General features: G+C 41.4%; 6 protein-coding genes across 10 annotated transcripts; 3 read left to right on the forward strand and 3 right to left on the reverse strand.

The window, feature by feature from the left end:
- Positions 1-626: 626 nt before the first annotated feature.
- ids (iduronate 2-sulfatase) lies at positions 627-9437 on the reverse strand. 2 transcript variants are annotated; one of them, XM_006781875.3, is made up of 13 exons: positions 8865-9436; positions 8333-8469; positions 8074-8251; positions 7868-7956; positions 7027-7227; positions 5128-5298; positions 4902-5028; positions 4200-4358; positions 3813-3919; positions 2562-2678; positions 2025-2135; positions 1697-1822; positions 627-1621 (listed from the first exon to the last, which is right to left on the reverse strand). In XM_006781875.3, the coding sequence occupies exons 1-13, from the start codon at positions 8938-8940 to the stop codon at positions 1541-1543; spliced, it is 1680 nt and encodes a 559-aa protein (XP_006781938.2). In that variant the 5' UTR covers positions 8941-9436; the 3' UTR covers positions 627-1540. The 2 variants fall into 2 exon arrangements, with proteins under 2 accessions (XP_006781938.2, XP_006781939.2); XM_006781876.3 differs by lacking the exon at positions 7027-7227 and having other exon boundaries at positions 8865-9437.
- An 899-nt stretch (positions 9438-10336) lies between these two features.
- On the forward strand, positions 10337-13576 carry dcps (decapping enzyme, scavenger). Its single transcript, XM_006781874.3, has 6 exons — positions 10337-10562; positions 10830-10980; positions 11057-11202; positions 11288-11401; positions 12559-12669; positions 12781-13576. The coding sequence occupies exons 1-6, from the start codon at positions 10359-10361 to the stop codon at positions 13045-13047; spliced, it is 993 nt and encodes a 330-aa protein (XP_006781937.1). The 5' UTR covers positions 10337-10358; the 3' UTR covers positions 13048-13576.
- A 1934-nt stretch (positions 13577-15510) lies between these two features.
- Positions 15511-67902, forward strand: zgc:66433 (uncharacterized). 4 transcript variants are annotated; one of them, XM_006781871.3, is made up of 16 exons: positions 15511-15665; positions 42833-42915; positions 46162-46336; positions 48134-48260; positions 56448-56582; positions 56682-56741; positions 59875-60024; positions 60534-60621; positions 61200-61473; positions 61561-62056; positions 63100-64393; positions 64625-64728; positions 64864-65011; positions 65289-65407; positions 65508-65595; positions 66041-67902. In XM_006781871.3, the coding sequence occupies exons 1-16, from the start codon at positions 15601-15603 to the stop codon at positions 66487-66489; spliced, it is 3855 nt and encodes a 1284-aa protein (XP_006781934.2). In that variant the 5' UTR covers positions 15511-15600; the 3' UTR covers positions 66490-67902. The 4 variants fall into 4 exon arrangements, with proteins under 4 accessions (XP_006781934.2, XP_035765678.2, XP_087703810.1 ...); XM_035909785.2 differs by lacking the exon at positions 15511-15665 and adding an exon at positions 18791-19546 and having other exon boundaries at positions 66041-67901; XM_087847684.1 differs by lacking the exon at positions 15511-15665 and adding an exon at positions 26698-27416 and having other exon boundaries at positions 66041-67901.
- Positions 67903-77583: 9681 nt separating this feature from the next.
- LOC102777604 (LON peptidase N-terminal domain and RING finger protein 3-like) lies at positions 77584-89939 on the reverse strand. Its single transcript, XM_006781870.3, has 12 exons — positions 89091-89939; positions 86441-86559; positions 86211-86333; positions 85951-86067; positions 85624-85843; positions 85455-85539; positions 85160-85274; positions 83962-84083; positions 83332-83490; positions 83074-83236; positions 82352-82501; positions 77584-82228 (listed from the first exon to the last, which is right to left on the reverse strand). The coding sequence occupies exons 1-12, from the start codon at positions 89779-89781 to the stop codon at positions 82070-82072; spliced, it is 2223 nt and encodes a 740-aa protein (XP_006781933.2). The 5' UTR covers positions 89782-89939; the 3' UTR covers positions 77584-82069.
- A 4865-nt stretch (positions 89940-94804) lies between these two features.
- On the reverse strand, positions 94805-99343 carry commd5 (COMM domain containing 5). Its single transcript, XM_006781869.3, has 7 exons — positions 99099-99343; positions 98650-98810; positions 98520-98548; positions 98356-98406; positions 98165-98260; positions 97824-97899; positions 94805-95636 (listed from the first exon to the last, which is right to left on the reverse strand). Exons 1-7 carry the CDS (start codon positions 99220-99222, stop codon positions 95535-95537), a joined length of 639 nt encoding a protein of 212 aa, XP_006781932.1. The 5' UTR covers positions 99223-99343; the 3' UTR covers positions 94805-95534.
- fam199x (family with sequence similarity 199, X-linked) lies at positions 99302-111376 on the forward strand. Its single transcript, XM_006781868.3, has 8 exons — positions 99302-99448; positions 103048-103227; positions 105268-105487; positions 105659-105817; positions 106265-106426; positions 106530-106713; positions 106849-106952; positions 108559-111376. The coding sequence occupies exons 2-8, from the start codon at positions 103061-103063 to the stop codon at positions 108730-108732; spliced, it is 1170 nt and encodes a 389-aa protein (XP_006781931.1). The 5' UTR covers positions 99302-99448; positions 103048-103060; the 3' UTR covers positions 108733-111376.
- Positions 111377-116084: the final 4708 nt, after the last annotated feature.

Here is a 116084-nt window from a genome sequence, read left to right on the forward strand (position 1 = left end):
CTGTGATTTTTTTGTCAGTTCAGCCTTATATATTATGTTTAACCCCAGTGCCCACCCGGTCAGCTGGTGGGTAACAGGCATCTCCAAAAACATTAGAGCACTTATGCAAATATGTGATGTCTTGATAAATCGAGCAGATATTTGAAGTTTACAAAGAAACATTCTGGCATGAAAATATCTTAAAAGTTTATTTTGTGACCCCGACAGAGTAATATTTCAAACTCCGCCACACCCTGTTTCTCCGCAACTGCCTCGTTTGAGTTTTGGACGAAATGGATTCTGGGATATTGCATTTCGTCATTTCAAGCTGATTGGAGACCAAAACAGCCAATCACATTTTTTTTGCATCCAAGTCTGTGATTGGCTGGTTTTGTGGCACAAATATAACGGTGTAGAGAAAGAGTTGAGCACGCACAGGCAGAAATGTTGAGAGCGCAAATGCAAAAACTGAGCGAGAGGGGCTGCTATTGTGTGTGTGTGTGTGTGTGTGTGAATAATGGCAAACACTGAAATACATTTTCTGCATGCAGCAATGAATTCTGTTCACTCAAATTCAGTTTTTCTTTGCTCAAAATAAATTTCTCCTCAAAATGCAACACTTGCGCCTGCAATTTTTTTTTTACGTGTGCTCAGAATAGTGGCACAAAAATAACGCCATACACCTGCACAGACACCTGTGGGTTTAATGGGACGTGTTAAAGGAATGATGGTTTGCTTTAGTTTTTTCAGGGAAAATAGAGTTGGATTGAATAACCGGGACACTCTTAGTATGGTGACTAAGTCAGCTCGAGCTCCTAAGGTTACAATTCCTCTACACAACTCTACACAGCTGTATGGGGGGAAAATGAAGCAAACAAGCAAATACCAAAAATGCACTTGTGGCCGGCTCCAAAGGCTGTGTCTGTTGCCACAGATTCCCGTGTTAAAATGCCCAACTTTAAATAAGGAGAAAAAACAAAACAAAACAAAAAAAAAAAAACCAACATGTTCACACGCTGATACCAAAAAAGAAAAAAGGTTTGGTAACCGGTGTTCCTGCTTCTGCCCACAGTATGGTGGTTCAATCCTAACATGACTCACATGATGACATTTCATTAAGGCTTCAAACTGCAGCTTTGAGTCAAATGTTCATTTCTCCGCTGAGTACATTTTGTTCTAAGCCCAGTTTTCCTCCAACCACACGTATCAGTGAATCATGTAAGGATGTACCTTACTAACCAAGCCAGCTCTGGGGTTAACTGGTAACAAATATGGTGAGCTTGGTTAAAATAAAGTATCTGCATTCATATCATGGATGAATTACAAGTTTCTGCAAACAGGCGCGTTTCTTTTTGTTAGTGTCAAACTATTCTGCTAAGCATGGACTCCACTCTGAAATGTTTTCTAAGTCAAAGCATGAGATCTGCCTACCAATGAGTTCTCAAGCACAAACATCAGCCTGAAGAACCAAGTGCACACAAATTGCATGTTCAAGCCTTTTTCCCTTTCATTCCATTGTCCCTTTTTATTCGTCCCCATCTGTTGTGCTTCGTTCCCGTCCTCATGGCTTTCCTCTGCTCCTTTTCATCCCCGCTGTGAGGTAGTAAAACTGCAGCTTCATTCTCATCTGCAAACCAACAGTCTGGACGACAACCACGGGTCAGGAAGTGAGTAAATGAATGTCTAAGAGGAGAAACGTCTATAAAATCCAACTTACCTGAGGAAGGCTGGCAGTCTTCCTCATTATCTCACTGTAATCAAAGTTATTGAAGATGTTCTTGTCCTGACCGGGGTCATCTGCTGACATGTACAACTCCCCAGCATGGACGTCAGACACATTCACCTGGATGGAAAGCAGGATGGATGATACAGACAAATTTAATCTGCTTCTTTCCGTCTCCAACATATTGTGAGACAAGATGGATGGATCCATCACGTTCAACTCCCCAGGCTGAGCCTAACGCGCTCACTCGGGGGAGAATAAAGAGACCGATGCTGATGAAAGGAAGACGACCGTTATGCGGGATGAGTTTGTGGTTACCTACCTGAAATGTTTTGGGATTGAAGCCCAGCCACAGGGTGTACCTGTAGTCCCAGGTGCGCAGAGAGTAACCCATGATCTTTATGTCTTTGAGGTCAGGGAGGTCAGAGTTCTCCTAAGGGAAGAATTTGGAGTTTAAAGCGTCTTTGAGCTGGAGAAATCTCATGCAGCGCTGTCAGATCTGCAGCTGCCAGCTCAAACTGCGAGCCAGCTGCAGACAGACTGCCAAACTCCTGCATACAGAGATTAACCTACAGCAGGAGCAGCACTGGCCTGGATACTTTAATACAATGACTGTGCTTGATGGCGGCTCCAGTACCCCCCCCACACACACACACACGTCAGTGGCTGACCTCTGCAAATTCAGACATTTAACTGCAAATTCATAATCAACTTATTAAAGCAGCATCAAGACACCTCTGTATTAATAACATGCCTGCCTTCTGCTCTGCAATTACTTCCACACTGATACAAAACTAATCAGTTAACCTTAGCCGGCTAATGAGAGCTTTTTTCCCCCTTTTTGAAACAAACTACCTACCTGTGGTGCATCAGCAGGGCGAGGATATTGGCTGAAAGCTACATCTTCTGGAGTCCTCTCGCTTCGCCCTTGTGGCGCAGCATAGGAACGGTTATATCCTTCAGTACACAACTCCACCTGAAGGCAAGAAAACGGTCTAAACAGGTGAAGGGAGTAGATGTCAGGGGTAGTTGGATCATATTCATGTCTGCCATCTTTGGGCTTCGTTTGGTTTACTTGGTCATATTAACGCAATGTCATTTGAACGCCAATCGCAGTGACATGATGCTTTAAGCTGCAGATATTAGTTCAGGTACGGTGGGAGGCAAAGAGCTGCTTCACCACTAGAAGGTCCCGAGAAGGTGCTGTGCTTTCCCCACGCTCTTTATACGAGCATGTTAGGCCCACTCATGGTTCTTAATTGGCTGCCTGATTATCTGTCTCTCTGTGTTAAGAGTCCAGATGGAACGGCGACCTATCTGAATGATAGGGCACACCCTGTCAGCTCCGAGAGCCTCCAGCCTTCTGCAGCCCTGCGTGGATAAGCAGTTAAGAAGATAGATGGATGGAGTTCTCTTCTGGTCTCGTTAGGCAGAGAGTGTAGTATGAACACAGTCTGAAGATCAATGAAAGCCGATTGTAGTAGTCCGGCGTGTTCGTAGTGAGAGGCTGCTAATGGACTCGTGTGAACCATTTCAGCTGTTTCGCATATGTGCCGACGAACTGTACAGCCTGGGAGTGGGAACGCTGTCACTTTTGCAGTGCGCAACAACAATGGTGAGAAAAATCTGAGGCCATTTCAGTGATATGAATGCAGAAGCACAGATTTAGAGATTACGCAGAGGGAGCTGCTGCAACCCAGAGAAAACAGTTCAGAGTTCTTCTATTGCAGCAGTGATGCAGAGGTTTGTCTGATTACAGCCACGCTTACTGCAACAATAGTAACATGTTAGCATTAAGACTGACATTCACAGCATCAATTTATTTTCAGTTTTAATAAACCTCAGAGTTTTAAAGACTTATAGGCATCAGGAACTTCTACCAGCTGTGGTATTCTCTACTTTGAAGAAAAATCTAGCTCGACATGAACACTTGAGGCGCTCATATCCAACTAAAGTCTCATTGACAGCACAAAGGTGCTGTCCCGAGCACACTGGTCTTTGAGGCTGATGGGAATATCATCTGTTTTGCAGGTAACCAGGTCAAAGCTGCAGACCGATTACAATTTGTTCTTGTGATTAGAAACATAGGTTGATGTTCATATCCTGATACCTGGAAAGAAATGTCAGGGCACTGCACGGGAACTTCGAGGCCGGCCAGGTAGGACACAGTAGGAAAGACATCCACCAGCTCCACCAGCCTACTTCTAACTTTGCCACCTGAGACAGATAAAAGTCACCCAATTACAGACGCCTTAAAAACAAAGCCAGTCAAGATCTCCACTATCATTTACTAAACATCCTCCACTTAAATTTCATGATTATTGCATCACTTGCATTTGAAGTAAAAGCTCTCTGACGGCAAAATATCAAAGTGTATCCCTGTGTAAATCATTTTTAAGCTCTATATGGAAATCAAAGAATGTATTAATGTTAAACAAGCATACTATTAAATGCTTTTTTTTTGGGGGGGGGGTGGGGGGGGGGGGGGTGGTCTTACTTTTGATGCTGTGCACAGATTCCCTTAAGACATCTATAAACGGGAAGGTTGATGTACCAGCTTCATTGCCATCAGGAACAAAGAAGATCAGAGGTACGCGTGTTGCGACATCAAAATTCGAGTATTTAGCCCATTCACCATGCTCACCCAGTGACCAACCTGCAGCAACAGAAGCCCAGTAGCACACAGTTCATTAAGACTCGGGCAAACAGGAGACAAAGAAATTGATCAGTCTCAGTCATACAAATAATACTTTTCATTTAAGGCAACACATTTGACTGATGTTTGTCCCAGTCATGAAAATGATGGCATTTGACTGGGCTTTACGCAGTGATTCATCAAATAGTCACACAGAGGATTCAGTCTAGTGCTCTCAACTGAATGAGACATTAAAAGAGAACAGAGTTTTCCAGTCACAAAGCTGAAAAAACAAAAAAGGTAAGTGGTGCAGGGTAGAGAAAGTAGAAAAAAAAAAAAACCTATGGGAACAAATCATGGCACAATTTGCTGTTACAACAGTGCCATCTGGTGGTGCAAGATAAACATGACAAGCTCAATAAACCATATTTTGTTTAATTTGCACAGAACACCTGATAAAAGATATTTTAGCAACTTATTTTTCTAAATGCTTAAAAAGAAAGAAACAAAACAAACTGATTAACATTAGCTGCCTACATCTCATCCAGCTACGCGTCTCCTCACCATGATCAGAGGTGAACACCACCATAGTGTTGTCTGCCAGCCCCAGCTCTTCCAGTGCACTGAGCAGCCGACCAACTTGAGCATCCATATATGACACTGCAGCATAGTAGTGCTGACGGATACGCAGCTGGAACACAGGATATAAAACACTACAGTGTTGCTGTTCGCTTCAGGAGGAACAACCACGGTAACCAAACTGGAGGTGCTGAGAGCAGCTGGTTCATACCTGGAAGTCTTTCGGTATAGATCCGTAGGGGAAGCTAATGTTGAGTTTTTCCACATCCTCTCTCTTCCTTACATCTGTCCAGGGGTTGTAGGCCACAGTGGGAAGGCGTTCGGGGACATCTGGGTCGGAGGCCAGAGTCATTTGGTCTAGAGGATACAGGGTCAGGTAGTCCTGTGGAAAAATCTCAGAATTATTTCTGATTCGGGTTTTCTGACACTCCCTGGCCTTTGACCCACCACAAGACATCGATCTCATTGGTTTTTATTGCGTTACAGTTGTACTTTATTGTTGTCAATATTCTTATAGGCTTCTTTTGTCCAAATGAACATTACTGTTAAGCAGCAGAACAACATCTTCCACTTTTCACACACTGAGCCACCTTTGTGCTAAGGACAGGCTGTTCCCTGAGGGGCTGAGGACTAACTGAATTGCATAGAGTATACCATCAGTGAGTTACTGTTTGTGGTGTGAATAACCCAGATTCCATCAGCAGTCGTTGAGTTTCTTTTCAGTGCTGCCAATCAGACTTGTAGTGCTCACTCCAGGCAAACTCATAAGTCAGTCAGTATGAGTGAAATATTCAACTGAATGCTTTCTGTAGTCAGGTCTTACAAAACTCCAAGACTTAGCAAGTATTAGAGTGATAAAATATTAAGCAACTGAAATAAAATTAGTAGTATCTTGTTAAAAACATTGCTCTGAGTCGAGGTTCACTACATCATCATGTTGATCTTGGTCAACTCATTCATTCATTCAAAGTTAGAGCTACAATAGTGATATAAAGTGCAATCAATGAGCTCCACACTTATTCAAAATGCTTCTGATGTCCCTTTTATCTTCTTCAGGGTTATCGTCTTGTGAAGCTATACAGCACTCCCAGCTCTCCTGCTGCTACAGACCATATCTAACATATTTGTGACATGCTCCTTCACTGTGTCAAGGACAGCAGCGAGATCCTTTGTTTGAACAGCAGGTTGCTACAGTTCAGGTCGTCTGCACAAACCTTTTCCCTTTGACAGCTTAGATCAGAATTGCCTGACCCTCGAGGGCGAATTCATGGTGCACAACCATGTGAATGTCAAAAACACCAGGCATGCTTCATGCTTCTCCTGAGCCGATGCATCTCCTTCAGGCTCAGTGAACTGCAGTTGCACCCGTGGACTGTAGGCAAAGACTCAAATCTGATCCTTGACATTAAAGTTGACACGATTGTGCATGTTTTTATAAGGACAATGAGCCTTTCAATCAAACCGCATCATTCAGTGAGTTCACTGACGGGGACTATTCTTGCACACAGCGGCTCATTATCCACTGTTTGGAAATACTTCAGATTTAGGGCAAGCTTTACTAACCAACAACAAATCACATAAAGAAAGCTGCAGAGTTGCGTCTGCAACACACAGCAACAAACACCAATCAAACTGCCACCAGTGCAGTGGTTGCTTATGGCTGTGTTCATAAACACAAGCCGCACAGCTTGTCACTCCATCGACCTCACAAAGACCCACGGAAATCACCGCCACAATCACGTCAACTAAACACTGAATCTGAAGGCTTTACATTGTAAAGTGCTATTTGTCACTAAAAATAAAAGAATCATAATAAATATTCAGGATCTCCATATAGATCAAAGTAATGGGGATAATCATGTTGGCCATAATGGTGCAGCTCTACTCCTCAGTGCTTAATATAAGAGGATTCATCTGACTTATAAAGTCTTAGTTCAAGTCAGGAACTGAATTATGTGAAACCTGCAAGTATTAAGTGACTGGACTGAAGAAGAGAGTCACTGGGAAGTCATATCAATACTTTGTAACTGTATTGATGTAGCTAACCAACATGTACAGTAGAGTTCAAGCAGTCCAGAGGAACAGTAGGAATGGATAATAAGTGACAAACCTGTGGAATCCTAAAAGGTATATGCGGCTTATGAAAACCCACAGCCAAGAAGAAAGGATCGTCATCGTTGACTCGACTCTTCAGTAACCTCACCGCCTCCTCTGTGCTCTCCAGGTCAGGGAGGGTTCCCCCAGGCTGCTCGCTCACATTCACAGCACAGAGCAAGTTGACGTGGAGTTTCCCATCCTTCCCTTTACACATCTGGAAACAACGTTTGTATGAAAATTATGTGACATCTGAAGTTGTGTTGTGGCCACAAAGATTCCAGAATCGACTTGCTTATGTACCAATGTCTTTGGGCTCTGCTGTACTTTCCATCAGTTCACAAGTAACATCTTTTGCTGCTAGAAGCAGTTTGATACCCAGTGTAGATGATGCGTTTAGAGGTTTTGTTGAAAACAGTTTTCAGTCATAAATAGAATCTAAGTTCTGCCACAGAAAAGAGTCACAAGGAAATGAGTTAGCACTTTATACTCCCAGTTCCTTTTTTTCTAAACCAATTTAGATCCCTGGAATTTTGGTTAGATGGATGAAATAAGGTCTGTGCTCAACACAGACTTTAGATATTTCCAGGTTTACGTCGACAACTGAAAATAAGTAAATAACACGCTTGGGAATGCTAAAACTTCTCCAGCTGCCCCAGACAATGGGACATGACACTGCATGTGTAGCCCAGGAGGTAACTGGTTGGTAGTGTGTATTCTGACACAGGTGAATTATTCCCTAAAGGGGTACCTCTCGAAAACTGATGAATCACGGTGTGCTAAAGGATCATTAACATTGAGAAACAGGCTTTCCGTTTGAAAGGCTCCTTTTATAATCAACACGGTGAAAGTCGTACCTTTTTTTTCTCATATGTGAATGAAGGTGGGTGATAGGCTGGGATGGACCAGCTGTAAGGATAGTCGTCAGTATTGTTGGAGGCAATGCCTACAGAGTGGAAAAAAAACAAAACACAACCATTATTTTCACAGCTATTCTACTGGAAAGTGGTGCATGTGCAGTTCTTTGTGGATTTCTATTCAAAATGCACCTGGTTAAACCTACCTGGGTGAAACACCTTGCCCACAGACATAGTGAAGTACCCTTGAGATTTAAAGTACTGTGGCAGGGTCGTGTAGTTTCCAGAATGGACTCTCCAGTAGGAGTTGAAGTCATAGAGCCTGGTTGTGTCCGGTCTGCGACTGGTTAACATGGATACCCGACTGGGACCGCACACAGCTTGCTGAGAGAGGAAAAGAGAGATCCAGTGAGGTTAAGCAATGCAGTTCAATTCACCACAGCTAACACGAACAATGCAACTGACCTGCGCAAAGGCATTGAGAAAGACTTGGCCTCTGGATGCCAGCTGGTCAATGTTGGGCGATTTAGCCACCGGATCCCCATAGCACCCCAGAGATGTCCGCAAATCATCTGCCATGATGAAAAGGACATTTTTCCTCTCTGAAAGCAAACACAATCACAGATTACTCTCTTTCTCTCCACGCCCTCAAATCAGCCACGGAGCGCTATGGCACAGTTTCCAGGAAAGAGTCACACTAATGTGGGAGTGTACCATTATTCTAGTAAACTTAAAGTAAGCGCATTTAAAATCCAAGAACAGAAACTTAAAAACTGAAGCTGAAAATAAGATGAACGCGTAAAACATACCAAACAAAGCGCCATTCAGTTGGTAAATTAAATTAAACTAACAGCCAACAGTAGCACCAGCCGCTGAGTCAATAAATATTCTGGACTCATTACAGCCAATATAAGTTAACCAAGTTACAGTCATTAGAAAGTCTATGAAGTTTTGCTAGCAGCAATCAGATTACACCTGAAGTCCAAACCCCACCTACCTCTCCGCGCGGCAGCAGGATACGTCGACGTGTGAAGGACCAGCAGGAAAAAACACTTCAGGACAAATATGTCCATTTTAGAGGAGCCAAAAACGGCTATAGCGCGATATCCTGACGTTAGCCTCCTGCTGTTCAAACTTCCGTCCTGCGCACTCCCGTCAAAACAAAACAGCGTGCCCGTTTGCGTGATTTAATTACTTCCTGATTAACCAGCTGTCACTCTTCATTGGCTATTTCAGCTACGGCCTCGGTGCCCGCGGCTCATTTGATGAGTTCAGTCACGTGTCAGTCATATTAAATGTCCCGTTGAATACCAGCACCCAGTCTAATTAAAATGAGATGATAGCCGCAGTCTAATGAAACTTTTGCGTTGTAACAAATCAGTTACATCCCGAGTATCTGCCAGTCAGCCTGCGTGTAGCTTCATTTGTACAACAGGCACCGAATAAAGAAAATACAGTTTAATTACAGAGCCGTGAAAACAACTGAGGAGTAGGAAGCCCCAAAAGACTTAGAAGAAATTCACAGCTTTCATTTAGGGGCGACGATCTCTATCCGTTAACTTTACATTAACGTAACTGAAAAATAGGAAGCGAGTGAGAGGTCTCACTCCGCACATTGCTGACTTCCGCAAATTAACCGAATTACCAACAATAAGAAAGAAACTGCTGTTGATGGTACCAGAGCCAAAGAAGAAAGATCTGCCTACAAACAGAACGAAAGCTGAAGTGTTTGCAGTGTTGCGGGAAAAAATAATTTCAAATATATTGATTGATTTATTTTGCAAAATCTATAGGGAACATTCCCCGAAAGCTACTGTTTGCTAAGTGTGACAGAAAAAAACGCCCAAAGTCATTGTTTTGACGTTACAGTTATTTAATTATTGAATAAACAACTCAAAAAACAAACAAACATGAGAGTTACTATAAAAAGTTGTAGCCACAGCTAGGGCAGCTGTAGCTACAACTGTAGCTGCCTCCACCAGTGTGTGAATGTGAGAGTGAATGAATAGTCTTGAGGGTCTCGAAAAGCGCTATATAAATGCAATCCATTATTATTATTATTATTATTATTATTATTATTATTATTATTATTATTATTATTATTAAAAATAACCAGATCTATTTTTTTTAGTTTACATGTTTTTGTTTTGTTTGTTTTTTTCAGCTAACCACCACTCAAATCACCTGAAGTCTGATGTTAAAAATAAATAATAATAATCATAAATCCAAAATAATAAAACTAACTACATAAATAAATAAATCAACTGGAAACTATATAAACAGGAGAATGAATACTAAAGTCAATAAGTACAAATACAAATATCAATTTATTACATTTTACAGATAATAAAATGAAAACAATGTTAATATACATTCTTAATGTTATCTTACATGCATTTAATAGCATATTTGTTATTTAATATTATTTATTTTTGAGTCGGTGTGAAAACATCGTGCACAATACACGATCTTCGAAGCAGCGACACTGAACATGGCGGACACGAGCGGCAAACGTCTACTCGACAGCGATAAAACTGGTGAACCAGCTCCAGACGTCAAGAGGGGAAAAACTGACAATGAGAATGGGCGAGAAGATGGAAATGAGTCGGTCCAGGAAAATGTCCTGTCTGGGTTCAAAACCTCAAGCGTGTTGAGTGACTCCGCCCGAGAGAAAAACATCTTTATCCACGGAAAGGTAGCGTTGTTGCAAAGTTAGCTACCGTTGCTCAGTGTGCAGACCATATGCAACTATTTGTTACTTGTAACTATTGTTACAGAGTTGCAAGCGGCGTTTTAAAGGAAGCCGTTTTTGAAAGTGGTTTTTGAATGATTTGTAAGGAACTGTACGACACTAGCTTCCGGTTTGACTTTTCAAAATAATAGTCCTTTGTTTTGTTTTTGTTTTTTGCAAACCAGGCCTGATAGGAACTTTGATCTTATGGTATCTTACTATGATCTTAAGGTTGCAGATCAGGATGCTGTGGTTATTCTTGAAAAGACCCCGATCAGAGAAGACTCACTGGCTCAGCTCTTTAGTGGTTCCACACTCAAACTGGAGATGAAAAACGACATCTACAGCACATATCGGCTCCAGGCTCCCCCTCATCTCAATGGTATGCTCCCCCGCTAGTAAACTGTCTGAATGTTATGTGATGTCAGTCAGATAACCTGCGTGTTTCTGTTATACAGAGATTAAGACCACAGTGGTGTGTCCAGCCACTGAGAAGCATATAAAGAAATACCAGCGTAAGGAGAGTTTCCTGGTCGAGGAAACGGAGGAAGACTATAAGAATATTACTCTACCCCACATTCTGAAGCAGAGTTTTAGTGTGCAGGTCAGTCTCTTTGGAGTACCTCTTCTGCTCCAGTCTGCTCTTTGGAGTGCACACTGCTCACTTTTCCCTGATTTTTACCTTCCAGTGGGTTTACAACATCTTGGAGAAGAAGGCAGAGGCTGAACGGATCGTTTATGAAGATCCAGATCCTGATGTCGGCTTTGTCCTCCTTCCGGATTTCAAGTGGGACCAAAAACAGGTCAGAGGCCACTAATGTTGACACTGCTTCACTGACTTTAAAACTCTTGATCAACCAGAATAAACTAGAACATGATTTTACACTAAAGCTCTGGCATGTTTTGCAGACCTCATTTCTATGCAGACAACCATATATTTACAGTGGCACAAACACTATTCTTCTGTACCTCTGTAATATTTCATTTAGCATTGCATGACAACTCCAGGCTGGAGCATTTTAACACTATAATACACATTTAGATGCAAAGTGGTAAGATTGGAAAGAATGTGCTTGAGCACAAAAGCCCAAAATGGAGTGCACCAATGTGCTTATGGAACACCTTCATGCAATATTCCCTTTATTGAAAAATAAGTAAATAAATCACAGTCTGCCATTATTTGTATGATTAACACAATTAGACTGATCGATTTACAGTTTTCCTTAATGATTGTGATAAATGGTAATATCCCAAACCTGATGTGTCTTTTGAAAATGAAACTTTGGAGAAAGTAACTTATTTGAGTTTTATGATGAACTTGCCCTACGCTGGCTACAGTTCATGAAGAGGACACACAGTGTAACTGATATAGTAAGTCTTTTGGCTTAAAGCTTCATGTTAAGAGTGTAAATTTACACAGTATATGTGCAGGTGTGATTAAACCTGCGCATATACTGGCCAGCAGAGGGCGACTTCATAGAAATCTATGGAAAAATGGCCCTAAGTTCCCACTTCTGTGACCTCAGAAAAACCTTCCTAATGACATTTTTGGGCTGAGTCGCTTTTTTCAGGTCATAGTAACTAAACCATGGGACTCTGCTAACAATGGCACTGGCTAGCTTGGTTAGCAAGGCAAGTTTTGGCTAGTGAAAAACTTCCCTAGAATGTACTCATACGTTACAGTACAGCAAATATACCGGAAAAGGCATCTGCCTGTCAATTAAAGTTGCCACAGCACCAATACTGCACAAATTAATACAATCCTTAATGCAATTTAAAATGGTTAGCTATATAGAAATTCACTCCCTTGCTCTGAAATTGTATTCTCTAACATGGGGTCACTATGGATTAAATCTTTAGTTTTTCAGCCCCTGGAGCTTTTTACTCAAAAGCTTACTGGATGGCGAGTTCTTGGATTTTTAGACCACTTAACAGCCTCGGCACATCTGTCTTCTTTCAGGTGGATGATTTGTACCTCATTGCAATACTACATCAGAGAGACATCAAGAGCCTTCGAGATCTGACATCAGAGCATGTCCCGCTGCTGCAGAACATCTTCCAGAAAGGAAAGGTGGGATTAAAGTTATCCTCAGGTCTCAGTTAAAGAGAGCTATATGCATATCAGTCATCTTTACTCAATGTGGCTTCATTCATTCTCTGCGATGATATCTGTGTAAATTAGGAAGCCATCCTCCAGCGCTACAACCTTCCAGCCAGTAAGCTGAGAGTCTACCTGCACTACCAGCCCTCCTATTACCACCTGCACGTCCACTTCACCAAGCTGGGCTATGACGCGCCGGGCTGCGGTGTGGAGCGAGCCCATCTCATCGCTGATGTCATCCAGAACCTCCAGTCAAACCCCCAGTATTACAAAACCCGGACACTCTATTTTCCCATGAGGGCAGATGATGGACTGCTCAGTAAGTTCAAGGAGGCAGGGAGGCTGTAATGAACTAAACTCAGAGCACCATCCACCGCTTCTCTCTGTCCATCCAAACCGTGAGCTTTACAGCTTTTTTTTTGTTTTTGTTTTTGAATGTTATCAGTTGGCTTGACATGCTAATGTTCACGCTACTCCAGCCCATAACTTTTAATCCATATCAAATATTGTCTCTGTAAACTGGATCATCCTTTAATGCCAGTTCACAGCTCTGTTCATCATGTTGTAGAACAACGTTATTGACACTCTGTTCCCATCTGATCCGGTTTGTAGTCTGTTTTTATGACTTTTCTTTTTTTCAAAAGTAATTTGTATATTTCTGATGTTTTTTTGTAGTTGTGTCAGAAATTGTTATTAGTCTTTTTGTGATTAAAAACATAACAGTAGATGAAGCATTTTTTAATCAGTGATGTGCTTTCTGACTGAATGTTGTCAACTAAATTAAAGTACGTTTGGTTTCTAACTCTTTATTAAAATGTATTAAGTTTGCAGTGTTGGTTTCAATAATCCCTCAAATACATAATTGGGTATATTATAACCAGGCCTATTATCCTTGCCTTATTTTCTGACATAAACAGAGGGGGTTACACCAAGCTCCGGGATAAGATCTATACGGACAATTTTAAACTGTGAATCATGGAAAGCTAAACTGGTACAGTCCAAGAGCCCAACTAATACCAACAACCAAAATGAGCTGTTAGCTGCTGCATCTGTATCTGCATTTATAATGACTGATATGTCAAAAATTAAAATGCAAAGATGCCTTTGAAGAAACCCATGCAAGCATGTTGTGATGGTTGATGTTGTCCAACAGGGGGCACTCTATAGCTTCACTGTTGGCAGCGTGTTTGGACATGCTTCTTTATCATAACACTGGAATACATGTATAACAGCAGAGAAGCCAAAGCCACAGTTCCTCAGCTGCTGCACTAGATGGTAGTATAAATCCTGCGATGATAAGACGTTCTTGTGCATGTGCTAGACTGTAAAACTAAATCTCCAGTCTGGGTAATATCATGAGTCTCACTTTTTTCTCACTTTGTCATAAAAGAAAGCAAATTATTAAACCTTCTTTTGCATATAAACACAACCACTTTTAACCAAAATACGCAATGAAGTTGCACTTCGTTCATTTTCTGTCATATATACACTTTAACAGTGTTGATGTTCATATTAAACAATGTTTCAAATGGTGAGGTCAGTGCATGTACAGTAAAAGTAATCCTGAAGGTCAGGCTTCAGACTGCTCGAAACTCTCAGTTTAAAGCAACCAAACCTTCTGTTTGAGGGGAGCAGCCAGTCAGAGGAGGCTCCATGAACTGGGGGGCGGGTCTACCAAGGCCCAGTATGAGACAAATAAGGATTATATCGAATTGTCATACAAAGCTGATGTAGCATTCCGAGAATAAAAATAATATACACACAATGAAAAATGGAGCTAGCAATAAGCATAGCAGGTTCTCTTTAACTTAACACCACATACATACTTTTGGATCTGAAGTACTGCGCTCATTTGAACCTGTGCCTCGTAGCTACACCTGTGTCTCCCCTTCAGCCCCGCTGACAGTCGGAGCTGTATAATGCGAGTTTGTACACACAGACCTCAGTTTGCCTCTCTGAGCTGCTGTTACTTCGTTAAAAGATCATTTCTTGTAGACATAATTTTCTTATCTGATCTAAAGTCAGCTGGGCGGTGTTCAGTTCGTGCTTAAGGTGCGTTCAAGTGTCCCTTGGAAAAATGCGAATTAATCAACAGCAACGATACTACACCGTCCTGTGATTTGTTCCTTAGCCTAGCAACCAGTCTACTGGGACCCACGTCAAAGACCATTTAGTGGTTTGTTCAGCCTTAATAAGTTACAACCTGTGCTTAATAGAAACTTGAAGGGGAAGCTGTTTAATGTAACTTGATCCTAATCCTCTCATTATTGCCTAACTGTCTGTTTCGAAAGCTTTTCCAGGTTTTTTCTTTTAAGTATACTAATAAGATTCATGGGTTACATGCTTGAGTTGGTTTTAACGTTATTAACCACAGGCACGCTGGACTGTGTGTACTCTTGTTTTGTTCAGTAAACACCTATCCTGGAAAAAGCACAAGGATCGCTGCTGAATGGACGTATTACGACATATCCAGTAGAGTGCATGTTTCTGCTTTTGTGTAAGTGCAATTAGAGCATTTTCCACATTGAGAACACCCAGAGGAAATCTTCCTCAAAGGCATCAAAACCCGCTAATTAAATACCCCGAGAACCGGTTAACGCCTCTTTATTCCTGAACCCAACCTAGGATAGCATTAGCAGGAAGATATCACGGTAGTGTAGGTCGCTATTAAACTATATATATATATATATATATATATATATATATATATATATATATATATATATATATATATATTTAAAAAAAAATAGGATTGGAGTGTAAACCTAAACACTAATGATTTATTGGTGAGACGGGATTGCGGAGTTTCCGTGGCGTCTCCTGAACGCAGCATCACGGAGCTGAGGACGCCAGCGCACGACTGAGACAAATAATCCAATCATTAGTCCAGTGACGGCGCAGATGTCTTGGTTTCAGTATCTGAGGGATGACTTCACCCTGAGGCCGTTTGAGATTCAGCAGACACAGTGAGTATCCCCGCAACGGCTACAAGCTTTCCCGGCCAACTGTGCGTCATCTCTGGGACTCTTCAGCTTTGTTTTGCCCGGAGATGGAGATGTCTGATTGGTAGTAATCGATACATGTGCTTGTTACAGTGTGCCCGACACGCTGCTGTGCTTGTTTGTGTGTGAACTGAATTAGTTGTGGGGATAAAACGTTTTATTTTAGTTTTTCCTCTTTGGGCTCTGATTTGCAGACAGCACTGTAGGTGGGCTGTAATTATTCTTTGGAGTTCCTGAAGTCCTTTTAGTTAGTTTTTATGTACTTTTTGTTTTTTTGCTGGTGTTTCCACTACATTCTGTTTTGGATTATTGTGTAACATTGGCTAAACTGGAAGTAGGTTGGTGGTAATCCCCCTCAAAAATCAACTTTGGCCAGGCACTTTTTCACCACTTTTTCCATCACATGATTTAACACCAGCAAAGCTGTTCTGGTTCTTTCAAAGATTGCCACTTGTTGTTATCTATTGTGAAACATTCGGGGACCATTAAGATGCATTTGAGGTTTTAATCTATTCTCCAAGTAAGTTTTCAGTGAACTAGTTTTAATTGGCTAACCTGTCAAAAGGACCCTGGTTATAAGCAGCAGCTGATCTTTTCTCCTTCAGCAGCTCAGTGCCTGTGATTCATCCATGCACCACCTCTCATGCAAGGTTTCCATATAATTCATTTACTGTAGCCTTTAAAGGCATATTAGGCCTATTGTCCAGATCAGTCACTCTCTACAACCCTGTAGACTTAGTGAGATCACACACACACACACAGTGCATGCGTGTGAGCTCAGTGTTTGGTGGAGGCAGGTCAAGGACGGTCCAGATTAAACAGTTATCTTTCGCTGCGTTTCACCACCGTAATCCTGAAACAGACACTGACTGATTCAGAACAGAGTCATGCTGTCTGTCAGTGTGACTGAATAAATGACACTATTGATCTGAGATCAGCTGATCTGATCCACAGGCTGACGTGCAGCAGAAAGATGTTGACTTCTGACTGCGTCGTTTCTTTGTTCTGGAAGTGACGACAAAGCAGATTCCCATTACACGTCAAAGCGCGTGTAATGGGAATCTTGATGAATAATGACGTGGTATCACTCAGTACTTGGCAGTAAATTCAGTTAGCATTATCACACTGAATGAAGATGCACGAGTTTGTCTGCTGGTTGTCGGATTGAGAAGCTTGGAGAAATTGGCTTCTGTGAGAGTGTGTGTGGCCTGTCAACTGTCAAAGTCTTCTTTATTAAAGGTCTGATAAGGTCGTCCATCACTAGGTCACTTTAAAAAAAACAGTTTGTCTTTGCGAGGGAGTGCTGTCATGTCAATTCAGTCATTCATAATTTGACAGAACATGCTCCTGTGTGTCTGACTTGGAGTGTAACTGGATGGTCTTTAAAACCTAACTTCTTGCTTCCTGTGCAGCCTGAGTGAGCGTTATCTTTTCATATCGATTATACTTCGGAGGCACGAAATCTTTTTGGATGGTTTCATCCGCCACCCTGCTCATCAAAGTCAGGAAAAACAAGTCCGTGTCAACTAAAGTCCTGGAAAACCTCTTTAGCATTGAGACTGCCTATTCAATCAAGCATTCACAGGACTTTGCTAGTTCCTCATTTCGTTGTGTTACAGCCTCCCAAAATAGATTAAATTCATTTTTTACCTATATAAAAATGAAGGTATACTTATATAGGTATACCTTATACCTATATAAGTATTCACAGCCTTTACTCAGTACTTTACTGAAGCAGTTGTGGCTGGAGTTAGCATGCCTATTTATGAGCAGTTTTTCCCGTTTGTCTTTGCAGAACCTTTAAGCTCCATCAGGCTGGATGGAGAGCATCAGTGCACAGACATTTTCAGATCTCTGCAGGGATGTTCAGGTTCAATTTTGGGCTCTGGCTGAGACATTCAGAGTTGTCCCGAAGCTGGTCCTTTTGTTATCTTGGCTGTGGGTTTAGGGTTTGTGTCTTGTTGGAAGATGAATCTTCACTCAGTCCGAGGTCCAGTGCACTCTAGAGCAGGATGTCATCAGGGGTGTCTCTGTACATTGCTCCCTTTAACTTTGGACCCTGACTTCTCGTGGTCTGGGAAACAACATTCAGGTATCTTTTTGCAAACTCCAGGCAGATTTTCTGGCTGTCTCCTCAGCATTGACTGAAGAGTGACTTCCCTCTGGCCACTCCAACATACAGGCCTGATTGGTGGAGCACTGCAAAAATGGTTGTCCTTCTGGGATGTTCGTCAAACGCCGACAGAGCAGTGCTGAAGCTGTGTCAGTGTTAGGCCCTTCTATCCCCGATCACTGAGACTGGCTGAGCGGCTAGCTATAGGAAGAGTCCTGGTGGTTCAAAACTTCTTCCATTTATCAATGATGAAGGCCTCTGTGCTCACTGGGAGCTTCAGTGATAAACTTTTCTGTACCCTGGGGATCGATCACTTTTAAAGCCAACCTCAAATGGTCATTAGAGGAACTATAGTTGTTGAAACTTTCAGGTTGTTTTCGCACTGAATGCCGCTGCACACTGGGCTGGTGTCGTGTGGTGGGAATAGAAATGATGGCAATTTAAATGTCATCAGTCAAAACTTTCTATTAATGGACAGCTACACTATAAATAGCTCCATCGGTTGGATTTGGTAGGTCTTTTACCGGCTTCTTTAACTTGTTGGGCGAATGTGTGAACCGCTACAGTATTGAGCGACTACATGAGCAGCTATCCCATAAAGCTTATTGAGATTGTGGAAGAAGTTCTAAGTTCAATGTAATTTGTCTCTCAAACCGAATGGGATTCATTAAGTTTTTAGCTGATGAGCACAGTAGTTGCTAAATACTGATATCTTTAGCAGCATTTAGCAGTCTGTGTTCAATTAAAGTGTTGGTTACATACAGGCAGTAATGAGCAAACTTTGGTTTGGTCCTTTAAGAAAGTAAAACGAGTAGTGTTAATGATGGACTTGCCAGGTTTTGCTGGGAAACCAAGAAGCACTTCACTTTGCCATGACAACTGTACCCAAACAAAACCTTCTTTAACAGTTTCAGGGGAAAAACAGTGTGTTGTACCCCAAGAATATACCCTCACTGCTTCAGTTAAACAAAGGTACCTTTGCTTCTCCTTGAGTTCAGTTTATGGAGCAATGAGATGACGCTCTTAAAATCTTCACTCTCGGGTCATTAGGTCATCGGCATTCAGTTATATACTTTGTATTGGTGGCTAAGGGGCCTCCAGTTGCTTTAGTACTCAAAGACACACACGCATGCAATTGATGCAAATAGAGTTGAAGAATAGGGTTTTGTTTTTATCGCCCCATAAAGCTCAGCTGGGGCCTGAGTTAGAGGGAAGGAAGACGGGGTTCTCCGCTTGTTGGCGAAGTGTTCTGTGTAAGATTTCTCTCACACACACCACCACCCAGCACGGCGGGCTAAGGGCAGGAGTATGATTACAGGCCTATTTACATTACAGCATAGAGCATTGGAGAAGGGGGGAGAAAGACTGGCAAGAAAAGGGAAAAAAAAGAGGGAGAGGAAGAAGATGGTTTCCAGATGTGAGGTGGAATTCAGAGCAATGTGATTCCCCTCCTCGTCCTCTATACAGGGAGAGATATCTAGATCAGCTTGTGTGCGTTGTGTTGGAGAGAATAGGCGACGCGCAGAAACCACAAACCAGAGGGGAAGGAGAATGCATTGTGCTGAGGGTGAGTGAGGAAGCAGAACCGGAGCCAGCCGAGGGAAAAGGAGCGGTGGAGATGAGGAAGGGGATGGAAAGAATAGAGAAGAGAAGCAAGGCCTCCGGGTTGACCACAAGTCCAGAGATCTAACTTGGGGCATTTCAGCCGAGTGGAGGCTTTTCTGGCATCACGGTAGGTAGGAGGGACAAGCACTGCATGAAAAACCATCAGTCATTTCAGTGAAGACGCCACAGCTGTGCCAAGGGTGGCTCCAGCTTAATGAATGGAGGTGTCCATCACTGATTTTATTAAGTTTCATTAAATTAAAAAAGATTAGTTTTATTTTTAGACTTTTGTTTGAAAACATGCTGAACTTATAATTTGCTCACTTCTATCAATGTATTTCATCCCCGTTGGATCCAGATGACACATTTTCATATCTCTTAGTTGTTTCTTTGCGAGTCGTCCGTTCTCTTCGTCACTGTTTCAGTCTCTCTCTCCGTGGGTCCAGACTCGGGGTCGTTTCAGGAAATACCAGTATCCACTTTTTCCCCCCCTCTTCCAGGGGAAACTGACCGACATTCCTTGTGCCTCTATAAACAGAAAGCTGTCTGATTCACACATGCTTGTTCACATACGAACATGCGCAGCATACACTCACCATGCCATGATGAGTTGCACTGAGAAATTTGTGTACACAGAGACTTTGGAAACCTACTCAAATGGATGTTATAAATCTCCTTTGGCTGGAGTCTATTTTTCCTCAGAGATTTAGTGAGTTGAGTTCATTTTAAAAGCTGCCTCAGTTGGATGTGTTACTGATACCTGAAAACAGACAGACCCCACATGTAGAGTTAAAGCTGCTCTCATTAATATTTTGGTTTTATGGCCTGTTGATCACTTTAATTGCCTTTATTCCAGTTTTGTTTATATTAATGTAACTTATAGACCTACTGTATACTAATAGTTTAGCACCAGACTTTAAATAAAAACTCAGCAGCTTCATACATCACAAAACCTGAAGACATTATCACTTTCAGGACCTGATGGAAAACAACACAGAGCTAAAAGAAGAGTGAATATTGGACTTGGATACGTCAAATAGTCAGAGATGCATTTCTAAACAAGAAGCACTCAGAGTGCAAACCTCCAGCAAAGCGCCTCACTCAGGGCAGTATTTACTATCAAGGGAATATTATATATGTTGCTTATATTTTGTTTTCTTTATTCTTCTTAAAGGTACTTTGAGAAGTTTGTAGTGCAGTAAAAATTAGATGTCTACACTGGTTACACATAACAGGTGTTGATTTGTAAATAACTGGACGTGAGTAACCTGAGCTTAGAAATATTATATAGTATTATTATAACTAACGATGCAGCTCTTTCTCTTGATGGTGCTTTCTTTAAAAATGTAACACATTGTGGAGTTAACTTGAAAGACAGATTTGAAATGTAAATGACACAATGGCATCATATATAAATAATTATGTCTATATGCTGTCGATAAACACAATGGCAGTAAGTACAGTGGGGCAAAAAAGTATTTAGTCAGCCACCGATTGTGCAAGTTCCCCCACTTAAAATGATGACAGAGGTCAGTAATTTGCACCAGAGGTACACTTCAACTGTGAGAGACAGAATGTGAAAAAAAAATCCATGAATTCACATGGTAGGATTTGTAAAGAATTTATTCGTAAATCAGGGTGGAAAATAAGTATTTGGTCAATAACAAAAATACAACTCAATACTTTGTAACATAACCTTTGTTGGCAATAACAGAGGTCAAACGTTTACTATAGGTCTTTACCAGGTTTGCACACACAGTAGCTGGTATTTTGGCCCATTCCTCCATGCAGATCTTCTCAAGAGCAGTGATGTTTTGGGGCTGTCGCCGAGCAACACGGACTTTCAACTCCCGCCACAGATTTTCTATGGGGTTGAGGTCTGGAGACTGGCTAGGCCACTCCAGGACTTTCAAATGCTTCTTACGGAGCCACTCCTTTGTTGCCCGGGCGGTGTGTTTTGGATCATTGTCATGTTGGAAGACCCAGCCTCGTTTCATCTTCAAAGTTCTCACTGATGGAAGGAGGTTTTGGCTCAAAATCTCACGATACTTGGCCCCATTCATTCTGTCCTTAACACGGATCAGTCGTCCTGTCCCCTTGGCAGAAAAACAGCCCCATAGCATGATGTTTCCACCCCCATGCTTCACAGTAGGTATGGTGTTCTTGGGATGCAACTCAGTATTCTTCTTCCTCCAAACACGACGAGTTGAGTTTATACCAAAAAGTTCTACTTTGGTTTCATCTGACCACATGACATTCTCCCAATCCTCTGCTGTATCATCCATGTGCTCTCTGGCAAACTTCAGACGGGCCTGGACATGCACTGGCTTCAGCAGCGGAACACGTCTGGCACTGCGGGATTTGATTCCCTGCCGTTGTAGTGTGTTACTGATGGTGACCTTTGTTACTTTGGTCCCAGCTCTCTGCAGGTCATTCACCAGGTCCCCCCGTGTGGTTCTGGGATCTTTGCTCACCGTTCTCATGATCATTTTGACCCCACGGGATGAGATCTTGCGTGGAGCCCCAGATCGAGGGAGATTATCAGTGGTCTTGTATGTCTTCCATTTTCTGATGATTGCTCCCACAGTTGATTTTTTCACACCAAGCTGCTTGCCTATTGTAGATTCACTCTTCCCAGTCTGGTGCAGGTCTACAATTCTTTTCCTGGTGTCCTTCGAAAGCTCTTTGGTCTTGGCCATGGCGGAGTTTGGAGTCTGACTGGTTGAGGCTGTGGACAGGTGTCTTTTATACAGATGATGAGGTCAAACAGGTGCCATTCATACAGGTAACGAGTGGGGGACAGAAAAGCTTCTTACAGAAGACGTTACAGGTCTGTGAGAGCCAGGGATTTTCCTTGTTTGAGGTGACCAAATACTTATTTTCCACCCTGATTTACCAATAAATTCTTTACAAATCCTACCATGTGAATTCATGGATTTTTTTTTTCACATTCTGTCTCTCACAGTTGAAGTGTACCTCTGGTGCAAATTACTGACCTCTGTCATCATTTTAAGTGGGGGAACTTGCACAATCGGTGGCTGACTAAATACTTTTTTGCCCCACTGTAACATAGATTTAAATAGTATTGTTATCACTGACTTTGAAGAAAGGTCAGAGCTCAAATGTGACATGATATTTCAAATCTTTATGCGTTACTTTCTATATGTTGTTACACTGCACTTGTAAGAATCACAGTTTCTAAGTTTTAAGGCTTGTAATCAGCTTTCACCCAATAAATCATTAGGTTGAACTTGAAGACCTCGGTGGAGAAAGCTACATTTGAATGGCTCGTTAACATGACCCCACTCTACACCCCGACAAAGTTTTATCAGAATCATTCAAAACTTTTTGATCTATTGTGTTTACAGAGTGAATGACACGCAGGCAAACGCTGCCAAACTTTAGCGGAGGTCATAAATGCTGATGTTGTTCTGTGACTGCTATAAAACTTCCAGCCCACTTTGGTCTTAAGTGGGTCGAGTGAAGACATTTAACTAAAACATTGAATTCCTGAGATGCAAACAACAAATTTCAACAGTAAATCTCAGTTTTTCTGCATGATAAATATGTAAAATTACAGAAAAAGTCCTGACAGCTCATTGTTCAGACAGTCCTGTATTTGTAAAAGATAAAGTTTTTGGTTATTCACAGAATTTTTATTTTTTAATTTCTTTCTAACCACGGACTGACTGTTTTTGCTTTTGTTTGTTCAAAAAGTTTTTAAAAGGGTCTTTATTGGCAGGAAAAGCTGTAAAAGTTCTAAAAATACAGATAAAGATTCACTCGTTTACATTTTCCAAAGCCTTCCAGTGGACCTGATTGAAGTCTTTGTCAGGCCAATTTTGGCCCCTGTACCTTAAGTTTGACATCCTTGGATTACATGACGCATAAAAGCTAAAAGTAATGCACTGGTTGTTCCAACTAGGGCACTATGAAGGTTCAAATCTCAAATTGTTCATTGTTAACTTGGATGATTAGCAGTTTTATGGTTGTTGACACTCAGTATGGACATAATTTGGTTGTTGCCCTAAAAATCACAGAGTTCGGCACCCAAGCCTAACGATGGCATCTCTAACCTTTGACCTTTCGGTGGTGCGAGACTCGAGGTACAGTCACAAAAACTGGTGAAAAACACCAGGAGAGTATTACCAATAAGCGTGCTATTTTCTAAACTTTTGCTGTTTAGTTTGAGGGGCTTTGAGTATGAATGGCCTGAAAAGAGAAGATGAATAAGAAAACACAGAAACATTGGGGCTCTACACAGCTTGATAGCCTCCTAATTACTACAGTGCTGTCTGTGCAGCGTTTGGTGTATTGCCTAATCAAAATTGTACATCACTTCCTTTCCTGCTGCCTGGCAGCCGAGCACAAACTTAACTTGTCTAATTGGTTTGACCTAGTTTTTCGTGACAGGAAGCAGACTTTAGATTTCTTTAAATTTTGAGCCTTTTCTTTCTATTTCACTACTGAATCATCCAACAGCACTTTAAAGTTCCTCGAAAGACTTAAAATATGAAAAAAATGCAGGTGATAGAATTATTGTTCTACGAATTATGTTTTGTACAACAAATGTGGCAGGGAGAGACACGATTCAAAGAAAACAGACTAGAAATGAACAAATGCACAGACTATACCAGGATGGGAAATCCCAAGAGCCTGCTTCAGGCATTAATCTCAACTAAAGCCAATTCAGCAGTGAATTTATTGGTGGAAACGCCGATTAACCCGTAGATTAAATCGGTGGAAATCCTCCGTCTACACAACTTCAGCCTGATAGGGTCCTTCGTGATGGTTCATTGACATTGTCATGTGGTAGGACTTTATGCTAGGGGTGTGTACGCATGAGTGAAGACATTTCCCAACAATCCCAGCATGCTAAAACTGATCTGTGTGTTGTGTATTATTGTGTTGAAATGGAGCTGTTGAGCTCTGGAACTGATACAGCGTTGCCACACACACGCGCACACACACACACACGCACGCACACACACACACACACACACACACGCACGCACACACACACACGCGCAAACACACAGACAGAGTGACTTTTAAAGCTTTGACATGTCTGAAGTGAATACTGAATCACACAGACAGTATTCAGTCTGGGCATGTTGGGATTGAGAAATCCGTTCCACTAACAGCATTACTATGTCAACACCATGATGATTCATGTGAATTGTGTGTTTGTGTCACTATAAGATCACTAAGATAAAAATGTCTGTAGTGTGACAAAAGCAAGACTTTATACTTTCACTCTTATCACTGCGACAACATTTTTAACTGTTTAAACATGTAAACACGTGCTCTGTTACAGATAACGGCATACAGCTCCTAGTTGTTTTGATATATAGTGATCTTCTAATAATCATTTTAAAAAATTGGCCATTTAGCTAAAATTGATTCGGTGTTGTAGCAGGAAATCTCAGGATCAGCCCCTAGTCACTTCACAGCCACTCACACACAGTGTAAGCGCTCTGAGCTGTAGTGGCTGTTGGTGGTTAAGCTTTCTACTTATAGCGATTAGCTGCGACAGGCTGTTGCGCGACCGCTAGGCCTCCTACTGAGACGCAGAGAACACTGGGCTCTGTCCTTTTGTATTTGAAGGACACTGAAATGCTCCACTAATTTTTAAACCCTGACATGTGGTCAAATGTATTGTAACGGAGAGTTTATGGTTTAATTCCAGGTGATGCCAGACTGCTAGCATAACTTAGCATAAAAACTAGAAACAAATAGCTTAGTAAACATACCAGCACTAAAGTAGCCCAGGATATGAAGTCAGGACATCATCATTGTGTGTAAATGACCACAGACGATGTGTTAAACACGGGTGTGCCTACTGTGATGGTACAGTTCTGTTTTGAAGGCTTTTTTAGGATTAGCAATGTCTCTGTGTTTAAGGTTAAGCAGCATTTTCATTCACTAAAGCAAGAAAACTAAAGCAAGCATTGGTCGTTTTTTTTTTTTAATTGAAATTAACTGTACTCCAAGTCTTGTTATTTGTCTGACTATTGTATTTAAAAGGCTCTAAAGGTAGCAAACATGATTGAAATTGGCATAGGTGAAGCCCCGTAGATAGCTAGCAGCTAAAGCTACTGCTGAAGAAGCCAAACCCTGCTAATTCAAAACATTGAGCCTTGATCTATTAGATGGTATTAAAGATGGATGCAATTTCTGTGACAGGTTTTAGTCGGGAAGTCCGGTTTTAAAGATGACCATTTTTTATTATTGCTGTCTTGATAAGAGACCGTGAACCTGCATCCTCACCAGCTAACAATTTGTCCGTCAAAGCTAAATGGTAAATAGAAATGTAGCGCTTTTCTACTCTAGTATATTCAAGACGCTTTATACCTCATTTACAACTATTCATAGAAGCACTTTTTTCTGTTCTAAGTGTCTTTATCTAACATTCGCACACACACTAACTTCAGTATCTTGCCCAAGAAACTTTGGCATGGATCAGGGATCAAACCACCAACCTTCTGATTCGTAGATGCTCTACTTCTTGAGTTAATGAAGTCTACTTTTCTGAAATGCAAAATGATAAAAAAAAAAATAAAAAATACACAAAATCCACTTAATATTTTAATTAGTAAAATTGAATGGGTCACCAGGAAAGAGTTTACTTAAATCAAGTTTGAAACCAGAGTGTTTTTGCAACCACCGCTATCATCTGTTGGTGGCTATTAAAAATAATGCAGGTTAAGGCACGTACTTGTTTTAAATATATTTTTTATTATTTGTGGATATAATTACCAAAAAGAACCAAAACTGTTATAAAAAGGGAGTAAATCAGCCATTTACGAAACCACAGTTTCCATCACTTCCTCTTCAGATTGATTTCTGTTTTTCTTTTTCCAGTCCTGGAGCTTGCTGCTTGCAATTTACATGGTGACTGAGGTTCAGCGGTGAAGACTAGTACATTTTCTTACTTTTTTACAAGAACTAGCTGGCTCCAGCTTTATATTGGACAGACAGGACAGTGGCATGTCTGTGCCCAGTTTAAACGTTTCTTTAGGTTTGGTCTTAACCGGCTGAATCAATATAACAATTGACAGTGATTTGTAATCATTTGTCTTTAGGGTTAACTATGAAGGCTATGTTGGATATAAAGTGTGCTGTTACTGCAAGTAACAACACACTTTATACTTTTTTGCTCACTGTCTTCATGGGGAAACATCTGAGGTAATATTAGTAAAAGTAAACATTAACAATAAACCACTTGGCACTCACTGGTTAATTACATCTAAACAGTAGAAAGAGACGGTGAAGGATAAGGTCGTGGGGGGAGTATCTTGTTCACACATGCCTCCTCCCTCCCTCTCTCCTCCCTCTTTATCTTTCCTCCCTCTGTGCTTCAGCAGCATTACCAGTCGTGGTGACTGGGAGGAGAGGAGCAAAGCATGCAGCAGCCAGTCAGTCATTTATAGTTCATTGTTTTCATCACTGCATTGTACCACTCAAAGAATTTGTTCTTCTTTTGTGGGACGTGGTCGTTGGGGGAAGAGACGTTTTCCTCTCTCTCTGGTGAATTGTTCATTTTTAAAGGGCGATTCAGTTTTTCTAACTCTATTTTTGTGCTGCTTGCACGATATTATGATCGTCCCACTTTGGCTGCAGTTGAATGCGAGTCTTGGAGTGGTTTAGACTGGCTAGCTTTGGTGCTTTTCCTGCCAGATTTATGAAAGGAGAGAGGTCAGTATGAAATTTGACTTCAGTGGAACTCAAAAGTGGGAGGAACCTCAGAGGATGGTTTGACTTGGAGGAAGGCGATCTTCTCTTGTGGAGTGGCATCGTTTCTAGTGCGAAGAGCGAGAAGTCTTCAGTATACAGGGGGCAAAGGAAGACAAAAACCTCAAGTTTTGGGGTTTGAGAGCTTTAAATTCATAGACCAGAAGAAACGGGGCATCATCGGGAAAACGCACAAATCACGTTTTGGCTTCATCTCATCGTTACACCATGGCCGGGATGTACGGATGCTTTAAGGGTCGCAAGTAAGTTTCAGTTGTAAAATATTACCTGAAGATTGCAACACCTTGTTCTTGCATCACATGAGGAAAAAAAAAAAAACCCAAAAAATGGATTGCTCACAGATATTGCTTCATCAAACTGCTCACTCAGGTCATCAACACAGTCTCTGCAAACCTGTGTCACAGGATATGGGTGGTGTCGGCCCTTTTCACGAGATTTGTCATTTTCAGTGTAAATCTCTATCATAATGCAGACCGCTGACTGCTGCTAGTAACACAAAATGTGTTGTCTTTGTTGCACTCTACTCATTTTTTGCTTTCCACGGTATGACTACAAGTGCAGCAAGAAAAATAAAAACTGTTAGAGTGCACTGACCTGCATTTGCATCCTGCACACCGTCTTTTAATGCAGTGGTCAAATCAGTCTGTATTCTTTTTGTCACTACAGTTAGTGACTCGCTTGGGAACAAACGGTCAACTGAGTAACTCGCAAGACGGGTTTTGACTGGAAGTCAGTGATTAGTCCGTAAATCTCTGAGTCAAACTCGCTTTTGTCATGTGTGCTGTACACTACAATCAGGTGGATGAGCATGATTTCCTGTATGTTTTCCTGGAACAGGATCAGTTCATGTTGTTGCTCATTAAGGTTTGATGCTGCATAGCTGTGGCTGTGTTAAGAGTTTTTTCCTCATTTAAATTTGGATGCATGTTTCTGTTCTTCCTGATTGAAGTCCTCTGTGATTTTAATGCTTTGAATTGGCTAAATATAGGACGCTAGGCTTGGCAGTGTGATTGGACCACAGAGGCTCAGCATAATGAGTGCCTTTAGCTTTTTGACTACAGTAAAGTGTCTTTTTTTGTAACAGAGCTGTGTAGATGTGGTGCTGGTTACACTGATACCCCCTTCAACTTTCTTTGTCTTTGTCCTCCCAGCCTCATGACAGTTGAACAGTGAAAGCTTTTACAGCCGCCTGAGTGGAGCTTGAACAAATAGAGTGTGTGTGTGTGTGTGTGTGTGTGTGTGTGTGTGAGTGTGAGACACACACACATAAAATGAACTAGAAGAAGTGGAGATGAGCTGAATCACTGCCACATACATACAACACTGTGCAAAAGTCTTGAGTCTCTCCTCTTTTCTTGTGTTTTGCCAGGAAAATGGGAAATGAGTGCATCCAGCTTGATGAAAGTTGTGTAAACATCAGAGGTGGCAAAAGCATCCTGTAATTAAGTAGAAGTACAGATTCAACTTCATGTAAAAGTAAAAAGCACAGGCTCTGAAACGTACTCAAAGAAAGTAAAGGTAGCTCCTCGAAGAACGTTTCTACCTCTTATTTTTATGAAAAGCAAACTGAACCTTGGGCTATATTAAAGTATTAAATAAAATAAGTAGATGGGGAACTAACTTTATTTCAGTCTAAATTTTCACTCAGGTAAGTAGAACATGAGCAGGGAAAAAGAAGGGAAACAGAACAAAAAGCTCTATTTTCTGTTGTCTCCATTGTAGAGGGTGACTTTGCCTCTCGACATGAAAATGTGTAGGGAAGAGTTTACAGTGGATTTAGCAGGTGGAGGAACCCTAAAATCAATTGTAATAGCTCAGTATGGGGAGCCATTAGATTCTCATGTACAGGCTGTGGTCAGCTGACCTGCTGCTACTGCTGCGCTGAGTTTTACTTATCTTTGTGTCAAAAGCTGTTTCATGAGTTGTCCTGGCTGATTTCCATCCGATTTCCACCCTCTACACCAGAGGCGTCAAACTCCAGGCCTCGAGGGCCGGAGTCCTGCAGGTTTTAGATCTCACCCTGGGTCAACACACCTGAATCAAATGATTAGTTCATTACCAGGCCTCTGGAGAACTGCAAGACATTTTGAGGAGGTCATTTAGCCATTTGAATCAGCTGTGCTGAATCAAGGAGGCCTGGAGTTCCCCACCCCTGTTCTAGATGGTATAAGGTTCATATGAAGGTGGAATTCAGTAAATGAATCTAAGGATCATCAGTTTAACTTCAAATTCATCTCTGCAACCCTTTTATGTAACCGAACTCTGACCATCAGCACTACAGCCTCTGTGCATCACTCACATGCATTAAATCCATCACAGTACAGCAAAGTAACCTGTTTATCCTGTACTAAACACAGTGTTTTCATGCAAACTTCAAATAACACAGTTTACCTCAGTTTGTTTTTTAGCAGGTAAAATCTGGTCAGAAAAATTACTACTCAAGTGAAGTAAAGTAACGAAGTAGAAATACTTTGTTACTTCCCACCTCGGGTAAACATACATGTAACAACAGTCTAAAAGGCAAAAACAGTGTTTGTACAATTTTAACAAGCTTGCCGATATTTAGTCTGGGTACCTTTTATTCTTCAACAACCTGAACTCTCTTAGGCAAAGTTTCTTGTTATTTCTTTAAGTAGTCTTTGAAAATAGTTCTCCAGGCTTCTTGAAGGACATTTAAAGCTCTTCTTTGGATGTTTCTGCCTTTTTGTTCTGTTCTTTGCTAACATGATGCCACGCTGCTTCAATAATGTTGAGGTCTGGGCTCCGGGGAGAAGCTTTTTGCTGTCAGGTATGCTTTTACTCCCTTGGCCGTGTGTTTGGAGTTCTTGTCATGTTGAAAACTGAAACCGTTGCCAATCAGACACTTTCTAGATTGTATTACAGGATGGTTAAATATTTTCTGTTTATAATCCCATCAATATCGCCACCACTGGCTGAACCACCAAACCATGACAGAGGCTCTATTGTGTTGTACAGATGACTGTAGATACTCACTTTGTCTCTCTTCTGACCTCCTTCATCTATATTGATGAATTTGTAGCTTTTGTTAAAGATCACTTACAACTTAGAAATGGGGAAAAATGAGAAAAGACTTTTGTACTATATTTTATTCAAGTGCATTTTGGCAGAATGCACTAAATTAAGGCTGAGCCTGCGTTTAAATTGAAGTCATGAGATTATTATTTCAGTCAGGGCAAACTGAAGCATTTGGTATTTAAGTGGCTACAAGAGCATTATAGTTGGAGTACTATTGGATGCCCTGTATATTTTAAACATTTTAAATGTTTCCGACTTCTATGGGCTTTCAGCTCCCCCGCTGACCCCAGTAGGCACCCCCGTCCTTTGGCACCCACCAAGGCAAGGGAGCCCAGGCCCATCCAGACCGGGGCCTATGGCAGCAGGACCGCCCAGCCCCACAGGACCCGGGGCAGCCCACCCAACCCCACCGCAGAGGAAACTGTACCCACCCTAACATTCAATCATCTCCCAGACTGCACAAGACAGTAGACACCCAGGTGAAGTTTATTCTCCACCTCTCATGTGACTCTCCCCCACCTGCAGAGTGGACTCCTGCAAGGATGGAACAAACTCCCTGTCAGTTGAAGAGCCCCCTAGTTAGGCCGATGCGCCAGAGGCCCCCTGCGCCAGGGCTGAGCCCCCGTGCCCCCACCCGCCCACAACCTAAGCACCTAAGCCCCCAAGGCCCAGCCAGAGCCCTAGCACGGAGGCAAAGCACCCTGTCTGTCAAACCAGAAACCTTTTTGTGGTAAATATATCTCTGCGGTTAGTAAGTGAAGCAAAGCTAATGTTTAAATCTCCCTAACCCAGATAGTTTTTTGTTTAAATCTGATGTCATTTTCCAGTTTGGCTCAGCAGTAGAGTAGAACTCCACAATAAAAGAATCAAAGCTGATGATAAGTTATATTCTCATTTTCCCACCAGTCCCCACTGGGATTTTCTGGTCCAAGACTGATTATACAACTACTGTAGGTTGAGTTTGTATAGAAGAAATGGTGATGCAGCTGGAAATGAATGTAGACTGTGTAGAGTGACTGAAAGTGTTTGGTCAGTTGCTGTCTTGAGTCCATGTAAGGCTTGTTGCTAAGAGTACTGACAGACGAGGAAAGGAGATGGAGGAGAGAATGTGGCAAAGAAAACGAGAGCCGGATGTTGACAGGAACCTCCAAATGCAAAGGAGTGGTTTCTCAATTTGAACCAAACCTCAGGGTGAAAAACATTTTGCAGTTTGTTGTTTAAAAGGTTATTTTAAGTCTGAACCACTCAAACTCCAAGTTACATAAAATCAATATCCCTACATTTTATGCACCAGCCTTTAATTTGGTAACTTTCAGAGTTATGAAGTGACCTGGATGTGATCGCAGGTCCAGTTTACCTATTTTTACAAAGACTTGTGTTGTAGTTGTGGCAGTAGCAAAGCAGGGACGAGCATATATGTTCTGTAGCAATAAATAACTGATCAACGTTCAGCTGCCTTTTAGTGACTGGTGAATGGATTCAAACACCAATGTCTTGTCACCAATGTTTATCTTCTGCTTGATCACTTCATTTCAGATGAATGCAGTGTTTGAATAAAAGGCTAAGCTATCTATTCTGACTTATCTGGGACTCTGAATTGCTTTGCAACAAGCAGTGTCTTGTTTTATTTCAGTCATTTCGAATGAAACCACATTTTGTAACTGCCACTTCATGCTTCATCTGCACTGTCTCCCAGTAACTTATTTTTCAGGCTCTGTTTACATAAACTGAAGGCTTGGGAATATCAGACATTATGTTGGTGCTCCTCTGTGATATGAGCACGCAGAGCAGTGCAGCATCATATTGAGTGTTAAAGGTCATTGTAGTTCGACGGCTTGTTATAATGCTTGATGGGATTAAATCGTGACTACTTGAATGCTAAATGCATTGCTGGGAATTTCAAGGTTTGTGTTTGGGGGCAGATAAAGTTAGACAGACTGTTTTCATTATCTTTAATAGGGTTTCCCACTGACAACCAACCAACAGCAATATTTTTTTTGTCTATTTTGTGCTGGAGACCAGTCAAGATACTATTTAAAGCTGTTATTTTCTTAATACGCGGCAGTATCAGCGTGTTAGCACTGGCTAGCTAATGTGGCATGGATTTCCAGTAGTAAACAGCACGGTAACCTGAGACCATATGCATAGAGGTGTTGCAGTACACTGGTTTTGAACTTGATGAATAGTAAATGGTACACCACTATGGTTAAAGGCATGGTTATTGTGGCTCTCTTCCCATTCACTGAGATGCTGCTGAAAGCAATCTGTATGCTTAATGGCTAATGGATTGATTATACAGTAGCTGCATCTATTTCTAGAATCGCTTTTCACAACAGTCCTGCCAAGTCACTCGGCAGGTGCAGTTGGGCTGGAGACGGATAAACTCTTGAGGAATTTATTTTAATCAAGTTTGTTGCATTTTGTTTTGCTACTTTTCACAGCATGCCGAGCATTTGCGCTAATGCTAGCTTCTTCATAAAAGGTGTAGGTACGTTGTTCAGTTTTGAGCTTGACTTTAACGAGTACTGAATAACTCTGACATTTTTTCTCAATGGTTTTCCTAAACTTGTTTTAACATCTGTCGCCCAACACCTTTAAACCAGAAATTCAAATAATGCTGCCTTTAACAGCTCTGAAACATTCTCAAATTGTTTTGCATTGCAAGGGTAGGTCACAGCCACATTCTTTGGAGTTCAGGAGTAAAAATTCATGACTAATTTCCTTCTCGGTCACCTTCTCCTGCTGATCGCGCAGGCGTGGACTGGCTGAATGGGTCAAGAGGAAATACCACAGTTTTAAAGGCCATGTTCCCAGTTAGGTATGCGCAGCTGGACAAGAGACTGGGAATCGCACAAAGATGGAGAAAGGAAGGGAGATAATGAGACGAGAGGTAAAAAGAATGAGGAGAAAGGAGGGGTAATGCATTGATGATGTGGAGCTGTGTTATCTGGATGCATTCTTTATACATTTTTCATGTCCTTTTATGGCCCTTTGGCTCGCATTGAGCGCCTTCGTGTAACAGAGATGAGTTAGACAATAACAAAAGTCATGTAAAAGCTCTTTAACATCTGGGAAGAGAGCAGTGGGAGAATGGAAGATGTTTATCCTGTGAGGACGTTGCCTTTTTTCCGTGCTGTTCCCCCATTAATCTTTTATTAAATAATGCAGACAAAGGCATGTGACAAGATGGCAGATCAAACAGCCAGACTGGACCCTGTGCAGTGTTGGATGGGGCATCAGACCCAGGAAGAACTACTGCTTTATCTATCCCGTAAAGATATTAAAGTCTGAGCAGCACAAACACACCAGGCCTTCAGACACTTAATAAATGTAGTCCTTTGTAAAATAAATGAGAAAACTCTAGAATTGTAGAACCTGTAGACAGTAAGGTTATTGTAAGCATAAAGACTAGACTGACAACATGACTTCATGTGGTCCCTGCCAGAAGACAAGATACAGCATGTTTCCTGTGCTTTAGAGGTGCTGGCAGGCTCATTTTCTAACTTTTTTTAGTGGTTCATCCATCTTTACAGTCTTCATACTAAGCTGAGCTATCGTGTGTTGGCTGTTGCTTCGCGTTTACTGTACAGATATAAAAATTCACTCAGTTCAATGAGCAGAGTGCTTTAGCACTTCCGTTTAAGTATTTAGATTAATTGCTGTTGTAAGCAGTGGACTTGACTTCGGTTTTGCTCGACAAGACTTTTGCATTAGGCTAAACATCATAATTTGCGTTTCATTTTCTATTTTGTTTCAGTTGCATTGTCTTCTACAAGTTATTGTCCTCAGTGAAAACACTTGCATGTTGAAACTGTTTCTGCTCGCTTAGTGACGAGTGTATAGAGCTCATTGACAAAGCTTTGTGAGTACAGAGTTCTGTGTAAAACAACGTATTTTCTCCACAATGCTGGAACCCTCTCCAGCTGTTTCCAATAAAAGAACATTGTTTACTACAGTCTCTATAATTTGACCTCATCATTACTTTTCATTTAAAGCAAAATGCTATGGTTCTTCTTGCATGTGCACAGAAGAGAAAAATAAAGGAAAAGGCAGATTTAGCCACAGGCATTAGCCTGCTTTAAACCTCAGATATTATAATTCTCCACAGTGAGTATGTGCATGTCTGTCTAAACCACGTCAACACAATTACAGGTCATTATAACTCTGTGCTGATGACAGCCATGACCATTGCCATGGACCATTTATCTCTTTAAAAGCTGCAAGGACTCAAGAATGAACTGACTAGATTTTGGTGGTCAAAGGTTAAGATCACCATGACCTCAAGAAAACCACATTTTTAGCTGTAGGTTTAGGATAAAACAAGCATAACATGATTAAGTGAAAACATCAGAAAGGTCAAAGGTCAAGTCAGGACAGACAGAGATGTAATATGCATCTTGTTGGTTAGCGTATAACCACAAGGCAGTAATTCTAGTTTTAAAAAAGCGGTAAATGTACACCACCACAGATTGCATGCTTTATTTTGTGCAAACACAGTGAAGTTCCCATGCTGCTTCTATCTGTGTATACAACATGGCAGTCTGCAACTTATCTGCACAGAGCGCTTCATCCACTCGGCCAAGTTTATCATTTCAGCTGCCTGGAAAAGAAAAAAATCCTTCTCTCCCCTCGCCGTTCTGCCTTGATTCATTCCTGCATCTGTCTCTTTTTTTTTTTTTTTTCTCTTTGTGGAAATTGAAGGCTTTCGGCTCGTCACAGACCCACTAACATCTTATTCCCTCGGCCAGCTTCCTCCACTCAAGCCTTTCATCTTCTCCTAAGGCTCGCTTTGTGTCTCATACAGTATAGGGAATGTCCTTTTTTAGATTTGCTGGCTAAGCACCTAAAAATAGCTCTTTTTTTTTTTTTTTTAGCTTTTGTGACGGATTCCACGCTGTGTTGGGTCGGTGGTGATCCTGCTCAAGTCAGAAGCCTGAATATCGTGCTAAGAATCGATCACAGATATTGAAACTTGCTCCAAAAATCACTGCAATCATTTTGAGTTGTCTATTTATCAATTTGAATTGTTATTTAAGAGTTGGTCTATATTGCCTTCCTTAAAAGATAAATAAAAATAATTCAGAAATGCTGAATTCAGGAGGAAATACCAGCCCTCTGCTGATGCTCTGTGAATGAACGCGTCTACTTCAGGGGCTGGAATGTAAGGCAGAAAACAAATTTTCATTCATAGACACTGTTAACTCATTCAGCTCTAACAGCCGCCGCGTGACTCTGGTTTAGCTCTGCTTTTGCTACGTACAGCCACACAGCTAAGGGGGTTGTTCTGTTTGAGGCTAATGGAAGTCCCTGCTTTAAGTCTGTGGAGACGGACCATTACAAGAGTCCCTCGAACAGACACAGTTGCAATGACAGAAGCCTGGTTTCAGTAGTGTTTAGCTTTGAAACTCTACACTTTGCTAAGCTTCTAGGCTCCGTCCCTTCACTCTGCAGAGCCCAATTGCTGTTTGTAATGTAATCAGGCTGATATTAGCCAGTTCAACTGCTGATTCACAACAACTGGGCCCAGAGCAGGGTGGATTTGTTTTATGTAAGACCTACAGCAACTTACAGATTAGATTAGTCCTTTCAGAGAAATGAGAGGCTGTAACACGGACAAACAACTTCGGAATCATGAGTGGGTTATTAATCACATCAGAAGCTTTTTTTCTGAGTCAGTACCATTGAATATCATTGTTGACAGTAGCCAATTAGTCAGCGCCATAAGCCTGTAGTGTAATGAGTCTCGTAACACTGGATCCATTGAGAGATTAAAGCTGGGCGATATTGGATTTGCTTTACGTCAGAAGGACAGAAGCCACATGGACAACACTCGGCTGGAGTCATCGGAGCTTACTGTTGAACTCTGTGGGCACCGCTCTCCACAGTTATCTATATTTAGTTACTTCTGTATAGCTTACAGTGACACTATGGTCTTCGCACAGCTCCTAGATGAAGTGTTTTTGCTGTGTAATCTGGGCTCTGTTCAATCCCGTTGTCATGGCTGAATTTGGTCAGTGTTCATCCACACCAGCAGTGTACAGTATGGCTTTAAAGTGTTTTTGTGTGTGTTTTTAGAAACAATCTAATGACAGACAAATGTGGACATGTTTACTGTGTGCGTGCTCACTCTATGTGGGTGCTAATAAGGTTATTTCAGGTGTCTAATAAAGGCAAACTCCCTGCTGGTCTGAATACCTCTTTGTGCTAATCCATTGTTATGTAATAACGTACACACACACACAGTCCTTGTCAACCATCCATAGAGTCATGCACTTCCAAATAAAGCTAATTATATATTTGAGAGTGTTTGCACTGCATGAAAGTCAGGCTGCTGAAGGATAAGTATGAAACAAGAATAAGTTAATGAACAGCTGACAGAAGATTCTCATGAAGCAGTCCAACCTTGGGGAAAAAGCCCGTAACATCTAACTAATCCGAAAAGAAACAAAGCCTGAAATACGGTAAACCAAAAGTAGCAATTAAGGCTTTATGATGGCTCCTGTGGCATTGCTGAGTAAATATTGCTGTGAAATATAAGTTTTGTGTTCTGAGATTACACTCTGCTTAGACTCATAACAGTCTTTATGCCCTCTTTAGTATAAAAGCTACACAGTTACCACCTCCAGCACGGCCCACTTCTTCCAAATAAGCACCTGCCTAACAGTCCAGCATTACCCCGTCACTACAGCCTGTTTATCTTTTGCTCTACATGTCCCTGCTACGAGCCTGCTTGTTCCTCTCTGCAAGCACAGGAGTTTAAATGCTCTCCTGGCATCTGAGAAAGACCCAGCGGAGCACTCACATTTTTGTTGTTATGCCAAAATCTTTAGCGTTAGCATGCCATGTGGCTAATGTGACTAACATGACCGTTAGCTTCCAGAGCTAACTGCTCTAATCTAGTCAGAAACTCTGGAAATGTTAACACAGACTTTGACAGCAATAAACAAGGACAGGACCTAGATTGTTTTTTTGTTTTTTTTTAATAAATGGTCAGTTTAAAAATGGTAACTGTGTTTGCTGTTAAAACTTTAGCAGGAGTTTTTCTTTGTTTGGTTAGGTTTTTTTTTAAATATTTATTTCCACTTATATTACTGGAGGAACCTCCAGTCACTATCCTTTTCCCTTCCTTATTTTCCAGTAAGATATCCATGGCAACACAAGAAAAGCCACAGCACTCTTTGTTAAAAGGAGAGTGGGCAGAAGCAGCTCTTTTCATTTAAATCAGTGTACAGTGAAACAGCCTGTTGTGGAGAAAGAATCTTGATGGACATGTGAAGCCTGCATTATTGTTGTTGGGTTTTTTTTTTTTTGGTTTTTTTTTTAGGTGTATGGTGTGTATTAGGAAGTACTGGGTTATATCCTGAATCCACTGGTTGAAGCCCCAGAGAGGATCTTAGCTGCATCATTGCCACCTTAACCTCTGTGTGCCACAGACTTGGCTTCAAAGTGAAATGCCATAAGTCAGTTACAATCATGTGGTTTTACTACAAACACAAAGCTGACCCCAACAACTCTTTGATATAGACTGTGAAAAAAGTCCTTCATCGTAAACTCAAATTAAGGTTACATAAAGAACACAGGCAAGCTTCAGTGCAGAGACAGTAGCCATGGAAAAAGTCCTGTTGTTTGTTCTGAATATGGTTGGATAAAAAGTTTTTGCATTAAGGTCGTGATCTCCTAGATTATCTGTTTAAAATGGAGATTTAAGGCCTTTTGTTTATTTACTAAAATGTCTCTGTGAGGGAAAACTTTGTCCAGGCTCTTCTTACCATCTTCGGTTGCAAGTGTTTTGTTTCCACTGCGAAGCCTCTGTGTTTACTGTAAGTCTGTTTTCCCTTTTGTCTCTCTCTTCGTCCCAATATTCTTGTGTTTATCTAACCGACTCATCTTTCCTTTCATGCTGCTCTTTCCCACAGCCCCTCTCTCTGACCCCGCCCCCTCCCGCTTTCTTGTGTTTGTCCCTTCCTCTAGTTTTCTCGCTCTTTTCTCTCACTCCCTCTCGCTTTTTGTGTTCGTCTCATCTGCACTTTTCATTGAGTTGGCAAATCCATCCTTCTGTCTCGCCTGCCTTCGTCGTCTATCTGTACTTCTAATGAAGCGGAGGATGTCACCATGGGGATCCAGCTTTGGAAATGGGCACAGGTCAGTCACTGTGACTCCTGACCATCTGATCTTCATCCTAACACGTCTGCTTCACTGTAAAAGAGTTTTTGTTTTTTTACTTTGTTGGATCCGTTCCTTGGAGGTGCAGGATTTAAGCTCTGTTGCTCATTCTTTTAAATAAAAGTTGAGCTTTAACATATCAGGTTTTATCACTTTTGGCAGATACTTTTTTTTACTCTCCTGCCAGGAATTCAAAGATCCTATATAAATTTCTATGTTTTAAGTACACAGACTGTATAAAAAAAGATGGCTTCTGCCACCATGACATCATTCACTGGTTAAGAATGTCCTGTCATGAAGCCCTGAGCTGAGTGTTTTTGGCTACACTCTGCTCAGGAGGTACATTTTGGGATACAATACGTGCATTCATGAGAACACATTCATTAGATATTCATGATGGTACTGTCTTTTGCAGAAAACAATGCTAGCTTTTTCTATGCTAACTACATGGTGGCTTCAGTTCTATTAAATGCTTAATACCCAGACATGAGAGCAGCAGTTTGGACCCCATAATTTAATTCTTAAACATCAATACTTTGGCCCTCACCTGTAAACATTGATGTTGTTTCTTACCTCTACCTGGTATTGATTTCATTCATATCACAACACTGTATGAGTGTCTATGCTCATTTCTGCTCGTGTAGCTGCTTTCTAGATACGCTTGAGTCTATGTAAGTGTTTATGCAGTTAACTCACCTGATAACAGCATTGGCGTATACCAGTTTGTAACCATGGCATTTAAATAAAATACTTCAAGTATAAAAATAATGTATATAGCAAAACAACAACCACCATGTGTTTAATACAAATCAGTGGGGTTCAGTCGTTTGTGGCTTTGAAATAAATTCTGATAAGAGAAGGTGTTAGACTCCAGAGTCTGTATAGGATGATGATGGTGATGATTCACACGACTTTAACAAACCAATAATAGCTTATGATTATATAATAGTAATACTGGTGAAAGGCCCTCAGTACGTCAATAGACCCTCTGGAATGTTCTGTTTCTTTAACACACAGCTCACTGTAAACACAGTTGACAAGAAGTTCTCCAGCTGCTTCCTTAACAGAGAGAGAGTCTTCTCACACTAACAACATGATTGGGGGAAAAAACAGTGGCGGTTTCTCCACCTTAAATTTTTTTTAGCACAAACGATTCTATCACAGTGTTAACCTGTTAGCTCTTACCTGGAGCCGTCACGACACACCCTTCATAAGCAGATGGACATCGGTCAGTTGTAGTCATGGACACGGGTGCTGATAAAAAGAACTTGATGCCTATTGTGATTGTATTTTTGTATTTACAGTTCTTTAAGGACTTCTCTTCTTTGTTGGCTTGCTGTTAACTAAACTGTGTTCATGGTTTGACTTTTCCCATGATCCTCGCTTACATAATGTGAGGTTTAAGATTAACTGCAATATTATTTATGGATATAGATTCTAAGTAGACCTTTCTAGTACCACTTTTGACTCCCTTTTGACTTCAAAACTGCCTTAATTCTTTGTGCATAGAACAAGGCACTGTTTCAGAGATTTGGGGCCATACTGACAAAAGATCATCACATAGTTTCTGCAGATTTGTCAGCTACTGTGACGAGAATCTCCCATTCCACCACATCCCAAAGCTGCTCTATTGCAGCGGTCTCCAACCTTTTTTGCGCTACGGACCGGTTTATGTTCAACAATATTTTCACGGACCGGCCTTTAAGGTGCCGCGGATAAATACAACAAATAAAACCAGTACCAAAAAAAAGGAAGATTTAGTCATAACACAAAAGAATAGACCCAGGGAAACTGAGTTAATGATAAAACCGATAAAAACCCTGAAAACCATAAATTTCACTCCCGCGGCATGGTACCAACAGACTCATGGACTGGTGGGTTGAGGCCACTGCTCTATTGGGTTGAGATCCTGTGATTCTTGGGGCCTTTTCAGTACAGTGAACTCAATTGTCATGTTCAAGAAACCAGTTTGAGATGATTGAGCTTTATAATATAACACGGTATCCTCCATCAGAAGGTGTGTACACTGTAGTGATTAAATGATGCTCAGTTGGAACTAATGAGCCCACAGTGTGCCACAAAATATCCTTTTCACTGTTACCTCAGCAGCAGCCTGAACTGTTGGTACAAAGCAGGATGGATCCATGCTTTCATGTTGTTTATGCAAAGTTCGGACCCTACCATCCTTATTTCACAACAGAAATGAAAAACCATCAGACCAGTCAGCGTTTGTCTAGTCTTGTATGTTCAGGTTTTGGTGAGCATGTGCAAACTGTAGCCTTAATTTCCTGTTCGTAACATGTTGTAGCCTTTCACCTTAAAGGTTCAGGCCGCTGTGCATTCAGAGATGCTGTTCTGTATCCTTTGGCTGTAACCATGGTAATTGTTAAGTCCCTTGAAGCAACTTTGTTGCTGGTTTGAACTTCAGCAGGTTGTCATGTCTATATAATCTAATTGCACTGAGTTGCTGCGATGTGATTGGCTGATTTAGATAGCTTTGTTAATGAGGAGTTTAACGGGTGTGCCTCATAATTAAAATGAATAAACATTCAGTCTCTTTAATTTCCTGTTATTTATTTTATTTTTTATTTCATGGGTGCTTTTCATTGACACTGTGAGTCATCAGACCGGGGATCAGGCATCAGTAACCCTAATCCCTAAGTAAACTCTACGCTTTAGAGAAGCATAAAAGGACCATTTGAAAAGTACAAATAGGTTCTGAGTGTTTGTTGTTCGCTGATTGACGAGACTTAAAAAGGTGGTAAAGCCACGATCGGGACTGCAGTTTGAGCGTGGATCACCAGGGGAAAAACATCATGCTGACCTTTATTTTATTTGTGCAGAATTAAACTTGAATCTTTTTTGTTAGTGACTGGTTTTAGAAATATTTGTGTGAGCCGTGGACTTCTGGGAATCTGAGTTGGAAAGAGCTTGAGGAATACGGGCTTGGGAAAACTAATTTCAAAAGCCAGAAATCACACGTTTAGATAACATTAGTTTGGGGTAAAGGTTAAGGTTGATCCGTGATAAAATCCAACTATGTGACTTGTCTTTGATTTTGCTAAACTAAAAATTTGGAGGTTTTATATGCATAATAAATAAAACTATTGTGATTAACAAAAAGGGGTTTTGAATAGTGCCCGTTTCCCACCAATTTTGGGTTCAACCAAAACAACATATCACAGTTTCCATAGAAACCTTTAAACCAAAGGAGATTCGTTCATTTATTGTTATTTTACTTTGGTTAGACAACCTGCACTTGTTCACAATGAATACATTCATGTTAATGTAATTTAATCTGTATTGAGTCAGATCATGGGGTTAGCTGTCAAACAGCCAGGGGATCTCAGGAATCTTTGGGATTTATCTCTGGAAACTGTAAACATCCTTATGAAATTTCACGCTGATACATCATCGAGTTTGTTTTCGGTCCGGTGATGCATTGACAAACTGACCTCCACAGATTCTGCAGACCTGAAATAAATGGTGGCACAGCTACAATTAGACATGTTTGCTGAAAACCATATCAGCGATGAGTCCACTTCCTGCCAAACGGCTCAGGAAATCCTCAACACACAGCACAGTGCACGGCTAATTAGATTTGACACTAGTATAAAACTTTTATACAGGATCGTCTAACTGGTTCAGCATGCTGGAACTGCACTCACGTGGCCTCAGACGTCCTGTGGGCTCGAGAGAGCTCTGTGCAGTGCAAAGAGTGATTTAAAATAATAATAATGATAAAATGATGACTTGCAAATGAACCTACTGTACTGTAGAGTGAAGGCTGACTCGCAGCCCGAATGTGAAGCCCTCAGTCCTGCTGCACACAGAGCCTTAACAAGGCACCAGCTCATAATGTGATTTCATATCTGTTTAAGGTTGTGTTCGGCGGTTGCAGGGCACCTGCTGTTGACGTGATGAACACTTGAGTTAACGGCGCAGCAGTACACTGGAAACATAGCAGGCGTGCCTCCGCTAGGACTGTTTGGATTGTGGAGACACATCAGATGGAGATTAAAGTTTAAATAGCAAAGAGAAGCACTTTTCACATGTTTCCACCTGTTTAATGAATGAACAACTACATCACCGTTAATGCATCCAGGAGTTGCATAATGAGCTTTGGGGGGATTTTATAAGGTGGTGACTTGTTATGGATGTAATCCGCCACATCCAGTCGCCTGTCCATTTGGTCCGACCACGCCAAGCCACTTTTACCAGCAGTCATGACACTTCTAAGTAGGACTTTAATCACTTTTTAATCTGATCACATTGCAACTAGGTAGCTGCCATATGAGTCAAATAAGAAGGCAGAAGCAGGTTTAGATAAATGCAGACATTTATTTTTTTTCTATTTTTTTTTCTACTGATTTATAGCAGCCAGCCTGATTCTGGTCTTGTTCATGAAACTTATGAAAGACTTTATAATCATAAAACTCATCATCTGTCTCCCTCCCAGCAGTGACAGTGCTGCCATGGCATCAGGAACTCCAGACGTGACGACCAATCAAGAGCCTGCTGAAGTCCAGGAAGAGTGCTCAGGTAACAGTTTGATTAAATGTTTTCTGTAAATGTTTGATTGGGAATCCAGGCATATTTAGTATTAATGTATGCTGAGTGGCTGTCTTCGCTGTAATCACATAAAAAGGTCGTGTCTGTAATTTGCATCGTTTCAACCTTTTTTCTTTTCAGCTTCAACTCAGAGTTTGCAAGGTCATCGACACACAGGGAGAATGTGAAAATGACCTTTCAACTGTTTCTATTCGTCAGATGGTTCATACTTTCTATGGATTGCACAGCTAATGAGTTACTGTCCATCCTGTAATCATTCAGGCTGTAGCTAACGAGGCTTCCTTGGTTTAATTTCACAGTACAGAGCAGTGAAAACCAGATAATCCAGGCACTTTGGCAGTTTTCTAAATGAAAGTCTTCTGCATGAAAAGATTGTCTTAATACAAACGTTGTACTTTTTGCTTACTTTGCTTAATTTTATTTTGTATAAGTTTGCAACAACTGAAACAAAATACATGTTTTTTCCAAATCAGTAGAATCTTATCAGTGCATGTTTTGTAAATCTCTGAGGTCTCATTTAGTGGGAACACATGCAGAAACTCCTGGTGCTTTCAGCTCTGATGACAATAATAAATGTTGTTTCAGAGATGGTTGGATGCTGGTACTTGCCAGCGATATCAGCAATGAGATTTTCTACTCACTCCCAGCAAAGATCCAATCAGCTCGAACGATCGCACACAAATATCTCCTTGCAGGTTGTGGCAGGAAAAGGAGGAAAACACAAGGCTGTCGCACACAAACGTGCACACAGATTAACAACAAACAGAGTGGGAACCAGGATGTAGATGTGTGTTGATGTGGAAAGGTTAAGTTGTGAGCTTCTTGTGAACACAGTGACTTAAGCAGACGTGATGACACTGGTCTTTCGTGCCCAGGCTTGAGGTCCAAGATAATGTGATTGAATAACAGGCAGAAGTTTGTTTTCAGGAAGCTCTCGGTTTTGAATCTTGGGCTAATGCTGGTGTAATAATCCTGCTGAATTTTCAAGTTTGCTCACTCGCTTTTCACAAGAAATGAACAGTCTCTAATTTTTCTGGTAGTTTTGTTTTTATGGAGAGAGATCCCAGCCCTGATATTGTTTCCCTTTCAAAGGTCACCATCCTCTCACAGTTCAGCTGAGTTGCCCCTAATTTTGAGCTCAGGACTGTGTATAGGTCCTGTTAGTCATAACAGAATGCATATGGAGAAACTATAATATCTCAGCTCTACGCTGACCTTCCACTGAATCAGCTGCCTTTTTCTAGGCAGACCTTTTGGCTTTAATAGAGTATTGTGCCTAAAATAGCACAATAAATGGTACTGTTGGGTGGTGCTTCCCCCTGATAGTTCATCTTGGCCATGCAGAAAGGCCTCTGAAGCTTCATCAAAAAGCAGGTTGGAACCTCCTCAAGTAAAGACAGCACTTTTGTGGACTGCAGTTATCCAACAATAACTTGTTCTGTGTGCGGTTTAATGGCATCTCATTAAGATGCTAAAATTGGTTTTCATTATATTTTGACAGACTTTTATTTTAGTGACATCTTTGGGTTTCTGTGTTACACAAAAAATCCCAAAAGAAAATGCACCGCATGTGCTTAACATGATCTTGAGTGAGTGACCCAGAGATTTAAAGCATCTTGGCCTGAGCACCAGGTTTGGATTCCAAACATTTTTCAGTTGGGATTTAGCTCCAACCAGAAAGTGTATTTTTAGAAAAGAAGGAATGCTCAAGGATTCCCCACAGGGAGGAGGACGAAAATGACACAGGTCGTGGAACATTGTTGTTTCTCTTTCTTGCAACTCAGCTTCTGTTTCCTTTCTCTGGGGATGTTTTAAGTGCCTCCTGTGTAACAAATAGTCCACCCGATTTATAGGTTGGCCGATATTATCAGGGGATATTAGCTATTTGCCGCTCCTATGGGCATCAGGATTTTAAAGGCCACAAAATGAAAATTAAAAAAGTAGAGTAGAAACATTAAAAAACACTGTTCAAACATCTTATAGGTCTTATTTAGTTTGCCAGCCAGAGGGCTCTTCTCTGTTTGGGATGCTACAAACACAGCAGCCAGCTGATCTGAGCAGAGTCGGGCTGAACGTGGACGAGTAAAGAAACTACATAAACTAAATGTTAGAAATCTGTTTATGTTTAGTGTGTCTGAAAGAAATATATTGGAAAATCTAAATCTCCAAATATTGTTACTGTTGTTAAAATCCTGTTTCTGTCTAGCTGTAAAAACAATGAAAGATGTTGCACTTTGTGATGACTTTTGTCTGATTACAAGTGTTTCTATTTGATGGCTACTTCAGTTTACTCAAAATATACAACAATAATGCTTTTTGCTTTTTTTTTCTCCCCACCTTACAAAACCTACATTACCCACAATGCTCCTCAACCACTGACAGAGTTTGGAAAGCCTAGCTACATTCAGATTTTGTTTTTTTTCCCATCATCCTCAGCTGTATACAGGTCTACACCTCTACCATTGCAATCAATGCATTGCACACTGGTTTATGAACTGCTGTCTTACACCACGTTGTCATTCTGGTTTCTTTTTGAAACAAGAAGCGCTGCCCCCTGCTGGCCGTTAGAAACAATGTGCACTTCTATAATGGCTTTGTTTTTCAAAACCACAGGCTGTGTTCATCTTTTATATACAGTCTATGGTTTGACCCAGTAAATATTAGCTAAGCTAATGAACATAGTAAACATTGTAAGTGCTATACATGTTACCATTGTTACTATGTAGATGAATTAAAAAAAAAGACCAACTCTGCACTACTCTTTATACTGATCATGTGGTTTGAAGACAAATGCGTAGTGTATAAGTGCTGAGCCAGCCCACATCCCTGTTGCATGTGAGATGGAGCGAGGACCATTTCAGGTTCTTGATGACAGCTGTTTAAGAAGTTATAAAAGAGCTGTTGAGTTTTTCCACTGTGGTGCTAATAGACATGGACCCACTGTGGGGGTAGGTTTACAAGCTTGAGTTTGTGTGTGTTTATGCATATGTGTATTTTCAGTTTTCATGTTGGGCTCTGCAAACACACGCACACATCGTTCGCTCTGTGTGGTTCCCTCTGGGCTGCCTACCTGTGTCTTTACAGCCACCGCAGGACTAATTGCTCTATAACTCGAGTTCACACTGGGGCAGTGTGTAAAGATGCTGTGTGTGTAATGATCTCATCAGCATGTAACTGTGCACCACCATGCAATGATTCATGATTCTGTCTTCTCAGGAAAGAAAAAGTCCAAGTTCCAAACGTTTAAAAGGTTCTTTGCCAGGAAGAAGAGAAAGGATCCATCAGCTGCAGGAGCGGACGCGAGCCTTAAAGCCAGCCAGTCGAGTGACAATGTCAGCAAAGCATCAGAGAGCAACACACTCACTCGAGCAGAGAAGGATAAAGGCTCTGGGTAAGATCGCACACATGTGCTCAATGAAATGCTTTTATTTACAATCTGACAAAAGTACACAGAGCTCAACTAAGACCTGTCACGCCTCTACTTATTTATTATATGCTCATTTTGTCATATCTTCGTATTAAAGCTACAGTCGGTTGTAAATACTCGTAAATATACATTGAGTAGTGTGCATCATATATCTTTCAACAAATCGCTAAACTTGGATTAATCTGTTCCGGATTCATGAACTAAATTGTGCATAAATGTTCAGTGTTTTTACAGGTTTGGATGGATGCTTTTGTAAAATAGTTTTACGCGTCCTCAGACTGCTTCATATTTGTGTGTGGGTGTGAGTCCTTACACACAAATCATTGTACACATTTCTAAATCTTACTTTATACTTGTGGATCATATCATAATCATTTACAACCCTTTTGAGGCAAATTTCTCTCCATGAACTGGGAGAACTGGAAGGAGTAGGAAAATAAAATTCAGTTTTATTTATACAGCACCAAATCACAACAGTCGCCTCAAGGCGCTTTGTATTGTAAGGTAGACCCTTCAATAATACATCCAGAGAAAAACCCAACAATCATATGACCCCCTATGAGCAAGCTCTTTGGCGACAGTGGGAAGGAAAAACTCCCTTTTAACAGGAAGAAACCTCCAACAGAACCAGGCCCAGGGAGGGGCGGGGCCATCTGCTGTGATTGGTTGGGGTGAGAGAAGGAAGACAGGATAAAGACAAAATTCAGTTGATTGCGATTTTTAGTCTAATGACATCCAATGGTGAGATTTTACACACTTTACCTTTAAGCATGGACCAACATTTCAAATAATTAGGTCAACCTGAGTCTAAGTAAACCCTGTGAGCCGAAAGGCTTCAAAATGCTCCGAACACTCAGTTTTAGACAGTTTTTTCTACTCCTGGCTGTGTGTGATGTCAGAGAGAAGACATATCTAAAAACTGGTCATCTGTGGCACACATCTCTGGCTGTGACTAGCCCACCAACCTGTTGATCAAACCTTCTGTTTGTGAGGGACAGGACAATAAGACAAAAATCGATTTGAAGGAAGTGGAATGGAACTAAAACTACATAAGCGGTGTGTTTTTAAGCAAAACCATTTCCCTTTCAAAGCATCTAAAATGCTAGCTCTTATTATGGAGTTTAATTGAGCCCAGCAAAATGTGAATCCAGAATATTATATCATTACTTTACTGCCATGTTTAAGGGATTCATCAAGAAACCGCACCGTTCTGTAGCCAAATGATATATTTCTGCTCACATTGTTGGAGCTCATGCATCCATTCAGGTCAATAATGTCTCTCATGAGCGCATTTTAAAAAGGAAGGTTGTGTTTTAACATCCATCTCCTGTTCTGTCAAACTCACCTCAGCGAAGGCTCAGCGCTTCCTGTTTTTGTAACAATTAGAAGAATGTGTGTTTTCCTGCGGAAAAGTCCTGAATTTCTTTGTTTTCCTAAGCGGTGCCACTTCCTGCTTTGTCTCAGTCTGTCACAGGAAATATCTAGTTACATTTTACTGATTTCTCTGATCATCATCCTAATTACTGGGAGACAACAAACCATCACTTAAAAAACTACAAGTGTGTTTTCAGTTGATATATATTTTTATACGACAGAAGCGAGACGAACACATTTCAAACACTCTGCATGGGTAGTTTATGGTATTTGTTTTATGTCGTGATCCGCCATCTGGTTCTTTTTTTCTTCTACCTGTCTTGTTATAGAAGCTGCGAAACATCACTCTGTGCTGTGTTTATTTCTTCGTCTTCCTGTTTCCCAAAGGTCGAAGATCAGTCTGGGAGGCAAGGCTTTGTCACATGACTCCGTGTTTGTTTCTGACTCATCGGAGGCGAACGAGGCTCTGGGGGCATCGCAGGACAGCATTCATGGGAAGGTGAAATCACTCCAGGTATGCACACACAAACGCAGTTATCGGATCAAAGATAAACCACGTTAAAGTTAAAGTCCTCTCAGGTCTAGTACAACAGAGACCCCCGACCCCTTGACCTTTGACTACAGGGGTTATTAAGGAATAATAAACAAATAAAGATTCACAGTCTGACACATTTTAAGTGTGTTTGGGAGTGAGCACTTCTATGCCCCAGGGCACTGTGAACAAAGTGCTGCCAGTAGATCTGCTATATATTAAGCCTGTGGGATTACGAGTAATATGTGGCATTAAATAAGCTTTGACTTTTTACACAAAAGTTTTGATCCATGTGTAATGTGATAAACGCAGCGGTTTGGACAGGCGGAACTGATGTGTTTCACAAATAGAGATTAAAGTTCTGTCAAAGCAAAATGAAAGGACCGTGTGATGAGAAGAACTGCAGACAGATAGAAAGAGTATCTGTCACAATAGTGGGCTAAAAGGGGAAGACATGAGACCCAGACGGACGCGCTGATCTCCAATGAAACGGCTCCGCTGAGCTACAGAGGAGTGAGACTCAAACAACTCCTTCAGCGATTTTTGCTAAAAAGAAACACTTTCTCCTGTAAGCTAAAATAAAACCGAGGAAGTGTTTGATTTGGGCTCCTTTGTAGATCAGAAAGTGTGTAACGGACACGGGCAGAGTGCTTGATAATCAAATCCAAGAGTTTTCAGGCAAAACAGCCACAGATATGTTGGCGAGATGCAAGTTGCTAATAGATTGATTTCCATAAAGTGAATTTACTGTGGAAAAACAATCTGATGGAGATTTCCTGACCTTAATCCTCACTGTGAGCTGTGCTGCCTGTTTGATAAGCAGAATGAGGCCATTCCAGAGCCAAAAATAAACACATTATGTAAGGATCGATACACTACAAGGCCATTAACATGATGCACAGGAGAGTGACTTTCATGTAGTAACTCACTAAACAAGGGTGTTGCCACTGTGAGGGGTCCAGAAAACTTCAGATAGGAAAAAAAAAAAAAAAAAAAAAAAATTCCATTTGATGGCGTTTTTGGGCCTGTGTTTGTTGTCCAGTAGTATAGCTCTTTAAGTATAGGAATTCAGACAATACAGAAGCTACAAAGATGCAATTGCATCCTGACCTACCAAAAAACCACACAAAAACAGGACACCGGCCAACTGAGATGATATAAAAGACAGGTGTAGCTGCTGTGAGGTCAGCCACTGCTTTATGAATTTGTTATGTTTCAACGATGCCTTCTTTGGTGTTTTGAAGCTGGATGTTGCAGTTGAGGGGTAAATCTGACCAGGAAGCTCACAGGCTAGTAACATGTCTATCAGAAGTCATTAACGTGGACTTCCGGTGTCATGGTGGCGAGAGTAGCAGCATAAACAGGAGCTCCTGCATCGATAGTAAAATAATCCGCAATTCAAGAATATAATCCATTAAAAGCGACTTTCCCCTCAAGAATAATGAGCGGAGATAAAAATAAGAAGGGACGAGCCCCAGGCCGAAGCTTAGAAACGCGACTTGAGAGTAAGACAAATGAAACACGCTCCGAGCAAGAGGGCGAGAAGATGGCGGCGGAGGCCACAACATCAGCGCTAGGCCCCCTCAGACAGGTGGTGAGTGAAGTAGTGGGGGAGGGCATGCAAGACCTTAAGGCAGAGATGAAGAAGGAGCTATCGCTCGTGAGAACAAGTTTGAAAGAGGACAAGAAAGCCCAAATGAGCGAGTTAACACACGAGATAAATCAACAGGTTACCGCCGCCACAAGCAGGATCGAGGTGGTGGGGAAACGTCTGGAAGAAATGGAAAGAAACATGGTGGGGAAGGAGAAATGGGACATTGGAGTGAGGGATGCCATTGTTCAGCTGTTGGATAACCAGAGGCAGCTCCAAGAGAAGGTTACGGATTTGGAGGGGCGCTCACGCCGTAATAACATAAGGATATATGGCATCCCTGAGAACATAGAAGGCACCTCCATGCTAAGGTGTGTGGAAAGCATGATGATATCGGAGTTGGGGGACGGCGTGGACTTGGGTAGCGAGAAGAACCTAGGGATAGAGAGAGCTCACCGGGCGCTGGGAGTGCAGCCGCCGCCGGGGGCGCCCCCTCGATCAACGGTGGTGCGCTTCTTAAAGTTCAATATTAAAGAACAAATCCTACGCGCTGCATGGAAGAAGCCTGTATATATAAAGGAGAAACGGATTTTCTTTGATCACGACTATGCCGAAAACATACAAATGAAGAGAAAAGGGTATGGCCCGGTTAAAAAAGTACTTAAAGAAAACGCCATCCGGTTCCAGACCCCGCTTGCTAAAATGCGGGTTCATTTCGACTCGGGAATGGTCTTATACAATAGCGCGGAGGAAGCTGCGGCGGATATGAGAAGACGCGGATACACGGTGGGACCGGTGGCCACAAGAAAGCCCAAAGGCATTACGGCGGAGATGATCAGCAGTATGCTACCGACGGGCGTGGTTGGGCCGCGACGCGCCGGGAATACAGCTGATCTACGCGGGAGCGCACGGGAAAAGCTGAAGGTTTTCCAGCGCACGGAGGACGTCGGTACAGAGCAGTAACACCTGTGCCCCACCGGCCCCGTTTCGCTGTTAAGACGATCCCCCTTTGATCATGGAGTGGTGAGGGTCCGATGCAGGTGACTCACATGTTGTTTTTTTTTGTTTGTTTTTCAGTTTCCCTTTTTCTTTTAAAATAGGAAACGAGAGGGGCCCCACACTGTGGCATTTCCCCCCAGACTGAGAGGAGAGAAAAAAACCTCTCTTATGGAAGACCTGGTTTATTTGGTTAAGACAAGTTCTGTCTTTGTTCATGTGTGTTTATTATGTGTTCTGAGGGCTGGGAGTATTGTTTTGTTGGTGCAGGAAAATAAGTTGGAAATACATAGAACATATGCGGTATTATAAGGTATTGTCTTTGTAAATGGTGTAAAGAATCCCATTAAGAGAAGTAAGATAGTTTCAAAGCTAAAAAGGGGAAAAATTGATATTGCGTTTCTACAAGAAACACATCTATCAAAGGAAGAACATGAGAAGTGGAAGAGAATGGGATTCAAAAATATTTATTATGCCTCACATAGATCTGGCAAAAAAAGAGGAGTGGCCATTCTGATACCGAACAAGGTTGGTTTTGAGTTTACTGGAGAACATAAAGATAAAGAGGGAAGATTTGTGTTGGTGAAAGGAAAAATGGAACAGGAAGACGTCACGCTGTGTAATATATATGCACCCCCTGGTAGTAGTACAGGGTTCTTTAAGGAGATATTCAGTCTTATTGCCGCAGAAAGTGTTGGTACATGTATATGTGCAGGAGATTTCAATTTACTTCTCCATCCAAAATGGGATACAACTAGCCGAGACCGGAGGGGAACTGAATTAGAGAAACAAGTAAAAACAATGTTATCAGAGTTGGGGCTTATAGATATATGGAGATATTTACACAAAAATGAACGCAAATTTACATTTTATTCAGCGAGACATGATATGTACTCGAGGATTGATTATTTCTTTACTTTTAGTAAAGATCTCCACAGATGAATGATTGCATAATAGGACAGAGAGATTTATCTGATCATTCCGGACTAACTATGAAGATTGGGTTTAAAGCTAGCCCCAAAAACACCTTAACACAGGTCTGTTAAATAATGACTCATTTAAAAGAGAAATGGGACAGGAGTTAAAAACATATTTAGAACTCAATGACAATGGAACAGTTAATCCCACAATTTTATGGGATGCAGCTAAGGCATACCTTAGGGGTAAAATTATTGCAAAATGTGCAGTCTTAAAGAAGGTGAGAGCAAAAAAGCTGTCAGATTTGCAGGAAAATTTGGAAAAATTGGAACAACTGCACACCGTTACAAGGTGCCCCAAGGTATTGGAGCAGATGAGGCTGGTTAAACAGGAGATCCACAAAATTTTAAGTGAGGAAATTGAAAAAAAATTAAAATATAATAGACAACGGTGGTATGAGGCAGGACCCAAAGCTGCTAGGCTATTATCATGGAGACTCAGGAGGCAACAACAGGAGAACACTATTCATAAAGTTCGAAATTTAAAAACAAATAAGATAACTAATAAACTCAAAGAAATTCAGAGAGCATTTGAAGAATATTACGCTGAGCTATACACACAACCGGATAAAGCAGATGAGCATAAGATTCAGAATTTCTTATCCAGCCTAGATCTACCATTTATAGGTAAGCAGCAGAATGAAAAACTCGTCAGAGAAATATCAGCAGAAGAGATTAACATTGGGATCTCAAAACTCGAGACTTTTAAAGCCCCAGGATGTGATGGATTTCCACCAGAGTGGTATAGGCAGATGAGGGAACCCTTGATCCCGCTACTAAAGGCCTCTTTTAATTACACTCTGAGTGGGGGGGCGCTCCCACCATCGTGGCGCGAGGCGTATATCTCTGTCATACCAAAAGCAGGGAAGGATAAAACGGACCCCAGAGGTTATAGACCTATTAGCGTGTTAAATATAGACTATAAACTATTTGCCGCAATTTTGGCTAGGAGGTTGAGTACATTGATGCCCACGCTGATAGAGGAGGATCAAACAGGCTTCATTGGTAACAGACAAACACACGATAATATCAGAAGGGCCATTCATATTATTGACCAGATACTCAAAGGGAAAACTGGAACAGTTCTCATTGGGCTTGATGCGGAAAAGGCATACGATACGGTCGGGTGGGAATTTCTGTTTCATGTGTTGAAGAGATTTGGGCTATGTGACAGGTTTATTCAATGTATAAGAATGATTTATATGTCTCCAACAGCAAGGATCAAAGTTAATGGAAGCCTCTCAAATCGGATAACACTACAACGTGGCTGTAGGCAGGGCTGCCCGTTGAGCCCACTGCTCTTTAACCTTTTCATTGAGCCGTTGGCTCAATGCATCAGAGAAGAGCCTCGATTGGAGGGGGTTACAACGGGGAATGTGGAAAATAAAATTTGCTTGTATGTAGACGACGTGCTGGTAGCGCTAGGAAACCCGGAAGAGGGAATTCCTCTGCTTATAGAAATACTGGAAGAATATGGCAGACTGTCTGGTTATAGACTAAACATTCAAAAAACTCAAATCTTGACATTCTTTTTTAACCCCTCAAGACAATTGGTAGCAAGATATAGGTTCGGATGGCATCAATCTCAAATGGAGTATTTGGGGATCCTGCTGACAAAAGACCTTGCATTGTTATATGAAGTTAATTATAACCGGGTGAACAAGAAGATATATGAAGATCTGGAGAGGTGGGGTCTGCTCCACCTCGATCTGGGCAGCAAAGTTAGAGCAATAAAGATAAATATCCTCCCAAAGCTGCTATATTTGTTTGCAGCACTTCCAGTGGAGGTCCCAGCAAAACAATTTAGGGAGTGGGATATGCATTGCTCAAGATTCATATGGGGAAATAAAAGGCCGAGAGTGAAATATGCAACAATGCAGCTGCCTGGTGAGTGGGGGGGCATGGCTCTACCGTGCTTTGAGGATTACTATCTGGCAGCCCAGATCAGACCTCTAGTGTGCTGGTGTAACTCTAAGTTTGAGGCAAAATGGAAGGACATTGAGCTTTCTTTGATGGATTTCCCAATACAGTCTGTTCTGGGGTCTCTTGAGAGTTTGCCACAGGCATATCAGATGCAAAATTTATGTGTAAGTTTTTCCCTGAAAAAATGGGCAGATGTGATTAAAATTTTTGGTCTTAATAGGGAAATAGGGTTGCTGGGATGGCCAGCGTATCTCCCACGCTTCCTTCCAGCATTGTTAGACCATAAATTCAGGGAGTGGTCCAGGCATGGAATCACTGCGATCTGTAAGATAGTGAAGCATGGGGAGCTGATAAATTTTCAGGACGTGTCAGATTTACGAGATCGGCAGGGAAGATTTTTATCGTTACCTACAGGTTCGGAGCTTCTTCCGGAAGGAAATTAAAATGCTTGACGCAGATGCTAGTGGGGTGATCCAAATATTTATGGATGCTTATGGTGAGAACATTATAAGAGGTACTATAGGCAAAATATACAGAAGTTTTACAGCCATGAAAAAGACCTCAACAAGATATGTCAGTCATCGATGGGAAAAAGAAGCAGGTATAACTATCTCAGAGGAAGATTGGTTGCAGATGTGGAAGAATGTGTTATCTACCACAAATTCTTTAACATGGCGAGATTTTTGATGGAAGAATTTAATTAGATTCTTCATCACACCAAAGCAGAAATCCAAAATAAGTGGTTCAGGCGCTTCATGCTGGAGGGAGTGCGGGGAGGTCGCTGCGGGTTGCTTCCATGTCTTCTGGTCATGCCCTAAACTGAAGACCTTTTGGGAGGAGATTAAACAAATGGTGATGGATGTGCTGGAAGTAACACTGGATTTCTCCTTTAGTACCATATACCTTGGGAATATCCCTGAGGATATAAATAACAGAGACTCATATTTACTGAAAATAATTATGGTTGCATGCAAAAAGGCAATTACTAAGTGTTGGTTACAGACAAGCCCCCCCACACGGAAGCTGGTCATAGACATTATTAACACAATTCATCATATGGAACTGATTACCCTCTCACTGCGGCTACAGAAGGAGAAAGGAGAGAGACTTTGGGAACGATGGGATCGTTATACGTCAAGAGACTAGAAACTGATACCTCTGTGATGCAGAGGGACCGCTACGAATTTGTTTGAATGGAACATGCACCTGTGTAATATGTAATATGTGTAAGTAAAACAAGCCGTTGTGTATTTTGGAATATGTGAACATATGTGAATGTGTTGGTTTCCCTTGCCCTCTTTAGTTCTGTATGTAAAATAAGATGAAAATCAATAAAGAGAAAGTGTTAAAAAAAAAAAAAAAAGTCATTAACGTTGGATTATCTTCCTTTCTGTCAGTGAGTTTAAAATTTTGCTCACTCTTACCCAAAACTAGTAACCTGGTCCATAAACCTATCAGGAAATCGTTTACTGTGGTCACAGCTGACAGCCGATTTCTCATTGGTGTATACAGGAGCAACCCCAGCTATCACCCCCTGGTGGCCGTTAAAGAGAATGCAACTTTGCAGCTACAGTGTCTCCATCTTTTACACTGTCTGTGGCCCGACAAGTGGACAATTTTCACTCCACTACAAAGACTTTTGTCTTCTGTGGGACCGTGGCTAAAGGGCAAACACTAACAACTGTAACACACTAACCACTGGTTCAACATATTTTTGATGCTGCCCCCTGGTGACAGTACACAGCTACTACATACAGGTGGAGCTCTGCCGTGCTCTGCGTTGGACCTATAGACTACCAGTGCACTATTACAGCGGAGCGGAGGATGAATTTGAGGATGTCCACCCTGTCACACCGCAGCTAGCATCATGAGCAGAATGATATGATTGGCAGGTGCAGTTTAATAGAAGGGTAAATGCTCACAAGAATCTTTGTGCAAGTGTCAGTTAGTTCCATTATATTCAACAGGGAGCAGACATGTGTAGAGCTGATATGAGAGAAATGCATGAATGTGGTTTTTGAGGTGAACCCTCCCTTTAAGCACATTTAAAAAAAAACAAACTACATTTCAGATTAATTTTTGCTTCCACCCACAAACAGCTTCCAGTATATAAGCTGACGATGTTAAAATAGAAACATTTAGAACAGCAGATTCTTTGTGACTTTATCAAGAAACTTGTATTGTGTGTCCGTGTGTGTCTGTGTGTGTTGGTGCGTGTCAGTGTCCAGCCCTGCTACAGAAAAGCTGTATTGTCCTGTGCTTTGAAACTGAGTAAATGAGTCCTTGACTGACTGTTACAGGGAAGCACGCAGATAAAGACTGTTTGAGTTTCTGCGATACCAGCTACACACACAGATACACAATCACTTTCAAAGGGCTTTCGCTTCTCTGTTGAGTGCCCAGCTATGAGTCCTCACTGTTCATATTCCACCACAGTAAAGATCTTTTTCCCCTGCAAACAGCTGTAATGCTTAATAAACGTGTACTCAAACACGCCATTGTTAGCCTTTCATACAGAGCTGTAGTTTATTAAACAGGGTCACAGATATGGTGTTTCCCCAACTGTAAGTAATGATAAACACCTTCACTTCCTTATAAAACAAACAGGTGAGCACATGCCTGAAACGTGCACGCACTAACCCTGCTGTCATAAATGTGCTCTTTTTTTTTTCTCCTCTGCAGCTTCAGCTGAAGCAGGCCATCAAACTGGGCTCTCCACCGTCTCTGATGTGTGTGAAGAGGGCAGAAGATCCTGCGACCATGTCTGAGGATGACGGCCTACCCTGCAGCCCACCAGAATACACAACAGTTCACACGGTCTCGATAAAGACATGCTTTCAATGATGCCTTCCTCCTGTTAGTGCCCCTGAGTTTGGCTGCTAACATTCTTCTCCTTGTTCTTGGTGCGTCTCCCAGAATCAGGCTCAGGCGAACAGTTCCATCAGTCTGGAGGGAATAGACAGCGATGAGGACCGGGTAAGCGTCAGTGCAACGAAAACTAAGATACTGCATTGTTTATTTCATGCTTTGTTCCATTCACAACCGACACATTTACCGACGAGTGAACTTCCACGCTGCGATGCTTTACGATCTGCACCATGTCCTGCGTGTGGCATTACAGCCAAAACAGCGATTCAAGTAAGATCGATGTGATTTGTAAAAGCCAGGAGGAATCTTTGTGGATGTGTTGGAGCTGTGTGTGATTGCTCCTCATGTGACTGTGGCGGAGAACAAATCTCATGATCCCGTCTAATCACTAAAATGCTGCTCTTGGTTCTAAATAAAAGCCCCTTCATGCAAAATGACATCTTTCCCTATGTTCCCTCTCTTTGTCGCTCTTTTTTCCCCTCTGTTGCTTTTAGTCTTTTTGTTTCAGCTTTCTGTTTTTTGTATCGTCCTCCTGACCCTGCGTATAGATCTGCGGTTTAACCAGTGTTACCCAGAATGCCTCATATTCTCCCTAACAATAATTTCAAATGAGTCCTTTTTATGGATCCAGAGAATCACAGTGCCAGTTCACGATAAGGCAAATGTCCCGAGAACATCAGCTATCCAATTAGTCTCACTGACTATAATATGGCCTAGAAGCACAGTCAGCAAACTATGACGAAGGAGCCTTTAATGATAGTGTACTTTTAGCAGTTTCAGGCGGGTTTTGGTCATTCTCCCACTGGAAAGAGCCACAAATGGCTGGCTACAATGACAGGCACACAAAACCCTGAAAATATCCCCTTTAAAGTCAATTCCACACACAGGAATGTGGTCAAGGATGGACTGCACTTACAGTGGCACTTTGTGCAGTTTATCCATCCACTGAGAATTCACTAAGATGTCAATTGTTTACTTGATTGTGGGTTTTTTTTCTTTTCTTTTGTTTTTTTCCCCCAGGCTTTATTTAGAAAATGAATTAGATTTATCTGCAACAATCCAAGCTTTGACTCACACCATCGCTGTCAGCATACGTCACTGTGGAGACTTGGGTCTAGGTCAGCCAGTGTTAAATGCATTTACAGTAAATGTAAAGAGTGCAGACTTTGTCATCTTTTCACACATACTTGTCTATAGTTTGTGGATATAAGTTGGTCATTAGAGGAGTTCAGACTGCCTGTTTCTATTAGCAGTGGATGACCAAACTGTGTAAGACAAAGAACATCGTTTGAGAATGAGATGATCTGAGAATCATCTCCTGAGTTTATTGTTTCCATTGTGTTGTAAAGTGAAGCCAGCATACAAATGTCTGTAATACTTCCAGATCCCAGCAGGGGGCGACTCTGCTAGTTGCATAAAGAAGCCAGATTGTCCATAGATCAGACATAACATCATAATCACCTGTCTAATATTGTTTTGGTCCCCTGTTTTCTTCCAAAACAGTCCTAACCCATCGAGGAACCACTAGACCCCTGAAACTGTGTTGTGGTATCTGGCACCACAATGAACTTGTTTGTCCAGCACATCCCACAGATGCCTAAGTGGATTTAGAGGCAAAATCAACACCTCAAACTCGTCGTTGTGCTTCTTAAACCATTCCTGAACTATATTTGCTTCGTGGCAGGGTCCTTTATCCCGCTGAAAGGGCTCACAGCCATCAGGGAATAACTGTTTGCATGAAAGGCTGCACATGGTCTGCAGCAGTGCTTAGTTAGGCGGTACGTGTCAAAGCAGGACCCAAGGTTTCCCAGCATCCTCAAAGGTTCCATTAGTGCCATGTATATGAAGCCACCTATTATGTAAGTGAACACTGACAGAGTTAGCAACCAGCTGATTAACAGCATAATCTTTATTGTTATTAGATGAATTAAAAGGAGAATCAATACTTGATATAACATCAGGTGGCCAATTGGAAACGAATGCATACTAACATATAAGGTTACAGTGTATCACTTATTGCAGGTTTAAGGAATCAGTGTTTTTTAATTGTGAGTCACTGTTTGAGACTCGGTGATGAAACGATGCTTCAGACATACCATTGGCTCAGCATCCTTTCTCACCATGGAGACTGGAACGCGATTGGCTGTTTACTTCTTTCAGTAACAGTGTCGTGTTTTTAAATCCTGTACAGACATAAATGGAGAAGTTTATGTTCAACACGTATCTGCAGCACAGGAAATAGTTGTCATGTGCCGTGTGTGATAGTGGAAGATGGGCTTCTGTCTGTGTGTGTGTGTGTGTGTGTCTGTTTGGGTGTGGTCATAACCAATCCTCCAGCTTCTCCTCAAACCTTAAATGGAAGTCTGCAGCTTGACCTCTTCTTCCTCTGTATGTTGCTTTCCCCCTTTCCCTCTCTCTGACCTTCTTTTTCTTTTCTTTTCTCCAGCCACAGTACATGTTATTCCACTGACCGTGTGTGTGTGTGTGTGTGTGTGTGTGTGTGTGTGTGTGTGTTGAGTGTTCAGAGTGCATTCCAATGGTTTCTTTGGCAGTCAGCATGTCTGCTTGTAGTTAAAGCATTAAGAGTCTGCCTCTCCAACACACACACACACACACACAGGGAAACCTATATATTGTTAAAGAAGTACTGTGTTATGCGATATTTCATGAATATGTTTTAAGGGTAATTTCAGTTAGATCATAAAACAAACCATGTGTTCATACAACACAACAGTTTTTGGTTTACATGCAGAATGAAAACTCTGAAATGGTATTTTACAGTCTAACAGATGCAGACAGACATTAGCATGTAGCGTGTGTTGCAGTGTTAAACTGTGTGTGTGTGTGTCTGTTTAGTGGAAGAAGAGCAGTGTTTTTGTGGGTTTTGTGTTGAAATAAGTGAAAATGTGAGTTTGTGAGAGGTGAGACAGGTAAGTTTCTGTGATGACAGACTAGTGTTGGTTCTGCAGATAAGGACTGCTCATGTTTGTACAGCTGGACTCCCCCTCTCTTGCTCAGTCTCTGGCTACTTGTTTGCATCCTTGGGGGATTTTTCAATGTTTGTGCTTTTAAGCTTCTTACAAGTGTGGCTGATGTCTGAGAGTTGACCACCTCTATTTGGAGCCGTCCCATTTGGGGGGGTGGGGGGGGGACAATTGGATGGATGGTCAAATTCTGTCCCCAGAGATCTCTCCTGGTTGAGTGTTGCTAAATGCTAAATGAGTGTTTCCTGTCTTCCCAGCTGTCCTGCGCAGCCTCCAGCAGAGCAGTGAGCCCCCTGGTGGTTCCAGGAGACTTCAGCCAGCCGGCCAGTCCTTTTGTCTGTCTGGATAACTCTGCAGCCAAGCACAAGCTGGCCCTGAGGCAAAAAGCCAGGAGGAGACCTGCCAGTGTAAGAGGGGAAACAAAAGCTCTAGCATGAATAAACACTAATACTCCCATTACTTTAAATGGATCTTTATAGCTTTTCATGGCGTGGCTCTCATTGCATAGAGTCTCTGTTTTGTGATAAAACTGGACCTAACAAAGTAATCCCTCAACTATAAAAAAGAAACATAAACAGTGGGACAATCAAAGTGATTAGTCAATAGTTTCCCCACATTATCTAAAAACCTTTTTACATGGAGGTTAAACTGAAAGTGAGTGCAGAAAAGTACAGCAGCCAGTGAACGGGTCAGGTGGTCCTGTCTGCACAGGCATTCGTCCCTCTCAGTCATTCAAACTTTTCAAAGAAGTTACGCTGAGAAAAAAAGTAATTTTACTGATACAAATTCATGAGAGCTGTTGCTGTATTGGATGTTATCACATGTATGCTGCTACAGTTTTCTAGGACTGCTTAGCTGACTGTTCATTGGCGATTGATGATGCTGATGTCACCACAAATGTCTCGTTTCTGTGCAGCGAACAGAGGGGAAAGCAGGACAAGAGTCTAAGGTGGAGGCGAAGCTGACGACCTCCACACCGCTGCAGGACCAGCAGGAGGCAGAAGGTGTGCGCACAAAACCCTTAGTTTTCATGTATGGAAGCCTGTGAATGCCAATATTAAAACAAAAGTATTTAATCAAATAGAAGGGTTATAGTCCACATGAGTGCGAAAGATACATGTATGTATTTTTTAAAGTTATTTTGGTAACACTGTAATTAAATGGAATATCACTGTATTTTATGTGAAATTACAATGCAATTATATTTACGTACACTTAAACACAAGAATAAGGGGAGAACAAATCAGGTTTTTACAGGAAACAAAGATATAATTCTACTGTGAGTAATTTTAACTACTGCATAACCTTACAAGAAACCAGACACACATTTTAGTGTAAATAATTTTAATTGCAACAGTTGAATAATAGAAAATCAGTCATGAATATAACTTTACTTTATTTCTTTTACAAAGTTATTTAATATTCATTATATTTATATATATTTATTTATAATATTTATTTTTTTTTATAGATAATTCACACAAATAATAATGAAGTGGTTTATATTGGCTGCCATCAGCTTCCATATACTTGTTACTTAAGTCTGATGATACAATGACATTTTTTTGTGTGTTTGATTCAGAAGTGGCTGATGTTCTGCTGAAACCAGAAGTTGAGAGGGAGGAAAATGAGGAGGAGGAGAGCGAGGAGAAGGATCAACCACAACATTCCATACAATCCCTGTTGAGCGATGAGGAGGAGGGAGAAGATGAGTCCGAAGCCGAACAGGATGTTTCTCACGGCCTGGACACTTCCTGTCCTCCTGAGCCAAGTCACTCGGAGGAAGAAGACTCCGACAGCCAGCCCCTGCCCTCCTCCAAGCTCAGCTCAAGCGCCTCCTCTCTGGATAGTCCCAGGTGAATAGAAATGGTTTCCTTTTGGTTTTCCCCTCCCAGGAGTGTAGCTTGGTTTGTTTTATCTTATCTCTTGATTTCTGCTTCTAGGGCCACACCAGAGCCCCCTTCTGGCTTGACGGACACAAGCATGGCTTCCAGTGCAGCGGAGAGTAAGGATGTAAGTGACTCTGCATCTGAAAGTGAAGAAGATGGGGTCCAGAACCATGGGGAGGAGGAGAACTCCTTCTTACAGGAGGTGCTGAGCTCTTTGAAGACGCCCCTCGTGTCTGCCTCGCTCGATATGAAAACTGAGGGCACCGTCCTGGAGATGAAGGAGGAAGAGGTCGAAGAGAAGGAGGAAGAAGAGGTAGAAATGGAAGAAGGAGAGGAGGTTAAGGAAGAAGAGGAAGAGGTGGATGAGTCCCTCAGTTCTCAGGCTGCTCCCTCGTGCTCCATGCTGTCAGATCAGACCACGAACGAAGAGGAGCAGGTTGTCACTTCCTTGTGGCAGGAAGAAGAAGGAGGAGGAGTGGATGCTGAGGAAGAAACGGAGGAGGAGGAAGAGGAGGAAGAACCAGCTGTGGAGAGATTTATTCGATCTGATGTATGAATCTTAGGTTATTTGACATTTTAAATGGATTTTGTGTGGAAGATAAAAGGCCCCATGCCTTCCTCACTTACCCTAAACTCCTCTGACGCTGCTTCGTGAGTGTCTCTATATATTAGGCAGTTTATATGTCAGCCAACGCGCACTGTGGCAGGAATAAAGGGAAGCATATGATGTGAAGCTCCAAATGCAGACACGGTCCAAAACTAGAATAAGACTCGCATGAGATATGAATGTTCCATGGATGGAGAAAATGAGGGAACACAGATTCCAGTGCAAGGGAACTTTAAAAAAATGTTCATCCACTTTATTTTTAAAAATCTAAATAAGGTTAAATTGAATTTCGATTTTTAAAGAAATGAGAGATTAGCCTGATCCAGCATTAACTAAAAGCTTTATCAGAAAGACATTTGTCACTAAAAGCTCTTTCAGATATGATAGAGGCATAGTTATTATTTTCTCATTTTTAGAACATTTTTATTTAATTGCAACTTTTGCTTTTTATTCAGTTTAGTTTCTCTCAGGAAATGGAAAAAAAAGGTAGATGCAAGAAAATAGATTTAACATGATCATGTTTTTTGGGGGGTTTTCTTGGGCAGTGCGGTGGTACAGTGGTTAGCACTGTTGCCTCATAGGTTCTGAGTTCAATTCCACCATCAGCCCGGGTTCTTTCTGTGCATGTTCTCCCTGTGTTTGCGTGGGTTCTCTCTGGGTCCTCTGGCTTCCTCCCACAGTCCAAAGACATGCAATTAGTTGGGATAGGTTAATTGGAAATTCTAAATTGCCCATAGGTATGAATGTGAGTGTGAATGGTTGTCTGTGTTTGTGTGTTAGCCCTGCGACAGACTGGCGACCTGTCCAGGGTGTATCCTGCCTCTCGCCCTAAGGCAGCTGGGATAGGCTCCAGCGCCCTTCGTGACCCTTAAAAAGGATAAGCGGAAGCAAATGGATGGATGGATGTGATCATGTTTTCTTAAATCTCTTTCATGCCATTTAGCCACAGTCACATTCCCTTTTTTCCCCCTCTTTTTACTTGCTAGGATGAGGAGGAAGGAGAAGAGCAGGCAGAAGAAGTCAAGCCTGAAGAGGACGACGGCGTGCTCTCATGCCAAACTATCAGCCAGGCAGGTGACGACAACGTGGAACAAGAAGATGAGGAGAGTGAGGGAGGGGACGAGGAGGAGGCAAGCAAGCTGGAGAAGAAGTCTGAAATGGAGGAGGAGGAGGAAGGGCAGGAGATGAGGGAAGAGGATGAGGAAGTCGAGACGACTGAAAGGACAGAAGTGGAGGAGGCAGAGGAAGCAGTGGAAGGAGAAGAGAGAGGTGCAGAAGAGATGCCTGAGATGCTTCCGGATATGCCGGGTGAAGAAATTCAGGTGGTGGCGCAGGAGGCGGATGAAGGTGTGGCGCTTGAAGGTGACTCCGTGTGCGCTGTAAAACTCAAAGATGATGATCAAATCCCAGCAGATATGAGCGATCAAGGACTCACCACGGAGCAGAAGGAGCAAGATTTCAACCAAAACTATGGAGACGAGACTGAAGAGGGAGAAGACACAGTAGAGGAGGGGTCTGACCTCAGCGTGGGGTTAGACCAATCGGAGAAAGGCGTGGGAGCGAGCCAGAGTGATGCAGATCAAAGCGAACAGGAGCTGGAGAGCGAGGAAGCAACGCCACAATCAGACACCAAAAAGATGGAGGAGGGTCCGAGTGAAGCCGCAGAACAAGATGACGGCTCCCCCGAGCCTTCTCCTTTGTCCCTGCAGTCACCAAAGAGCGAGGCCAGGAGTCCCACCAAGACCAGCACAGCGATCGTCCACATAAATCTAGTTTCTCCCAGTTCAGAAAAAGCCACGTCTTTATTCCAGCTGCCTCCAGCTGCTGCAGATTCCAGTGACAGCGCCAGTGAGGCGGCTTCACATGACACAGAGTCCACCTCTGCAGATAAAGAGGAAGCTGACAGTGTGCAGGAGGAAGAAGAAGAAGAAACGCATCAAGACGCTGCATCTCCTGCACCTGCTGAGGAAGAGACAAGCCAGCCGCCCTGCAGCCCCGATCAGACTAAAGTCCGCTTCACGATTGCTCCCGCCTGGCAGAGATCACAAAGTCTGAACCCTCCTCCTTCCCCACCCACTTCTGTCTCCTCCCCCTTCGCTGTCGCACCATCCAGCTGCGAGGAGCCGGAGACTGTGACCGAGGATTCGGTCACGAAAGCAGAACCGGCGACTTCACCAAAGGTCGAGTTGGTGCTGAGCCCCAGTAGGGTGAAAACCGCCAAACCACAAAGCAGTGTGACACCGGCTCCACCCAAGATCTCTACTTCTGCGAGCATTGAAGGTAAGAGCGCTGAACGTGTGTGTGATGGTAGATGATGAAGCCGTTTTCTGCAGGGACAGGATCCACTTTGGTTGTGTTTAGACGAGGCTGATTTTACTGGACTAGCACGTGCATGCTGTGTATGCTTTAAAGTGAACCTTGCAAACACTGGATGTTTCCTGTCTGAAGTGTCCTAATCTGTATCAAAGGAGGGTAAATTATAACCACTTTTTCCTACGCTGCCACCTGCAGAGAGCTCAGTGATTGTAGAGGGAAACCCGGACAATCCCTTCGGAGTTCGGCTGAGGAAGACGTCGGCTCTGCTGCGCTTCAGCTCAGAGGAGGAAAACACAGAGGTGATTGAAAAGCTTTTTAAGGGTTTCTAGGACACTCTGAACTTCTTACCTCTCAAACATGATGCAGGAAACCTGAAACTTGAAGCTTAAATTCATGTCAAATGTATTATTTGTGTTTTATTTATTATCCTTTAGCCTCCGACTGAGTCACAAACTCAGCCACCCAGCTCTAAAGTTGACTTCCCGCAACCATCCATCTGTCCACCGGTCAGCATCAAACCTGCGCTGCCTAAGAAGCCAGAGGTTCAAGCTGACAGTGGAGGGAAACTGAAGCGCGTCTCAGGTGTGTGTCCACGTTCATCTTTACTTAAAGAGGAATTATCATGCTTCTTCTTTGCTTCTGTCATGTATACACTGTGTCAGTGGTGAATGTTCATATTAAACATGGCCACGGCTCAGACTAAAGACCGCTCGAACTGCTCACGGACAAGATCACAGGAGCGCTGCGCAGCCTCGCCGTATTAATCTGCTCGAGCGTAACAATCCTGAACTCGACAAGTGTAAGAAAGCAGCTCGCGAGCCAGCCTGTGGCGTAACAACTGTGTGTGTTGTTAATTTAGATTCAGTTGCGGGCCGCGCTGTTTCTGCTGGATCTGATCCTCCCAGCTGGATCTCTGTGGCCAAACAGAAGCAGAAGATCTATAAGGAAAACTCACTGGAGGAGATCACTGTCAAGAAGGTAGACTTACAGAGACGCACAAAAACAGGATGCATGCGTGCAGAGTACGCCGCCACCACCACGTGATCTGTATGTGACTGTTCTGCTGCTGCTCTTTCAGGAGGACCAAGAGAGAAAGTCTTCACTTCCAACATACGTCTGCTCAGCTGCAAGCAAGGAGCAAGGCACCAAAACAGCTGAAACCAAAGGCAAAGCTCAGCACGCACACACATGCAAACACACACACAGTCCATTCATTAGGCTCCTTCGTCATTTGTGCAGTACCTCAGCAAATGTCTGTTTCCCTATGCACTGCTGCCCTCGTCTGGTCAGCCTCTGCTACTACACTAGATAAATAATTAACACTTTGTGTTGGCGGCTGATGTAATTGTACATAACAATTTAGCGGAAATCCACACATAAACAATACAGTGTAGAAAACACTAGACACTATTTTGGCCTCACGTGGGTGGTGTAGGGTGAAAGGTGGTGTTGCACAACAACCTGAAGTTAGTATTGAAGTCTTTCAGACTATTTACAGAGGTCAGAAGTAAATAGTCTGTGAGCTTTAACTTTAAAATACATTTCTGTCAAAGTCTCTCCTCGGGTTTATTGTTTACGTGTGTGTGTGTGTGTGTGTGTGTTTTCTCGCAGGGGCTCATTTGGAGATAAGCAAGCCGTCAGTGTCTCCAGACAAGGAGGCCAGAAGGCCTTTCTCTCCTCCGACTCCAGTGCCGCCTCAGCCTTTAAAATCCCAGCCCCTCCCCTGTGTTGCCCCTAAACCCTACGTCCCACCACCCCAAGCAAAGTACCCACCACAACCTAACCCTCCCCAGCGATCCCTGTCAACACCAGACGCTCCAAAATCTCCTGCTACTCCGTCATCTCCCTCTAAAACTCCGCCCCCGCTCACCTGCTCCCCATTTCCATCGAGGATCGCCTCAGAAAAGCCCGTCCTGAGAGCGCCGGGGCTTCCTGGACAGACGCCGCCCTCCCAGCGAAACCTGCCTCCCACGACTCTGGCTCAGGACGAGCCCCCCTGGATGGCGCTGGCCAAGAAGAAAGCCAAAGCCTGGAGCGAGATGCCCCAGATAGTCCAGTGACAGGCCAGGTCAGATTTAGAGAAACCACGCCCCCCGTGGGACCTGAAAGGCTCCAGGATGGAGCAGAACCGGTTTGCACACAAATATCTTTTAATCCTGAGCTTCAGGCTTTAGATTGGTGTAAAATGCCCAGCTCCACAGCTGAAGGCAGGCTCTTTTTTACTCCTTCATTTCTGTTTTCTAAATGACACTGTAGGACCCTGAAAGTTAACGCGTCTTACTCGAGGAGGATATTTTTTTGTTTGTTTGGTTGCTTTTAAAGATTTGTAGTTTGGGATGAGGTGCGAGAATGAGACACCTGCAGCCTCACACCAGTACGTTTTAACTTTAACTCGGATAAATCCACTTCACATCACTAAACATTTCAGGAAAGGGAACACAGAGATGTTATTTTATATGAGAACACTTCATTTACCCAGAACCATGATAAAGTAACAGAAAAAATCTTCTGTTCGTTCTTAAGAATGGACCTACACAATGCTGCCGGCCTGTGTGTGTGTGTGTGTGTGTGTGTGTTTATAATAAGGCAGGTATAAATGCTGATATATTTGAGGAAAATGGAATAGTCCGTGGTCTGAGAGTGAGATGAGGATTACATCCAGAGCTGTTCTTTGTTTTTAATCAAATCTACTTTTAGAGAAGCACGTCCAATCAGTTCCGTGGACACTCCTGTTTCAGGCTCGTCCGTGTAAATTATATTTTTTCATTTTCACTTTTGATATTTTTGAATTCTCCTTTTGATATTTTGATCAACTCCAAGCATCCTGCAGAAATCTCCCAAACCCCACCCCCAAAAAGCTGATAATCAGTAAGCGCTGCCGCTGCGTTCACAGTCATCTGTTTGCAACGCAGCGATGCATTAAACAATTTCAGAGTGTTGTCGACTATGAATTCTTTTCCAGTGTAAATGAAACATAAGTATAAAGCTACTTAGGCACTTAGAGCTGGGTTTGCATCGTCTGTGTCATTTCAGTGTGTCTGGCAGTAAGCATATGCAGATATGTGATACTCGTTTTGTATGGCCTTTTGAGAATTTGTCTTGTACATAATAATGCGCAGTAAAGAACAAATTATAAAGCATGTTTCTGTGTTTGTTTGTTTGTACCTCAGGAGTGGAGCACAGTCGGAAATGTGATGTCTTAACTGTGAAACTTTAGTTTGATTTGAACCCTTTAACACAAATATGACCGGTGTGTCCAACGCGCGCAGGCTGGACATACCGTTAGCATTTTCATTCCCCGGACTTTGACATTATCGGGATTCCTTTCCCCGGCCTGGTTGTGTTTTCACCTTCACATAATGTTTTTAGGCTTTAAAACAGACACCCTACCACCCCCACAGGCCTAATAGTGGTTTGGTCCACTGCTAATCCCTAACTCTTTAACTTTGCAGATTTGATCTTAAAACAAAGGATGTGTGACCTGTTGTTCTTTATTTCCTGTAGAATAAAACTTCAGTTTGGTTGTGTGTATTTTCTTAACCTCCATCACATCCTCACATTTCACTATGGCAGCCATATATAGTTGCGGATCAGCCACACCTCCTAATGGTTCTGGAAGCAGGAGGCGTCTTTGTGAGTTTCAGTAGTAGTTTTGGTAGCTTTTTTTCTTCGTCTTCTTCTTCACTCTCTCCATGTGTCATCACATTTAAACCTTTTCAAGCAAAAACAGGAAGTGAATCATAAGGAGGCTTTAACTTCTTTGGCTGGTTTGTGTTTGTAGACAGATGATGGCATCTCAATAAAATCAGAACCGTGCATACACACCAACGACGCCTTTACAGGTTTGTAGTCGAAGATAAAAAACACAATGAAGGTCAGGGTTAGCTGACAGTGTGGTCTCCGGACTCAAAGTCTTTAACTGGGATGTAAGTGCTGCTCAGGACTGACTGAGATCAAGCTCACAGTCAGTGTTTTGTCAGGTTGTTTGATGGATGTTTGATGTGCCGCATGTTGACAGTGACTGCTTCCTTACTGAACTGCATCAGGAGCACTATCTCAGTGTCCCTTTAAGGCTCAAGATCACAGAAATTTAAAAAAAGTGAAAAAAAAATGTAATTTAATGTTTAAAATATGAATGAAAACCAACCAAGTACGAGTCTTAAAATATTGGCAACGAAACAGAGATAAAATGAGTCGTCACTGGTATAGAGTCTGCTGACCATATTAAGCAAGTTCTCATCCAGCTCCACATTCTCAACATATCCAATACAAGATTTTGCTCCTCTGCCTTTGAAAGCTCTGACTTGGCACAACGTCATCTTTCCTCCGCTCAGCTTCAGCTGCTCTCCTGACAGCGCCTCACTTCAGGCTTGTTGGCTCATATCAGAAGCTCAAAACACATCTGTTTACATCAGCACGCCAGCTAAAAACATGTTTCACATATTTACAATCATTTTATTTTCAATTGCTTTTAATGCCGTTGTTATTGTTAATTTTGTAAGATGCCAACAAATTCGATTCATTATTATTATTCAGCTGCACACAGACAATTCAGATGTGTGCTTGTAACAGACTGATGCCTTCCTAACTATCAATCCTCTTACTGTAAGCATCAAACAAGCAAAGAAATGGGATTAGATTCTAAACTAGTGGAATTATTGCAGATGGAAAATAGCTTAATGTGAAAATTAGTCCAGAAAACACAAGCGAGTCGATCCCACTGTGGGTGATTTATGGCAGAGTGGACTGATCTGTACAGTAGGGTAACATATTTTTTTCCCTGCATTGTTTAAGTGAAACTAAGGCTCATTTTTCAAGCAAAAACTTTTCTTTCATTTCTCCCAAACGCAGCCTCATGGACTCACTTGACCGTCTTGGCGTGTACACATGCCTGCAAACATGTGGCCTTTATTTGTTTGTGTACCTTTCTCCATGTGTGTGGCCAAAATGTGAGCCAAATGTTTGTGTGCGCCTGCTCGCATGAACGGGTGTGAGCGGGCTGCTTGCATGCGCATGATTGATGGTTGCCTTGTGTTTGCGCACAGGAAGCTGTAATCAACTCCCCAGATGTCTTTTCTGGGCGAGTTAGGTAACGCCGCGGCTGCCCTACTTCTGATACACACACTACAGCACACATGCACATGTGGCGCCTAAAGTGGACCCGCCAAGATGTACAGTGCCTGTGTGAGTCCATGCCAGGTATCCATAGTGATGACAGCCGGGTGCTGACCTTCTCATTTACAGGTTATATAACCAACGGGGTTGGCAGGAGTCAGAGGCACAGAGGTGAGGAGGTGGGTAGAGGGGCAGTGGTATTGAGGTCGACTCGGGGAACTACAGTTTCTAAGAAGTCACTGAAAAATCCTCCTGCTCTGAAACTCTTACTGCTATAAAGATATCATCATAAATTTGGACGTTCACTTACACAGGAGTGATGAGTAGAACACAAAGCCTTTAAAAGTGATTTATTGACTAGTGTAACTTTATATTGTGTGGCCAAGTTGATCTCTGGGCAACAGAGTGTGATGTAAGTTGGTCTGTTGAACTGGATCATAAAATTACTTCAAATATTTTAAATGTGCAAAGATTTAAACATAAATATTTTCTGACTAAAAGTCTCAAGTCGTAGTTCTCAGTAGGAAAAGGGTGGAGCGTCCACTCCGAGTTCCTGCTCCATGTGGAAGAGTTTAAGTATCTCAGTGGAGCATGAGGCTGACAGACTGGTGTTGCATAATGGTTAATATCTGGTGCTGCGATTGTTCTTTTGTGTATGTATGTGCCTACAGAGAGAAATGTTCAGCCAGTGTAAACATGCTTCCATGCAGTGCTCCATGATCCCGACTGCACGATCCTCGACATGAGCGTCATTGTGCATCGATCCAATGCTGATTGGTGGACAGAGTGATCACTGGCCCCATCTGACAGCAGATGCTCTCTGCAGGTAGACAGACAAGCCGTGGGCAGAGGTTTCCACTACTGAACCATCCTTTCCTGTGAACCAGTGATGGTGATGTTGTACTCGTTGTTGTAGTGATGAGAAAGCTGAACGTGAAATGAAGCTGTTGATCTACCTTCCTGTCCCCATCTATGCTGAAAATTATGTGTAGGGATTAGGTAGGGTCTCAAAGAGCAGCCGCTTCTTCCCCACAGTGAAAGGAGCCAGTGGAGGTTGTTTGGGTTTGAGATCAGGATGTTTTCTGGGAACCTTCTAGGTACGGCACTGTGGGCATGTACCACCAGGAGGAGGACCCAGGACAAGCTAGAGAGAGAACGTCCTTCAGGTGACTTGACTTTCGTCTGGAAGAGCTGGAGAAGTTGGGGAGGGGATGTTTGGGTGCCCCTGTTTGGACAGCTGCACCAACGAACACCACTGGTAAAAGAGCTGAAAATGGATGGAGGGCATTTTACAATATTGCAAAGCAGTGAAATAACCTGTGAACACAAGTCAATGACAATGTCATTATCTTATGACATTTGCAAATACAATGTTTCTGTCAAGGTACGGCTGTGTGGCAGGATGGAGGGCTCAAACAGGGGAAGCTGACTGAAAGCAGCAGCTTTATTGCTGAAAATAATTCTACATGCTTACAGGAAACCAAACTGAAAACTAGGAACTAGAAATAAGAAACTAAAGCAAAAAACTAAGGAACTAAACAAGGAAATGGAGAACTAGGAATTTAGTAGGAGCCCGCAAGTTACACACAGCAAAGAGGGTGTACGATGCAACAATGGACAGAATGGACAGAGGAACGCTCAGGGCTAAAATACACAAGTGCGTAACAAGGGAATGGGAAACAGGAGGGAAACACAGCTGGGGCTAATAAGACATAATGAGACATAGGAAGCAAAACTCAAAACACTGAACACGGGACACAAAACTATCAAAGTAAAACAGGAAACACAAGACGGGCATGGAGAGGAGCGGGCATGACAAGGAGGCGGGGCTGACTGGGGAGACATAGAGACAGGGACGACTAGACATGAAAAGTGGGACATGAGAACAGAAACGAAACACAGACTAAGATGAACACTGAGGGAGGGAGAACTAAGATTACTGAGAGCTTGAGAAAAAGGATAAAAAAAAACAAGAACAATAATAAACAAAGAATATTAAACCAAAAACACCGTGACAGTTTCAGGTCCAGAACACTCAGTTTTGGTCTCCACCAGCCAAGTTTTTTATAGTTTTTCCTGATCAGGAGTCTGTTTTTGTTGTTGTTGTGTTTTTCTTCTTAGTAACTGAAATTTTAATTTAATTAAATGTAATTAATCATGATATGTACTATTGTCACATGGCTGTTTTAAGTGACAGTTAGATACTGTTTGCTTACCTTCAGTGTCTATTATGCTAAAGATGCTGAGGAGCTGTTGACTCCTCTAGCACCATCCTACCCTCGCAGCCTCAGCTGCGACCAGATCGAAAGCTGTTTACCATTGCAATTTTGTTTTAAGCCTGTTTTTCACTCGGCCCCTACCTCAGGTAATGTCACAGTTTTACAGATGAACCCTGCAAAGCAAGCTAGCTAACAGTATAATTAGCTAAAATAAACCAAATAACAAAGACTAAGACTGCCAGCTAAAAACTTAAAAAATTAGTTCACAGACCAGTGGGTGACATCACAATGGACAGTCTATGCTATTAAATCATGTTTATTGCTAACAGCTGCCTGATTTCAGTGAAATCATGCTAATGGAAGTGGTGATGTTAACCCAAAATGAAAACATTTACAGAAAAGACGTGTAAACACCCTCCAGCGTTCTATACAAACCTTTGAGTAAAACTTTTATGAAGATTCATTGCTACAGGCACTTACGAGCTTGGAATTTATTGTTTATCTAAAAATATTAAAGATTGCTGACTGCAGACATATTAATACTGCTGTTTACAGTTTTAAATAAATCTGATATTACTTTGAGATCGTCACTTATAAGCTGATACATATAACGTGTTTTTGGATTTGTCAGACCGCTCTGACCTCGCTCAGACTTTTGTGTGCAAACTCTAATGAGCCCAGTTTGCATGAGGTCAAATTCTCTAGCTGTCATTTTTTCCAGTGACCTTATATCTGAGAATTTGATCACCACTGTGACTCTGAATTTCAATTAACACGACAATCCTGGCTGGTTTACGCTTGCAGGGAAAGCTGACCTGTTCTCCTATCAGTGAACTCTTTGTTTCCACTCGTGGACCGAGGAGGTTAAATTACCTCCCCTCCTTCCAGTTTCTGTCTTTTTTTTCTTTTTCTGATCATATTTCATCACAAAAAAGCTGGAACACTTACTCAGTCATTTATCCAGAGGGGCTAAATGAGCAGTTTTACATAGTCCAGTGAACTTCAGAAGATGCCACTTATATTGATTCAGGTCTGTGTCATGCTCTGTTAGTGGCAAAATCTATGAGTGGAAGTGGAAACTGAAACCCTGCATTGATAGTAACTGAAATTTATCTCTATGTGTAACAACTTTTAAATAACTTAGATCTTAAAACGAATTAAATGGACTTGGCAAAAACAAGGTAGGAAGTGCTGGGACAAGTGGGATCTTCGTTTTGGATCTTTTTAAATAAAAATAACAATTTTTATTCAGATTGTTTGATCAATTTAACCTCTTAGTCCGACATATTGATTTCTTTTTTTATACACTGCTAATTTCATTTACAAAGATTTTGTTTTTGCACTTTATTCAACTCCTGCTACATCTTGTGTGCTTTTGCAGTGTTTTTCTGATTGTCGGTGTTTTCTTTAGTGTCTGTTCGTTTGACCTCTCAGGGCCACCGTAACATATAAGCAACAAATTGAATCTGTGGCCTTTCATCCAGTCATGTTTGATGTCAGGAACAGACGCACAATCCTCCCCGCAGTATTGTACTGACGTAGCTAACGGTGTTGCGCAGCTTTTAACAGAAGGTCACATTTACAGAAATTTAATAACTTTCTCAGATTGAGGAGGAAGGCCTGCTGTTCTTTACTCCGATGATGAAAACACAGTAAATATTTATTAGAGGAATTAGATTTCCATTTAAGCTGGTTATTGTGAGAAATTCTTGACTCTGAGTTCTTGATGCCAGAATACATTGGAATCATTCCTTATGTGATTGCACTAAGCTGTCTGCAGTGTAATTATATTGAAGAGCTGTCTCTTTTTAAGTTTGACTGTCTGACCTATATTTGCTTTGCTTGCATAAACAGTTGTTGTGTCTGCCCAGCTTCCCCTCTGTCTCCATCTTTCAGCTCAGTGTTAGCAGTTTGCATTATTCAAACATATCGGAGACTTGGTGTCACTTTCACAGGTGTTGGCTACAAAACCAAAAAATCTGGACTTTTTTTTCTCTCTAAAATCTCTAATGTCTCTTACATACAGTATATGTATATTGCATACGTGTGTAGACATCTCTGCACTAGGGCTGTTCGATATAACGATATATATCGGATGACGATATAAAAACGTCTATCGTTTCATTTTATGCTATTGTTTGTTTCGTGGTGTCGCATAATAAACTGTTTATGGCAATATTTTTTCATTGTTTTTGTTGGTCACTGTAGTGGCTATATTGATTTCTTAAAGTTCTCTCTTTCTCTTATATTTAATATAACCACACTACCAATGGACAAGTGCCTGTTTTTATGCGTTGTGGTTAGCAACAACAACGGTACCAGCATCGCGTGTCCGCTTGTTTATTTTCCATATAAACCTTTCACAATAATGATCAAGATCCTGTTGAAACTTTTCAAAATAAACTGAATCACGTGAAAGAGTATGCAGAGTATTTACAGATGAAAATCAAAAAAGAGCCGTCAGGTGCTAAAAAATAAACTTAAGACTCAAACGTTAGAACAGGCTTTTCCCCGCGGCACGAAGTGTAATAAATACTCACAAAGAAAACGGCGGTCGTTACAACTTATGTCTAAAAATGTATCATTTCATGCATCGGTTAAAACATTCGACTCCACTTCAAGCAAGTCGAGCTGCCCGAGATAAACAGAAAATGTTAAATTTTTGTGATTTATATCGTTATTGGGACGATAGATGTCTTGTATCGGGATATGAGATTTTGGTCATATCGCACAGCACTACTCTGCACTGAATCATACTTTTTATTAATCTCTGTCTCTCTTCCACAGCATGTCTTTATCCTGTCTTTCTTCTCTCACCCCAACCAATCACAGCGATTAGTTGGGGTGAGAGACAGAGATTAATAAATTCCTAAGCCTGGTTCTGCCAGAAGTTTCTTCCTGTTAAAAAGGAGTTTTTCCTTCCCACTGTCGCCAAAGTGCTTGCTCATAAGGGGTCATATGACTGTTGGGTTTTTCTCTGTATGTATTATTGTAGGGTCTAGCTAACGCTCCTTTACTGGATCAGCCATTTAGATTTGACTCAGCTAACCTGATAACTTGAACTGCTGTTAAAGAGTGATTCCATTTAGTAATTGTGTTACTGGTTAGCTAACTGATAATATATAACTGCATCTCTCTCACTCTTCCACTGACAGTGCAGTCTGCACAAATGTGGATCCGAGGTGTTCCACTGCTACCCCATGGTAGCTCTAAATGAGTTCATATCAAACACTGATATGTAGAGTTGGATAAAATGATGCAGCAGCAGCAAACACATGGACATTTCATTCTCTGAAATGAAACTCATTGTAGAAGAGCTTTCCCATTATAATCCGCCGTAATGCTCTTATTATGAAGGGCAAGCGGGAACGTGATACTTCCGGTCGAACTACGATCGGCAATTAACGATCCTCATAACAAATTGTCTGCTACAAACTCTGTTTTATCAAGTAAACAATCACAAGCACCACATACAACATACAGAGAAGCTCCGATAAGACAGGAATGACGTTATGGACATGACAGTCCGTACATGCGTCAACTAAAGGTAAACCAGGATAAGCTAACAAACATAAATTAGCATATGAAAAGGGGGTGACCTCCCGCGTTGCACGCCGCTCCAACTGTGAACTAAAATTAGCTCCTAAATGGTAACCATAGTACTGTATCAGCATAAACAAAGGCAAAATGCAACACAGGTTAATACTCTCTTATCATTCAGGCACACATAACATCCCAGAAGAATCAGTGCACCCCCACCGGACCAACACTGCTCATCCGACATTAAACTGCCCACCTTACTAACCGGATGATGTCACCAGACGGTGGGCTGGCCCAAACTGAATATTAAATGACCAGTAGATAAACTTATAAACACCAATAGCATTATTCTATGAACTTTGGGGCCTTTTATACACTCTATAACCCTATATTAATCTTGTATGACATAGGCAAAATTGTTGCACCTGGGTATCCATAATAAAAGGGATGGTTGAGTGACATTTACATATGTAAAAAGCTTTACTTACTTCATTTCTGATCTTTAAATGAAGTAACTGTCACGGACCCGGTTCCGGGACTCGGGGTCCGTGAGCAGTGTGGACTATGATAATAATAATAATAATTATTATTATTATTTTGTGATGTGTGTGTTTAACAGGTGTGTTCCTGCGTTGTGTCTGATAATAAAAGGTAAAAGAAAGAAAGACCTCCAAGTAAATAGCTTGCCCACTCCAGCTCCTCTCCCACAGGGGAATTGTAGAAAAGGGGCTGCATTTATTTTTATCTTAAACATAAAGTATGAATTTACACGTAACATATTTGACATAAGATTAAAAAAACAACAACACGAAATCCGACATACCTGATAAAATAGGTAAAAGAAAGAAAGACCTCCAAGTAAATAATTTGCCCACTCCAGCTCCTAAGACCAAATACAAACAGTGGGGAAGAGGGTTAGCTCAACCCACCACAACTTCCAAGCTACCAGGAATTATCTATTCATGCTAGCGTTCAGGTTCCCTAGAACACATATGTGGCACACATGCACTACACATTTATAGCTGGCAAAAACAGGCACAATGATGACAATAATTGAACTAAAATCACAATCAGGAACATCAGGGTGGATAAATATACATTATATGTGTGTTTTACAGTGTTGGAAAGAAATGACACCCACCTCTCCCACAGGGGAATTGTAGAAAAAGGGAGAGGCCAGAGGGGTACACTGTATTTATAGGGTTGCACCAAAGAAGAAGAAGAACAATGAGGAGGGGCTCTAACTGATAATGAACATAACTACAGGCTTGGAGGTCCTAAAAGTCAGGTATAAAAGGAAGGGGGTTTAGGGGTTTAGAACACATTTTGTGTAATTATAAGAATATGTAATCTATGACTGGGTTACATGTAGGGCTGCCACGATTAGTCGACTAGTCACGATTACGTGACTATGATAAAAATGAAAAATTACAAATCTTTTCCAGGATAAAATAGATAAACAGAAATTTAGGAATTCCTCCACAAATGGTGACAGAGTTGCTGCAAGATGCCGAGTTTAACTTCAAATTTATATGAAAATGACTCAGGCGCTTAGCAACCCTTCTTATATATATACGAATTTAACCATGTGGTACCAGCTGAGTTGAGTTCTGCTATTAAAAAGAGATGTATTGCGGGTGAGTTGAGATCATTGGTTCAAAGTGATTGGAACAACTCCGTGCAGCCACTGGGCAACCAGTGACTTTTCCCAGTCGCAGGAAGGTTGCAATCATGTTTTTACTGTAGTGTGAGTGAGCTAGTAGGTAAACCAGACAGAGATGGAAATTTATTTAGTTGAAGTGCTACTTTGTTAGCTGTTGCTCCTGCTCCCAAGCCTTGTTATAAGTTACTATTTTGCACTAGCCAGACTCACCTCTCATTTATACTTAACAGATACTCGAGACTTAGCTCTCTAAAGAAACCAGAGGAGCTTATTTTTTCAAAAAGCATATTCTTTTAGAGGGACTGAAAGCTAGAATTGTATGTTTTATGTCCTTCCAAACAATCATGGTTTTAAAGAAAAGCTTCTTCTTTTTTTTTTTGTAAAAAATAACTTTTCCCTATTCCAAATTGTACAAATTGAGCTTGAGTCTGATCCCGCGGCCTTTGCTGTGTGTGCTCCTGCTCTCTCGCCCTCTCTTTCCTCCTGAACTGTTGACTAAAGGCGACAAGCCTCAGAACAAATCTTGCCATGTACAAGTAAACTGAACTGCCATTGTCTAAGAATCACAGATGCGCGCGCACACACACAAACACACATAAAATAAAGAGACGTCAGACTTGTTGTCCTCACCAGAGTTTGTTCAGAATCAAGAACAAAACCTTTTTTAGTTTATTCACGACTTCCTGCTTCAGACTGTACCTCTGCAAATTATTACATACTTTTTTTACTATCAGTAACTGACGTGAACAGAAAACATCAAAGAAATGTCAAGACATACATACATTCATCTTGCTTCACCTGGACAAATTTAGAGGTTATGAAGTTCTAGTTTGACAACATTTGAAAGAAGCAGGCCATGAAGTAACTGAAGTCTGTTCGTACATTTGAAAAGCGAAGGAGGGCTTGAACATTTCTTGAGGTTAGCAACAGACAGGGCAGGATACCAAGACAATGATTTCCTTCATGCCCTTTTTTTCTGGACACCGTCTGTGTTTTAGTTCACAAACAGCCTCAGTAGCCAGGTATTTCTCCAAGAAGCTTTTGATCCATTAGGGAAGACCAATTAGGTGCTACTTAAATCAGACCAAACATTTGGAATCACTTTTCAAATACATCACACAGAAACCTTTGATATTACAGCTTTGCAAGCTAACATGTTTCATGATCTGAAGACTGATGGGCACAAATAAAAAAAGAGTAGACTACTGATTAAAGTCTCACAACTGTACATGGAAGAAACAACATTGTTAAGAAACTAGGAAGCATTTTTCTGCCTTTCTGGAAGTTCTCAAATAGGATGGCGGTTACACTTCCTTAATAAGTCAGTGTTTGAATTATGAAAGGTCAGGAAATCAGTGAGCAATAGACACATCCTGTTGTTGTTGCATAGCTGGATGGCTGGAAGATCCAAATTTGTATTTTCTTCTACATGTTGAGAACCATTTCTGAGCCTACAGGATAGGCCTGTCTGCTCTGTTAAACTAGTAAAAAAAAGTTTTTATTTGACTGGTATGATCACAGTTTTTGGATTGCTACAATATATCAAAGTGATACAGTTAAACTCATCTTGACCTTTAAGGATTCAATCCCTGACAATGGGACAATGTAACCGGTGCTGTTCCATCTTTTCTCATTTCGCTTCTGTGAATGACTGAGCGTACAGAATCTCCATGGTGACAAAACCATCATTCAATTTCAAAACCCACAAAAATTTGTAATAATTTGAGTACCTCTAGTTAAAGTTAATGTGACCATGAGGAAGCTGTGTGCTTTAAAAATAATAAATTGGGCTGTAGCATTTAGCTACTACTGGCTAAGTCACAACAATTGCCCCATCACTGACGTTAACCTCATTTAGACATTTTTTAAATATATTTTATATTTGCTTTCTTGTCATGACTCGTTTGAAATGTTGTTTGTGCGTTAAAAGTTAAAGCTAGCAACAGGTCATCTTAGATTTGAATAAAAAGTAAATGGTGGGAATAAATTAATCAGGGACTGCTCAATTTATTGTTAAAATGTGTGTTTAACACAAAGTGTGAGGCATATCGGGGGGTATTGTGTACTGCTAAGCTAACGGTTAACTTTGTAAATAGCCGATTGCCAGAGGAAATCGTCTGGTTTCACTGAACACTCAGCAAGAAAGCCAAAATATACATTTGCCAAAGTATATAAAGAAAATGTATCTATCTGTATCTATGAAGCGCCTTGAGGCGACATTTGTTGTGATTTGGCGCTATATAAATAAAATTGAATTGAATTGAATTGAATTGAAAATAGAAACATAGCCCACATTAGTGGTTATTGCTAGTTGGTTGGTTTTTGTATGGACAGACGAGAAATGTTGGTATTACGTCACACTAAGTTCTACTAGATGCTAAAAATCAGCTGTGGAGCCAGTGGTTGGTTTGCAGAGCTTTTGACCTCCAGACACCATCAGTGGGGCAGCCTGCTGAAGAGGCTAAGTGACCAAAAACACCAACAGAGATTTGCCCTACTCAGTGTACCGTCCCAAGGTAATGCTACAAACTGCCTTGGCCACTCTTCTTTGTTCTTTGTATGGGAATAAATTACACAGTGCATAGCATTATTTCAAGTTAAATGCACCAGCTGTTGAAGGTTTTACTGCGAAGTGATACTTCAGTTTTCAGGGTGAGATTTACAACAACATATGTTATGTTATCAAGAGAGACCCAGGTTATTGCACAACACATCACCATAGTTGCCACTGCAGTTTAAGTAAAAATGGAAGAATTCAAAGTTAAGGCACTAAAACTGCTGCCAGAATGAAAGACCGTTCAGAGATATCAAACCAAAGTCTATGTTTCTGTGATTTTTGTTTTAATGTTCTTTAAAGAACTGGCTCCTCATGCTGTTTTAGAATATGTGGTTTCATTTTAGGTCAAATTTCCCTTTATTTAAATATTCCAGACTGATTAATGTGAAAAGGTTCAAGCATGACACCTTCACACAAATGCATGATTATATGATGACTATTCCCTTTCCTGTCCAGTTTGAGCTATCATTTTTAGTAGTTACCATTCATAACAGAGGGTCAGTCATATAACATGACTATATGTTATATCTGTTTGTACAAATATCTGTTCAGACAGTCTTCTGTAAGAATTAAACATAACATATTACAATGCCAGACAACACACGGCCAATTATTGCTGTTTGACTCTGTCATATTGCAAGTGTATCAACACCTTATCGACAAATTATTTATCAGCCACATCGTATTAGCCTCATGACAGGGCTTAGGCCTTCCCAGTGCTCTCACACATGAAACGCAGAAACATCGGTAAGTGAAGAAAATCATCAAATACAACTGACGTAAAAACATGTAGAAATCAAAACACACATATAGAAAACAAAAGAACCTAAAGGCAAAGCTCAACGGTCTCCGGCGTTTGTCAGAGACCGGCTTTTGCCGTGTAAAAACAGTCGCGTCGCAGACATCAGCAAGGCCTCAATGTTCGTTTGTTTTTCAAACAACTTTTTTTCTCAAAAATATAATGGCGGGTTTCCAGGAAAGCTTTTTGCTTTGTTTTTTTTATTTTATGCTGCTGTGAATTTATTATTTGGAAGCAACAGCTTTCCATTAAAACTGGTTTAAATGGTATACAACTGGATCCACATCATCGTCTTTGTGTGCGGATAGAAGGCACTGGCCTTTACAAAAAACATCAGTTGTGTTTTGTTTTGTTGCGTCACCCTTTACCAAAGAAAAAATTAATAAAAAAAACAAAAACAGAGAACTTTGCTTTTTTCTGCCTGCACTGTTCGTTTCCCTTACTTGATGTAAAAGTGCAAATAAATACTGAATAAATACATTTAGCAGATAATGGCATCAAACTCCAAATATTGTTGGTAATGAGTCCATGATGCTGAATGATGCTTCTCACAGCACGGGGATCCAAATATGTTCAAGTCAACACACATAATCAATGTGGATCACCAGCCATCATCTAGAAAAAGGTTTGGTTTGAGGGCGTGCCAGCTCCATGTTGGTGCCACATTTTGATTGTAAAAGCTGCGTATAGGTGGAGTTTTAAAAAATTAAATTAAAAAAAAGGAGGACTTTGGAACGTGAGCAGCTCTCTTTTTGTGAAATGTAAACAACGTCACTGCATGCATAAATGAAAACTATGAATAAATAACGGAAATCAATGTCAAAACATACAAAAAAATGAATAAAACAAGAACAAAAAGCTTTTAAAGCACACCAACGTAAAAGCTGATTCTCTTGTTATTCGTTTGAATGAGAGAGGAAGAAGGGAGGAGCCATGAAGGAAAGACGGAAGAGCTGATGGACTAATTACTGCAAGATACACTAAAGGTGGTAAGAGAGTAGATGAAGTAAACAGAGTATATTATGTACGGAGAGTACATTTTTCATATTCATACTAAGGTTTGATCTTTCTTCATTTGTACACTTAAAGACAAACATGGTCGGTTAAATGACTCGCCATGTCCAGCTGATGATTTGATTTGCAGGCTGTTTCGTTGGGAGGATCATTTGTCTTTGCTCTGTAGGTTATGTTCAGACAGGAAGCACATATATGACACTCGTATTGGGTTTTTCTGACAAATCTTTTTAGAAGACGCTCTGACCAAACTGCAAAGTGTAGCAAAAGGAAGAGCAGAGAACTGCAAACATGGCAGACAGACAGAAAGGTGAGAGTGGCAATCTGGGCAGATTAAGAGATTGCAGCACAGCAGCTTTTTCTTATACAAAAAAAAAAAAAAAAAAAAAGTACACTAGCATGTGCATATTATCAACGAAATACAGTGATGTAACAGCGTGACGACTGATGGTTTCAAACAGACAATTGTGATGCCAGACTCTCCGATCTGTCTGAACACAGCTCGAGTTGGTGGGTCTGCCAGGACTGCTGCTCTGTGAAAGTGATGACGGAAGGCGTCTGTTATTCATTCAGATCCACGTTATCTCAACTGTTGCTTAGTTAAAGTTTGCTGTTGATGCTTGGATGACATCGGCGGGGAACGGGGAAGGTGCAACGCCATCAGCGTCAGTTCTTTGTGCTCCAAAGAGGAAGAACAGCAGGTCAACTGCTGCTTTAGGGTCAGGCGCGCGCATCACCGGCTCCTGTTCTGCGACATGAAGAGCAGCACCTTGCGGATGCCGCTGAGACGGTCTCTCAGAGATGTGAGGGCGAGGAACGGTAGCTGAGCTCGGCCCTCTAAAGGAAGAACTGCTAGTAACCACCAACACCACGAGGGACCGTTAGGGCTGGCCTGCAAGCAAAAAACAGACAAGTGAGATGGTTTTAAAGGGCAAAATGAAGTAGAAGAAAAATTTGGATACTTTAGTCCCACTATATAAAAATAGAAGCTATAAAAGAAACAGACTGTGTGTACCTGAAGTTCAGAGTCTTTGTCAGGCATTGGTCCGAAGTGGCCTTCAATGCGAGCTTTCTGCTCAGCTTTCAGAGAGTTGACCCAATACACGGCCTGCTCGTACACCACGTCATGCAGACACTGCAGCTCGCGCTCTGCTACGCCCTCCACCTGCGGACAACAACACCTCTGAGCTTTAACATCTTAGCAGCAGCTCACCGTCCTTCTCTAAATAACTCTCCAGGTGGAAAACTTCACCTTTGCTGCATACATCTATAGACTAGTTCTTAAAACCATAAAATCTTTTGAAAGCAGATGCAAAGCTAGACTTGTGCTTCTGGCTGAGTAACGGAGGGACACTGCATGCTTGAATAATCCCAAAGTAGCCACAGCATACTGTATCCTGCTTTATCATCTCTTTTTTCTTCTAAATGAAACTATATTTTAATAAATGAGCATCACACTGGATTAAACAAGACTTGAAACTTGCAACTGGGGCTCTGAAATAATCGGAAAATGTTTACTCGGGTCATAAATCAATTATGAAATTGGCTTTTCTTTTTCAGTTGGTGTTGGTTTTGCAACAACATGGGTTGCCCCCTGCTGGCCATTAGAAAGAATGCTAGTTTCAGACACTTGTGCATCAACTTGTTTTCAGACCAGGATGTTAATAACACCTTATAAAGTCTAAGCTCATCCTGTCATCTCTCACTCTCCCAGCCCATAACCCCACCACCTCATACCTTAACATCTTCCAGGTACTCTATGTCAGCTGTGTTGTAGCCGTCCCTCTCGCTGTGCTGAATTACTTTAAACCTCCGTTTGCCTATCGTGTCCACAACCGAGCGGCCGTCGGAGAAGAACTTGACATCGCGGATCTCCAGTAGGCACCCGTAGTCGGCAAACCTGGAGGCCGAAGGAGAAAGCGCAGGGAGCAAGTTAGCATTATGTGCATTCATAGTCCAACACCAAGCCCACACAGCTGCAGTCAAAGTACTAACCCTTTGAGGTCATCTCCCAGACACATGCCAAAGCAGTTGGTGCCCGTCTCCATGCATCGGCGAATCATCAGTCTGTAGCAGGGCTCGAAGATATGGAGAGGGCACGGCACAGTAGGGAAGGCCATGGTGCACACGAATATAGGCACATTCTTGTTAAGACTAAGGGGAGACACGGAAAAAAACCTCTTTATTTTCATTGAGGAGGAGATATCGTGTAAAAAACCCCCCAAAAAAACCCCAAAAACTAAACAACAACTTTCAATTAAAAATTCAACATGAATGAAAATCTTTTGTAAAAAAAAAAAAAAACAAACAAAAAAAAAGTTAACTTAAACTCCAGGTGACCTTTAGGCCAAATGTAAAAGACACTGGTTAACGTGAGAGTGAATTAATTTATGCATTGGCCGTCAGGAAAATGACACTTGAAGCCTGAATGACCAACACTCAGAGCTCACTGTGTCGGACACGTGTGCCGTCAGTTGTAGGTCAGTAGGTCAAACAGCCGAGGATATTCTCAAAATGTTAATGTCACACATAAGCTGCAATCCATCAAAAGACTTGCTGGGAGAAAGAAATATAAGCAGAGCCTGATAATAAGACAGTGGAGAAGAGCGGGAAATATGAACTTACTTGGAGAGCTCAGCCATTTCCTCCAGGTGGATTTTCTGTCTTTCCATGAGCTCAGAGGGAAGATACTTTGATATTAGGTTCTCAGTTATTACCGTCTTACAGTATTTCCTCTGGACCAGATACTGGAGACAGACACAATGAATATGTTAACAGCAGCAGAATGACACAATAAGGATGTCTCCTGTGGTTGTTGTCCCACAACCTTGTTAGTCTGCCTGGTTTCAAGGGATGCACAAATCAAATATGCTCAAAGCCCTGACAATGACATTATTACTGGAGCATAAGAAATGAACCAAACTAAATAAAACATGGTTTCTACAACAATATAAACAATATTATAAAGACTCAACTTCATTAATAGGCTAGGTTACCGACTTTGCTCTATAACAACTCTGGAATCCACCTTAGATCCGTAGTTTACAATAACCCCCAAAGACATGTGGGATAAGTTGACACCACCTTCCCCAACATCAAATATCCTTAGCAGAACTTGTTTTAGACAAGATCTCGAGCTACTTTCAGCTTTAGCCTTAGCAATTATGTTTAGCGGACCGTTTATCAGTTAGCATTAGCATAACTGTCTTTTTTTTTTTTTTTTTTTTTTTTTTTTTTAAATCCCAAATACCTTAAGCATCCATCCTCTATTTTTTTTTTAAATCTACTATTACATTTATCATTCATCATGTGAAATGATCAGTTTCTGCAGTTTATTTTCAGCTGTGATCAGAAATGTTTATTCATTTACTAGCTAACCATTTCAATAGCTAGCTAACCAGTTTTCCAACTTTTTATTTTATAATTTCAGCTAGCTAGTTTAAGCCACATTTTATTTATCATGTGTAGCTAATAATTACTTTTGTTTATGCCTACTGTTAACCCCCCCCCCACACACACACACACACAAAGCATATCTTTTAGCAAACTTTAACTGTTAGCCATACCTATAACAAGCTTTTAACCTTTTTCATTATTGCTTATCTATACAGTTACTTTAAATTCTTCACAAAACCTTTTCAGAGCTCATAAATTCTCAATAATTTCACTGTTTTTTCTCTTTAGATTAGGTAATGTATCTTTCCACACAGCACCTGGCTACTGCAGAGGAATAATTATACCCCTGGTTGGTAATCATTGCTTCAGGCCTTATTGAATGTGGATGGTCAGTCTGAAAAGTTTATTGAATTCCCGTGCCACCTACCTCAGACATATCCTCTTTACAAAGGGGACACTTTGGGTTATGGTCCAGACATCTCTCCAAACACTGAAGACAGAAAGTGTGCCCACACGGTGTTGTCACTGGTTCATAGAACAGTCTAGATGGGAAACACACAAACAGTGAAAAACCACAGACAAACAAGGGTAAGCTACACTACAACAGCAATAAAATGGCTTATTTAAACCGTAAGATTCAGTGTGTTTGCATTCTGGCCCTACACAGCCTGCGTGTCCAGTGTCAGTTGCGTAAACCTAGCTGTAAATCAAACTGCTCTCACCTCATACAAAGAGGACACTCCAGATCTGCGGGGTCAAAGAGGTCGGTGTCCACAGAGCTCAAATATTCCGGCTCCTCGTTTGGCTCTAAATGTAGAGGTAATCAACAATCAATGCTGAAGTTGCTAATAGTATATGACAGCGTATGATTGTGCATCACTGTATAATCACCAGATTTGGATCTCTTGTGATCATTGTTCTTCCCCTGAAGCTCCACCTTTGCCTCCTCTTCTGAAATCCTTCGTTTCCGTTTGGTAAGGAAGCACTGGTCAAACCTCCTGACCTCTGTCCTCCCCTGACATTTGCTTTGATTCTCCTTTGGTGACCTCTCTGGTGCAGGGAGAGTGGAGGTAAGATAAGACTCTGGAGACAGCGATGAGGGACTAAGGGTCTGAGGATGGAGAGTAGAGATGCAGAGAAGAAGAAAATAAATTAAAGAGAAACTTCATGTGGACTTGATTTGGATTGGCTGACTTCCAGACGTGGAACATCTCTTACATGGAAGGGAGCACTGATGCTGTTTTTGATGTGTGCTCTGGAAGACAGTATATTGGTGTAGTCAGAGATGTGTTCAGGGACCTGATCTCTGACTGGAGCCAGCAGATCACTCAGAATCTGAAAGAGGAAAATAAGCCATTATGTCATTATTTTGATGACACTGCAAAAACACACTTAGTGTTTTCCCTTAAAACATTAAATGCTTTGTTGTATTTAATGTGCAGTAGGGCAGGTCACAAGATAACAGTGGCCATATTTACCTTGTAAGCCTCAGTCTTAGCAAGTTTACAGTCAGGCTCTATGGACAGACACACTAGGTACTCTCTTAGAGCCTCCTCACTCCTGCCCAATGACACCAGGGCCTGGCCCTTGCGAATGTGACCCTGTACACAAAAGAAACATGCAGCATGTTGCAGCTTATTCACTTTGCTACTACACTAGGGCAAGTGTTTAATATAATGAACTAAAAGCTACAGTTTCTCTGCTGTACCTTGGACCAGTGAGGCATCAGTCTACAGGCCATCTCAGCGTCCATCAGAGCCTTTTCGTGTCGTTTCAGGCTCGAGTGGATCTGGGAGCGGTTACTAAACAGTATGTGGTCTGTTGGTGCTGGAGAGAAGAACCCAAGCAACCGTTAGTTGTAAAATTTTAGGAATGGAGCTACGTGTTTTCCACTTTCTTTTCTTCTTCTAATAAAATATTATTTTTAAACTGTAAAAGAAAAGGAAACGTTTCCAGAGCCCAGAGTTATGAATTTAAATGGCCTTTCTGTTCAGCCAGCGATTAAAAACAGTAATGATTATTTGACAGTTATATGGAGGAGCAATCATTTAAGAAACAGACTATTGACCAGTTATACAATAATTTAAATAATTCTTCTGACAAGCACTCTATATATTCTAGTTTTAGCTTCTAAAATAATAAAATAAAATCTTTTAATCTCTTCTTTTAAAACCAACAGCCCGACCGATCGATTATTCTTAATGCCCATATCTATATTTGGCAGTTTAAAAATCAGATATTCCGATACATCAGCCGATATTTTTTCATTCAGACACACAAAACATAAACAAAAACATGTTAACATGACAACATAACACACACAAACATCTTCAGACTGCTTGTTGACTGATATCAATTTACACTGAGGTGACACATATGAGCAGCCAGCATGCTTAATAAAAGGCTTGGATAATTAACTGTTTATTAATATACCCTTGTTCCCTGTAAGATCTGAGCCTAGTATAGAATAGAAATAAATAACGACCACTATATTTTCCCTTTTCAAATGTCTTAAACAGTATCCGCTGACATGTTATAACACTGAGTGAATGTTTAAAATGGGTTCGTTTCCACATTACAAAACGTGTTAAGAAAAAAAAATGACTGCCTTACAAAACCATGCAGTACTATCAAGGTCACCCACATTGTAGGTTTCATAACGTGAAAAACTTATGCAAATACCACTGATAGCCTTATGGGAACCGGAAGGAGATATTTCCCCGGCTTTGCTACGGGCACAGGCAGCAAATCACTCAAAGAAACCAACACAGGAGCCCCAAACATGACAGAACAAGCCAAAGTAGGGCCTGTAACTGCACAGGCGTCAGGCACAACACAAGCATCACAGAAGGAAGATTGATTAGCACTGTGGTTAACTGCAGGCAGCCTTATCACACAGACCTGCTCTAATTATAACTCTTTAGACTGGCATTTACTCTTTCGAGACCATCTCCAGGCTTAACTGCAGCATGCCTAAATGCAACTTTGGGCCCGATCTTCACCTCGAGCCAACATTACTCTGAAAGCATAACCCTAAAAAAAAAAAAAGAAGAAGAAGAAGAAGAAGAAAAAAAAAAAAAAAGGAGGTCAGTCCTTTGGGAAATTGACTCTTTTTTTTTTTTTTTTTAAAACCAGTGCTTGAAAACTTTGACCCCCACCACAGAGGATTTTGGCCTTCCACCCAAAAGGAATATTCTTCTATTTTCTTTTTTTTTTAAGAGGTGGGGTTTAATTTTGACAGAAAGCCAAAAATAATAACAGGAAAATGCACAGAAGTCATCCAGGATCCAGGAAAACCCAACATACAGCCATCTGTCTATGAATAAGGTGATGTGGAACTCAGTTTCTGCAACTGTGACAACTCCAACCTGAACTTTCTTTCAGTGAAATCATTTGTTAATTGTGATCTGTCAGAACACCTTTAGGAAAACATGTTAGAACCACGTTGAATCATCAAAAAGCCCAGTTGACAACTGTGGGTGCTCTCCAGCTAAACTCCTGCTTTGAGATAAATGTGGGAACCCAGTAGTCAGAAACGTTCGGTCCTTATGCAACGCAAAAACACTCTGCCTGTCAGCTGTCAGATAGTCAGCAATGGAAAATATGGCACACTTTTTAAAGGTGAAACACGTAGCTCCAAACTTACACAACTAGCCTATTAAGTGACTGAGCTACAGCTGCACACTGATGTAAAGTCAAATGAGGACAGGCTAAGGATCCAAGACGCAGAGGGCTGTAGTTTGATCTCTGCCTTAATCACTACATTTAACTGATGAAATAGGAAAACAACGAAATGCTACTTAAATTAATACATGTCAGCAAAATGGCAAATTGGGGATTGCCCCTAGCTCACTGCCAGTGATTCCTGTCTGAAGGTCACAGTTCACCTATGTTATCACCATCCAAGCTCTTCCCAATTAAAAAAACCCACAAAAACAGAGCGCTGGTGTGCCCAGCGGTGACCTGCAATAATACCCTTGACCTACATTTGCCTGATCCATTGTTTGACGTTACACAATGAGGGAGCTGGGGGGAGGGGGGGTTACGTGCTTACGCAATGTTTGGTCCACTGGCCCAGCCCACATAACCCTGTTATCCAACACATGGCGATGTGACTCTCAGATGCCAGCAGAAAGGTGGCTAGCTACTGTGTCACCGCCACGATTATGACACTAATAAATGTGGAACAGCTCAACCTTGTTATTTTACTGTACTTTTCACATAAACACACCTGACATGCTGTTATGGAATAATAGGAAAGTTACAGAAGTAGGCTACAGCAGCCCTGTCACACACACACCCTTTCTTTTTGCTTCTTAGTAATAATAAGAATAAGAAGCAGCAGCTCGGTGTCTTACCTGCGAGTATTGCTTGGTTATACTTCTCCAGGGCAGCTTCCATCTTTTTCTCGGCGTACAGTCCGTTGCCCTCCCGCCTCAGCTGGCCGGCCTGGTACTGGGTGGGGAACCACTTGGCCAGCAGGTTGCTGAGGACCACATTCACCCGGAGACCTAGGCTGTCGCTCACTGCTGAGACATTCTTACACTCCTTACACACCACCGGTCGCTCCTTCTCTTTCCTCTCCCTCTCCAGACACTTTTTACAAAAGCAGTGACCGCACGTCAGAGTCACCGGCTCGACTAGAAAGCTCAGGCATATCCGGCAGGAGAAGTCTTCATACCCGCAACCTGTGGCACCCGCTCTCGGGCATACAGTCGCACCTGCCTCCTTTGCCCTACACGGGTTGCCACGGTGCCTCTCACCCTCGTCTTGCCTCCGTATAGTACCCGACAGGTACTCTATGAGGTTGGCCAGGTGAGTGGGTCTCAGCCTCTCTATCTCCGAGGCTTGCCGGTACACATCAAACGCTTCCGTGAATTTCCCCCCGAACGCGAGCGAGTCAGCCCGCTTCACCATCAGCTCCCGCCGGCTCTGCGGATCTCCGAGACACGCCAGCTGGCACTCGTAGATGTCCGCGGCCAGGTCGAAGTTTTTCGACTTGAAAGCCTCTGCTGCGAGATGCAGCATGCTCTCACTCTCCGTCCCCATACAGAGCAGGCTGTCCGAAGCGTATCAGCTCATCTACGTGGTGCATGTCTGCACCCCAGCTGCTGCCATTCACGTCTGTCCCCTGCGCTGCAAACGACCGACAACTCTGCACGTTCATGCCCTAGTCCAGGAAGGACCGATATTATTCTCAATGGACCATGGCGAGGAAGTGAAAAAAAAAACTGTTATGTAAAAGTTGTGTCACGTGACGCCAGCCAGCTGTTCTCATTGGACGAGTTTGGAAAACTGTTACAAAACAATCTGCCATGTAACAGTTTCAGTGTTGGGGCCATGGGGCGGGATGTCTGACCTGCATGCTGGTTTCTTGTAAACAGTGACCAGGGTTCCCAAAGAATGACACCATTTAGTGGGACGACATGTAATCGATCTCAAATGACCAAGAGTATGAAAATTTGTTGTAGTGTCACAGATTTGACATGGTTCAGCATGTATTTTAGTGTGTCTCATACTATCTCATACTAGTGACAATCTGAAAAGAGAGCATGTCAGGCTGTTTTTAAAATGTGCTTTAATTTGTTCAAGTTTTCAGTAACATTTTCTTATAGAAAAGATTTCTTCATTTAGGCATTCCAAAGTAAATAACCCATGTGTGCGGAATTTTATAGAACATTACTTCCTGTTCCAGTTGAACTTACACAAAAAACTGTTAAATACATGCCCTGCTAACAGCTGTTGTCAGCATCTTGTTATGTGTCTAACAAAACTGAGTTACATAAAGATTCTTTTATTTAACTTCTGGGCAAAAAAAAAGAAAAGAAAAAAGAAATGCACATATTCCTTTTTTTTCCCATTACAAAAATAAAGGAAAAACAAAATCCAAAATATTAAAAAAGAGAACAAAAGAAAACACAATATTTTAGCCATCACCTCCTTACTGCGTGATTTTAGTGGCTGCAATTACCCATCCCACACACCGCCACCATAAAACAGATAAGATATGGAGGTTTCCCACGTGTTACCAGCTCCAAGGTAACCATTGGTCATGGAATTGTAACTAAAAGGTACTGACCTCCATATTTTGCAAGAAATGCAGACGGTGAATGTATTTTTTGTGGTCTTTTGCTTTGTAAATTTGATGTAAATGATCAAAACTGGTCTTAACAACTGTGGTCGGTTGTATCTCAAATGTAAAAGCCATTTTAAAAAGACTACCAACACTGAGGAGCAATAAGAAACAAGGGGGGCAGGGACATCCGTTAACCAGTCCAGATGAGGGACAATTTCCAGATACAATCATTTTGGTCTTGTTGACATTAAGGGGGAAAAATTTAGTGTTAACCAGTGTTTGCTATCTTATAGACAATTAAACAGAAGCGTCAGTGGGATAGAGGCATCAAATTTAATAGGGAAATATATTTGGATGTCATCAGCAAAACAATGAAAGGGAATATTGTGTTTCCTGAAAATTGATTCTAGAAGCAGCATAACATCATAACCACCTGCCTATTATTGTGGAGGTCCCCCTTTTCTGCCAAAACAGCCCTGATCCATTGAAACATGGACTCCACTTGGTCCCTGAAACTGTGCCGTGATATCTGGCATCAAAATGTTAACCACAGATCTTTTTAGTCCTGTAAGCTGCGAGGCGGGGACTCAATGAATCAGACTTGTTTGTCCAGTACATCCCACAGATGCTCAATTAGACTACAATCCTGGGAATTTGGAGACTCCGTCAAAACCCCAAACACATTGTTGTGCTCCTCAAAGCATTCCTGAACCATTTCTGTTTTGTGGCAGGACACATTATCTTGCTGAAAGAGACCACAGCCATCAGAAAATCCTGCTTGAATGGTCTTCAGAAATGACATGTACAGCCTTATGTAAGTTGTACGTGTCAAATTTACAGCCACATTGATGGAAGGGCCTGAGGTTTCCCAGCAGAACATTGCCAATTGTCCAGTTCTGATGCTCAAGTCCCCATTATTGGTGGATAGGGGTCAGTACGGGATCCTTGAATGGTCTGTGGCTATGCAACCCCATACCCACTGTGTATTCTGACATCTTTCTGTCAGAACCAGCATCAACTTTTTCAGCAATTTGAGCTACAGTAGAACGTCTGTTGGATTAAACCACATGGTCATCAGTGAGCTTTGGCATCCCATGACCCTGTCGATGGTTCACCTCTTTCGATAGATACTGACTGCTGCAGAATGAGAGCTGCAGTTTTGGAGATGGTCTGACCCCGCTGGACACTGTTACCACAGATTTGCATTGAAGGCCCTGTCACTAAGTTGTAATTCCATCTCCTCTTCTAATTTTTCTTATCTTAAACTTGATAATGCTCCATACAGATTGGAAATTGGATCCCTACTGTGACCAGTAGCTTTGAAGATTAGCCAGAGATTGTTGCATAAAAGTGTTTGCACAAGGACAAAAACAAGGCTCAGTAGCACCTTAAAGTGTTTTTGTACTGATGCACATTATTAAAATGACATGTTAGCAGATACTATTCTACTACTGTATAGGTCTGAAGAGCATGGCAGGTTCTTTGTGACTGCAGGTGTGTAGTATTATATCAGCTCACTCTTAAGACAGACTACATAACTTCTGATGGAGGAATAAAAGACACCTTTGGTTATTTCAGTCTACTAAGGGGCATTTGTCATCATACTCCAATTATGACTTCTGGCCAGTGTGGGTGGTATTCAGAGTTAACCATAATTAGAAGTAGGTTAAGGCTTGAATTTAAAGACTGTAGTTAAGGGATTGCCTTCTGCATGTTTTTGGATACAAGCCTACGTGGTATTATTAGCCTCACCTGAAGCCTATCAGCCGTATTTCCTGTAGGGTTGAAATAAAACTTGTGTGCTAAAAGGCATTTAGAGTGTGTGTGAGCAGGGATTAGCGGCGAGTGAGCCAGTCAGTGTCGATCTCAGTAGGTCGGCCAGTCTGGCCTGTGAACTCAATCCCGCACACAGACAGAAACGCAGGCTGACATGGGCCTGCACACCGCAGCAGACACAGACACGCTGACACACATGCAGAAACAGACGTTCTGACATATATGCAAACCAGGACACGGGCAGAATATTATGCAAGCACGTGGACATATGCTTACTTTGCCCGGACACACACACACACACAGTAGTGGGAGATTCTCTTGCTCTTTCTCACCTTGAACTGTCATTGGGTGCCTCTAAATAGGCCAATAGTCAACCCCAGTGCAGACCGTCTGGACGTTGGATTGCCTGCTCATTTAGGACACACAATTATCCTCAAAGTCACCTCTTCAGACTTTTAAACAACGTCTTGCTCGGATAGAGAGATAGCTGGATATTTGCAGGATGGCTGCCAAGTCTGCACTTTGAGAGTTTCTAAAAGAGTCACTGTTCATTTGTTGACAGTGAAAATATATTATGAGGTATTGGATCATTTGGGAAAGAATGCATAAACACAGACTAATGATAGGCATGAGAGGACCGCTTGTAGCAAACGTCTTTAATCTGATTTGATCTTGGAAATGTGAAGTTGAGGTACTGGATGTACTGAGACTTGTGACTATGAAAATAACATTTTTGATTTTTTTTCTTCTCAAAATGTTTTCCTAAGAAGAGAAATGACTTTTCAGTGGGTCTGTTTGTTGGTTAAAGATAGAATTGTGTTTGTAAGGATGAATTTGTGGTCTTTTTTTTAAAATTAGAAATCAGATGGGATTGTTAAGAACAGCCTTGTCATAAAGAATATTCCCATCAAAATACTAAAAACATAACATCTGTATAGTATTTATTATTAACTGTAATTATTAAAGATGCTCTGTGTAGATCTTTTAATGGGACCTGTTATGCTCATTGTCAACTCCACATTTCTATTCAGTTCATCCACTCTTTGAAACAAGCCACTCTAGCTCCTCCCACTTTAAGCCAGCTTTCTTCTGATTGGCAGCCCCTCACAACCAGAAGTGTTGATGGGGCTACTGTGCTCAAAGCCAGAGCTGTCTGACTGAGGATATCTGCCCTCAGTGATGTCATACAGAGCCAAAAGATTTTTAAAAAGTTAATTAGTTGTGCACATGCTGACTTCATTATCTCAAACTTCAATATAATTCAATATTAGCATCCACCATCTTATTAGTATATATGTATACGGGGTGAAAGGGAAATTTAATCTCAATTTTTAACATTCATCACAGTGTGAGTTCATTCCCACAGGGTGTAACCGTCTACATGGTGTTAGGGCTCAGAGTGAGTGTAACAGTCACTCACCAGTTCCACTACGCAGCATATTTGCCTTCATTAAACTTTGTCTGTTTTAAGTTTTCACTCACCGGAGGAGATCGAGCAGGCGAGCAACTACTGGGTTTCCCTGTAGTTGCAAAGGCAACTACAGGGAAACCCAACAGGACTTCCAACAAAAGGCCTAAAAATAGCATCAGCACTGAAAATGATACAGAGGCATTCAAGGAGATGAGCTTAAACGTACAAGTTTTCATTTAGCTCGCCAATGGGATTAGTTTATCCCAACTGAAAAATAGTACATTACAAAGCATTTTTTCTTTATGTTGCTTAGACTTAACATCTGTTTTAATGTTGCCCTGAGGAGACAGCATGAAGTTCAGTCTGTAGGTCTGTTAAGCAGAGCATCACGCTAAACTTTGTGTTAGCATCGTGATCCCGATCAATCCAGCAACTCATTCGTTTTATAGTCTAATATGAAGTTAAATGATCAAACTTACAAAGCTAAAGCAACTCCACATGTTACATCACGCATAATATTTTAGCCTAAATGCTTTGCTGCAAGCAGCAAACTTTAAAGACACGCCCACTCAGAACAACACCAAATTAACAGAAAAGCACAGACTAAAGCTGTACTTTCCTTCCTTCTGTGTTTCTTGATCGTGTTTAGTAATATTTTGTTTCCTTTTATAATACTTTCAAATTGGGACTACCTTATTATTCCCTCACCATACATTTGTTCACTTACATTCAAGTTGTCATTGAAAGAATAGAAATAAGTAGAGTGAAATGATACCGAGTTCCACTTAATCTACAAAATAGCTGCAGTTAATCAAAAACATCAGTTTAATTCACGTAAAAAGATGTCACAAGAACACATAAGATTTCTTTGTAATACATTTCAATGACTTTCAGCATTTGAAGTTTACAGTTTCTCATCTAACTCTTATTTCTGTGACACAGTTTGAATCTGAACAGATCAAACATTCCTTACAAATTTAGTGATGGACAGATGTTATTACAGAAATGTGGTTCAACAGTGAGAAAAAAAACCCTCAATGTTATTTTGGAAAACAAACACATAACAAGACAAACTTTTAGTTAAAAGAAAGTTACTTTTTACACTTATGGTTGCGCTTTTAGCCAAAAGACTTCTAAATCATTTCTTTGACCTCTTGTCACATCGAGTCCCAGAGGTGAGGGAACAAAACGTTCTGCTTCAAAGAGGAGCGTGTATCACATGACCAGCGTGCACGAGCGCCCACTTGACTTTTTTTGTATTTTGGCACAGGTGTGGGATCGCAGGACTTTCAAATGTGACACAAACATCAAAGACTAATGCACAACGAGATCAAAAAACTTTATAGATTTTTAAATACACGGTAGGAGGTGAAGTGCTTGTCTCGAGTATGTTGGATGCCAACACCATCAGAGCATAAGATAATGACGTGCAGAGCGTTATCTTGCATAACATCGTATGGAAAAATGTAGAAAAGCTCCACTGAGTTTTAAAAACTGAGCAGAGATGAGTTAGCATAAACATCAGCTCCGGATGGTGTATTAGTTTTGGATCTTAAGAATGCTCCTCTTCTCCAGATCATTCATCTCTTTAAGAATCAAAGCAATGTTGTAACGAAGCTCCTGGAATTTAGACACAGGTACCTGGAAAAGACCACAGAACATGTAGCACACCCACAAAGTGTTCAGCATTAAAAATAACCACATAGCCACATTCCACAGCTGTTTACTGTGTGTGTGAATGTCTAAAAATGCAAGAAATAGTCATTAAGGTCATTAAAAACCTGAATTTCTACCTAAAGGATGTAGATGGACTCCTTGCAAAATGCTGTGCTCTAATACTTAAGCCCAGAGTTTCATTTGCTGCCTCCCTAATTTCTGTCCCTGTCATCCCTGTGTTTAAGTCTCAAGCTGCGTGTGAGTCACCATCTGTTTGCAGTGGTCAGACTGCAAACAGACACAAGTGCTAATTAAGAAGAGTGTGCTGAAGGAGGAAGAAGTCATCTCGTCTGTTTGCTATTCATCCTCCCTTCACTTCCAGAGAAGCATGCGTCAGGTGGAGATGAGCTGCACCCATAAAGAAAAACTGCACATCGAATGTTGCTGCTGCTTATCTTCTAATTCTGCTGTAATCTGATTACGTAATCGCTGCACATCCGTAGTAGGTGTCCTCGTCCCTGCTTCTGCTCCGACCACACTGGTAGTCAGCTTTGAAAGCAGTTGTGGATTCTAGTTTGTCATTTTGAAGCTGATGCGGAGTATGGCGCCTCCTGCTGAATAAGACGTACTATAGCATTACACCGTGGCAGTTAGGCTGCCGCACATCCTGGTGGAGTCCATCTATTTATTCTTCATTTTTTCCTGTTTTAAAAGTGACACTTTTGCATTTATGTGAATGGATATCAGGCTTTTTTACTGTAGTTTTTTTTTTCTGTAAGCTGATAAAAGAAAAAAAATAAGACTCAGAAATGCAACTGTTTTTTTAGCATCTAACAAAACAATATTTGTAATAAGCACAAGCAAGCTGACTAGCACAGAAATAACACTGCAAACGTATCAGGGGCACTTGGTCAAGGACGGCTTGTAGGTTAGACTGCCATTAATAAACGTTACTTCCTCTGTAATCCTGTTATGCAATAACTGAAACAGACCTACATTAGCCCACTGGCTTACAACCAACATGTTTAACACTCTGCTGTGATAATCCAGGAATAACTACTACAGTGCACAACCATCATCAGTCATGTGGAGAAAAAAATCCATATGATGTTAACAGGTTTCTCAAAAGAAAATCATTCAATGGTTAGCTCATGGGAATGAACTCATTTCCAATGCATACTTTAAGTGTAGCTTTGCATGATTTACATTTAAAAGTAATCTTTATTTATCTGTGTACTAGGACTTTGTGCAACCCAGTTCCCCTCCACTGTCTGGCACAGGGTCTCCCCCATTTCAGGCCACCCTCTCGTTTAACTGATATTCTGGCTTCACCTTCATCCACCTTTAGCAGTAGGCGTGTGGGGCTGTTGTGCTCACAGCCAGAACTGTGTCTGAAATGACCATATTAAGGATCTCCTCGCTCACTGACATTAAGAGCCAACTGCAGTCCCTTGAAAAACCAAGTACATCCCATGATTCACCCTCGGGAACAACCACTTAAAGTTTTTTTTTTTGGGGGGGTGTGGGGGTGGGGGGGTGTGTGTGTGTGAATTTATCTATTTCAGCCCACTCTTGACAACACTGCTTCAGTTCATTGAGGTCTGTGAGCATTTGTTAATTCACAGCACTCTTAAGATCCCACGGAAGCATTTCAGTCATGCTCAGGTCTGGATTTTGGCTGGACCATTGCAACACCTTGACTCGTTTCTTTGTAGTTGTTCTGTTGGAGATTTGCTAATGCATAAGACATTTTCATGAATTTAAAAGGTATTGTTAAATCCATCCATTTTCATAAATACTTAAAGACAGCCGCTCATACTCATAATTATCCCTACAACGAAATTAGTACTACCACTTAACCTAACAAGCATGTCAGTGCTAAGAGAGAATCCATGCAGGCACTTTGTCTTGCCAACATCTGGATGAGTATAGAGGCGAGGAAACCGTCAACGTCTTTTGAACAACTATTACTTTCAACGAGACTCTTAAAAGCCAAAAGACAAAGAGAAAAAACCCCTCTGAACTGTGGTTTTATGCACAGAAATTTGGCATGTAGATCTATACTGTGGTACTGGTATCGTCATTAAAAGTAAATAAAATGAGAATAAGAAGGGGACTGTGGGTCAGAATGTATTGTGTGTACAATCAGGAACAGGTTACTTGTTTAAATACCTCAAAGCGTTGAAACCTCCCATCTGAAAGTTTCATCTGCATGAGAACAGAAGGCTGGAGCGCTCGGGCTAAAGAGCTGTTTCGACACAAAAAAGCAAAAACATCATCACAAAGTCTAAAGAGTAAGACTTTAAAATGAGTGCAGTAGAATTTTTTGTAATCTTTCATTAAACCCTTCTTCCTGACTTATTTCTATAGTGCAAATAAGAGACGGTGGTAAGAGATGGTATTGTTCCAGGAAAGCTTTAAAACACTGTGTTAGTAGCCAGTTAACCATTAACAAAGATTTCTTGCACATATTGCCAATGTAAACAGTTTTTGCAGTTCGTTTAGTATGTTACCTTGTAGAAATGGCAACATCCACTCTCCATTTCAATTCTTCAAGTGTGGGGAGATGAGGATCCTTCTGAGAGGCGGCCGCTTCTAGAGCTGCACGGCTGAAAACACAAACAGCACAGAAAATAGAACCTGATTGTAGCACTGCTCTGAGATACCAATCCTGGACATGCCTGAGGTTGTAAAATCAACATACCGATTTCCAAAAACCACACTGGAAAAATCTGTGATGAAGTCTTCGGGTATTCTAATAAAAGAAGAAAAAACACAACAGAAATAACCTCTTCAGAATCTGGGGGGTGGGGGTGCGGAGATAATAAATGAAAACAAAGAGAGGTGTGGAAAAAATGATTCCCTCACCTTAGTTCCTTCAGATCTTCCTTAAAGATCTAATCAATGCCCCATCAGGCACCACAGAAGAGGAATGAAGATGTTAGTTAAGAAGTCTGTTTCAGTGAATATAATTTCCAGTGCTTTAGCATCAGCTCACCTCCTGTTTAAGTAACGCTGTGGGGATGCGGATGGCCTCAGACAGCAGTCTGTGGATCCCAGCTACGATGTGACAGAGCCTCTCCTGCGGGATGACACTGCTCTCTGCTATGGACTTCATCCCCTCTGTGCAGTCCTTCCCCTCCAGGGCACTGACCACAGCTGGACAGGGAATCATTCACAGTCACATTAAATGCACTTATCCGGCATCTTCAACTGCTAACACTTGGTCCGAATATCAGCAGAAGATCTTATCACGACATAACATCCTGGGAGGCTGAGGAGGTCACAGCTCTACTGTGGATACTGTTATAGGTCCAGTTTCACAATAAACTTCACCAAAAGGCGTTCAGTTTTATTGTTTCATGCCCAGGGTACGTATTCGAATAGACACAATATAATACAATTATTTAGTTCTTGCTATTTTTTTCTGTTTAAGACTTTATTTACCTTTCAGTATTTTTCGGAACAACTCTTGGTCCACATCCTTCAAGTTTTTTGACAATGACTCGACTTCCGGTGGTATTCTGCCTCCCATGAAGCTCAAAGAGTCCTTTGAATGGCTGGAAGACATGCCTCAGTGTTCACTAACATACAGAATTAACAGATAAAAAGATGAGAAATTAGTGTTAGAGAGGGGTTTGTCTAGCTAGTTTTGTATTTGTGCGGCAGCTTCCGCCTTCATGTCACATGACTCTCATTCCGCGGAGTCTCGCGGTGAGAGCTTAGCTCGTCGTTTAGAGGAAAACGGATTTGCAAATGGAGGTGATAGAAGTGGTCTCTTTTTGAACAACCAAAAGGTAGGATTTTTAATATCGATAGCTTCTTAGTTACAGCTTAGACCTGTTCACATAGCGTTCACACATGGCATTTGTTGGGAAATGGGAGTTTCAGATCGTTTTGTGTATTAGCAAACGCTACATAGATATTTCGGAGGATTAGCAGCAAGCTAAGGATGTTAGCTTGTGTTGTGATGTCAGAGGCTTATGCTCGCGTTTTCTAAACACGATACTGTTTATGTAAGTTCTACTCAAGCTAATGGAGCTGGCTTTATCAAAGATTTTATATATGTGTGCGAGCGCGCGCGCGCTTTTAACGCGTGGGGTTATGTTTACCGTAACTTGAAGTATTCAGGCTGTTTACCAGTTACTTTAAGTCTAAGCTGTGCCAAATAACAGAGCCAGCAGCTGATTATGAGCTTTATTATCAGCACAGTTGCTAAGTAAAAAGCATTCATAGTAGGTAGCCTAACTATTTTTTTCATTAAAGTAACTCGGTAGATGTTTCTTCTTACTGATGCTTGGACGAAAAACAGGTTTTCACCATTAGTGACTTTTTTTTTAGTATCCGAGTTAGATTTATTGACCAAGTACATGTACACATATACAAGGGACAGACGTCCGTTTTTTTTCTTTGATCCCAGTATAAACAGAATAGACATGCACAGTATAAACAATAAAAAACGTGTGCAGTGGTGCAAAGATGTTAGAATAAATTATAGAATAATTTATTAATTCGAGAGATGAACCAGTATCACATCACAATTTGGCAAAGAAACAATTTTAAATTGTATCTTCAGGCACTTTGTTACTAGCAGCCTATTACAAAAACATGAGCAAAACGCTAGTCAAAAACCTGGCATATCTGGCAGTGTTTTAAGTAGAGATGGCGCGATACCACTTTTTTTTTTTATGTCCGATACCGATATCATAAATTTGGATATCTGCCGATACCGATATGAATCCGATATAGTGTGCTTTTTAATCAATAAAACAGTTTTTTAAATATCTTGCTGCATAGTTCATACTCAAGTTTCAAAAAACAAAAAACCCCCTCTAAAGCTATTCTGTTACACATGTATGCAAAAAATTCACTGCACCCAAAATATTTCATAGTTCAGCAGTACTGATCAATTTAATAAACTTAAATCCTCCATCCTTCCTATTCTGGTATTTAGCAGAAATATTAAGCAACCTAACTAACAAGGTTGCCAACTCCCAGTAAAAAAAAGAAAAGAAAAAAAAGAGACTTAATAGTTATTATATAAATAGTGGACTTCTATACATTTTACATCGGATTAAAACTTTGGGTGTAAGATTCAGATAATTATTTATTAAAAGCTAGACATTTTAAATGAGAATAAGAAAGAAAGGTATTTCTTTGTGCCCCCCTTTTCCCTGATTCGTCGAAGACGTCATTAATAAAAATATGTTGACGCAGAATTTTATCGTTGACGCGTCATATGCGAAAACGATGGCTGTATCCCAATTCATGATCTGCAGCCTTAAAGGCCGCATTTTAAGGCTGATTACGTCACAGCGATGCGACAAAGGCTGTCCTAATTTGAAGGCTGCTCGAAATGCGGCCCTCAAATGCATCCTTCATTTCCCTGAATTTTAAGGACGCGGCGGTGTCGCTACCCGATCCGTACCGGAAACCCGATCGGTACCCCACATGCGCAAATCTTACGTCACTTCCTCTCTTTGCCAACATTGCGACATTCAGTATATTTGAATGATACGGTTAGCGCCCAGTTAGCTTCTAGCATTTCTCAACAACTCTGCCTCCTTTTCGACTTCCGGGACATTTAAACTATCGATAATCCATATACAAACAAATTTACGCTTTTCTCCTCAACAGAGAGCGTTCCCCGAACAACAGCGCCGTAAAATAAGAAGAATGGCGCCTAATTACAGAGTTAATAATACAGACTTTGTAATATGTCACGTGAAGATTCAGCAGCCAGATGAAGTGTTTACTGGCAATTGACAGTGATAGCGGACATCATCATCACTATTCCAATCAATCCTCTCCACACAGACAAGCATAAACACACTCGACTATCTCTAAATCAAATTTAACACACGTTTGTAATGATGCTAATTCAGTTTACAATAGGGTTCATTCGCTCAGTCAGCAGGTGGCAGTATCCTCGAACACTGGGGTGTAAACTGCCATTAAACGAACAGAAGAAGAAGAAAACCCCTGCACATGCGCGGTACGGATTGGGTAGACCCGATTTGTACGGTCCGACTTTGCACATGCGCAGTAAGGATCGGGGAGTCCCGATCCGTAACTATCTTTTTATTTTTCGTTTTTGTCTACATTGTACTGAAATGCTTCATTATTGCAAACATTTTAAGAGATACTTATTATTCTAAACATTTTAACAGATACTCTGACCCATAACTATCGTAAAACGCTACGACCGGAAGTAGACACCTTTTGCGCATGCGGGGTACCGATCGGGTTTCTGGTACGGATCGGGTAGTGACAAGGCGGTGTAGACTTCGTGGCCCAACATATCCCAGAATGCATAGCGCGGCGGTAGGTGTGGATAATTTTGCCGAAAAAAAATGGATGGATGAGGGGCGCCGAAGAGTAACATAGTAAACTAAGTACTGAATATTATGTCACTTATTTATGTGCAAATGTTTAATAACGGGGAACATTAAAACATTACTGTTGGCCACATGTCGGCAAAGTTATGTGACTTTAGTGATGTTTGTACTTACTTGGTTTTAAAGCCTTTACTTTAAAATATACGCCGTTCAATAGCTGACCTTAATCAGAGAATGATCAAAGCTCATGTAGAAACAAACAAACAAATGAACAAAAGATTTTCTCCTTCATTTCTGTCAAACAAAGCTGTATGAAACGTTTCCAGCTGTTAGTATCATGGTTGCTAGGCAATCTGGGCAGCGCAACGGAGGCTAGACCGTCCCATTTCACAAGCCTCGCACTTCCGGCCTTAGCGGTTTTTAAGTATGCGGCCCTTGAGGATCGTTGAGGCTGCGTATTTTAAGGCTGCAGACCCTGAATTGGGATACAGCCGATGTAAACTTGTTTTTGTAACTGCAATACACTACAGGAAGTTATGGGGGCAGTATCGCTTATATGGTCTGGCCAGACTGCACGAAGAAGAACGTAGCCGCGATCTGCAAAACAAGTACCTGTCGGAAGCTTCTAAGAATAATTCTTGTGAAGCCAACACCATTTCAGTTTTGTTAGTTAATGAGTGAAATACGACAATAAAACATTAAACAGGAGTAACTACACTGTCTCTTAGTTTATTAATATTAGCTGTTATTCTGAATTGTACACACCTTCCACCTAACGTTAGGTAGTTAATCTAGGTTTGTGTATTTTTGATGAATGCAGTTCCCCCCCCTCCCCATAAACTACATAGCGAAGAAGTCAAAGAGAATTTTTGCTAATATTGGGGTTCGGGCCAGCATTGTGTTTATGTAAACAGTGGCATCAACAGTTGTGTTCACAAACAAGCCTTATGAAGGTTAACACATGTACAGTCCAGCATAACGACCTTGCATAATGTATTTATTTGAAGGTGTGTTGAAACATAGCCCTGCCTATTTATTACTTGCCTCCTTTATTTCAGATACAGATTTACCATGTCTGAATCTTTGTATGAGAAGTTTTTGGCCCCGGAGGAGCCTTTCCCTCTCCTCTCCCAAAGGGCCAACCTGAGTGATGTGGGAACTCTGGATGTCAGCGATTTTGGCTGTCAGCTATCATCGTGTCATCGAACGGATCCTCTGCATCGCTTTCACAGTAACAGGCAAGTACAGAATGACTGTATTTGTGTTTGTACATGTATCTACTGTGCCTGTATACCCCTATTTTGGAGCTCTGTAGTGGTGTGTAGCCTACAATGCTGAGGATACAGACCTGAATGACATCCCTATTGCCTTTAACACTCTTGAGTTCAATTCGATTCAGTTTTATTTATACAGCACCAAATCACAACAGCAGTCCCCTCAAAGTGCTGCTACTGTAAAGTGCCTATTGTTAGCCCTCTATCTGTGTAAGAAGAGGAAATTCTAAGTGGCTTGCTAAGCTAGCAGTCAGTCTTGTTGCTGGGGGACTGGAGGAATCCCAGCAGTGAGAGGTTTCAGATTTTCACATCTTATATTTACACCTCAGTTTTTTTAAAAAACTACAAAAACCCTTAAAGAGTAGACACAGGATCTTTAATGTTACTGTGTAACATTTATGGGATTTCAGTAGAGTTTGGTAAATTACCACTCTTGGTGGTGCAAAGTAATCCTTGGCTGATAGATGAAGTATCTGTTAGTTGTCGCTCTTTTGGGACTATCCAGATTCTTTTCTAAAGGAAGTAAATGCATCAGATAAACTCTGTGTGCCACAGATATGCATGAGTGGTATGCCCTGTAAATGCAGAAGAACTTTAAATTGGAACATCCTGTTGCCTGTTTCCAGTCTGCTTGGCAAATTGGAAGAGTTTTGTAACCGTATGTGGAAAGTTACAGATTATACTCCTCTGCAGCCAAAATGCTTCCACATAACTGCAGTCAAACCTGACTCATTTACTAATGCTAAACTTGTTTAAATTATTCTAATTGTTAAATTTGGAGTAGGTGCTAATTTTCTGACAGCACCTCTTCATAAACTACAGAGTTCACACATTTTTTATGAAATTTGCTGATATGAAGCATAAAATGCAATTTTCAGATTTCACATCATATGATGTTGTCTTGGATTAGACACATTCCCAGTAACAGGAATTCTATAATGCTGCAAAGTCAAGTTAAATATTTTTTATGCATATTAAAAATTCACACAAGTAATATATTTTTTATTTGCATTTCATTCGCAATATGCCATTGAAAGTAATGTGACTCATATAATGTGCACCAGTAAAATGTGTATAGCCTTTACATTTCCTCTACTGCTGTCCTGAATTGTTAAATGATGGAATGAGTCAATAGTCAGACATGTAGACATGTCATAAAACCAGAATGTCTACATATCATGACCTGCGCTCCATGTCAAAACTGATTCATGTGCTAGTGTGTTCTAGTACTAAAGTTGGAAAAGCACAAAAAACAGGATCAGTTGTGCGTCTTAACAATTTGGAGCCATTTATGCATCACATCTACAGCACAATACTTGTGATTTTTTTTTGTGCTTAAGAACACAGCAGCAGCACGTTCATTGCTCTTTGTATGGTTTATTTAGTGAGTCGCAAATGCACAACAGTGACGAGACACATCTAAAGTTTTACTGCTGTCCACTGCTTGGATGGTTAGTTCGGGGCTGGTGGGGCTGCTTTGAGTTTCACGTTAAGTCTTCTCTATAATAAAGAAAGGTGAAATATCATATGAAGTGACCATAAACAGATGAAAAGACATAAGCTAGCAGTTCATGATTAAAACTTATGTTAACAGTGTGCATAGGTATAAAATGTTAAACATAAAATATCTTGGAAATTGTAGCCAATCAATTATTTGAACTGTCATATTAGGATTTAGCAAATTAAACACAAACATAAGAAATAAAAGTGTTTTATCTCCAAATCAGACAGTAGCTGAAACATTGTTGCCAAGTGTTACAGCCTGAAACTGTGCAAAATAGTTTAATTATCACCTAGCAGTGGCTGCCAAGTGAACTGTTGGAGCAACGTTTTATTATCTTAATTTGAAGGCACAGACAAACAAAGGTCCAGCTGTTCTGTAATCCTCCCCAAATCCTTCATCTGTGCTTTTCTTTTACCTTACTGGTCTAAAAAAGAGAGAAGAGAACAACTTCTAGAAGTCACTTAAAAGATTCATTTTGATGTCCACTCTGTTCTCCTCAGGTGGAACCTTACTTCCTGTGGTACCAGTGTTGCCAGCTCTGAGTGTAGCGAGGAGCTCTTCTCCTCAGTCTCTGTGGGGGATCAAGACGACTGCTACTCCCTTCTGGATGACCAAGAACTCACATCGCTGGATTTGTTTCCTGAAGGCAGTGTTTGCAGTGACGTCTCCTCCTCTATCAGCACATACTGGGACTGGTCTGACAGTGAATTTGAGTGGCAGGTAGCTTATTAGTCGGTCTGATTTTTAATATTCTGTATGTGCTCATGTTTAGTAGGAGTTGTAAATCATTTGAACTTGTTGCTTTATCTGTATGAATGTGGAAAATGGCTTTCCTAAACAATCCTATCTTGTCATGTCCTAATCTAATTGTTTCCATTGTTGTTTTCCCAGTTACCAGGAAGTGACATTGCAAGTGGCAGTGATGTCCTCTCTGACATAATTCCAAGTGTGCCAAGTTCACCGTGTTTGTTTTCCAAGAGGAAGCCGAAGCCCCACCCTCATCGCAACCTGGATGAGCTGCCTTGGAGTGCCATGACCAACGATGAACAAGTAAACAAAACAAGCTCGTTTTTGTGCTGAGTGCTCAGAATTAGCATTAAAGCTAATGAGCCAGGTGTTTTCTGTCTTGCGTGGTTTTGTTTGTTGCAGTGTGTCGTCTATTATTTATTCATTTGTTTGTCTATTTTTTACCTGTAATACATTTCGATATACAGTCAGTTGAACTGGTGTGTTATTCCCCCATCCGGTCGTGCAGATGGCCCCGCCCCTCCCTGAGCCTTTTTCTGCTGAAGGTTTCTTCCTGTTAAAAGGGAGTTTTTCCTTCTCACTGTTGCCAAAGCGCTTGCTCATGCAGAGTTGTATGATAGTTGGGGTTTTCTTTGTATTATTGTAGCATCTTTACCGTACCCATCTTTATGTAAAGTGCCTTGAAGCAGCCAACGTTGTGATTTGATGCCATTTAAATAGAGCTGAATTGAATTGAATTTCCACTTCTAGGTGGAGTACATTGAGTACCTGAGCCGGAAGGTCAGCACAGAGATGGGCCTGAGAGAGCAGCTCGACATCATCAAGATCATTGACCCCTGTGCTCAGATCTCTCCCACTGACAGCGAGTTCATCATCGAGCTCAACTGTCTCACCGATGAGAAGCTCAAACAGGTGAGCAGCAACAACAGCTTTGTAGCTGCTGCATATTGAGGAGCAGCGCTGTCGAGAGTTGTTCAGAAACTCCCCTTTTAATGGATCTGTGTGACGTCATCAGGTGCGTAACTACATCAGGGAGCACAGCCCCAGGCAGCGAGCCAGCAGCACCAGGGAGGGCTGGAAGAGGAGCAGCCACAGCAGTGCCAGTACAGGCGGCGTCAGCGGAGCCAGCAGCAGTAACGCCAGCATGGTCAGCTCTGCCAGCTCCTCCACTGGATCTACTGCCTCCAACTCTGTAGCAGGTACGATGCTGCCTGGTTTGACACCGCCACAGGAGTCTGTGCTTATGTTGGTACTTCCAGCTTTTGCCAAGATAAAATTGCTCCCCTGCATTCTGGTCTTGATGTTTCTAACAGTGTCTGTGCCTTGTGTTCCAGGGGGTACAGCCTCTGCCTGTAGTGGGAGCAGTGTTGCTAATATTAGCAGAGCTCACAGTGATGGAAATCTTTCCAGTGCTGCAGAACGCATACGAGACTCTAAAGTAAGAAAGATGAATGTTGAAAAATGAAAAACAGTTTTTATTTTCTTGGTAAATATTTTTGCTCTGCAGAGTCCGGGCCAATGGTTATAATATATATCTCTGAAACACTGGAAGAACAGTTGCAGTTGCCTTGATTGTTCTATACAGAAGGACATTTGGCGTTGTGTTAATAATTGTTACACATTTTCTGCCCTTGAAACTTGAGTGAGAGTTTTCTATAGATGAACGCTTGCTTGGAAGCCTTTCTTGGACTTATAACAGGTGACCAAGTTGTTATCAGCTCCAGTCTCCATCTTCTCTTTCCTCCGTCTGTCTCTCCCGGCGAGCTGCATGCACCGCTCCTCCCCTCACCCTCACACTGTGGTGTAGCAGCAGAGGAGACTGTGTGACTATAATACCTGAGCGCAGAGGTGGGCAATTAATTTACCCAAGGGCCCACGTGAGAAACTGGGACTCTTGTGGAGGATCACTACAGGCGTATGAGTGTGGAGACTCTCACTGTGAATCTAAGAAAGTGAAGACTGTGGTTGGTGTGATTATGAGAAACCACTCAGCATTTCAGAACTAGGCTTTTTTTTTTTATTTTTTATTTTTAAACAACCTCAGGAACTTTATCAGACAGCAGAGTTTACATTTCTTTAAACTGCTGTTAATTGCGACTTTAAATATTGACATCCACTGTGATCTAAAATGATTATGATCTAATGTGAACTGCTGAGGAAAAATAATTGATTCAGTGAGTTAATCAGTTTGGTGAACTTTGCTGTGCTGTGTTAGAATAGAGCTCATCGCTTGTGTGATCTTTGATTGTTTTTTCTTCAGACGCAAACACCGAAAGTCTCAGAGTGCAGTCTGAGTGTAATCAGGGGGCCCCATGATGGAGATCACACAGTAAAGAGAGAATTGATTCTCAATGGTTAGATTTTAGCCTGGATCAGCTGTAAGTTGGCTCGTTAGGATCGGTTAAGTCACAAGATGTAGGAAAGCATCACAAGACCAACAAGAATGTCTTTGCAGCCTTGTCTCTAAGCTTTGATCCTGAGGTGAATTGTGTGTTTTGTCTTGCGTTGTGTAACTGATAACATTTTCCAGTGCCAGTTCTGTTGCTATACTATGATTCCCACAGTTGTTCTCAACCAAAGAAAGTCTCAGTTCAGATCATTGGTATGTGCTTTGTCTCTAGCTTAAATATCTCTTTTATTGTTTGTGGAGTACACGTGAGCCTTTTCAGGATTAACAAATTGTAGAATAAGGTTCAGTTAACAAGAAAACTATTTGTAAACTGCAATCATAAAACAGAAATCAGCTTTTTTTGGGGACATATGAGAGAGCAGGTTGTAGCTGACAGATGGTGAAGCTGGTGAAGCAGTGGCTGGATGTTCACAACAACAGCTGTGAGAATGTGCTTACACAGTTTTAGATGAAATGCACTGATGGATTGTTGAGCTGTGAGATGCAAATTACTGAAAGGGTTGAAGTCGACTTGTTGCATCCCTTTCTACAAAATGCTGCCACACTGCTGACGTCTGCTCATATCAGAGCATTTAGACCCACGATTTATTTATTGTTATTATTAACTCCTCTCTCCACACACCGTCTCTTCCAGAAACGTTCAAAGCAGCGAAAGCTTCAGCAGAAAGCCCTCCGCAAGCGACAGCTCAAAGAGCAGCGGCAGGCCCGAAAGGAGCGACTGAGCGGGCTGTTTCTGAACGAGGAGGTGCTGTCGCTACGGGTGACGGAGGAGGACGATCACGGAGACGACCTGGACATACTGATGTGACACCAGTGAATCAATCAGTGCTCCCTCTACGCCTGCTTTCACTCCACCTAGTCACTAGCATAGAGCTTATAGAACGTGCTAATCCACATCGCTGCATGCGTTAGCTCCGCATATGCTAACATGCTTAGAATGCTTTTTGTAAGAACAATGTGATGGCCAGTAATAGCTTCTTGCAGCATATAACTTAGCTCGACATATTGTTTGCTAATACTAGTGTTACCTGCTGGTGTGTAAATTGCTAAGTGCTGCAGTCACTACTGCTCTAGTTAATGTAGCAGTGATAAAGCGCTGCTAATGCTTTAATAACCACAGTCTCTCCTGCTTACAGCCAGAGGTTAGCGCTGCAGCTCCTTAGAAGTTTGCAAATGAATTCACACTACTAATGATGATTATGGCATCTTAATGCAGGTAATAAGAGGTTTGCTTATAGATGCTGTAAGAGGATATATTCACTACTACCTGTACAACCATGTCTGGCAGAAGGACAGATCAGACGAGAGAGGTGGACTTTGGCTACATTTGCTTCAGTGGGAGCGATGGCAAAGGCTTTATTCCCCACAGGGAGCTGGATCCAAGCTTTGGAGGATGATGTAATTTGATCAAATATGTTCATAATCAGCAGGATGAATTGGTCTCGTCAGATTTAAAGTGCTCATACTTTTCTCCTTAACAACCTCCCAATTTCATTTTGGTTTTTTACAAGAAAAAGCATTTTAATGTTCAAAAACTTTCATTATGTTTCCTCTGACCTTCTCCTATCTCTTTAAGGCGCCCCCCTGTGGCGTTTCGCAGTATTACGATTTAGACTCGGCTCCGTCTGCATCCTACCATTGAAGCTAATGTTAAAGTTAGCCATGTATGCGACACATTCTTTCACTTTTAAGTTCCTCTTAAATAGAAATATGGCCCAAATCCTGGAACAGCCGCAGTCTTGTGTGAAATAAGTTGGATATCTTTGCTACTGGAACATCAGGATTTTCAGCAGTGCTCAGCTGAAAGATTCAGCTGGTTCACATTAGACTTTAATGTGCTCTATGGATTTTTTTGGTTGTATTTAATGCTGCTTGGTGGAGCATTATATCGTTGTGTAACTGGAGTGAAGATTGGACTATAAACTAATCCTTTAAGGCAGCTGAGCAGCATTTTTCCTGGACTTTGATCCTTTATAGATTTGAATAAAAGAAGGCAGATAACAGGCTAAAAGATGCAGAGATCCTTTAAGCATATTATGGGCAGTTTAACATATCTGTAAACTTACTGTAAATATAATCCCTCTCACACTGTGTTGACACATTCTTGATGCTGAATGAACTGCACATCGATGCACCCATTGTTGTCTTTAGGGGAAAACATGAATCCAAACTACGATGGTTTAGGTGTGGAAAGTGCAGCGAGCTGGTCTGTCTTTCTCTCTGCTGAGCTTTGTGGTCCCATTTCACTTTTAAGGCTTAGAGGGAGCACTGAAACACTGCATGTTTCAATCGTCACCCACAGCGAATCCCCGCGTGGACCAGAAACTAACAACTTGCATCATCGTTTGCAAACACCTGTTGAAATAGCTTACCTGTGTTGTAAATAAGCGATCGGTACCATCATATCTACTGCTTGTTTTCAAGGTTTCCTCGGTGATAACGTTTCTTTCCTTTTGGGTGTGTATGTAAATGATGGACATGGCAAACTAACTGGTCATTGGGGCTTGAATGCGTTGCTAGGTTGCCGCCGATCCCTTCAGATATTTTCAGTCATATTTTGATGTGTTTTGTTGTTTTCATCACTTTTATTTGGTCTTTTTTTTGTTTTCTTAAACTCCTACTTGAATGTTTGACCCTCATTGTTTGTTTGAGTGATTTTGGGAATTGTGGACGTTTTATAGGATTTTAAAGACCACACTTTGCTCAGTGGCTGGTATGGTTTTGGAGCTATTCTTCAGCTTCTTATTTGAGCCGTCAACGTCGTTTCCAGAGATGAGCTCACTTTGCTCTGAAGATTCAAATCCCAGACAAAGTGCTGATGAAGCAGGACAGCGTTCTGTGGAACTACCGGGATGTTTTCGTTTTGCTCAGTTTTTTCTTTTTCTTGTTAACTTGTAGGAAAGATTTTTTTTCCACAGCTTCTCGGCTGTAACCTGATGAACCACTACAACTGTCGGCCTAAAAGCTGCCGTTTCTGATACTTGATGTGGACTGAGCCGTGGCTCTTGTTTCTGTCTTGTGTATAAAATAATTACAGCAGTCATGTCGGAGGAAAAACAGCTTTGTGTATTCTGTAGCAATGAATTAGTAAAACTCTATTTTGAAAAATAACATAATTTTGAAATAAAAATAAAATAAAATAAGTGATGCAACAGAGTAACTTCAGCAGATAAAATGCCGTTAACTGCTGAAAAACTTACAAACCTACACAGGATGTTTTGAAAGGGAAGCCCACTGTGGTGGTGTTATATTATATTACACAGCTGAAAATGTTTTCATTGGCTACTAAAGCAAAGAGTGGATTTACATACGTTAACTCCTGATTAACAAATTATTCTGGAACAGTGTTATTGTGTTTGAATAACAGAGGGTTGAAGGGAGACTGAGGAGTTCACTCGACGCTTCCTGTTTATTGTGAACTCGACAAATAAACATTCAGTGTTGCATCTTTTCTACACGTGTGCTTATTTTGACTTGCAACTTCTGTAGAGGAGAGCATGACTCATTAAGTTATTCATCAGTTTGCAAATTCCAAGCACTTTTTATTGAGCGCTAAATCACTGATTTTTATTTTCCACAATAATTAACAAAGAAAAGCACACTTTGGCTTTTCACAGCTCATCAGCTGCTCCTTTGTGTAGTAAGTTCAGGGTGGAGATTGAGATCTTTTGGAGGGAATCCCATCAAGAAGAGGGATCAATGGACTTACCTGTTTTGCCCGGCCCCAGAGCTCACTGGGAGAAAACCTCTGCATTAAATTTTAGTGCATATTTGTAATAAACAAATATACCTTTTAATTAGGTTATTCCAAATAAACAAGGATTTGTTATTCTGATCATGGTACAAAGTCAACCTATGAAAAGTTAAAAATGAAAACTAGTGTCTTTCAAATATTGTACGCTCAGACTGGATTTCATACAAGCAACAAATTTTTACCCCTCAGCCATGAAAGGCTCATGTTGTCACTCCGCCGGTGAGGTGGGTGTGTGGGAGACGTGGACACTCAAGTTTGTGAGAAGTTGCGAATGAGGCGTTTCAAATTAATACCATACCTGTATCTACTAAAAAAAATCTCCAATGACTTCAAATGTCAGTGATGTCAGGTCAAGGTCAGAGGTCAGGTTTTCTGAAGATGTTGTCAATGCGACGTCACATACCTTCTGTCATCTACAGATCTGTATGCCCTAAATGCCCTAAAGTACTTTTATGCTGATTGAACCATGTTTATGATGCTAAAATGAAATTTTACTAAGTTGGTGCAGTGCAGCAGATTGGTTTAATTTCAAATGGATAACTGATTTTACATGATTCAGTTAGATTTTATACATGTGAGATATATTAATCATCCCAGTTTACTTTGCATTTGTTTAACTCACTTAATGCTGCTGAGCAGCTTTTTCCAGAGGCTGAGCAGGTCTGCTAACATTGTTGCCATTGTTATTTGTCAGTCTGTATATCCTCAGTTCTTTTCCTTGCCTCCCCTCCGGCCAGTCTGAGTCTCTCCCACCAAAGATAGGAGCAGAGGAGGTGAGGAAGGAGGTCGGTCAGCATCACTGTAGTGATGAGAGATGTTTACTTTGGAGTCTCATTTCAAAGTGGTGTCAGTTAAAAGAAGTGCGGCACCTGGTATCTCTCATTGTTCCCTTTGAAAGGTTTACCATTCTGTAAAATGGAATGATATCCATTGGATTTTTGCCACACTTTCAAACGGTGAAGACCAGAATCACGATCATGATCTTTTTGCTTTTTGTTTCCCTCTATACAGCAAAGGTAACAACCACTACAGAAACATATACCTGTGTCTCTTCTGTCCTCCAGATATAGTTTATGAAACAAGGCATTCTGTAAGATGGCAAACTGACATCACATAAATGGATAAACAGATTGGAGGTTGGAAATCAGAGTGCTTTTACCGTTAGTAGTTCTCATTCGTTATTTGCTTCCTCCTGTTGCAGTTGTGCTCATGAGTAAAATAACATATGTGGGTAAGATATAGCTTTTACTGATTTGCACATTTGGTGTGATGCTGACCTGATTTTCACCAAAATGAATCTGAGTATATAAAACAAGTAAAAACAAATACAAGCTTGTAAAGTTCCCTTCAGGAAGAAGGACACAAAAAACAACACAGAATAAAATAAAGCATTTTGTGCTGTAATAATTAATTTAATTGTCCAATCAAACCTGCATCAGTGAATTAATTTCAGAATTGATTTTTTACTGGGTTGATTAAGTGACATCATGCAGTTTGTGCTTTTACCTCTAGAGGGCGACAGCTTGAGTAGCAGACTCCAGGGAGTAGCAGCCCAAGACAAGGTATTCTACTAATTTGACAAAACTGAAGACAAAAAAAAAATTTTTTTGACAAAACTGAAGACAACAAACGACACAAGAAGGAAGCACACATATCTACGGAAAAAGAAACGAACACCAGACAATTGGTAGCTTGTTGCACCAAAACTGAAAAATAAGCCACTAGGCCAAGGCTCTTCCAGCAGCCACCAGGCCCAGGCTCCTGCAGCAGCCACCAGGCCCAGGATCCTCCAGCAGCCACCAGGCCCAGGATCCTCCAGCAGCCACCAGGCCCAGGACCCTCCTGCTCCACCAGGCCCAGGACCCTCCTGCTCCACCAGGCCCAGGACCCTCCAGCAGCCACCAGGCCCAGGACCCTCCAGCAGCCACCAGGCCCAGGACCCTCCTGCTCCACTAGGCCCAGGACCCTCCAGCAGCCACCAGGCCCAGGACCCTCCTGCTCCACCAGGCCCAGGACCCTCCAGCAGCCACCAGGCCCAGGACCCTCCTGCTCCACCAGGCCCAGGATCCTCCAGCAGCCACCAGGCCCAGGACCCTCCAGCAGCCACCAGGCCCAGGACCCTCCTGCTCCACCAGGCCCAGGACCCTCCAGCAGCCACCAGGCCCAGGCTCTTCCAGCAGCCACCAGGCCCAGGCTCCTGCAGCAGCCACCAGGTCCAGGATCCTCCAGCAGCCACCAGGCCCAGGATCCTCCAGCAGCCACCAGGCCAAGGCTCTTCCAGCAGCCACTAGGCCCAGGATCCTCCAGCAGCCACTAGGCCAAGGCTCAACCAACAAGTTAATCAACAGTGACTTCAACGGGCCATCACAAGGAAATACAAATCTCATCATTTTCAAAATGCCGCCTAAAAGAGCAAACCCAGGAGTTGAAGAGGAGTTGGAGGAGATTAAGAAATCGCTTAATTTCATGTCTGATGAACTGAGCAAAGTGGCTAAACAACAAGGTATGCTACATGACCTAATGGATGAAATAAAACAACTAAAAAACCTCATAAAGGACAAGGACAAGAAAATAGACGACTTGGAACGGCGAATCGAGGACCTTGAACAATACACAAGAATGGATGATTTAGTCATAAGTGGACTGGAGACGCAACACCGAACCTACGCCGGAGTAACAGCTGGGGGAGGTAAAGATGGTGAAGATGCCCCGGTAGAGGAGCTGCAAACGCTTGAACAGCAAGTGATAAAATTCCTTCAAACGAAGAATGTAAGTATTCAGAGCCATCATATTGCAGCATGCCACACGCTCCCCAGGAAAGACAGTAAAACAAAGCCATCAATTATTCTTCGGTTTGTGAGTCGCAAAACAAAGATTGAGTTACTGAAACAGGGTAAGAAGCTTAAAGGGACTGGTGTGTATTTAAATGAACATTTAACGAAAAAGACTGCTGAAATTGCAAGACAGGCACGCAGCCTGAGAAAACAAAATAAGATACAAGCGACATGGACGAGAAACTGCAAAGTAATGATAAGACTAAATGGCAATCCCGAAGAAGCGAAAGTTGTGATGATAAGAGAATTCAAAGACTTAGAGCAATATAAATAATCAGGAATCTGCTCTGGAATCTATTGGAAAAGTGACGATTGGATAATGAACAATGGGTATGGAAAGTGTTTCTGGCCTTACGGCTCAAAAAACAACAACAAAAACAAAAACACATAAATGACAAGTTTGGACACAGATTATAGGTTTCCATTCAGAGATATTGAAGAGGAAGAATTTGATTATGAAAAGGACTGTCAAGGTGGTTATTTTGCCACACACGCTGAGAAAACGAACTTCAAAACGTTTAACTATGCAGAGCACAACATGCATGACCCTGAAAGTAACATTGACCCAGATACCCACTTCTACAATAACACCAATAATACTTGTGAGTACTATACGGATGACCAATTCAATATGAATATTAAAATGGCAAATGCATTGTCGGTCATACATTTCAATAGTAGAAGCCTGTATAAAATTTTTTCTAAAATTACAGAATGTTTAAGTAAGTTAAAAAAGTTTAATATAATTGCAATATCAGAAACATGGCTCGATAATGAGAAAATTAGTGAAATGGGACTGGAAGGATACGAATTATTTACAATGAACAGGGTGAATAAAAAAGGAGGCGGTGTTGCCTTATATGTAGATAAAGTTTTGAAATGTAGTCTGATTGAATGTATGTCAAGCACCATAGATAACGTATTGGAATGTGTCACTATTGAAATCCATGTTGAAAAAGCTAACAATATAATTATAAGTTGCATCTATAGGACACCAGGTTCATGCCTTGAGACATTCAATGAAAAACTTGCTGCTATGTTTAGCAACCTAAATGATAAAAAAGTGCAAATAATTTGTGGTGATTTTAATATAGATTTGCTAAACCCAAATGGACATCAGAAAACAACAGATTTCATAAATACAATGTATAGTAACTCCCTTTTCCCTGTAATTATAAAACCAAGTAGAATAACAATTGATACAGCTACATTGATAGATAATATATTCACAAATAAAATTGACCATGAAATAGTAGGTGGACTTTTTATAACTGATATAAGTGATCATCTTCCTGTTTTTGCAATTTTTCAAAATTATTTTGGGATTAAAACTAAACAAAAGAATCAAATATTTGATATGATACGACTTAGAACAACAAGAGCCATTGCTGCCCTCCAGGTGGACTTAAAGGAACACAATTGGAATGAGGTTTTTGCAAATGAAGATTCAAATAGTGCATATGATGCATTCTTATCAACTGTAATTTCACTATATGAAAAACATTGTCCTTTAATGAAAATCACTAGAAAGCATCACAGATCAAATAAGCCATGGATCACAAAGGGGATAGA

Source organism: Neolamprologus brichardi, chromosome 2, assembly GCF_056152115.1.
Source record: "Neolamprologus brichardi isolate AB-2024 chromosome 2, ASM5615211v1, whole genome shotgun sequence".
Lineage (NCBI taxonomy): Eukaryota > Metazoa > Chordata > Actinopteri > Cichliformes > Cichlidae > Neolamprologus > Neolamprologus brichardi.

What these genes read in the sequence shown, in the direction of transcription:
- commd5 (XM_006781869.3), bottom strand. Translation starts at nt 99,222, where the DNA reads ATGTCTTCCAGCCATTCAAAGGACTCTTTGAGCTTCATGGGAGGCAGA. An exon ending in GTTCCGAAAAATACTGAAAG is followed by an intron (nt 98,811 to 99,098) that starts GTAAATAAAGTC and finishes TTCCCTGTCCAG; the next exon opens with CTGTGGTCAGTGCCCTGGAG. An exon ending in GAAGATCTGAAGGAACTAAG is followed by an intron (nt 98,407 to 98,519) that starts GTGAGGGAATCA and finishes TTCTTTTATTAG; the next exon opens with AATACCCGAAGACTTCATCA.
- fam199x (XM_006781868.3), top strand. Translation starts at nt 103,061, where the DNA reads ATGTCTGAATCTTTGTATGAGAAGTTTTTGGCCCCGGAGGAGCCTTTC. An exon ending in ACAGTGAATTTGAGTGGCAG is followed by an intron (nt 105,488 to 105,658) that starts GTAGCTTATTAG and finishes TTGTTTTCCCAG; the next exon opens with TTACCAGGAAGTGACATTGC. An exon ending in TGCCTCCAACTCTGTAGCAG is followed by an intron (nt 106,714 to 106,848) that starts GTACGATGCTGC and finishes CTTGTGTTCCAG; the next exon opens with GGGGTACAGCCTCTGCCTGT.
- LOC102777604 (XM_006781870.3), bottom strand. Translation starts at nt 89,781, where the DNA reads ATGGGGACGGAGAGTGAGAGCATGCTGCATCTCGCAGCAGAGGCTTTC. An exon ending in GCATCAGTGCTCCCTTCCAT is followed by an intron (nt 85,844 to 85,950) that starts GTAAGAGATGTT and finishes CTCCATCCTCAG; the next exon opens with ACCCTTAGTCCCTCATCGCT. An exon ending in ACAAAGACTCTGAACTTCAG is followed by an intron (nt 82,229 to 82,351) that starts GTACACACAGTC and finishes TTTTGCTTGCAG; the next exon opens with GCCAGCCCTAACGGTCCCTC.
- zgc:66433 (XM_006781871.3), top strand. Translation starts at nt 15,601, where the DNA reads ATGTCTTGGTTTCAGTATCTGAGGGATGACTTCACCCTGAGGCCGTTT. An exon ending in CAGAGGAGGAAAACACAGAG is followed by an intron (nt 64,729 to 64,863) that starts GTGATTGAAAAG and finishes ATTATCCTTTAG; the next exon opens with CCTCCGACTGAGTCACAAAC. An exon ending in CAAAACAGCTGAAACCAAAG is followed by an intron (nt 65,596 to 66,040) that starts GCAAAGCTCAGC and finishes GTTTTCTCGCAG; the next exon opens with GGGCTCATTTGGAGATAAGC.
- ids (XM_006781875.3), bottom strand. Translation starts at nt 8,940, where the DNA reads ATGGACATATTTGTCCTGAAGTGTTTTTTCCTGCTGGTCCTTCACACG. An exon ending in TCCTGCTGCCGCGCGGAGAG is followed by an intron (nt 8,470 to 8,864) that starts GTAGGTGGGGTT and finishes GTTTGCTTTCAG; the next exon opens with AGAGGAAAAATGTCCTTTTC. An exon ending in GGGCAAGGTGTTTCACCCAG is followed by an intron (nt 7,957 to 8,073) that starts GTAGGTTTAACC and finishes TCCACTCTGTAG; the next exon opens with GCATTGCCTCCAACAATACT.
- dcps (XM_006781874.3), top strand. Translation starts at nt 10,359, where the DNA reads ATGGCGGACACGAGCGGCAAACGTCTACTCGACAGCGATAAAACTGGT. An exon ending in ACATCTTTATCCACGGAAAG is followed by an intron (nt 10,563 to 10,829) that starts GTAGCGTTGTTG and finishes TATGATCTTAAG; the next exon opens with GTTGCAGATCAGGATGCTGT. An exon ending in AGCAGAGTTTTAGTGTGCAG is followed by an intron (nt 11,203 to 11,287) that starts GTCAGTCTCTTT and finishes TTTACCTTCCAG; the next exon opens with TGGGTTTACAACATCTTGGA.